General features: G+C 45.0%; 1 protein-coding gene and 1 long non-coding RNA gene across 2 annotated transcripts; one reads left to right on the top strand and one right to left on the bottom strand.

Annotated features, from left to right (window-relative positions):
• Nucleotides 1–11,665: 11,665 nt before the first annotated feature.
• On the top strand, nt 11,666–73,766 carry HRH2 (histamine receptor H2). The gene is made up of 3 exons (XM_077137689.1): nt 11,666–11,753; nt 49,828–51,380; nt 70,737–73,766. Exons 2-3 carry the CDS (start codon nt 50,305–50,307, stop codon nt 70,927–70,929), a joined length of 1,269 nt encoding a protein of 422 aa, XP_076993804.1. The 5' UTR covers nt 11,666–11,753; nt 49,828–50,304; the 3' UTR covers nt 70,930–73,766.
• Nucleotides 61,516–64,372, bottom strand: LOC143664143 (uncharacterized). The gene is made up of 3 exons (XR_013166346.1): nt 63,969–64,372; nt 61,901–62,002; nt 61,516–61,789 (listed from the first exon to the last, which is right to left on the bottom strand). It is a non-coding gene; the product is annotated as an uncharacterized LOC143664143 (long non-coding RNA).
• Nucleotides 73,767–144,179: the final 70,413 nt, after the last annotated feature.

The following is a 144,179-nucleotide window of genomic DNA, read 5'->3' on the forward strand; positions in this document are numbered from 1 at the left end:
TGCCCCAGCTAGCTGTGGGAGCTGGAAGAAATCTTTAACTTTCTGAGCCTCTGTTCCTTTATCTGGAACCCGGGGGAAATAATTATTATATCTTCCTGTGGTATAATAAAGAACTATGCTGGTCTATGGAATTTCCCACAACAGGAGTGGGGGACTTCAGAGAATACCTGAAGAGTTGATGCTACCAAGATGATTCAGGGCTGGGGCCACGTTAGTCACAGCAGTCCCCCCTCCCTGACCTTCTGGGAGGGGGGGAGGAGGTGCAGACTGAGTTCAGCCATGTGGGCGTTGATTCCATCCATCACGCTGACATCACAGAACCCCAGTAAAAACTCTCGGGCACTGAAGCTCCCGAGATCTTCCACGATGGATAACACACAGTGATATGCAGGGAGGGTGACACTTTCTGACTCCATGAGCACAGAACATGGTGCCTTGAGACCCTCCCAATGCCTCTCTTCTTTTGCTTTTTTCTCATTTGTATGATTTTTTTCATTAAAATAAGACTATAATGGTAAATTTAGCACTTTCCTGAGTTCTATGAGTGGTTATAGCAAACTGTCGAAACTGATGGGGGTGGTGGGAACCCTGAAAGTTGTAGCCAGTTGGGTCAGAGATGCAGTTGATCTGGGCCCCTATTTTAGTTTCCTAAGCTGTTTGAGAAAATGCCATGCAATGGATAGGCTTAAACAATGAGAATCTATGAGCTCACTGTTTTGAGGCTAAGAGAAAATCCAAATCAAGGCATCATCAAGGTATGCTTTCTCCCCAGAGACTGTAGCATTTCGGAGCTGGTTGCCTGTGATTCTTGGTCCTTAGCTTGTCACCTGTCAAGGCACATGGCTGCATCTTCTGCTCTCTCCCTTCTCTACTGAGTTCCATTGATGTTTAGCTTCTGGCTGCTTCCTCTGGCTTTCTCTCTCTTTCACTGAATTTCATTCCACTTATAAAGGACTCCAGTAATAACATTAAGACCCATTCTGATTGGGCTGGGCTGCACCTTAACTAAGCAACCTCATCAAAAGTTCCTCCTTAGACAGAACATCTAGACAGAGTATCAATAAAGAAACAGAGAATTTGAATATTACAATAAATGAGCTAGACTTAGCAGATATTTATAGGACATTACACCCCACAACAGCAGGACTCACCTTTTTCTCAAGTGCTCATGGATCATACTCAAGAATACACTATATGCTGGGTCACAAAGCAAGTCTCAATAAATTTAAAAAGATTGAAATCATACAAAATACTTTCTCAGATCATAAAGGAATGAAGTTGGAAATCAATAATAGGCAGAGCGCCAGAAAATTCACAAATATGTGGAGTCTCAACAACACACTCTTAAACAACCAGTGGGTCAAGGAAGAAATTACAAGAGAAATCAGTAAATGTCTTGAGGCACATGAAAATGAAAACACACATATCAAAACTTATGGGAGGCAGCAAAGGCAGTTCTAAGAGGGAAATTTATTGCCCTAAATGCCTATATCAAAAAAGAAGAAAGGGTAAAAATTGAAGAATTAACTGTCCACTTGGAAGAACTAGAGAAACAACAGCAAATTAACCCCAAAGCAAGCAAAAGGAAAGAAATAACAAAGACTAGAGCAGAAATAAATGAAATTGAGAACATGAAAACAATTGAGAAAATCAATAAGACCAGAAGTTGGTTCTATGAGAAAATCAATAAGATTGATGGACCCTTAGCAAGACTGACAAAAAGAAGAAGAGAGAGGATGCAAATAAATAAGATCAGAAATGGAAGAGGAGACATAAACACTGACCCCACAGAAATAAAGGTAGTAATAACAGGATACTATGAACAACTTTATGCTAATAAATACAACAATGTAGATGAAGCAGACAACTTCCTAGAAAGGCATGAACAACCAACTTGGACTCAAGAAGAAATAGATGACCTCAACAAACCAATCACAAGTAAAGAAATTGAATCAGTCATTAAGAAGCTTCCCAAAAAGAAAAGTCCAGGACCAGATGGCTTCACATGTGAATTCTACCAAACATTCCAGAAAGAATTAATACCAATCCTGCTCAAATTCTTCAAAGAAATTGAAGAGGAGGGAAAGCTACCTAATTCATTCTATGAAGCCAACAACACCCTCATACCAAAACCAGACAAAGATATTACAAAAAAAAGAAAACTACAGACCAATCTCTCTAATGAATATAGATACAAAAATCCTCAAAAAAATTCTAGCAAATGAAATCCAGAAACACATTAAAAGAATTATACATCATGACCAAGTAGGATTCATCCCAGGTATGCAAGGAATAGAAGGGAACTTCCTTAAAATGATAAAGGGAATATATGAAAAACCCACAGCTAATATCGTCCTCAATGGGGAAAAACTGAAAACTTTCCCCCTAAGATCAGGAACAAGACAAGGATGTCCACTATCACCACTGTTATTCAACATTGTGTTGGAAGTTCTAGCCAGAGCAATTAGACAAGAAAAAGAAATACAAGGCATCAAAACTGGAAAGGAAGAAGTAAAACTATCACTGTTTGCAGATGATATGATACTATATGTTGAAAACCCTGAAAAATTCACAGCAAAACCACAGGAGCTAATAAACGAGTACAGCAAAGTGACAGGTTACAAGATAAATACTCAAAAATCTGTAGTGCTTTTATACACTACTAATGAACAATCTCAGGAGGAAACCAAGAAACAAATTCCATTTACAATTGCAACTAAAAGAATAAAATATTTAGGAATAAATTTAACTAAAGAGACAAAAGACCTATACAAAGAAAACTACAAGAAATTGTTAAAAGAAATCACAGAAGACCTAAATAGATGGAAGGGCATACCGTGTTCATGGATTGGAAGACTAAATATAGTTAAGATGTCAAATCCACCTAGACTGATTTACAGATTCAATGCAATACCAATCAAAATCCCAACAACTTACTTTTCAGAAATAGAAAAATGAATAAGCAAATTTATCTGGAAGGGAAGGGTGCCACGAATTGCTAAAAGTTCCCTGAGGAAAAAAAATGAAGTTGGAATTCTCACACTGCCTGGCTTTAAGGCATATTATGAAGCTACAGTGGTCAAAACAGCATGGTACTGGCATAAAGATAGATATATTGACCAACGGAATCAAACAGAGTGTTCAGATATAGACCCTGTCATCTATGGACAATTGATCTTTGATAAGGCAGTCAAGCCAACTCACCTGGGACAGAACAGTCTCTTCAATAAATGGTGCCTAGAGAACTGGATATTCATATGCAAAAGAATGAAAGAGGACCCGTATCTCACAATCTATACAAAAGTTAACTCAAAATGGATCAAAGATCTAAACATTAGGTCTAAAACCATAAAACAGAGGAAAATGTAGGGAAATATCTTATAAATCTTATATTGGAGGTGGTTTTATAGACCTTACACCCAAAGCAAGAGCACTGAAGAAAGAAAGAAAGAAATGGGAACTCCCCAAAATTAAATACTTTTGCGCATCAAATAATTTCATCAAGAAAGTCAAAAGACAGCCTATGCAATGGGAGAAAATATTTTGAAATGACGTATCAGATAAAGGTCTAGTATCCAGAATTTATAAAGAGATTGTTCAACTCAACAACCAAAGACAACCAATCTAATTACAAAATGGGAAAAAGATTTGAAGAGACACTTCACAGAAGAGGAAATACAAATGGCCAAAAGGTGCATGAAGAGATGCTCAATGTCCCTGGCCATTAGAGAAATGCAAATCAAAACCACAATAAGACATCATCTCACACCCACAAGAATGGCCATTATCAACAAAACAGAAAATTACAAGTGCTGGAGAGGATGTGGAGAAAGAGAAACACTTATCCACTGTTGGTGGGAATGTCAAATGGTGCAACCACTGTGGAAGGCAGTCTGGCGATTCCTCAAAAAGCTGAATATAGAGTTGCTATATGACCTGGCAAAACCATTGCTAGGTATCTACTCAAAGGATATAAGGGCAAAGATACAAGCAAACATTTGCACACCAATGTTTATAGCAGCATTATTTACAATTACCAAGAGATGGAAACAGCCAAAATGTCCATCAACAGACGAGTGGCTAAACAAACTGTGGCATATACATATTATGGAATATTATGCAGCTTTAAGACAGAATAAAGTTATGAAGTATGTAACAACATGGATGAGCCTTGAGAACATTATGCTGAGTGAGATTAGCCAAAAACAAAAAGACAAATACTGCATGGTCTCACTGATATGAACTGACATTAGTGATTAACTTGGAATATTTTGTTGGTAACAGAGACCATCAGGAGATAGAAATAGGGTAAGATATTGGGTAATTGGAGTTGAAGGGATACAGATTGTGCAACAGAACTGAATATAAAAACTGAGAAATGGACAGCACAATACTACCTAACTGTAATACAATTATGTTAAAACACTGAATGAAGCTGAATGTGAGAATGATAGAGGGAGGAGGGCTGGGGGAATAAATGAAATCACAAAGAAAGATAGGCGATAAAGATTGAGATGGTATAATCTAGGAATGCCTAGAGTGCATAATGATAGTGACTAAATGTACAAATTTTAAAAATGTTTTTGCATGAGGAAGAACAAAGGAATGTCATTACTGCAGGGTGCTGAAAATAGATGGTAATTAATATTTTAAAATTTCAACTTATGTGTAAGACTAAAGCAAAAAATGTTTATTTGGTACAAAATTTATATTTTGACTAGTGCATCTCCTAATATAACTTATGCAGCTAGTTGGTTGAACAACATAAGTACATGGAACCTTGGGTAGGACATGAGATTTTGTTGGTTTGTCCAGAGTGATGCCCGGATGAATCCCAGAGTGATTTGATTAGTGAGTGGAAAAGTATTTGCAAAGTCCCCTTCGGGGAATGGCGAGAACGGGGGAAAACTCAACTTCCCCAAGTTGAATTCTTGATATTCTCACAAGCAGTGTGGACAACCAAAGCTATAGGCTGAGCCCCCAGTCTTGGGGGTTGTTCATATGAAACTTAACCCCACAAAGGATAGGTCAAGTCTACTTAAAATTTAGGCCTAAGAGTCACCCCCAAGAGAGCCTCTTTTGTTGCTCAGATATGGCCTCTCTCCAGCCAACACAACAAGCAAACTCACCACCCTCCCCCTGTCTATGTGGGACATGACTCCCAGGGGTGTGGACCTTCTTGGCAACATGGGACAGAAATCCTGGAATAAGCTGAGACTCAGCATTCAAGGGATTGAGAAAAACCCTAGAATGAGCTGAGACTCGGCATCAAGGGATTGAGAAAACCTTCTCAACCAAAAGGGGGAAGAGTGAAATGAGACAAAGTTTCAATGGCTGAGAGATTCCAAACAGAGTCAAGAGGTTATCCTGGAGGTTATTCTTACACATTAAGTAGATATCACCTTGTCATCCAAGATGTAGTGGAGAGGCTGGAGGGAACTGCCTGAAAATGTAGAGCTGTGTTCCAGTAGCCATGTTTCTTGATGATGATTGAATAATGATATAGCTTTCACAATATGATTGTGTGATTGTGAAAACCTTGTGTCTGATGCTCCTTTTATCTACCATGTCAACAGACAAGTAGAACATATGGGATAAAAATAAATAATAGGGGGAACAAATGTTAAAATAAATTTAGTTTGAAATGCTAGTGATCAATGAAAGGGAGGGGTAAGGGGTATGGTATGTATAATCTTTTTTTTTCTCTGTTGTCTTTTTATTTCTTTTTTCTGAATTGATGCAACTGTTCTAAGAAATGATGAATATGCAACTGTGTGATGATATTGAGAATTACTGATTATTTATGTAGAATGTAATGATACGTTAATGTTTCTGTTTGTTCTTAATTTTTTTAATTAATAAATAAATAAATTTAAAGAAAAAAGAAAAAAGTTCCTCCTTAGATGAGTTCACACCTACATGAATGGAGTGGGTTGTAGACCATGTTTTTCTCGGGTGCCTACAGCTCCGAACCACCACAGCCCCCAAATCCAGGGGTCTGAAGGGCCGTCTTAGAGAGAACTGCCCTCAACCTGTGGAGTTGGACCTGAATCCAGGTAGTTTGAGTGAGAACTGTGTAATAGCTGGGGATGGAAATTGCCAGTCCCATTTGCAGTTGGTGTCAGAATTGAGTCGCAAGTGACTACCTTGCTGGGGGCTGTGGTGAGAATTTTTTGAGATAGTTGTATGTAAAGGCTCCAGCACAGTGAGCAAAATTTAGCAGGTAGTTAGCAAACTGGGTTCCTTGCTGTCCCATGAACCAGAATTAAAACATCACAAGATCGCAGAGACCAGAGGGCAATGGCCAAGTCCAGGCTCTCCTGAGCCTCGACTGGGGGGCAGGACCGTGCTTCCTCCCTCTGGGAAATTTCCAAGGTCACTCTCGAGGCTCAGAGCACGTGAACCCCCAGAAATTCTTCATCCTGTACGTCCCACCATCTGCAGAGCCTCTCCGCTGAACCAGCGCCACCTCCAGAGCCCAGGACGGAGGTGAGAAGCGATGATGACAAGAATCAGTGGTTTTTCGTTGGAATTTTCCACAGCTACTTCTGTAAATGTCATCACCATACCGTACCATTCATGATTTTAACTGTTGCTTTTTTTTTCCTCCCTCCTCATTTCAAGCCTCAGCAGAGATTACTCATTCCAAAGAAAAGCACGTTCTTCTATTCTGGTCAAACTGTGGTTTGGGTTTCCTTAGAATGAGAAGCTTCTTCTGGTTTCCTTTGAAAGGTGGCTGTTATCGCATAGTCAGAGCAGTGAGGTATTTTGGGCCATCCGATCACAAAGTCCTGGCTCTTCTTGCAACGGGCAGGGGGTGAGGGTGGGGAGTTCAATTACGTATATTAGGAATAATGATGACTCCATATATAATGAATGCTTAAGAGCTTTAATGGTTTTCACATCTGGTACAGATGTGTGCACTTTTAGAGCTAGAAAGGGCTGCAAATGCCATCCTGATCAGTTGAATGGCCAACATGAATCACCTCTAGTAACAACTCACACTGCAGTGTATACTAACTACACTCTACAGTATACGAAGTACAGCACTTTCTTGTGAAAACCCTCCAGTAGATGCAGGGTGAAATCCACATGCCCATGAGGCCCTGCTCTCACTCCCTGCCCTCAGCCATGCTGACCTTTTCCTCATTCCATGAAGAGGCCAAGTTTGTCCCTACAGGGGCATTTGCATGGTGAGCTCTCTTCATGTGGGACGCTGTTTCCAGGTATCAACATGTGCCTAAGTTTAAATGTCACATGCTCAGCAAAACCTTTCCTGACTATCTTAAGTCAAGTACCACACTGGGTGGCCATTCTCAATTATATCGTCCGGGTTTTGCTCTCTTCATAGCAATTACCTTAAGCTTTAATCATCTGTCTTCCTTATGGTCTTTCTCCGGCCTCTAGCCTATCCGATCCTTGTCTTTCCTGTTCATCACTGTATTCCATAGTCAGTCCAGTGTCTGACACATAGTAGACATTCAATAAGCATTTTTTGAATGAATGAGTGAAGTTAAAATCCCTTAAACAATTTTTTTTATCTGACCTTCATCAATGCTCTCTGAAGCAGACATTACTGCTGTCCTCACTTCCTAGTCAAAGAAGTAGGCTCAAAGACAGATACTGACTCACCCAAGGGTCCTAACAAACCATCCCAAAATTTAGTAGCTTAAACAAGGCTTTATCATTTCTCTAAATCTGTGGGTTTGCTGCCTGGTTCTGCTGCTGGTGTCATCTGAGCTCACTCATGTGGCTGCCATCAGCCAGCAGCTTGAAGGAGGTCAACATGCCGGGAGCTGGACTGGGACAACTGGGCGTCCTTTTCCATTGGACTTTTCACAGCCCAGACATCTTCACAGCCTGGTGGCCTCCATGCGTCCTTCCAAGAGGGTGAATCCTGAAGCTGCAAGGTCCACAAGGGGCTCGCCTTAGAAGCTGTACAACATCACTTTAACTGTGTCCCACTTATCAAAGCAAGTCATGAAACTGGTCCAGATTCAAAGGAAGGGAATAGGCGCCACCGCTTTTTTATTTTATTTTATTTTTATTGAGAAATCTTCACACACATACAGTCCATACATGGTATACAATCAATGGCTCACAATATCATCACCTAGTGGTGTATTCATCACCATGATCATTTTTAGAACATTCGCATCACTCCAGAAAAAGAAATCAAAAGAAAAAAATCTCATACATTCCATACCCCTACCCCCTCTCTCATTGACCACTAGTATGGCAATTTACTCAATTTTTATCCTTTATCCCCCCTTATTATTTATGTTTTTATCCTTATTTTTTTACTCATCTGTCCATGTCCTAGATAAAAGGAGCATCAGACACAAGTTTTCACAATCACAAGGTCACATTGGAAAAGCTATATAGTTATACAATCGTCTTCAAGAATCAAGGTTACTGGAACACAGTTCAGCAGTTTTGGTACTTCCCTCCAGCCACTCCATAAACTAAAAGGTGATATCTATATAATGCATAAGAATAACCTCCAGGATAGCCTCTCGGCTCTGTTTGAAATCTCTCAGCCACTGACACTGTCTCATTTCCCTCTTCCTTCTTTTAGTCAAGAAGGCTTTCTCAATCCCACAATGTTGAATCCCAGTTCATCCCGGGATCCTGTCCCAAGTTGCCAGGGAGATTTACACCCCTGGGCGTCATGTCCCACGTCGGGAGTGTGGGGAGGGCAGTGAGTTCACCTGCCAAGTTGGTTTAGAGAGAGAGGCCACATCTGAGACCCCACCTGTTGCTGGCAGAAGCTATTACATCATAAAGGCGCCTGAGCTGGTTTGCTGTGGCCATCGTGAGAGCCCTTCATGGCTGGGAGTGCTGGAACCAGCTTTGATTGAACCTCTGAATCATCAGTGATGGTAAGCGGAAACATGATTATCCAGTGATATCAAATGACTCCAAAAACCTTAATCACTTACAAGCAAGTGTATTTCTTACTCATGTTCGATGTCCCTGTGGTTTGGCTGTGGTTCTGGGACTTCACTCTGGGACCCAAATCCTCCCCACGATGTCTGGAACAGAACCTGCAACACTGCCAGTCTCCCGGCCGAGAGGGAAGGGACGCGCCGGACACATGCTGGTCCCTAAACTCCTGTCAGAAGTGACACAAACCATTTCCAGCAGCACATCAGTGGCCAAACTAGTCACAGATGTATAATCCTCCCTCTAGGAGGGACACTGAATATAAACGGACAGTAATCCCACTCATCCCGAAGCCTATTTCACTCTTGGGTGCCTCCAAAAAAGACATCATTTACCAAGTTAAATTGATCTCATTCTTTTTCTACTTCTGGTCCAAGCGCTGCTCTCTCATCCGCTCCCTCTGCCCAGAAAGCAGTACAGAGAGGAAAAGGCCATCGGAACTTTCCTTTTTCCAGGACTCACGTCCCAGCTTCTTCAGCCAATCCTCCCCCCCCCACCCCCATCCCGCCCCGCTCCCAGCTTAAAAGCCTGGCCTGGGCCCCACTGCTCACAAGATCCAGTCCAAACTCCCCTCTGTGTCCTCAGAGCCCTCCATGACCTGCCTCCTGCTGGCCTCTCCAGCCTCATCTCCAAACGCTGTCTGCCCCCCACACTGTAAGGTACAGCCCTGCTAATGTTGGGCATTTCCTGAATGCCCCAGCCTCCTTCGTGCTTCTTGACTTTACTCCACACTCTTTCCTCTTCCTGGAAGGCCCATCCCCTCTACTCCACCTTGTGAAATTTTGCTTTCCTATTAAAAACTGGCTCTTAAGCAACTTAACTCTCCTCTCTGGAGACAACTCCTTTTGCTAAACTGCTCCCTGATAGTGTGCATTCATTCACTCATTTGAACATGTACTGAGCACCTACTGCAGGTCAGCTGCTGTTTCAGGCCCCAAGGAGACAGACCAAGGCCCCTCTCCTTTGCAGGACAAGTCAAAACTGACCATAAAGCATTAAAACAAATGAACACTAATTTCAAGTGGCAGTAAGCATTTTGATTACCATAAAAAGGGAGGGTGTGAAACACCCTGTGGGAAAGAGGTGATGGCTTTAGATAAGATGGTCAGGGAGCTGGGACCTGAATGAGGAAGAACCGGCTGTGGCAAGATGTGAAGGCAGAGCTTTCCCAAGGCCCATACTACAGCTTGACCCATTCCGGAAACAGAGAGGAAACTGCTGTGGCTAGGGCACTCTGAGAGAGATGGAAAGCGGTGAGATAGGAGATTAGAGAGGCAAGCAGTGATCAGATTATGTCAGGGCCTCCCAGCAGTGTTAAACTGTTTGGATTTTTTTCTAATTTGCAACAGAAAGCCATGGGAGGATTTTTAAAGGGGGGGGGATAGAATGACATGATTTACACTTTTTAGTGATTACCTGAACTGCTTCATGGTTTGCTGCTGAGCAGGTAGAGGCTAGAAGAGCAGAATTGGAGGCTCTCCCTGTCATTCTGAGATGATGGGGGCTTGGATGTGGGATGCTACAATAGCATCCCACAGAAGCTGTGGACTTAGGGACTTTGCACCCAGCAGCCAGCATTGGCTGGGCACACAGTGATAGAACAGGCTTCCTGAACTGGCTTAGGGTGGTATAACAACCATCACTAGCGCATGTCTGATATTCATTCCCAGCTACACCCACTCCCCTATGCTCTTTTTAGACAAGCTTCTGGCAAAAACTCTCTCCAGGTGTTAGGTTCCCGGAATAAGCAGGAGAAGCCCAGGACTGCCTCCTCTCCACTGGGCTGGCTGCCCCAGGCTCCCTCCCACCCAAGGCACTGAGGCCGGTGTTAGCACGACGCCCCTGATATTTAGAAGGTGAGTTTCCCCATCTGAGCCTCAATTTTCTCACCTGGAAGATGGGCATTACGTTCCTCACCTAAAAACCTTTTTGGGAGAAAAACCCCCTTTCCCAGGGCCCTCCTCTCTACTTCTCTCTCTCTCCAGCCCCTCCCTCCTTCAACCAGAACAGATTCACTGGGGAGTTTTCTGCAATTCCACTGATTTCTTTATTTATTTGTCCCTTAACTATTCTTTCCCTGGACTAATTGATTTAAATGGACCCTTTAGCCTCTGACATCTCTGTGTTTCTGGATTTCAGATCTCAGAATTATCAAGGCGTTTTCCTCCAAACTAGTTCTCTCTCTGCCACTCCCCACGCCCCTCCCACCCCCACCCCACCCCACCCCCAGCTATTTTTTTTGTAAACCCTGATTCAGGGTGCTAGTTTCTGGGTGCCCAAGGTGAAGAATTCCAGCTGACTCCGCGGCTCTAGATCCCCTACTGTCCCCACTTTCCCACCCCACCCCACCCCCACTCTCCAGGCAAGGGTCAGGGCGGGGCCACAGCTGGGACTCCCCCCTCAGTTCAAAGGTATGGCAGAGACAAAGGGACGGGGGTTAGTGTCAGAGGAAGGAGGACGGAAGGTCTAGGAGAAAGGAAGAGAAGGCGAGGTGAGAACGTGGGAGAGGGAAATGGAGAAGAGCAAAGGGAGAGAAAAACGTGCGGTGTGCGCGCGCGGCGCACAGGAGTGAGGAAGAGAGAGAGAGAGAGATTTGGAGTGGAAAGAAAGGGAAAGGAAGGAGGGGTTGCGAGCGAAAGGAGGAAGGGGGTGGGAGCGAGTTGGGGCGGAGACGAGGAAGTGGGCGCGAGGCGCGGGGCCCGGCTGTGCGCGCCGCTCGCTGCATCCCTGCCGGGAGCCGAGCCGGCGCGGGCGCGGGAGCCGAGGCGAAGCAGGCATGGAGCCACACCCGGCGGCAGCGCCACCAGGTAACGCGACGGCCGCCTCCCCACGGCTCCTCGGCTCGGGGTGGGGTCCGGGCGGGAGCCGGCGGGGGTGCCCGGGACGGCTGCTCCCGGATCCCTGGTGGCCACCGTGGTTCCAACCCAGAGTTCGAGCCCCGGGTACGCCGCTCTCCGGCTGCGCCTGACCTTGGGCGAGTCCGTCGGTCCCCGAGCGTCGGTTTTCTCGTCTGTGACCTGCTTGGGGTCGTGCCCGCCCCAAGAGGGCGTCGCGAAGATGGGCTGCAGCCCTGGTCCGCTGCAGTGCTGGGGCCCCGAGCCGGGTTTATCTTCGTTCTGCCCGCTCCGGGGTGGATTTTGAAAGTCCACTTGCCTCGAAAAAGTCCCTCTTTGGCCCCAGGTCTGAACGATGGCATTTTCTCTGGGGGATGTGACCATCGGGGGCCACGGAGCGACTTTCTCTGCTTCAGGAAAGCTGCAGAGCCTGGGGGTCTCCCGGGGGAGCGCGGCGGGAGTTTTCCCTGAGAGCGTTTGCAGCAGGCACCCTGGCTGGGCTCTGAATCGGTTTGGCCACTTAAGCAATGCTGTGACCTTGAGCATGTGAGCCTCAGTTTCCTCCTTCCTGAAAAGGGATATTCCAAAGCCCCCCTTCTGAGGTGATTGTGAACCTACAGAGGTGGGGCAGGACAGTGCCTGCCTCGTGGTGCCCCCGAGGCAGCCACCATAGGCTAACTCTGGTGGCCCAAGAGCCCTCCTGCTAATTGTTTCCTTTTAGAGCTCATTTGTGTGCACCAGAGGTCCTCTTGGTCTTCTTTGGGGGAGATGGTCAGTGGGTGGAACTGAGTGGTGGCCCTAGCTGGACATGAAACAGGTCTCAGAGGATTTGGGGACGTGGGGGACCAGGAGCCCCACCCTTCACCCCAGATACATCCTGCAGCTAATGATTCTCTAAGATGTGACATCTCTCAGATGGGCTCATGTTCTGTAAAGTCTCCTGGCTTAATCTCTGTGAGTCGCAATTTCCTTATTTTGCAATACGAACTTAAGAATTCCTAAATTGGAAATAACGACCTTCCTGTCACTGGATATGACTAAAGACAATTGGATTGAATATATTTATTGATGTTTCTGACCCTGAGATATAAGGGGAATTGAAGATAATGAGAAAATAATGCTTCTCAAGTGCCTTCCATGGGCAGGCCGGTGTTGGCTCTCTGCCACGCTGGAAAGCTGGTGCCATCAAACCCCAGTTTACAGATGAGGAAACCAAGGCTCACTGAGCTAAAGTGAGTTCCACGGGGTCACACCCATAGGAAGTGCCTGAGCTGGGATGGAGCCCATGCCTGCCTGCCTCCAGGAGGTTTCCAAGGCTGTCATGCTGTCCTCACAGTTTGACTTGGCACAGCGGCGGGGACCCGGCAGGTGCCCACTCAGCGCTGGGTTTTTGTTCTATCTCTGCTAGGAAGAGCTGCTCCCTAATCACTGCAGAAAGTGAGTCTGAAGGTTGGCAGTGGGTTTAGGGATTCTTTGCCAAGTGATTTATCTAGAGCTCTGGAAGGAAGGAAGGTGTTAGCTGCCACCACATAAGAAGCAGGTATTGGGCTGACTCACTCCCAGCCCACCAACTTCTTTTTCCCTCCCCCACCTTGACCTGGTTAACCTTAACCCATTAACATTGACTTAGAATTCTCGTGGATTCCTGGGCGCTTTCCATTCTCCACTGTCAGCTGATGACTAACTGAACTGACCATCCCAGCCAGTATATCTGAGGGAAAACAAGGCCAAGGCCAGCTGTGGTCCATCTCCTTCAACAGCCCAAAGAAAGGGAAACAAGATTAAATTCCAAGAATTTAACTAAACCTCTGGGAGGAAATCCCTAATGGTGGGAAATGGTTGTCCCAGCAGGCTAGAGAAGTTCCTTCGCCAAAAAATGGTTAACGATAACAAGGCGTTCACCCAGATGAAATAATGAGGATTTGAACAAATGCGACAATCACAGAGAACCTAAATGTCCAACAATAGGGAATAAATTAAGTAAGTCATGACACAGCTATGTGGCTATTGAAATGAGGAGTTTTTAATAAGTGGGGACAGGTTTATGCTAAAATTATATATCTATATGTGTATATATGTGGTAAAACATACATAGCAAAATTGGGTATTAGGGGTATTTGTTCTCTGACTCTTAATATTTTCTGAGCCTTCCAAATTTTATTCAATGAGCATAGACTCGAGTAGCGGCTGTAGGACTGCCTGGCTTCTAGTGCTGTGGACTTGCTGAGAACAGGGAGGGCATGGCTAATTGAAAGAAGGCCCAATATGGTTCTGTAAAATTGGTGACTGATCTCTAGGGGCCTCCAGGCCCACGGTGGAGATTGACTTTTCCTGGAAAGGGCCCAGCAGTGTCTTTACCATCTTCTTGTATCCTGTCTTTTCCCCCTCCAAATCTAATACATCCTTCTTCCCACTGTCAATTTGATAATACAGATCTGAGAATATTGCTCCCCTCCTCAAAAATATTCGGTGACTCTCCATCGCCTATTGGATGAACTCCAAAGTCCTTAGACCAAGCATTCATGGTTCTTCATAGACAGGTCCCTGCTTAGTTGCATCACCTCCAGCTAACCACCCCACCCTCTGCCGGTCCAGCTATAGCCATCTGCACCCAGCTGGCGGAATCAATCATGTGCTTTCCCTCCATTCAACCTCTGCATGTGCTGTTTCTCTTGCCTGCAATGTCTTCCTTTGCTCAACAACCTCCTTCCTCCTCATTCTTCAGAATTCATTGAAACTAGATCTTCTGGGAAGCCCAACAGCTTACACGTCTGTTCATCCGCAAGGGCTCCTTGAAGACATAGACCTAGAGACAGTGTAACCACCCCTCCCCCCCCCCATGTTCCCCATGATCTAGGGTAGGGCTGGCCATGTACCCCTGTGCATAACAGGGCCACCTCTGTATTGAGGCCTGACAGGCCACTTAGGGGAAAGAAAGAATGTGAAATTGTTCATGCCAATAATAGCTGACATTTGTTGCGTTCTTACCATGTGCGGAGGTAGGCAATATTAATACTCCCATTGTACGGAAAGAAATCTGAGAGTCACCTGCCCAAGATCACAGGGCATTCAAACCGAAGCCATTGAAAGCCAAGAGAATGAATGGATGAATGGATGGCATTTAAATCAATCCGCCCAGAGCCTCCACTCCTAGCCAGAGTCAGGAAGCGTCAACAACTGGAATCAGCCAACATTTAAGCATCTGTTACAGAAACCCCACGAGAAGCCATGCGCTGCTGCATGTTACAGGTGAAAAAATAGCTCAAGTGTGCTAGGCTTTGTGCTGGGAACCAGGGACCCAGCGGTGCTGCCACGACAGAAAGCTCACAGGCCGTGGGGTGGGAAAGAGTGGTGTGCAGACGGTGTCCTCAGGGCTTTGATGGGGAGAGGGGTGTCCAAGAAATGGAGAGACCTCAGAGGATGCAAAGTAAAGGCCACCCAGAAGAGAGGACATTTGCCATGGATTGAAAAGAGTAAGTAGGAATTCACTGGGTAAGCAAGAGATGTCAGCATAGGGGTTCTGAACTGGGAGTAATTTTGTCTCCCTCCCCAGGGGACATCTGGCCGCGATGGGAGATGTTTTTGGTTGTCGCAGCTGGGGTGGGAGGAGGTGAGAGAGGGCTGGCACGTAGTGAATAGACACAAGGAATGCTGCTAAACCTCCTACAATGCAGAGGACACTCACCTACAGCTAATTATCCCGCCCAAAATGTCGATGGCACCATGGTGGAGAAACCCTAGGTTAGAAAGAAGACCGGGGTGTTTGTGAGCAGAAATCACCAGGCGCAAGACACAAGGGCATCCCCAAGAATTTGCTGAGTGTGTACTCTGTGCTGGGCACTTTGAGTCATGATTGCCATGTTGGCTTCTTGTCCTCCTTGCATCCCCGCACAGCAACGTGTGTGGCCTTTTAAAAAAGGTTTTACTTTAATGGCCTTGGGAGATTATAATACGCATCCCATATAATCACCCATTTAAAGCTTACAAGTCAGGGGTTTTTAGTATATTCAGAATTATGCAATCATCACCACTCTCTAATTTCATAACATTTGCATCACCTTGAAAGAGAAACCTTGCACCCATTAGCTCTCACTCCCCATTTCCTCTCAGCTACCCTTCCCTCCAGCTCCAGGCAGTCACTAATCTACTTTCTGTCTCAGTGGATTTACCTATTCCTCTGCTGGACATTACAGATAAATGGAATCACACAAAATGTAGGCTTTTGTTTCTGTCTGGCTTCTTCCTCTTAGCATAATGTTTTCAAGGTCATCCAAGTTGCAGCATTTATCAGAACTTCATTCCTTTTGCTTGCTGAGTAATATTCCATTATATGGATCTAACACATTTAATTTATCCATTCATCAGTTGATGGACATTTGGGTTATGAATAATGTGCTGTGAACGTTTGTGTACAAGTTTTTGGGTAGAAATATGGGTTTGTTTCTCTTGGATAATATACCTAGGTGTGAAATTGTTGGGTTGTATGATAACTCTATGTTTAATCTTCTGGGGAACGCTGGACTGTTTTCCATAGTGGCTGCACCATTTTACATTCTCACCAGTCATGCCGGAGGATTCTGATTTGTCCACATCTTCTCCAGTGTTTGTTCTTTTCTGTCTTTTGAGATATAGCCCTCTTAGTGGGTGTGAAATGATATCTCTGTTTTAATTCCCGTTTCCCTAGAGGCTACTGGTGTTGAGTATCTTCTCATGTGCTTCTTGGCCATTTGTATATTTTCTTTGGAGAAATGTCTATCCAATCAGGAGCCTCTTTTAAACTTAGTTGTGCCATTTTCTTATTTAGACTGAAATGCAAACACCCTACCAAGTCCGCCAGCCCCAAGGTGACGGGGTCCTGTCTACGGCTGCCTCTGTTTCACTCTCCTTCCTCTTGCTCTGCTGTAACCACACTGGCCTCAGAAGCAGCTGCCTCCTCCCACTCTCACATCCTTTGGGTTTGCTGGTTCCTCTGCCTGGATGGCATTTGCGTAGCAGCCCTGGGGTTAGCGTCAGAGAAGCTTTCCCTATCCTGCCCCTGGCCCCCAGGCCCTCACTAACTTATCTCAAGGTTTCCTTTGAGCATCATTACTATGTTAGGTCTTGATTGAAGAACTGGCCGCCAGGCATGACCATGCCTTTCAGTCACTGTGTGACCCTGGACAAGCCACTGCCCTTCTCTGAGCCTCAGCTGCCCCATCCAAAAACCAGAAGGGGACCCTGGCTGGTAGAAGGCGGCAGGCTTGCCTCCACGCTGCAGGGACACACGCGCTGAACTCTGTGGTCTCCTGTAAGTGGCTGCGCGCGATGGGGCCGCTGCACCTAGGGGAGGGGAAGCGAAGCGTGAGGGAGGTATCCTCGGCGATGCTGGGGTTCCTGGTGTGTCCGGTCTCCAAGAAGCTGCTCAGAGGTGACGCGTCGACAAATGAATTGATGACTGAAGAGTTGGGAGTAGAATGTATAATCATTGATGTCGTTCCTAAAATAATGCCATGGGGAGCTGGGATGACACATCAAAATAAGAAGCAGGAAGAAATGGAGCAACACAGATCCTAATTTTTAAAACACGCAGGATAATTAAATTCTGTTAATACCATATACCATTTAGAAAGTCAGGGTGACAAGTAATAAGAAAACGGTGCTTTTACAGTCTGCTCTGGCCAATTACTGTACCAGTTTGTGTGTTCTTCCAGCTTTGAACTTGAATGCTGTGCTGGTTTGAGACTGACAAGCCATGTTCTTTAATCCTCATTCAATGTTGCTGGGTGGAATCTCTTTAATTAAGTTATTTCCATGGAGATGTGCCCATCCAGTTATGGGTAGGACCTTTTGATTAGGTGGTTTCCATGAAAATGTGTCTCTACCCATTCAAGGTGGGGTTGCTTACTGGAGTTCTTTAAGAGGGAACCATTTTGGTAAAAGCTTCAGAACCTACACAGCCAGAGACCCTTGGAGATAAAAGAAAATGCCCCTGGGGAAACCTTAAGAAATGAGAAGCCAGCCACATGCCTTCCCAGCTGACAGAGGTATTCTGGACCCATCTTCCTTTCTTGACCCAAGATATCTTTCTCTGGATGCTATAGTTTGGACATTTTTATAGCCTTAGATCTTTGAACTTGTAACTATTAAATCTCGTTTTTAAAGACCATTCCATTTCTAGTGTATTGCATTCTAACACCTTTAGCAAACCAAAACAGATGGGTATTAAACTTTCCAGAGCCAAGATGGTATATATATATATAATTCCTTGGGCTTTTATTTCTGAAAACCCAACTGGTTGGAAATACTGGAGACCTATTTCATGTGCAGAAGATATTTCATGTTCCTTAAGCTGCAGTAGCTTCTTTTATTGTATTCTTGTACTACCCCTTTTCTTTGAGGTTCTAACTTATAACAAGAAACATTTCCACAAAATGTCCTGTTGGAGATTAACAGTGTTGATCATCAACTGATGACTTTATTTCTTATCATCTAAAAGGCAATCTTTTGAAATTTATTTGTTTCTATTCAATCTCTTTGGTAAAGCTACATGTTAGGGGGTAACTAAAACCACTACAAAGGAACAGTGCTAGAGTAGTTGTAGAGAAATGCTTTTGAACTAGTGCTATATAAAGCTTCACGATAAAAATGGAAATTTCATGCAGTTGCAAACATTCTGAGTCTGCAAAATTCCCTAATTTCCTTGACATCAAATGTGTACAGTAATGATAATAAAAGAAGAGGTTGATACTTTCCCATTAAACAGACAAACAAACCAGAATGTATATGACTGGCTGATCCCAGAGGGTCTTTCCGGTTCTGCCCTTCTTTGAGTCCCTGTGTCACAAGAGCTGCCAGGAAGGCAGGCCCAGCAGGCGCTGTCATGGAGAGAAAAGGGCAGCAGGAGTCAAGTTAGTCACAGATCGGAGCAAGTAGCATGGCTGATTGTTGCTGGCCCCAGAAGACAGTCTTCGGAAGCGTGCAGCAGCTCTGACTTGGTGCCAGCCTCCAGGAACAGCCTAGAGGATCTTAAACGCATCCAGGCCCAATGAGGACTCTCACATTTTGGTTACTTACAGCTCCGCAGTCGCCCACATTTCATGGAAGAGTAAACCTCTAACCACGGAACCTTTCATTCACTCATTCAGTCATTCAACAAACACGTCCCAGGATCCTCCTGGTGCCTGGTTCTCAGCAGTGCATTGAAGATACAGAGGTAGAAAAATATGACCCCAGCCAAGGATTTGGGGTGTAAATGATGCCACCGTGGAAAAGGCAGCCCTTAGCCGAGTGCGAACCACAGAGATTCGAATATCACCCACTGCTCTGGGGAATCAGGGAAGGATTTGTAGAGCTGGGTTTGGAGGTGCGTGGGAGTGCAGCAGATGGACAAAGTGTCTGGGTCTTCCAGATGGAGAAAGAACATGTGCAAAGGCCCGAGCTGCAAAACCTCCGGGTATGCTCAGGACATGCGGAGCTATTTGGTTTTGCCCCAGACACCAGGGGCAGAGGTAAGAAGTAACAGAGGAATGGGCAGGCTCCATACCTCAGAAAACTCTCCGGTCCGGACTGAGGAGTTTGACTGTTTTTGACCTGTTGGAGGCAGCAACCACAAAAGGATTTTAGGCTGAGGGTAAAGACAATCAGATTCACGTTTTTGAAAACCGTCTTTCTCCAGACAGCAAGGAGGCAGGTGGGGCTGAGGAGAGAGCTGGAGACAGGCAACCTTATCAGAAAGCCGCTGCTCTTGTCCAGTAAGCAGTGATGAAGGCTGGGCAGTCTGGCTAGTGAGAAGGGAACAGATTTAAAAGCTGTTAGGGAGGTAAAGTCACCTGAAAGGGGTATGCATTGGAGGAGAGAGAGAGGAGTCTAAGTAATAAATGACTAGGGAACAACTAATGTCAGTCTCCTGGGGTCCCTGCATGGAGAAGCAAGGAGCTGGCATTTGAATGTGGCATTTTCTGGGTAGCTGAGGAGGGGAGAGAAGGGCCAGAGGCAGGAGAAAGGGGGAGGTCCAGTCCAAGGGAACAGTAGTTGCAAAGGCACAGAAATGTGAGAATATGGAGAGTTCAAAAAGGGTGAAACTCTGGGTGGCTGGATCCCAGAGGATGCGATGGGAGGAGGGATGGGGAAACTGAGGCTGGAGATGGTGGGCGAGGCAGAGATGTTTGGCTTCGAGGACCCCCATGAGATCCCAGAGCAAGAGTCCCTGCCTCCCATGCCACAGTCACTTCCAGACCCAGAGCGCTCACTCCCCACGTGGAAGCCCATGGCCAGGATCAGATGGCTCTCTCCTCAGCCCCAGACCATGCCTGTGGGCCCAGAAATGATGAATCTCAGCCTGATTTTCAAACAGGAGGAAGGTAGGCTTCTCCAAGCAGTTGGCCGATGAGTGTGATGCCAATCTGGGGCCGAATTCTCCAGGGGATTATGAAAGGAAAGGGTGAGGAGTCAGCAAAGGAAGAGGTAAGACCAGGACGCCAACCTGATTCTTTGGGGACGCCAAGGACATGCCAAGATCATCCACTGCCAGCTGGCAGGGACATCTGTAGGACCCATAAAGTGTTTGAAAAAGCAAGCCATTTTAAAATGAGAAGAAGATTTCATTGAAAAGTTCGGACATTTCTTTTGCTTTTGTTTTTTTAATCTTTTTTTCTTTTTGAAAAGTTTTATTATGGTAGCATATAAGCAACATAAAATTTCCCATTTTAGCTACTCTCAAATACACAATTCAGTGGCATTAATCACATGACACTATTTTGCTACCATCATCATCATCCACTGCCAAAACTTTCCATCGCCCTAAACAGAAAGTCTGTATTTATTAAGCAGTAACGTCCAGGAGATTTCATTGGAAAGCCAGGAAATTTCACTTCAAATCAGGCTTTCCAGTCCCTCCTCTTGCCTCTCTTTGGGAACCAGTTTTCTTAGCTTGCTGCATAGCCCTCCAGATTTTATTTTTGCAAATGCAACAAAAAATGCATATATATAGGTCCGCATGTGTAGATACGTAAAGAATATATATTTTCTTATATTCGACACAAAGGGGAGGATATTATACATACAATTCTGTACCTTGTATGTTATATTTTATTCACTGTAGAATTAAGTTTCAATGTAGAACATTTTGAATAGAGAAATGTGGAAAGAAGAAACTGACTACTCTGTATATCACCTTCCAAATAGAAACCACCATTTCCATCCAGGTGTACCTTCTAGACATAAGGTTTAGAATTATTCCCCCTGTGTAGGTTCATAAGGTAGGAGCTCACAGTTATAATCATTCTCTCTATGCAATTTCAATCCTTTTTTTAAAACTTCAGTATAAGCCTACTTGATATTTCGTCATTTAAAAAAAATGTGATAGCAATGAGTCTGTGAATTCCATCATGACATAATTAACCAACCGTTCTATTTTTGAACATGTAAAGGTCATTTGCAATATTAGAGTACGGGAATGAATACAATTAAACCTACAGTTATACCCTTGCTGGGGCCTCAGAGAGAAGCAAAAGAGCATTAGGTTTATGAGCCAAGTCCCCCAGTGTGGGGAAAGGAGATGGGTGAAAGGTGGTTGGCAGAAGGTGATGGTTGTTGAGGCCGGAACATGGCCCCCTTATGCTCTTCTCTCTACTGCTGTGTGTGTTTGACAAATTCCAGAATAAACCATTTTAACAAAGCGCCCCCCCCCCCGGAAAAGTCGGGGAACCCCTGGGCCTGAACACTGTCCTGCCTTCCCACCATGATTCCCCACTTGGTGAGCACCAGCCTCGATATCCAGTAAGCTCTGGGGAAATCCCCACTTCCTATCCCTGCTCCCCAAATTTTGACAGCTCTGTTTATGACCTTGCTGCCTCCTCACTAAGCTTCTCTGAATGCCTGAACCTTCTCTCTATTTTGAGGACCACGGCTTTTAACCTTGTCAGTCCTCAGAAGACACACCTCAATTTTTCCCCCTGGTGGACCCTTCATCTGAGGCTTTAGGACCCTAGACTAGACCCAAGGTGATGGGTTCTAGTCCCAACTCAGCTGCTTCCAGCTGGGCACTGTTGGCCAGGAGACTGCTTTGAGCCCCATTTCCCTTCCTATAAAATGGACCTTATCATCCCTACCACACAGGCTTTTGAGGGGCTTGAGGGCATTAAGAGCAAGGTGTTTCTAGGGCCACCTATCTGGCTTACCTTCTGGTATTGTTGCTTCTCTCTGCAGCCCCAACAAAGGCTTGGGGTCTCTGCCTCCGATTTCTCAGCCATAGAATGGAGATAAAACAGCCCCTGCATGACGTGATTGTTTTGAGGAGTCAATGAGCAAATATGTGTACAGCTCCAGCACTCAGTAGGAGCTCAATAAATGCTCATACTCTATGTAATGCACCAGCGCTCGGCTCAGTGCCTGGCCAGGCCAGTTGCCTGCCTTCCTTCAGCTCCCCATTTGCCTCTCCCTTCCCTGCCCTGCCTCCTCTCCTAGCAGGCCACCCCCATAGGCATTCCCCTCTACCCTCCACCCCCCCTCACATAGACTCTCAGCATCTTCTCCTGTTCCTCGCAGTGAGGGAAGCTTCCCCCATGGACCTGTGTCTGTCCAGAGAGGCAGCCCCCCAAAGGGGGCAGGTGGGAACGTGGGCCAGAGCTGTTTTCCAAAAGAAGCTGAAAATCTGGATTTTGGCGTGAAATGTCCTAATTTTTTGAAATGCTGGTCTTTTTATTTTTCATAAACATGAAAACAAATAGCATTCTTTAGCGTCAGTGGCCATTGTTTCATCTTTGCTGTGCATACATTTGCAAAACAGGTGAGATGCATATCATTGATTTTGTCTTCACACAGGAGTTTGTGTCCTCACTGATAACAGCACCATTGCCTCCTACACACACGCACATGTCGGGAAAGGAGAGCAGGGCTTTACATGAACTGCAGCCAAAAAGGTCTTGCTGGGTCCCCTCTGAGCACTAAACTGTGACCTCCAGAGACCAGATGGGGACTGAGCCAGCTCAAGGGCTGCCTCAGAACAGGCTTCAGCAGATGCTTGCTAAATGAATAATAATCAGCTGGTGGAACTGGGGGTCTCCTTAGTGGAGAAGTGTGGGCCAAGGGGGCCCGTGAGCTTCCTCGTTCAGAGGGGACATTGCTAACAGAGTTGGTTGTGATGCATTGGACCACCTCTTCCCTTGCCCTAGGGATGTCAGGGAAAGGCTAGACTTGACTGCTTCCCTGAGCACTTTCTCATTAAATCCTCCCGACAATCTTAGGAGCAAGCTTTTACGATCTCCATTTCCCAAATAAGAAAATCAAGGCACCAAGATAGTTTCCAATAATCTTATGAGTGTGGGTCTCATGAAAGTCCCTCCTTACCATGAAATTCCTTGCTTCCTATTGTGGTCACAGGAAAATGAATGACCTCCCTGTCTTTGGAGGTGATCAAGTAGAAGCAGTCTGGCCATTTATCTGGGATGCTGGGTAGGGGATTCCTGCACATTCTGTCACAACAGCACCACTGGGTTATTTCCTGCCCTCAGCCCTATTAGTATGTGATTTAGAGACCTAGCAGCTTCTCCCTTACCACACACACACACACACACACACACACACACACACACACATATCTGCACTCCCCTGTGAGCAGCAGTGAGCAGGAGAACTTTGCAACAGTCAGACTTCAAATGCAGTCACCTGCCTGGAGCAAAACCCCCAAAACCTCTGAACCCACTGGGGACCCTTTGAAGAGCCTTCAAAATAAATTGCAGGTTTAACGCCCCTGCTGGCCGCATCAGTGAGGGCAGCAATCCCTTCCAGGGGGACAGCTGTGTGGGCTGGCTGTGACTTGTTTTGCCAAGCCCTGTTTGGACTTGAACCTGTAACAGATACTGGCAGAGCCTCATCTGTGGGCAAGGGTGAGCCAACAGATGTGCGGCCTGCCCCCCTGGAACATATCCCCCACCCCAACCCCTGCAAGGGCAGACAGAGAAACAAGGAACATCATTAATGGTGTTTAATTACAAGTATAAAAATACCATGCAGGAAGAACAAGGGGTGACAAGAATGTATAATCAGGGTCTGATTTTTTTTCGAGATGGTTGGTGAGGAGTGGGGTGATGTTTAAGGGGAAGGGGAGAAGGCTGGCTGGTGTGACCAGAAGTCTCTGCATGAGAGATGTTTGGGGTTAATTCTAGAAACATTGCCAGGGGTCAGATCATGCGGGTCCTTGTGGACCAGAGAAGGGGTTGGGAAGGGGGCAGGGTTTAAGCAGGAGAGTTTTGGAAAAAAAGCTCACTTGGCATGAAACCACAGCGCACCTTGTTTTCTTTGCAGAACCCTCTGTACATGCTGCTTTGAGAGCATGGGGGCGTCCTGTTTCCAGGACTGGGTTCCAATTCTGTGAATATCCTGGCCTCACCCTCACTTCCTCCCCATTCCTCTGCCCTCGACCCCAAACAGGTCCCCATCGGAGCCTTGCAGACCATCCAGGGCTTACCATGAGCCACGCGCCCAGCACACGGACTGTTCCAAATGAAGATGTGTGTTCACTTGGAGCTCTCATTGTTTCTGGGCACTTTGAGTGCCTTCTCTTGTAGCAAAGGCAGGACTTGAGACCAGAATTTCCAAGAGGAGAGCAGAGACTGGCTGTGAGGAGAAGAGTGACATTTACTGAGGATCCATGATGCTTCTAGCACTATCCCTTGAGTGTCCCAGCACTCCATGACATGGTTCTATGCCCATTTACAGCAACAGAGGGAAGGAACTACTGAGCCAGCCCCCGAACCCGGGTCTGCCTGGTTCTCATCCTCTGCATGGTGTTGTCTTCCTGTGAGGAGTGTTTCCTCATGTGAGGACAGAGGAACCCGGGTGGTCAGTGAGACAGATACCAGCAAACTTCATGCAGAGGGAAGTCTCCCTTTCCAGACCTCCTTCAAACCTTCCTCTATATGTCAAAGTGAATATATTGGCATGGTATTAACTCAGCTTTCACAGCTCTCTAACACATGCCAGTATCGTTCTCTAACAACAAACAGGGTTTCTGTTTGGGGTGAAGGCAAAGTTTTGGTAATGGATGGCGGTGAGGGCAATGCAACACTGTCAATGAGGTTAGTGCCACTTGGTGTGCTTGGGAGGGGTTGAAAGAGGAAATTTATGTTGTATATATGTTCACACAATTAAAAGAAAAAAAAGAGCCTCTAAGAAGACAGTGACAATCAAATGCAATACATGATCCGGGATTGGATCTAATAATGGTCTAATAATGGATGAGAAAGTGCCCAAAAGGACATTGGAATATGGACTTTATGCTTTATGTCTGTGTTAAATTTCTTGAACTTGTACTTAAGGAGGTTACATACGTGAGTGTCCTTGTTCTCAGGAAATGTACATGGAAGTGTTAAGTATTAGAGATGATGTGTGCAACGTACTCTCTAACATCTAAAAGATTATTAGATAGATATAACAAATGTGGCAAAATGCTGCTATTTAGTGAATCTGGGAAACTGGATGAGCGTTGGAGTGCTCTGAATTTTTTTTTGCAGCTTTCTTGATAATTTGCAATTATTTCAAAGTGAACAGTTTTTTTTTCTAAAAAGAAGGTTAGGCAGGGCTTTTCAGGCAGCAGTAGTTATATAGATTTTAATTCCATTTTTTGCTTTTACTGCATTTATTTTTAAGTGGCCCATCTGAGGGAAAGTGATCCTGGTATTCCATTTACTGTAGTAGTAATACAATTTCTTTGGCAATAAACTCAATCATTATAAAGAAAAACATTTGGTAAAAAAAGAAAACAACTGGTTTTACATGGATTTGGAAAAAAATGGAGGTGGTATATGATGAAATGAGGTTTGAGAAACACAAGCCGAGCAGGACAAGGTAAGCTATAGGGTATTGGAAGCCAGGAAGGCTGGGATCTTCCCAACTCGTCCTTCAGCCAGCTGTGTGTCCTCTGCCTAGGCACTTGGCCTCTCTGTGCCACATTTGCAAAATGAGGTAATTGTGACTGCCTTGGCTGCTTCACGGAGTTCTCAGGCCAGACTAGAAATGAAGGCATGGGCTTGGGTAAGGGCCTTAGAAAGTGGGGGAGGGCAGAGAGGATTAAAAGGTAACCCATGCTTGTCAATGTTCTTGGCGAGGGCTACCTGTTTACTGCTGCTATCTTTAAGGTGACCTGGCAGGCGGCAGGACGTTCGCCTGTGAGAGCCAGCTGTACCTTGGTAGAAAGGCAAGACCTTCGTGGTGGAAAGGGGATTGGGAGAAAGGAGAACACACAGGAAGGAAGACACAGTGTGGGGGCGGCAGCTGTAGTGCTCAAGTCACGTGGCTGCTGCTGCTGCTGCAGATGGTGATGGTGATGTTGGCGGTCAATGTGGTGGCCATGACAATGCAGACGGCAGGGAGAGCGGTGATGGTGGTGGCAGCCTTGATGATGGCCGTGAGGACGGCAGTGGGGATAGTGGTGATGAGGCCAGCTCGAGGGCCGAGGGCCATTTAGCCTAGAGCAATGATGACTCAGGAGGACGAGGAGCGCTCAAGAGCTGCCTGGAAAAGACAACTTAGACTTATTCTACAAAGCCTCAGAGCATTTCAGGGATCTTCAGAAGTGTCTGCAAATGGATGCACACGCAGAAGAACATTACATCTAAAATTAAAAAAAAAAAAAGAGTAGAAAACCATACAATTTCAAGTAATTAACGTTTCATCGAATCTCTACAAATGTAATGTTATGGCAGCCATTCAATGCCAGCTCATCATATTAGCAAGTTATTCACAGATTATAGTTATAGTGGAATGTACATCTATTGCAATGTATTTGTTATGCAGTGGGGTATGGGCTCCAAAAGAAAGATTGTGTAGGGCCCTATAAGGTCTTAAAATGGCCATGACTGATTGGCAAATTATGTGTAAGATGGTGAGTTCCCCATCACTGGAGGTATGCAAGGAAAAGCCAGATGACTGACTTTCTGGGAAGGTACCACAAGTGTTCTTGAATATTGGTGACCACTGTGGGTTTTTTCCTACCTAGAGCCCTCTGATTTTTATTATTTTAGGGACTTATGATTCTTCCCCTACCTCACCCCACATGTATAGTTGCTAGAAAAAACCCTCGGAGATAATCTATGCCGTCTCTTCATCTTACTGCTAAAGAAACAGAGGTGCAAAGAGGGTATGAAACTTGCTGGAGATAACATGGCAAGTCATAATAGTCATACCAGGGACTCAAATTCAAGGTCCAAATTCCCAGCCTAGTTCCTTTTCACCCTGTTCCTGCCGCCCTGGGCAGCTTTGCCCCTAACTGGTACAGACTTGTGCCTCCTGGCAAACATTTGCAAGCCGGGTCTCAACTCCCCCCAGAGACACCAGGGCAGAATTTCCAGCTGTCCCAGATTAACCTCAGGCCTTTCTCATAATTGCCAGCTCTTTGGCCAATTCACAAAACACCTAGAAACCTCAATTTCCTCATCTACAAAGTGGAGCTAAATACCGGTGTCCATGTGATAAGGTTATTGAGGCGATTAAATGGGATAATATAGGTAAAGTACTTAGAATGTTGCCTGGCACTTTCCGAGCATGCCATAAGTGGGATTATTATATTGTCATTATGACTATTTTCAACAGTCATTTAGCTAATCCAGTAAACATTCATGAGTCCCATAAGGGTGTGTCAGGGAAAAGGCGAAGTGGACAGTGGCCTTCCTGCACCTCACTTTCTGATGGAGAGAAACAAACGAAGAACAGAGAGAGAAACAAGAAAAATACCAGGAAAAAAAAAAAGCTGTAAGGGAGACCAAATGGAAGTAGATGATGGAAGGGGAAGGGAGCCACTTTTGGAGGTCAAGGAAGGGCTCTCTGCGGGAGTGATAGTTATGCATTAATGTAAATGTCCAGACCAGGGGCAAATTGCATGCAGCTTTCCAAGGAGGAACAAGCGTGGCATTTCCAAGGATTTTCCATGCTGAAACAAGGTCAGTGTGGAGAAGCATTTTGACAGAGGCAGAGGGAGGTAAAGCAGGAGAACAGAGAGGTGTGGGGGACCAGAGGCCATAGGGCCTTGTGAACCAAGGTAAAAGTATAAAATAGAACGGCATTAGCAAGATAGCAGCGGGCTAGCCATGTTACTGGATTGAAAGGGTGGTAGGAGCAAGGACACTGTGGAGCTGTCACGACATCCAGGTAAGAGATGGTGATACCTTGGACTAGGAAGGTGGCAGCTGCAAAGGAGAGTGGGTGCATTCAAGATACGCGTATTTCAGAGGTTTAGTCCACAGGGCTTGCTAATGGATTGGATGTTGGGGCTGAAGGAAAGACAAGAATTGAAGATGAAGGTAGTGTTTGGCTTGAGTAACTCCATGGCTGAGAGCTGGGGAAGGAGCTTGGTGGAAATGAGAATCAAATACACACACACACACACACACACAGTCCCACACTTCCTCATCTGTGTCCACAAGGACTTCAGATTCCCATATCAACTGATGGCAGAGACTGGGGCAAAGAACACGGGGCATTGCTGATGACCAAATAGCTCAGCAAAAACCAGTCATCCAAGTAGCCAGTGACTGAGCTGGACTAGATTCATATCTTCTGGGGAAGTCGTGGCTCTGGAATGTTGTGTTGCCTTAGACAAGTGACTTAACCTCTCTGAGCCCCAGTTTCCTCATTTATCAAAGGAGAATGCAGACAGCTTGTTTTATTGTACTTCACTTTATTGTGCTTTGCAAATTATACGTTTTTTATAAAATCAAGGTTTGTCCCAAATCTGCGTCTTATGAGTTTTTGGACGGCATTTTTCCAAGGGCATGTGTTCACTTCATGTCTGTTCCTCATTTTAGTAATTCTTACAATATTTCAAACTTTTTCACTTTTTTTATATCTGTTATGGTGATCTGTGATCTGTGATCAGTGATCTTTGGTGTCACTATTGTAACTGTTTGGGGGCGCCACAAACCACGCCTTTATAAGACAGTGAACTTAATAGAAAAAATAAAGACGGTGAACTTAATTGAAAAATTATGTGTGTTCTGACATCTCCACCTCAGGAGCTCCACCCCATTATCTCTCCCTCTTCTCAGGCCTCCCTATTCCCAGAGACATAATAATATTGAAATTAGGGTAGTTGGTAACTCAACAATGGCCTTTTCATGCTCAAGCAAACGGAAGAACTGCAGGTTTCTCACTTTAAATCAAAAGCTAGAATTGATGAAGCTTAATGAGGACGGCACTTTGAAAGCTGAGATAGGCCAAAACCTAGGCTTCTTGAACCAAACAGGCCAAGTTGTGATTGCAAGGAAAAGTTATTGAAGGAAATGTAAATGTGCTACTTCATCATCATCATTATCATTAGTGAACACACTGATGATAAGACAGTGGAATAGTCTTATTGCTAGTACAGAGAAAGTTTTAGTGGTCGGGATAGAAGATGAAACTAGCCACAACATTCCCTTAAACCAAAGTCTAACCCAAGCAAGAACCTAAATCTCTTCAATTCCATGAAGGCTGAGAGAGGTGAGAAGAAAAGTTTGAAGCGAGCAGAGGTTGGGTCATGAGGTTTAAGAAAAGAAGCCTTCTCTATAACACAGAAGGGTAAAATGTAGCAGCAGGCATTCATGTAGAAGCTGCAAAAGTTAACCAGAAGATCTAGCCAAGATAACTGATGAAGGTAACTACACTAAACAACATATTTTCAGTATTGATGAGACAGCCTTCTATTGAAAGATGTCATCTCGGACTTTCCTAGCTAAAGAGGAGAAGTCAGTGCCAGCCTTGAAAGCTTCAAAGGACAGGCTGACATTCCTGTTAGGGCTAATGGAACCAGTGGCTTTAAGTTGAAACCAATGTTTATCTACTATTCCGAAAATCCTAGGGAACTTAAGAACTTTGCTAACTCTACTCTACCTGTGCTCTATAAATGGGACAACAAGGTCTAGATGACAACACATCTCTTTACAACATGGTTTACCAAATATTTTAAACCCTTTGTTGAGACCTATTCCTCAGAAAAAAGAGATTTATTTCAAAATGTTGCTGCTCATTGACAATGAACCTGGTCACCCAAGAGTTCCAATGGAGGGTTTAAGTACGACAAGTTTCATGTTTTCATGCCTGCTAACACAGTATCCATTCTGCAGCCCATGGATTAAGGACTCATTTCAACTTTCAAGCCTTATTATCTACATTTTGTAAGGCTATAGCTGCCATAAACAGTGATTCCTCTAGTGGATCTGGGCAAAGTCAATAGAAAACCTTGTGGAAAGGATTCCCCATTCTAGATGCCATTAAGAACATTCATGATTCATGAGGAGGACAAAATATCAACATGAACAAGAGTTCAGGAGAAGTTGATTCCAGCCTCATGGAAGATTTTGGAGGGGTTCAAGACTTCTTGGAAGAAGTAATTGCAGATGTGGTAGAAATAGGAAGAGAACCAGCATTAGAAGTGGAGCCTGAAGTGTGACTGATTTGCTGCAGTCTCATGATAAAGCTTGAACAGATGAGAAGTTGCTTCTTAGGGTTGAGCAAAGAAAGTGGTCTCTTGAGCTGCAGTCTACTCCTGACGAAGATGCTGTGAATATTGTTGAAATGACAACACAGGATTTAGAATATTGCATTAACTTAATTGATAAAGCAGTGCAGAGTTTGAGAGGCGTACTCTGATTTTGAAAGAAATTCCATCGTGGGTAAAATACTATCAAACAGCAAAATACAGAAAAATCTTTTGTGAAAGGAAGAGATAATTGATGCAAACAATGACATTATTGTCTTATTTAAAGCAAATGCTTCAGCCACCCCAGACTTAGCACCCATAACCCTGATCAGCCAGCAGCCATCAATATCGAGGCAAGACTCTCCACCAGCAAAAAGACGACGGTCACTGAAGGCTCAGATGATGGTTAGCATAAGGTATTTTTAAATTAAGGGCTGTGTGTTTTCCGTAGACATGATGCTATTGCACACTTAATAAACAACAGTACGGTGTAAGCATAACTTTTATCTGCACTGGGAAACCAAAGGATTCCTGTGACTTGCTGTTCTAGTTTGCTAGCTGCCAGAATGCAATATATCAGAAACAGAATGGCTTTTAAAAAGGGGAATTTAATAAGTTGCTAGTTTACAGTTCTAAGGCCGAGGAAATGTCCCAGTTAAAACAAGCCTATAGAAATGTCCAATCTAAGGCATCCAGGGGAAGATATCTTGATTCAAGAAGGCCAATGAAGTTCAGAGTTTCTCTCTCATCTGGAAAGGCACATGGTGAACACACTCAGGGTTCCTCTCTCATCTGGAAGGGCACTTGGCGATCACGGCGTCATGTGTTAGCTCCTTCTCTTGGCTTCCCGTTTCATGAAGCTCCCCGGGAAGCATTTTCCTTTTTCATCTCCAAAGGTCGCTGGCTGGTGGACTCTGCTTCACGTGGCTATGTCGTTCTGCTCTGGTCTCTCTCAGATCCTTCATTCTCCAAAGTGTTTCCTCTTTTATAGGACTTCAGAAACTAATCAAGACCCACCCAAATGGGTGGAGACATGCCTCTACCTAATCCATTTTAACAACCACTCTTAACTGACTGCATCACATCTCCAGGGAGATGATCTCATTACAGTTTCAAGCATACAGTACTGAATAGGGATTACAAAAAATGGCTGCCTTTACAAAATGGGATTAGGATTAAAACATGGCTTTTCTAGGGTACATACATCCTTTCAAACCAGCACACTTGCTTTATTGAGGTTGTCTGGGACTGAGTCCACAATGTCTTTTTTTATTAGTAGTATTATTATTTTTTAATTTTTTAAATTTTTAAATTTTTTTAAATATCAAAAGACACCAAACAAGCACAAACATTCTTAACTTTTGATCATTCCGTCCTATGTATATAATCAGTAATTCACATATATATATAATCAGTAATTCACATACATATATAATCAGTAACTCACACACAGTATCTTTGTAATAATAATCTCTGGCTCACGGAGTTGGTAAGGAGGCTGGCACACAGTAGGCACTCAATAAATAGAAGCGGTCTATTTCCTGGCTTCCGGTCCAGGTCCCCTTCCCACTCACTGGGGGTACCCGTCCAGGGGGTGGGTGGGGCCGTTCCTGACCTGTGCCCACAGCAGCAGTTACAGGAAGTGCCCCCAGATTCCAGACAACATTAGTATCCTTTCACCTTCCAGCCTGTGCGCAGACCTCCCTCCCGCCCCAGAGAGCTGCACTGCTTAGAATAAGATGTGCTTGAGGACAGAAGCCAACACAGCTCTGGCTTTGGGTCCCTCGTGACCCAACAGAAGTGAAGGAGAGAGACAGAAGCTCAGGCCTGCAGGGAGACCAGGGCCTTTCTCTCTAATGAACCGAAACCACAACACAAAAGCCTTTTCCTGCTGCCTGGGGCTTTTCCCCAGCCCGTGGCGGGGAAGAAGTCAGAGGTCTGCGGTCACAAAGATGATAGTCATGCTTGCATGTTATTGCAAAGGAGGAAGTGTTCTGATCTGCAAGTGCACAGAAAACCCTTCAAAACCCCAAAGGATGATTTCTTTCTCTATATGAAAAATCAGATGTCTAAGTCACCAGGAACAGAGACTCAGGAGTCAGCCAGACCTGGGTTCAAATCCTGACTTTTCCATCTTCTGATGATGAGACTTTGGGCAGGTTTCTGAACTGTGCTGAGCCTCAGTTCCTGCATTTGTAAAATGGGGAAAACAAAAACCGCTTGCATCACAATATTGTGGTGAAGATTACATGAGACCAGGTGTGTAGAGCCCCAGGCCTGGTGTGCCATGAATATTTTATATATGCTAATGAGTAATTATATACATGTATTATTATATATATACTAGTTGCCTTTTTGATTGTTAGCTGACTAGGATTTAGAGAGCTGGACTCCCAGATCTGCTACCAGTTCTCTGATCAACCTTGGACCAGGCACTTGAACCTTCAACGGCTCCCTATGGCCATCAGAACTAAGTCCAAACTACTTACCACTCTATCTCTACCATTGGTTTCTTCCTGAGAATCAGCTGGAGAGGGTGGTGGAGGCCAGACCACGCAAGGTGTAGCAAACGTTGTCATCTTTATTCTAACAACAGGAGAATCTGTGGAGGTGCGTGACTAGATTGACTGATTCCAAAACCTGTGTGCTTTTTTATCGTATGCCAGAGGGGGAGGGAGCCCCTAAAAAGCATGAGCTTGGGAGCGGAGGACTTCGCATAAAGGGCCTCCTGAGCTGAGCAGACCAAGCACCTGCCCTAGCTTAGAGCCTTCTCCAACCATGCAACTATGTCCTGCTCCTAAACTTGACCTGATTATCCTTTGCATGTCATCCCCTCTGTCCAGCTTCTCCTTCCCCTTCTCCATCTGTCAAACTATTTATGTGGCCGCTGGGTTCCCTGAACCAAAGTTACAAACTTATCTAGGTGCACATACACAGACACATATATTCCCACTTCTGGAGACTATCCCATATCAACCCAGACAGATCTGAAGTCAGTCTTTCCGATGGCACTTTTTTCTCCTGTGTGCACTTTAACATTGTTTCCAGCCACTGCTACTACAGACAAAAATCGTACTGTGATTCGCTGTGGGGAATCATAAGATTAATTCATAGAAGTGCAACTGCTGGGTCAATAGTCTGGGTGTTTTTAATATTAATGGGTGTTCTAGTTTGCTAGCTGCTGGAATGCACTATACCAGAAACAGAATGGCTTTTAAAAATGGGAATTGATAAGTTGCTAGTTTACAGTTCTAAGGCAGAGAAAATGTCCCAGTTCAGACAAGTCTCTAGAATCAAAGGCATCCATCCAGGGAAAGATACCTGGGTTCAAGAAGGCCGATGAAGTTCAGGGTTTCTCTCTCATGTGAGAAGGCACATGGCAAACACAGTCAGGGCTTCTCTCTCAGCTGGAAGGGCACATGGTGAACACGGCGTCATCTGCTAGCTTTCTCTCCTGGCTTCTGATTTCATGAAGCTCCCTGGGAGACATTTTCCTTCTTCATCTCCAAAGGTCGCTGGCTGGTGGACCCTCTGCTTCGTGGTGCTGCAGTATTCTCTGCTCTCTCCGAAACTCTCTTATTCCCCAAAATGTTTCCTCTTTTATAAGACTCCAGAAACTTATGGAGACCCACCCAAATGGGTGGAGACATGTCGTCATCTAATCCAGCTTAACAACCACTCTTGATTAAATCACATCTCCAGGGAGATGATCTGATTACAGTTTCAAACATACAGTATTGGATAGGGATTATTCTGCCTTTACGAAATGGGATTTAGACTAAAACATGTCTTTTCTAGGGAACATAGATCCTTTCAAACCAGCACAATGGGTTTTTCCAGGCCCAAGAAAATGTCGACTTCTGCACAGCACGTACACACACTCACATAGCTGTACACACACTCACATAGCTGTCACCCGACCCAAGCTGAGTCATTCCTTCCCACAGCCCCTTGCTCTCCTCCCCCACGGTGCTCACCAACCCATTACTTAGTTGTGCCCCAACTGCCTGGGGGTGGGGGTGGTGCTGGGACCTGCCATGCCATTTTCGCTTGTATTCACAGCCCTTTCCCCAGAGCATGCCTGCCCCCTGTTCCTGAAGAAGGGACCTCCATGTCTTCTCCTATAAAACAAGGTAACAGAGCTGTTCACGGGATGGGGGTGGAGGTGGGGGAACTATAGCCAAAGGCCTTAGAATGTAATGGGCCACCAGTGTTTCTTAAATGGACCTGGACCTCAGTTCCCACATCTGTGAGATGGGGAGAAAGGACTTCCTGGGAAGCCTGGGGCATTTTAGTTCCCATCCTCTGTGCCTGTTTATAGGCATTTGTCATGTCAGTTTCCCCACTTCTCTGGCCCATTTTGAGCTCCTGGCCAGACCAAGAGTTCCTTGGGGACTGCCGCTGTGACCACTTTCAGGACATCCAAAGTGGCCAATTGTAGGGAAAGAATGTCCTACAAATGTGTGGCTTTTGAAAATGAGAAACTTGCCTCCCGTGAGCTCAGTGGCACCGCAGTCTCATTATCTACAGTGATAATGGGGTGCTTTGGACAGGGGCAGGCAGCCGGCCCGCTCAGACTGATCCCCAGACACCGTGGGCCCCAACTCCTGATGTACAGCCCAAGAGCAGGGGTGCTGGAGCCCCCTGCCCGCCTTCCTATCCCTTTCCCTCTGCTTCCCATGCCTCTTAGTGTAAAATCACCATCTCCCACCTCCTAGCCTCTGTAGGAGCTGTTCTCTGTGCCTCCCCCCATTCTCACTCAATTGCTTCCTACTGAGCTGCATGGATCTCATTTATCACCTCTTTGGAGAAGACTTTGGACCCCCAAGTGTAGAGCCCTCCATGATATACTCTTGCGGCTTCTTGAACTTCACCTTTATGTAACTCTCAGCACAACTGAAATTAAATAAGCAAATGTACAGCAGAGTACTTCATGCTTGCCTCTTTCACTGTACTAGCAGTTTCAAGAGGGTGTGGCAGTGTCTGTCTTACTCTCCTCTGTGTCTCAGAACCCAGGTCTCTGTACCTGGAGGTGCTTGAGAAATAGATGTCACAGGCATGAATGCTATTTCCTGGTCATGTGGCTCTATACGATAATAAAAATAACATTTGATGAGACCCTGCAATTGCTAGGCATTTTCCAAAGGCTTTACTTTCTTCATCTTCATATCAACTGAATGAAGGAGATATTATCATCCTTGCTTTACAAGAGAGGAATGGAGGCTCAGAGAGGTGAAGTAAGTTGCCCAAGGTCACAAAGCTATTGTGACAGCACTAGACTTAGAACCGGGTCTGTTCAATGTGAGAATCCTTGCTTTCAACCCCTGGGGCTCCCTTCACTGCTCTGAGTTTCAGATTTTGTAGAATTCAGGACCAAACCACCTACTTTGTTTCCCTTCCCCCTAAAAAAGAGAAAAGAAAGTGTTGGACTCCAATTTGATGAAAGGGAGGAGACCCCAGATCCTAGATGGTTTCTAGATGGCCTCATCCCTCTAGAAATAAACATCGTGGCGCTTAGAAAAATGACAGTGGTTGGCAAACAAAATATACCACAAACAGCATTTCCTGTGGGACTTCATGGGTGTGGTATCTTGGAGCTACATACCACAGGAAAACATGGTCTTCAATATAATCCATTCCTGTGGACTCGTGTAAATGGAATCTTTTGATGGTTACTTCAGTTAAGGTTTGATCCAACTGAGTCAGGACAGGCCTTAATCTTTTTACTGAAATTCAGACACACACAGAGAAAGCCATGGAGAAACGCCAGTAGTCACGAGACCCCAGAAAAGCCAAGAGTATCTTCAATGTGCACCAGTGCCATGTGACAAAAAAATCAAGGGCCAAGGAGCGCCAGCAGCCAGTCCCAGAGTGCCAGAATCTTCTAGGACAAAGCATCGCCTTGATGACACCTTAATTTTGGACTTCCCAACTTCAAAACTGCAAGCCAATAAACTCCCTTTGTTTGAACCAAGCCATCGCAATGTGTTTTAGAAGCCAGAAACTAAAACAGTGAGTGAGGAGCAGAGAGGGAAGCTTTGACCTCAGGCAGGCCTGCATTGGCCTCTGGACTGTATCACTCACCTCTCTGAGCCCCTGTATTATTTGCTGCCTGATGGAAGGAAGAAGAGAGATGCAGTATTCTAGATCTCACTATGACTCAGTTCCAGGGGAGATACTTTCTGATAGTGAATCACCAAGGACCCAATGAAAGGAGCATTCTCCAGTGCCCCCCAAAAGTCAGAACTCTATTCAATAGGTTTCAAGAACTCATCTTTCCTGTCTACTCCAGAATGCCTCTGCCAGCGGTGGATATAACTGACAGGTGGAATTGCAAGGGAATGGGACATCTACCTCTGGAAGACCTTTCGGAAGAGTTGACAGGAGGGCAGGGCTTGGAGGAAGAATAAGAGCTCACCACGGTGTGCACGGATAGTTCAGTGGTAGAATGCTCACCCTTCCATGCAGGAGACCTGGGTTCGATTCCTGGACCATGCCCACACACACCCAGAAAAAGAGCTAACCAGGCAAAGAAGGGAGGAAAAGCATTCCAGGAGGTGGGACCACATATGCAAAGGCACAGAGTTAGGAGACACCTGTCACTTTTTGGAACAGGGAGGAATTAAATGCCACTACAGCATTGTTTCTCAAAGTCAAAGGGCTGTCCTAGAACTCTGTTAGTTTCCTAGGGCCTTCATAAAAGAGCCCCCACAAAACTGGGTGACTTAAAACTGGAAATTTATTCCTTCCCAGTTCTGGAGGTCAGAAGTCTGACCTCAAGGTGTCAGGAAGACCATGCTCCCTCTGAAGATCCCAGGGAAGAATTCTTCCTTGCCTCTTCTAGCTTCTTTGCGTTGTGGTAGCATCACACCAAACTTCTCCTCTATCTTCACATGTCCATCTCTTCTGGGTCTGGGTCTCTGGCTCTTCTCTTCTTATAAAGGTACCAGTCATATTGGATCACAGCTCCCCGCCTCAGTTCAGTGTGGCCTCATCTTTACTTGATTCTATCTGTAAAGACCCTATTTCCAAATAAGGTCCCATTGATGGGTACTGGGGTTTAGGACTTTAAAATGTCTTTAGGAGGGACACAATTCAGTTTAGCAAATGAAAGCGTATACACACACACACACACACACACACGCACACAAGCAGCCCATGTACCAAGTGCCTCAACCATTATATAGACAATAGGAAATGCTTACTTAATGGATTGATGTATGAATGGATGGTTAGAAGGATGGAGGGAGGGAGGGATGGGTAGATGGATGGATAGTTGGATGGATGGATGGATGGATGGATGGTTGTAAGGATGATGGACAGATGGGTGGGTAGATGGGGTGGATGAATGGATAGGCAGTTGGGTCAATGTATGGATAGGTGGATGGATGAATGGATGGATGGTTGGAGGAATGGATGGATGGATGGGTGGAAAGAGGTAAGCAAGAATTACTCCCAGCCCTAACTGGTTCCCAGTCTAGCTGAGGGACAAACACAGAGCTATATTAACAATACAAGGCAGCAGGTGCTGAAAATATGACTCTGGACGAAATGCAGAGAAATCCCAGTGGGGAAATCATGCCTTCCTCCAGGTATGAAGGCTTCAAGGAGATGGATATACTTGAGCTGGACCTTGAAATGAGAGGAGCTGAGGTGAATCCAAGGAAGAATGGAATACCAGGTGAAGAAGACAGCAAGGGCAAAGGCAGGAGTGAAAAGATACACTGCAGTTGAAGAAATACTCAGTTGCCTTAATTGGCAAAGTGAGGGAGCACATTAAAAGGTGCTTGATGAGACCCATGTGTAAATACTGGTTGGAGTCTGATTAAAGAAGAGGGCATGATTAAAGAAAAGGGAAAGAAGCCAGACACAAAAGGACAACAATTATTATGATCTCACTGACTTGAAATAATTAGAATAAGCAAATTCATAGTCAGCATCTAAAATAGAATCTAAAATATAGGTTACCAGGGGATGGGAAATGGGAAGTTAAGGCTTAAAATGTACAAGTTCTAACAATGACAGTGTCTGATAATGGATGGTGGTGATGGTAGCACAACCTCACAAACATATTTAGAAGCACTAATATATATATATATAGAGAGAGAGAGAGGAGAAATGGGCTGTTTAAAAGGAGAAATGGGCTGTTTATATGGTAACAGAATAAATTTTTTAAAAAAATCCATGGAACTGTACTACACAACCAGTGAATCCTAAGTTCAACCATGAACCATAGTTAATAGTACAATTTTTTAAAATGTGCTTTCATCAATTGCGACAAATGTTCCATACCAATTCAAGGTGTTAATGATAAGGTGGTATATAGGAATCCTATATTTTATGCATGATTGTTCTGTGAACCCACAACGTCTCTAATGAAAAAAAAAAGTTAAAAAAAAATAGAAGGAAGTGCGTGGAAGGCAGGCTGAAGGATTTTGGACCTGGCTTGAGTCCAAGCTCCACTGGTTACTACAGCTGTGATGTCACTTCACTCTGAGCCTCATTCTTAACTGCTAAATGAAGATGATTATTTCCCTTATTCATGGGGTTGTTGTAAGGAATAAATGATATTATATATGTTTTTCATAGTATCACTTGGGGCTTTCCATTGTACCCATAATTTTTTCAATCATTCCCCTATTGGTGGATGCTGAGATGGTTTCTCACTTTTTTGCCATGTCCGGACTTGCTGACACAGACACCCCTGTCCATCTGCCATCGCAGGATAATTGCACTGCCACAGGCTAGATTCCCCAAGTGACCTAGAGGAGCACCCATTATATATTGGAAATTTTAACAGAAATTAAGGAAAGGAAGTTGCTGAGTAATGTGCAGTGTGTGTGTGAAACTGACCTGCATGCACCTGTGGGTCTGTGGAGGCATAAAGTGTAGAAGCCATCCACCATGCCCAGCTGTCCGCAGTTCTCACCTCCCACGCACGAGGGTTTGGGGTTTGTAATGGCCCAGAAGATTGGCTTTTACTATGTATACCCTGGTATTGGTGATTGAATTGCCTCCCCCACAAAGACGTGTTCAAGTCCTTACCCTCGGTCCTGTGGGTATGAACTCATTTGTAGAAAGGCTATTCGAAAATGCTTATTATTAGCCATGGCATAGCCAAAATGAATGCAGTGGGCTTTAATCCAAAATGACTGGAGTCCATAGGAAATTCAGACATGCTCACTCCATAGAAGCCAGCAGTCAGCAGAAACCAGAGGAGCAGATACAATGGGAAAGAGAGAGGTGTGGGGAGTGGAGGGAGGGAAGGAGGGATGGGGAAGGGGAGAGAGAGAGAGCACGCTAAGATGACAATGATGGTGGTGGTGATAAAGATGATGATTCTCTCTTGTATCCATCGAAAATTTGTCCACAAGGGGCTAAAATGACACTCTAGGATGATCGTTCCACCCACAGTACATGGGGTGGAATGAGCTCCATGCAGAAGACCCTGTTGTAGTTTGTTAAATGCTGCCAGAACACAATATACTAGAAATAAAATACTTTTAAAAAGGAAATTTAGAAAAGGAGAGATGACTTGAGTTCCGGGCCAAGATGGCGGCTTAGCAATGTGTGCGTTTTAGTTCGTCCTCCAGAACAACTACTAAATAACCAGAAACAGTATAGAACAGCTCCTGGGGCCACTTCTATGGAGTGAGCATGTCTGAATTTCCTATGGACTCCAGTCATTTTGGATTAAAGCCCACTGCATTCAGTTTGGCTATGCCATGGCTAATAATAAGCATTTTTGAATAGCCTTTCTACAAATGGATTCATACCCACAGGACCGAGGGTAAGGACTTGAACACGTCTTTGTGGACACACAGCGTACCCCAGTCTGGACCAGCTGGGCCGGCTGCGAGCCCCCCCAGAACCATGAGTTCCCCAAGTCATGGTAGCTGGTACCCCTCCTCCACAGGCTGCTTCCCAGAGGGAAAAGGAAAGAGACTTTACCAGCAGCAGGGGTTGAGCCCAACTAAACGCCACTTATGGAATTAATTAACAAATTCTGACTACTAGAAATAGGCCCCCAGCTCAGGTGAACCTGGTCAAAGCCAAGGTTGCTCATTTTTGCCCCAGTGCCAAGGGGGCAGGGCTGACAGAAAAAGAAAAAAACAGAAGTTTTGGTGGCTGTATTTCTACAAAGGCTTGACTGCCTTTGGTTACAGTGGCAGGGCTTCTCAGGCTGCAACTGCCCCAGGCATAGGCAGAAACAAGCTCGTTTGACAAACAGACATGGAAACCCTCATCAAAAACCAAATCAGTGAAATGAGGGAGGATATAAAGAAGGCAAGGAATGAACAAAAAGAAGAAATTGAAAATCTGAAAAAACAAATCACAGAACTTATGGCAATGAAAGGCACGGTAGAAGAGATGAAGAAAACAATGGAAACCTACAATGGTAGATTTCAAGAGACAGAACATAGGATTAGTGAGCTGGAGGATGGAACATCCGAAATTCGACAAGAAACAGAAACTATAGGGAAAAAAATGGAAAAGTATGAGCAGGGACCAGGGAATTGAATGACAATATGAAGTGTACGAATATACATGTTGTGGGTGTCCCAGAAGGACAAGAGAAGGGAAAAGAAGGAAAAAAAACTAATGGAGGAAATTATCACTGAAAATTTCCCAACTCTTATGAAACACTTAAAATTACAGATCCAAGAAGTACAGCATACCCCAAAGAGAATAGATCCAAATAGACATACTCTAAGACATTTACTAATCAGAATGTCAGAGGTCAAAGAGAAAGAGAGTATCTTGAAAGCAGCAAGAGAAAAGCAATCCATCACATACAAGGGAAGCCCAATAAGACTATGTGTAGATTTCTCAGCAGAAACCATGGAGGCAAGAAGATAGTGGGATGATATATTTAATTATTAAAGGAGAAAAACTGCCAACCAAGAATTCTATATCCAGCAAAATTGTCCTTCAAAAATGAGGGAGAAATTAAAAGATTTTCAGACAAAAAATCACTGAGAGAATTTGTGACCAAGAACCAGCTCTGCAAGAAATACTAAAGGGAACACTAGAGACATATATGAAAAGACAGAAGAGAGAGGTGTGGAGAAGAGTGTAGAAAGGAAGACTATGAGTAATGATAAAAAGAACAAAAATTAGATATGACATACAAAATCCAAAAGGTAAAATGGTAGAAGAAAGTACTACCTGTGCAGTAATAACACTAAGTGTTAATGGATTAAACTCCCCAATCAAAAGACATAGATTGGCAGAATGGATTAAAAAACAGGACCCATCTATAGGCTGTCTCTACTTGAAGGACATGAGTAGGGCAAGGACACAAACGAACATTTGCACACTAATGTTTATAGCAGCATTATTTACAATTACCAAGAGATGGAAACAGCCAAAATGTCCATCAACAGATGGGTGGCTAAACAAACTGTGGCATATACATACGATGGAATATTATTCAGCTGTAAGACAGAATAAAGTTATAAAGAATGTAACAACATGGATAAGCCTTGAGAACATTATGCTGAGTGAGATTAGCCAAAAACAAAAGGACAAATACTGTATGGTCTCACTGATATGAACTGACATTAGTGATTAACTTGGAATATTTCGTTGGTAACAGAGACCATCAGGAGATAGAAATAGGGTAAGATATTGGGTAATTGGAGTTGAAGGGATACAGATTGTGCAACAGGAATGAATATAAAAATTCAGAAATGGACAGCACAATACTACCTAACTAATACAATTATGTTAAAACACTGAATGAAGCTGAATGTGAAAATGATAGAGGGAGGAGGGCTGGGGCATAAATGAAATCACAAAGAAAGATAGACGACAAAGTTTGAGATAGTATAATCTAGGAATGCTTAGAGTGCATAATGATAGTAACTAAATGTACAAAGTTTAAAAATGTTTTTACATGAGGAAGAACAAAGGAATGTCATTACTGCAGGGTGCTGAAAATAGATGGTAATTAATATTTTAAAATTTCAACTTATGTGTGAGATTAAAGCAAAAAATGTTTATTTGGTACAAAATTTATATTTTGACTAGTGCATCTCCTAATATAACTTATGTAGCTAGTTGGTTGAACACCATAAGCACATGGAACCTTGGATAGGACATGAGATTTTGTTGGTTTGTCCAGAGTGATGCCCCGATGAAACCCAGAGTGCTTTGATCAGTGAGTGGAAAAGTATTTGCAAAGTCCCCTTTGGGAATGGTGAGTATGGGGGAAAATTCAACTTCCCCAAGTTGAATTCTTGATATTCTCACAAGCAGTGTGGACAACCAAAGCTATAGGCTGAGCCCCCAGTCTTGGGGTTTGTTCATATGAAACTTAACCCCACAAAGGATAGGTCAAACCTACTTAAAATTAGGCCTAAGAGTCACCCCCAAGAGAACCTCTTTTGTTGCTCAGATGTGGCCTCTCTCTCCTGCCCACACAACAAGCAAACTCACCACCCTCCCCCTGTCTACATGGGATATGACTCCCAGGGGTGTGGACCTTCCTGGCAACATGGGACAAAAATTCAAGAATGAGCTGAGACTCAGCATCAAAGGATTGAGAAGAACTCTAGAATGAGCTGAGACCCAGCATCAAGGGATTGAGAAAACCTTCTCGACCAAAAGGGGAAGAGTGAAATGAGACAAAATGTCAATGGCTGAGAGATTCCAAACAGAGTCGAGAGGTTATCCTGGAGGTTATTCTTACGCATTACGTAGATATCACCTTCTTATCCAAGATGTAGTGGAGAGGCTGGAGGGAACTGCCTGAAAATGTAGAGCTGTGTTCCAGTAGCCATGTTTCTTGATGATGATTGTATAATGATATAGCTTTCACGGTGTGACTGTGTGATTGTGAAAACCTTGTGTCTGACGCTCCTTTTATCTACCTTGTCAGCAGACAAGTAGAACATATGGAATAAAAATAAATAATAGGGGAAACAAATGTTAAAATAAATCTAGTTTGAAATGCTAGTGATCAATGAAAGGGAGGGGTAAGGGGCATGGTATATGTTCTAGTTTGCTAGCTGCCAGAATGCATTATATCAGAAACAGAATGGCTTTTAAAAGGGGGAATTTAATGAACTGCATTTTACAGTTCTAAGGCCAAGAAAATGTCCCAGTTACAACAAGTCTATAGAAATGTCCAATCAAAGGCATCCAGGGAAAGATACCTTGGTTCAGGAAGGCCGATGAAGTTCAGGGTTTCTCGCTCACGTGAGAAGGCACATGGCAAACACAGTCAGGGCTTCTCTTTCAGCTGGAAGGGCACATGGCGAACATGGCATCATCTACTTACTTTCTCTCCTGGCTTCCAGTTTCATGAAGCTCCCCGGGAAGCGTTTTCCTTCTTCATTTACAAAGGTCACTGACTAATGGACTCTCTGCTTTGTGGTGCTGCAGCATTCTCTGCTCTCTCTGAATCTCCCATTCTCCAAAATGATTCCTCTTTAATAGGACTCCAGAAATGTATCAAGACCCACCCAAATGGGTGGAGACATGTCGTCACCTAATCCAGTTTAACAACCACTCTTGACTAAATCACATCATCCAGGGAGATAATCTGATTACAGTTTCAAACATACAGTATTGAATAGGGATTATTCTACCTTTATGAAATGGGATTTTGATTAAAACATGGATTTTCTAGGGGGCACACTTCTTTTCAAACCAGCACATTCCACCCTCTGGCCCCTAAAAAAGACATGTTTTTCCCATATACAAAATACATTAATTTCATAGTAATATCAGAAATCCTTAAACCATTTCAGTAGCAATACAAATGAAATACAAAGTTTGAAACAGTACAAACTCTTATCAAAGTTAGTTACAGGCATGGTTTGTTCTAACGCAAAGTTCTCTGGCTCTGGACCTTTGAAAACTTATCACAAGTTATTTGCTGCCAACATACAAAGGAGGACCAGTCATGGGATACATATACGCATTTCCATAGGGAGGAAAGAACACAGGGGTCATTGCACCCATACAATTTCAAAAACCCGCAGGGCAAAGTACATTAGATTTCAAAGTCTGAGAATCATTTATCCTCGGAGCTTCTGAAAGTGGCAGTCCCACCCTTTCCAAGGGTCTACACAGAGGCCTGCCTCTCTTTGAATGCAACCTTGGGGGACATTGGGGAGACCACCTTTTTCTAGGCTCCACCCTCTCCAAGCATTGGGGCTGCACCTGGGATCTCTGCCATCTTCAGGGCATTCACTCAACCCCTCCATATGGTGGCAGCCAGGTTCTCCCCAAACCCCAAGGAATGTGCTTCACTCTCCAAGGCCAGAGCCGACATGACTCTTCCACTGCAACGAGGTGGAACGCCCATCCTCTGCCTTTGGGGCAAACTCACCCTCTCCATGGGCTTGGGTGGGTCCACTCTCCTGGCCTGAGGCTTCTTGACTTCAGACCTCAGTCACCACGGTTTTGCCTCTGACGTTATTTTTCCTTCAATGTGTCCCTTCTCTGAACCCCACAATCCAGACTGGCAGAAGCTCTGTTTATGCAGGTCCCACAGCACTCTCGTTCGCTTTCTGTGCAGTAGCCTGGGATCGTGTGCATCAGACATAAGGAGTTTCCACAAATCCTTCCTAGATAACTCCATGTACAATCCTGGCTTTCTCTGAAATGGCTGACTGGTTCCACATTTGGTCAAGTCCTCCTGTGGGACACTGTTCTCTGGGATCTCTCTTCTAGGAAGCCCAGAATTCTCCAGAACATCAACTTCTGGTTTCTTTGTACCCAGGAGTTCAGTTCTCAGCTTATCTCTTTCCTGTCGCATTTCACTATAAGCTGTGAGGAGAAACCAGGCTGCACTTTCAACATTTAATCAGGAGATCTCTTCTGCTAAATATCCGAGTTCATGGCTTTTAAAATATGCCTTCCAGCCAAAGCCACTAGTCAGTGTTTCCAGAGTATCTGCCACTTTAAAACAAAGATTGCCTTCCTTCCAGTTTGCAATAACACGTGCCTCATTTCTGTCTAAGGCCTTGTCAGATGTATCTTTAGAGTCTACATTTCTACCAACAGTCTCTTCAAAACATCCTAGGCCTTCTCTATCAAGCTTCTCACAACTCTTCCACAGTATGTATAATTTTTTTTCTGTTTTTGTTTTCTTTTTCTGAATTGATGCAAATGTTCTAAGAAATGATCATGATGATGAATATGCAACTATGTAATGATATTGTGAATTACTGATTACGTATGTAGAATGGAATGAGGATATGTTAAGAATGTTTGTGTTTCTTTCTTGTAATTTTTTTTTAATTTGAAAATTAATTAAAAAAAGGAAATTTATTAGGGTATAAGGTTACACTTCTAAGGCCATAAAAATGTCCAAACTAAGGCATCCAGATACAGATACCTCAACTTAAGAAAAACCAATGGGCCTGGAACACCTCTGTCAGCTGGAAAGGCATGTGGTTGGTATCTGCTGGTCCTTGTTCCCGGTTGCGTTGTTTCCAGCTTCTGATGGTGATGTCTGCAGAGCTCTTTATCTCCAAGTGTTCCTGTCTATATTGGCTCTGAAGCAACTGTGCTTTCTCCAAAATGTTTCCCCTTTTAAAGAACTCCAGTAAACTAATCAAGACCCACCTTGAATGGATAGAGTCACATTTCTATCTAATTGAAAGGACACACCCGCAAATGAGTGGGTCCATCTCCATGAAAACAACTTAATCAAAGGTTCTATCCTGAACAATAGGTCTGGCCCCACAAGATTGGGTCAGTGAAAGAAAATGGCTTTTCTGGGGTATGTAACAATTTCAAACTAGCACAGTCCCTTTCTTCACCAGAGATCACTTGGAATTTCTGGAAGCTGGGCTTTAAAATAAAATTACAACAGAAGTGGTTCTTCTTTGAAATCTCAAAAAAAAAAAAAAAAAAGGAACCAGAACTTTGATGCTCATTGTTGTCTCCCTGACACCTGAAACAGCATTTGGTACATTGAAGATTCTCAAGAAGTATTTGTGGAATAGAACAGAGGTGGAGAAGGGGGAAAGAGAAGGAAGGAAGAGAGGGAGGGAAGGAGGAAGAGAAGGAGAAAGGGGGAAGGGAGGGAGGGAGAGAAAGGAATTTCCCATTATGTGAAGGCTGGTTCATTCAGATTCGAAACCCCAAACATTAGCTGAAAAGGCAGCCCAGGGTGGGCCATGGTGGCTCAGTGACAGAGTTCTCACCTGCCATGCCAGAGACCTGGGTTCGATTCCCGATGCCTGCCCATACAAAAAAAGAAGGAAGCCCAAAGAATGAACCTGTGTGACATTTGGTGAGACAAAATAAGCCAGAAGCAAAAGAGCAACTATTGTATGGACTCATTTAGAAAATACTTGTAAGAAAATTGTGGCCTAGATTGTAAGTTCCTATAGCAGTCACATTTAGTCTGGAGTGGCAATTGTTATTTCTGGATTTTAAGAGGCTTTTTAAGATATGTATAACCTGGTATTTAGAAATAATAATGAAGCTGATCAGGTCGGGATTAAGGTAATTCAGAATACAGGGGTAAGGAAGACATTGTTTATATTTTAGATCCTCATCTACTCTTTGAGACCAAAGAAAGAAATGTTTATTTTGTCCAGAACCTAAATTTTCTGTAGCACATAATCTAACTCAACCTGTCTGGATTTAAACAACCCAGACATAGGGAGCCCAGAATAAGAATGAGAGCCTTTAATCCTGTATAGCTTAATGGAATGCCTGGATACATCCCAGAGTATATCAAGCAGATAAAAAGTATTGGCAAAATTCCTTGAGGGATGGGAGAAAAATTATGCAACTATTAAACTTTACCACTGGGGAAACCCCTGATACTGTGTCAAACATTAGGGACACCAAATCAATAGGCTAAGCCCTTCATTTTGAGGCCTGCTCTTATGCAGCTTGTGTATGTCGTGGAGTAGTTTAGCCTACCTAGGGTCTGCCTAAGAGTCACCTCTGGAGGACCTCAGATGTGGGCTCTCCCTCTCTAAGCCCAACTCTGCAAGTGAAGTCATTACCTTCCTTCCTTCATGGGACATAATATCCAGGGGTGAAAGTCTCTCTGGTGGTGGCGGAAATGACTCCCAGGGATGAGTCTGGTCTTGGCATTGTGGGATCAACAATGCCATCCTGACCAAAAGGGGGAAAAGAAGTATAACAAATAAGGTCCCAGTGGCAGAGAGAGTTCAAATAGAGTTGAGAAGCTACTCTGGAGGTCACTCTTATGTGAGCTTCAGTTAGACATTGCTACCTGTCCTAACTCGCCAAAACCCAACCCAAACCATTCCACCCAATCCTAAAGAATACCTAAGGTGTTACATAAAATTCTACAAAGGTTCCATGCACTAGGGTAACTTTCCAGAAACCTGCAACCTCCAGATGGGTCCCTGGACCAGATAAGTCCTGAAATGCAGAGGGGCCAGCCTCTGTAGAACGTTAACTAGTTCCGTGCCCCTATCCCATATTATCGACAGCCTTTTCCAACATGAAAAAGTTAGAATGGCCATAGCCCAAATACCCTTAAGGAGTGGGAGAAAGATCAAAGGTGATGGTGGAGGTATACAGAAAAGGTAGAGTTTAACAAAGGAGCATGATTGCTGACTCCTTATATTTCTTCTAGTCTCCGGTATCTTAGAGCAGCTAGAGGTAAACACCTAAAATGGTGGAATTGTAACCCATACAATTTTGAAATCTGTTCTACAACTAATTGTTGTGCTGTACTTTGAAATTGATTGCTTTTTTGTATACATGTTTTTTTTACATGCAAGAAAAGGCAGACCAATGCCAAAATACCCATACACAGCTATTAAGGAAACTCAGAAAATTCAGAGCAGAAATAGTGATTCTCAAAAATTCACCCTTGCTGCTACTGCCTCCAAAGTTAATTAAATGTGGCTCTGAGACCCATGCTGTTTGGGCTATTTATGGAATGAAAAGCTCTTCTAAAAATAACATCCAGAGGCCACGGACCCAGCTGGAGCGGCAGAAGCTGCTGGGACCGTGACCTCTTCATCAATACGGTGGTTATGATTAAATGAAGCTTCTCATATTCAGGTTGCAAAAGCGCTCCAGGCAAGGACCTGGGAGAGGCTTCATTTATGTTACCTGGAGATTAGCTTGCTTCTGAGAGGGGTTCCGCTGTCGGCACAATTTCTGTGCACTCCCAGACCTCAGAAGATGGCCTTTTGGCTGCTCGCTGGAAAACCAGGATCAACTCGACAAGGAGATCCAAGGATGGAACGAGGACTCAGCTTGGCTCTCACCAGTTAGAATCGTAGAATGTCACCATTTGGAGGGAAGGAGTCTTTGAGATGATCTGGTGACAAGGAGTTTTTATTTGACCAAGAATCACTGTGTGTGTGTGTGTGTAGCTATTTTACTGAAGTGGCGTTTGCAGTAGGAAGGAGGGAAAGAAGGGAGAAGGAAAGAAAGGAGGGAGAGAAGGAAGGAGGGACAAGGAGAGAGGAAGGAAGAGGGAAGAAGAGAAGAACGGCGGGAGGATTAAATGAAGCTTCTCATATCCCTCCCTCCCTCCCTCCCTCCCTCCCTCCCTCCCTCCCTCCCTCCCTCCCTTCCTTCCTTCCTTCCTTCCTTCCTTCCTTTTTTCTTCCTTCCTTCTTTCCTCCCTCCCTCCTTCCTTCCCTCCCTCCCTCCCTCCCTCCTTCCCCATGAATGCTGTGGTAGGAGAATGATAGAATAAACCATGGCCAGCTGCCCCTGAACTGTTCTGCAGTCATTAGAAAAAATAAGCTGTATCCCAGCTTGATTAGCTGGGACTCCCCAGTCTGCTACTGAGAAAAAGATTCAGAGACAGGTTTCAAACAGAGGTGGGAGAAGGTGGTTAGGGAGCTACAATCCACACGCCAAATCTGGCCCTCTGCCTGGTTCTGCACAGCCTGCAAGCTAAGAATAGTGCCTACATTTTTAAGTGTTTGGGGGAAAAAAAATCAGAAGGAAAATCATATTTTGTGACACGTGAAAATGATATGAGATTCACATTAATAAATTTTACTGGCACAGCCACACTCATTTGTTTGCGCATTGTCTGTGTCTGCTCTTGGGCTACTTCGGCCAAGTTGAGCAGCTGCAGCAGTGAGCTTTTCTGCAAAGCAGAAAATATGGACTTTCTGGCCCGGTTTTAACAGAGTTGTCAACGTCTGTCGACCCCTGGTGTACAGCAGGATGACAGTTTGTGAAACGACAGCATCGTTTTGTGAAATGACGGGCTGCTCTAAGAGTTTTTATGAGAGCAAATTCGTTACATTTACTTATCCGTTCAATTATTTTATCATTGATTCATTATATACTAATATCTGCTTGCTGAGCCAGGTCCTGAGAACCAACAATGAATAAGCAGACATAGCCCTCGTTCTCATGGAGCTTAGAGTCTATGCCTTGATTTTCCTTTTTGGGGTATAAACATTACTAGCCCGCCCAAATGCTTTTCCCAAGACACAGTGTTCAAGCCCCTTGGATCCATCCTGCCTTCCTTCCCCATGTCTCCCGATTGCCTCAGTCCCTCCTAAGGTACCCAAATGGCCCCAAGACCTCTGGATGTCTTGCAAGGAGACAATAGGTCAAAGTCTAGGACTAATCTTGAATTGTTCTTTGTCTGGTTTCAAAGGGCTCAACATCCCATCTTTGTATTTTCAGCTCCAGCTCTCCAGTGACCCCAGAGGGGGAGTCACCAGTGTCCTTGACCTGCTGCTCACAGATGGGAGTAAGCACCAACTATGAAGAAGGATGCAGCCATGTATCCATATGATGCCTCCAGCATAAAACCAAAGCCACCTCCAGATGCATGTCCCAGCACTCCTGTGTCTATACAAACCATGGAGAGTGGAGACCCACCCCAAACCCTGGGGGAAACTGACTTTTCATGGGGAAGCATGAGGACTGGAGTTTGAACCAGGAACCCAGCTTCAGGGCCTCATCTCTGCCTTTCTTCCTTCATGTTCATTGCCATCCCTTAAGAGGAAACTGCTCTGTTTATACCTAGAAAAACAATACTGGGCCAGCCATTGAAGAGTCCCCCAATTTGGACACTTTCTTTAAGCTCTGTTGGATATCTGGAGCCTGGTGGCCTGCAAAATTGGCTCTCGGCTGTGGTCAGCACTGTAGAGTTCCAAGATGGAACCCAATCGCACAGCGTCTTCCCTTTACCTGAACTCCAGCACGTTCGGGGTCACCGTCGGCGTGACCCTCATCACCCTCATCCTCATCACCATCGCCGGCAACGTGGTTGTCTGCCTGGCGGTAGGCTTGAACCGCCGGCTCCGCAGTCTCACCAACTGCTTCATCGTGTCCTTGGCCATAACCGACCTGCTCCTTGGCCTCCTGGTGCTGCCCTTCTCTGCCTTCTACCAGCTGTCCGGCAAGTGGACCTTTGGCAGCATCTTCTGCAATATCTACACCAGCCTGGATGTCATGCTCTGCACCGCCTCCATCCTGAACCTCTTCATGATCAGCCTGGACCGGTACTGCGCCGTCACGAACCCCCTCCACTACCCCGTCCTGGTCACCCCCATGCGGGTTGCCATCTCCCTGGTCTTGATTTGGGTCATCTCCATCACCCTCTCCTTCTTGTCTATCCACTTGGGGTGGAACAGTCGGAACGAGACCAGCCGCGACAATCTTCTCACCCTAACGTGCAAAGTCCAGGTCAATGAAGTGTATGGCCTAGTGGACGGACTGGTCACCTTCTACCTGCCTCTGCTGATCATGTGCGTCATGTACTACCGCATCTTCAAGATCGCCCGTGACCAGGCCAAGAGGATCAATCACGTCGGCTCCTGGAAGGCTGCCACCATCAAAGAGCACAAGGCCACGGTGACGCTGGCCACAGTGATGGGAGCCTTCATCATCTGCTGGTTCCCCTACTTCACCGTGTTTGTTTACCGGGGACTGAGAGGGGACGACACCATCAACGAGGTCTTCGAAGCCATCGTCCTGTGGCTGGGCTATGCCAACTCAGCCCTAAATCCCATCCTGTACCCTGCACTGAATAGAGACTTCCGGATTGCCTACCAGCAGCTCTTCTGCTGCAGATCTGTTGGCCGTGAAGCCCATAAGACTTCTCTGAGTTGCACCCTCTCTCAGGTGTCCAGGAGCCAAAGCAGAGAAGCCAGACAGCAAGAAGAGACACCCCTGAAACTAAAGGTGTGGAGTGGGGCAGAAGTCACCGCCCTGCAGGGCACCACAGACAGGTAACCGCCCTAGACGTCTGCATGGGAGTCTTAGTACAAGAGTGGGAGGCAAGGAGGGTAGGTAGCCTTGGAGATAGCCATTTTTTTAAGCAAAGGTGGGTAATGTAGGCAAGTCTGTGCTTTGGAAAGAGTGCTCTGTTTAGGACAAGAAGGGTGAGACCGCAGACCAGGAGGAGTCAATGAGGGGGCAGGGGAACTAGTCCATGAGTGAGGAGAAGAGAATAGAGCAAGATTTAGAAGATGCTAAAAAAAAAAACCAAAAGGATTTGGAGACTCATTGGATATATGCTAGAGAGGAGGTTGCCCCAGGATTCTACCTCCAAGAGGTGTTCAAGCTGAGAAGATAAACAGGACCAAAACCAGATTTAAAGTAATTCACTGGTGACCAAGCCAATGCAGAGTACTAAGGGAAGTTAAGATGTCTGGGAAACCGCACCACAAATTTGAGTGGTATTTATGAATTTGACTCTGTAGAAAGACAGTTTTAGACACCTGAACCTTAGATGTTGAGAGGAAGAACATCTGGCACATAGAAGTTGCACAATATATATTACTTTCCTTTCTCTTCCTGCAAACCGCACTTATACCCTACAGATTGCTGATCTATGGACTATCTCATTACATCCATCCACCCACCCACTCATCCATCCTCCATCCATCCGTCCATACACCCATCCTTCCATACATCCATCCATTCATCCATCTATCTGTCTGTTCATCCATCCACCCATCCTCCATCCATTCACCCATCCATCCATCCATCTGTCCATTCATCCATCTATCAATCTTTCTGTTCATTCATCCATCCATCCATCATCCATCCATTCATCCAACCAGCCAACCATCCAGCCATCCACTGATCCATCCATCTGTCTGTCCATTCATCCATCCATTGATCCATTTGTCTATCCATTCATCCATCCATTCATCTATTTTTTCATTCATACATCTATCTATCCATCCAATCATTCATCTATCCATCCATTTGTCCATGCATCCATCCATCTGTCCATCCATCAGTATCCATCTGTTCATCCATCCATCCATCCATCCATCCATTCATTCATTCACCAGGTATAGATCAAATGTCCATACATGCCAGAAACCATGCTGAACACTGGGGATGTAGAAATGGCATTTTGTCTGTGTGTTTTTTGTGTGTGATGAACAATTATGGAAAGTCAGCTGCATAGCTTTGGTCACAGCTCTCCCCTCACTCACTCAGGGACTTGAGTAGGTCTCTACCCTTCTTTGGGCCTCAGTCTCCTCATTTTACAGAGTGTCAGGTCTATCTTCCTTTGGCCTGCCCTGCTTATCTCTCAGAGCTGAAAACCTTTGGACAGACCCCACGGATGGACAGCCTGTGGCTCTGGGTTCTGATCTCTGTGGAGAGTGATGGGGCACAACTTCACCAATGACCCCTGGGCTCCATATCCCCTTCTGGCCCTTATAGCTGCTAACCCCATCCCACTCCAGGTGTCAAGTGTCCCTCCACCCACATAAACTTGGATCCTCAGCCTCCCTCCAGGCCTCTGGCCTCTGGACTTTCCCTCTCAGAACCATCCTCCAAGCTGCCCAGAGGTGTCTTTCTGAAATGCAGCTTAGGAGCCTTCTGTTTCTACTCATGACAGATAAATCACCCATCCAACCACGTCTGTCCACACTCCCTCATTCAGGAAACAGCCTTGAGTGCTAAGCTAATTTAGTTCAGTAAGGAGAAAAAGAGAAAACTGTGGAACATTATTCACACAAGAAGGTGGTTATCAGCCTTCAGTTTAGTAATGTCATCTTGCTTACCAAGCTGTGGCTTTATATTGCTCCTACCTGGTTGACTCCTGGGGCCTCTGAACCACAGAGAACCCAGGACTTCAGAAAAGTCATTCATTCAACAAGCACTTAACCATAAGAAAGAACTGCAGTTATAATAGCTAGCATTCACGGAGCACCCATTTTCTGCAAGTTTCATGTTTGACATCATCTATGTACAATAATCATTCCATGAAGGATATGTCAGGTGCTGAGAGACAAAGCCCCGCCCCCCACCCCGCATGGCCAGTTTCACCACCTGTCCACAGGATGGTTCCATGCAGCAAGTGCCAAGGACCTCAACCCAGAAGAAGCCAGTGCTCGGCCCAGGGCGCCTAGCCCAGAAGGCAGACGTCTGAGCTGAGCCTTAAATGCAGATAGGAAAGGCCCGTTGGCCAAGGGCGCTGCTGTGGCTCCTGTAGATACGTGGCCTCGTTTCATTCTCAGCCCCACCCTGTGAAGTGGATACTCTTTGAACCCTCGCTTTGCAGATGGGGAAACTGAGGCTGGGAGAAGTTAAGGAAGTTGCCCAGGTGACACAAGCTAGTGAGGGGGCAACAATACCAGTGGAAGGTGGGGGTGCAACCCATCATCTCTTCAGGTCCTCATGGTGACCCTAAGGGTGGGGGTGAGGGTGGGGGTGGGGATGGGGGGGTGGGGAGGCAGTGACACAACAAAGGTGGCTAAGAGGCAGTGCCTGCCTGGGACACACAGCAGCTACACAGGCAGCCCAAAGCACAAGCTCCTCTCATCCATGGCCGGACTCTTTCCCCCAGGTGCCAGGAGCAGTGGAAAGTGTCGCAGCCAAAGATGGGCAATCCCATCAAGAGCCTCACACCATGGCTGGGGGAGCCAAGAGAAAACTATTTTCCCATCAAGACTGCCAGAGCCACTGGGGCATCTCATGGGTCTGACGACAAGGTTGTCTCCAGCCTCCTGGTTGACCCATTGCATTTCCTTGCTGCTCTCCATCTGGGGCCAAGAACCAGGTGCTTGCCCAGAGCCATTATCACCGCTGAGGGATGGGTATCTGCCTGGCCTGCCCAGGGTGGAGCAGGGATGCAGTCGGTCAAGGGAGACTCCAAGAGAGGGTGGCACAGCCAGCTGAGCCTCCCTTCCCTGCAGCCAGCCAGTGACCACATCCCTCTGGACCCATCCTCAAAATGAGGCTCTGGTTGCCTATACCTTGACCCCTACTGTGCCACTTTCATTCAACACACCCCCCCCACTTCATCTCTCCTACACAAAGTGTCACCTCTCTGATCCCCCAACCCACATTCCCAGCCTCTCCTTCTCTGCTCCACCCGTCAAAGTGAGTTTTCTATAATCCGAATCTCAACTCACCCAGTGACCCCCATGCAACTGCCTCCACTGCTTCCTAGCACCTGCGGGCTACAGCCCCAGTCCCTTAGCCTGGCATAAGGAGGGCCTGTGTGACTGGCTTCCTGGCCACCCTCAGCCCCAGTCCAAATCAACCAGGCAGAGGTCATTCATTCAACCGCGTTTACCTGGCACTGCCTGGGGCAGAACCAAACAGGTCTCCGCCTCATAGGAATTTTATGCTGGGGCAGAGGTTCTCCAAGTATGCGCTCCAGACCAACAGCATGTCCCTGAAAGAAAGTGGCTGGCTTGAAGCTGCATGGGCTCGTGTGTGACAGTGCCAGGATCCAAGCTCGAGCCCATCTGCCTCCCAAACCACAGTGCTGCCTGGACTTGAATTTGCCGTTTTGGGCCATCATCTCAGGGCTAGTTTCACAGATACCAGGTGGGGAAATGGAGGCACAAGGAGGCAGGTGACCTGTCTGAGACCCATAGCAAGCTAGGGAGGAGCTGGGAGTAGAACCCCATTTCCCTGCACACCACCCAGGGCTCTTTGGAGTCTTTTCCTGCCCATTCTCTTGCTCCCATAAATCCCCAAGGTGGGGAGATGATAGTCCAAAGCACCTTGTATATCAGCAGTCTGTTCCAGGGGGTGCACATCCGCATTTCCTTCCAGAGCCCTCGGGCCTTTGCCGCCACACTTCCAGACACCTGGAAGTCGGGAGACCCAGGGAGCAAATGGGGGCCCCACAGCCCCCTCCTCCTCTGGGAAGCCTCTGGCCAGCCTCCAGACTGACCCCTCAAGTCTGTTCTCTCTCTCTGTGCAGCCACTGGCCTTTTCCCAAGGCCAACTGCACTACTCAGCCCTCTTGGAATAAAATCCTTCCCAAGGCCTCCAAGGCCCCGTACTGGCCCTGGTTCTACCACTGCCCCCCCCTCCCCAAGCCATGGGGTGTCTCCCATCCCACTGCCCCCACCCTCCCCAAACCATGGGGTATCTCACTCTGTCGGCCCTTCCCTCAGCCCCGGACCCTCTTCCTCCCCCTCCCTGCCCGCCTCACTTCTCTTCAACTCCCGTCTTCCTTTCCCAGCCCGTTTCCTGACCTTCTGTCTGGATGGCCTCCCTTAGACTCTTCCATAACACTTTAGCTCCTTTGTCATGACGGTCGCCTACTCCACCATGTCTGGTCACTGCTGTGTCCCCAGCACAATGCCTGGCACTACAGGCCCAATACTACTGGTCGAATGAATGAATGAATGAATGAAGGGGTGCATGTCCCCTTTTAGGTCCCCAAGGGTTCTGAGAAGTGAGAAATACCAACCAAGTTTGAGAGACAAGGAAAGAACATGTCAAAGAAGGAACGTTCCAGGAATGTAGCGGGAGCCCAGAGAATCCTTGTTCCCTTTTCTAATCTGCCATCCCAGGGCCCTTCCCTCCAAAGAGTGGCCTCGGGGGCAGGTCTCTCAGCGGAGCCCAGTGCCGGCTCTGAGTCAGAGTCTTGGAGCAGGAAAGGAGCTAAGTGATAAACTGGCCTCTCCCTCTGGCTACGTTAAAGCCCAGAAGATGAAGCAACTTGTGTAAACAGAGCACAGACAGGAAGCGTCGGAGTTGGGATTACAATCCAGAATTCCCGACAGTGTGGGCCACGTCTGCCACCTCACCGCATAATGGGTCTGCCACCTCACCTTACCTGCAAGCCTGGGCCAGGGGTAGGCTGGCTTTCTGTCCCCCAGCCAAGTCCTTCCAGAAAGCTGTGACATCAGGAGCGAAAGAACCCATTTCTGGTGCATGCTCATGTTTCTGAGTTTCCACGAGCCCTTCTGGAGAAGGAGCTGCTGCTCGGAAGTACAGGAGAGCAGAGGGAGAGGAGATGGGAAGCCCATTATAGCCTCAAAAGTCAGGGGGAATAAACCCCACCCCACCCATCCTGCCCCAGGAAGTCACACGAAAGGCCCAGCACTTTTTGTTTATACGTGTTTGGTGATTGGGACTTTGAGGCCAGCTGGAAGCCCCTGCTGGACCTGTGTGTCCTCTCTTCTTCCCTCTGCCCGGACCCCTGCCACATGCCCTTTCCTTGGTCTGTACCTCCTGACTCCTTCTAACGCAGGTCCTGCTGAGATGTGCTAGAGGTGCCACCTTCCCCGGGACCACTGCACCCATAAGAAAAAGGTGCGAGCTCTAGATGAATGAATCAGGAAATCGCCCTTCCTCCAGAGACTGAGACCCAGACCCAGGGCAACCAGAGGGAGGCTGGGTTTCTACTCCCTCTTCACCCTCTGACTGATTCCCTTGTTCAGGAACCTTTGGGGAGCCCTTGCATACCTGCCAGTCCCGGGGGGAGGAGAAAGAAACGGGCTCCAAATTGCAGCCCCAGTATTTGCTGGCTGTGTGACGTTGGAAAGGTGACTTTGCCCTCTCTGAGGCTCAACTTGTTCATCTGCAAAGTGGGGATAAAAATGCCTCCCGGGGAGGGTTGTGATGAGGTTTCGCAACAGTTTGCATATGATACTGGGCGCTTAGCAAGGGATAGCTTTTATTTTTACCCCCAACCCCTTGGTCAGGGCAGATTCTGTGGATTTGTGTCTCGGCTGTGCCACTGAATAGCTCAGTGGGCTGAGCCTCAAGTCCCTCATCTGAAAATGAGAAGCATGGAGCACTCTCAAGGGACCATTCCAATACTATATATGAATGTTTAGTATGGGAAAGAAATTATGCCAAATGCCCAACTGTGTTTGTGTCAAGAATCTTCTGGCAAGGGTAGCTGGGAACGTGTTTTCCGTAATAATGAAACTCTCTGGCTTGTGGAGGAAAACTCAGTAAAACGTGCACTTGTCATGACTCGAAGCTGCCAGTGCAGGGGCCAGGGGCAGGCAAGGGCAAGGGAGGTCTAACGAGAAGGTTCCCCACCTGGCAAGCCAAGAAGCTGGGTTTCTTGCTGCTTCTGTCACTGAAGCTGTGTGACCTTGAGGAGATCCTGTCCCTTGCTGAGCCCCAGTTTCCTCATCTGTAAAAGGAAACTAAAATTTCTGGCAGCTGTCACTGCCCCCCCTGAAGAAGCAGAAATGAGTTCCAGGGCTTTTCGCTTTGGGGTGAATCTGGTGTTCATTGAACGCCCAGCAGCTGTTTCTGGCTGGAGCATAGGGGAGCAGGGATGGGGTGTGCCTGAAATTTATTGAGCATGCAGCCACACATCCATTGCAGGGTGCACCCAGTCCCTGAGGCCCTCCTGGGGTGTGAGGAGTCATCCTTCCCTCCCAGAAATGGGGCTGTTGAGCCAACTGCCGAAAAGTTGGCAGATGGTGCTAATGGAAGACTACTGATTAGGCCTGCTTTTCCTGTATCTGATGAGTGCAGGAAAGTCGCATCATGTAGGGTGGGCTTTCACAAGTGAGTCATCCAGAGCAGGCCCTCGGGATGGGTGGCAGGGCAATCCTCGATGACCAGTAGACTCAAGGAACTTTCCCTTCTCCAACTAGTTCAAGAGACCCGGTATGATTATAAAGACTTTATTAGCATTAAAATGGAACATAAAATTGAATGTCAAGAGAAACCCCATCTCCATTGCCAGCTTACCCAATCCCTGGAGTCACAGCTCTGTACTTCCTTCTTCTCTCTGTCCTTGAGCAGATGTGGTCTAAACACCAGGATGATTGAGAAGCCCCATAATCTTCTGTCTGGCCCCCTTTTGTTCCAGTCTGTGCTATTTCCTAAGCAGTCTGTGCCTGTCGGTTTTAGTGGCTGCTAGCCTTCCCTTCCTTCATCCATTCACCAAGCACACTTTCCAGAAAAGGTGCAGGGCCTAGTGGAGGAGCCACGTGGTGGGTACAAATGTGTTGGAGAAGCACTCAGAAGGAGATCATCCTGGGGATATTGTGGGGCCAAGAGAACCTCTGCCACAGCCTGGGACACCAGGCAAGCCTCTGTAAGGGGTGAATCTCAAAGGACAAGTAGGAGTTTTCCAAGCTAAGGGGCAGAGGGTTGGCAGTGTCACTTTAGGCAAAGGAACCGCATGTGCAGAGGCCCTGGGGAAGGGACTCTCAAGAAAGCTGTTTAATGTCACTGCCTGTTAAGAGCCTGGAATGCAGACCTCCCTGGGTTTGCTGGCCTAGGGACCTTAGGCAAGATATTTCCCCTCTCTAAAATTCTGTGACCTGGTTTGAAAAATGGGGCTGATAATTACAGTGCCTCCCTCCAAGGTTGGGGAAAGGATCAGTGGAGTTGTTGCAGGTGCTGGGGGACAGAAGCTTAGACTGCATTTCTGAGTATGCCTAGCTGTACAATTTCTCTGCTTCCTTTCTGCTCACTGATCCACAGATGGTGGAAAAACTAAAATCTGCCCTATTGAGGGGAGCTCAGTCATTTCTAGTGCTGAACTTGGTAGCTGCCATCATCCTTGTCCAAGCCATCATCTTCTCTTGCCTGAACTTTTGTAACTTTAGAAGTTGAGCCCAAGTGAATTCAGGATTCTGTCTGCAACCCCAACCCCATCTCTCCAGGATAATCTAAGCACCCCAAGGCTGTCTGGTCCCCGGGCCCTCCTTGGGACTACCCTAACTAAGCCTGTCGTGTTGGTGTCTCTCTCTGTGGCACCTGTGTGCATGTCTGGGTCCAGGGACACACCTGACACTGCCAGCCTGCTCCAGGGCTCTCCCTGGCACTGTTGAGATGAAGCCATATACTCCACGGGCTTCTGCCTCTGCCCCAGACCCCTAGCCTCCTAGGACATATCCAGCAGGTACACCCATTTCTGGGACTCACTCTAGGTCCAGGCACATTGTGGGGATCTCCTGCACATCACGTCAGGAGAAGGACAGAGAAAATTGGGGCACAGTGGGTACAGGAGGCCTCTTCACTGCCATTTGTGTCCTTCTGCAGTCTCCCACCCTGGCAAGGCAGCCTTGTGCTGGCATTCCCAACAGGACCAAGGGGACAAGCCCCTTTGCTTTTAGCCCCCCAAATTCCCCTTGCAGTGACCACCCCCCCATCTCACTTCGAATCAGGGTTTTGACCCCAAAGGAAGGGACAGGGTCCAAGCCCATGCTAATAACTAACTCAGCCCCCGGCTGATTCCTACTTCCTCTCAGGGTGGTGGGAAACTGCACTTACCGGCCCTTGAAAACCAAATGCACATTGCCTTGCTAACCACGGTTTCTGCTAGGGCGTTAAAAAAAATGGTCTCTGGCCTTTCCTGCAGCAGCAGCCAGAAAGGGGGAGGCTGGCGATGGTGACACAAGCAAGGGGGAGAAGCAACAGCACCTCAGTATCTCAAAGTAGTGTCCTACTCCACCTGAGAAGCACCCAGACACTATCAGGTGCATTAACCCACATCCAGCAACTACCTCAGTAATAGTAACTAATAACCACTGTTTCTCTGATCATGGTTGAGCCTGCTGGAGTGAGTCAGACTGCCTGGGTTCGAATCCCTGCTCTGCCACCTACCAGCTGGTTGACCTTGGGTGTATTGCTTAACATCTCTGGGTCTCAGTTGCTTCGTCTGTAAAATAGGGATATTATCAGTACCTCTTCAAAGGGTTGTTGTAAGGACTACAGCAGAGAATGAATATAGAGCCCCTAGAACAGTGTCTAACACATAATCAGACCTCATACGTTCAGGCTCTTGGCAGTTCCCTGGTGTGAGAGTGGGGGGCATGGAGGAGCCCTGCCATTGACTAAACTGTGTTCCTATTTTTGTACCCTGACATTGTTTCCACGTTTGGGTTTGTTTTTTTTTCTTTTTTAACTATCATAAGCAACCCTCTGATGAGCATCTTCATGCATAGAACATTTTGTTTCTTTCACATTATTTCCTTGGCAATTGAATTTCTGGAAACAGAATTACTGGCCAAAAGGGAGGGATATTTTAAGCCTTTTGCCTTCTGCTTTCTAGAGAGGTTGTATCAACTTCTCTGCTTCTGGGTGTCACTTCCTAGAAGCCCCATAAGCATGGGGTCCTGGAAGTGACTGTGGCTGACTGCCCAGAGGAGAGGGGGTTGACCGCAAAGGGAAGGGGCTGCCAGCATTTACGTATGAGCAAAACACCAGAAAAGCAGGTGGAGGGGTGTTTGAAGGGGGCTGTTTTAGTTTGGGAAAGCTGATGAAATGCAATATACCAGAAATGGGTTGGCTTTTACAATGGGGATTTATTAACTTACAAGTGTATAATTCTGAGGCCATGAAAATGTCCAAATCAGGGCATTAACAGGATGATATCTGGACTCTGAAAATGTGCTGCTGGCATCCTCAGCTCCTCTGTCCCATGGTACATCTGCTGGCCTCTCCCTTCTTTCCCGGGTTTGGTTCCTTCCACTTTCTGGCTTCAGTGGCTTCTTCTCTGAGCTTCTGCATGTTTCTCTCTTTGAGCCTCTGTCTCTCTTAGCTCCTGTGTGTCCTCTCAGCTTCTCTATAGATTTTACCTTCTTTATCTTCTTCTCAGTCAGCTTCTGGCTTCATCTCTCTGTGTTTCTCAAGGATTAAGACCCACTCAAGGCATGCTTGAAATAACCTAATCAAAAGGTCCTACCCAGAATAGGTCTATACCCACAGGAGTGGATTAGCTTTAAGAACATGCTTTGTGGGGGTACACACAGCCTCAAACCATCAGAGGGGCCAAGGAGGAACCATCTGAGAGGGGGGGTCCGTCCCTCCTCCAGCCTCAGCCTTTCAGAAACTGGAGAATAAATAAGAGTCTCAAACTGAAAAGACTGGCTTGGTGATGCAGAGAATTTAAGCCCAGGGTGTGGCATCCTTCAGGTCTGGATTGATTTCTAGATCTCCCATTCGTTTCCAGATGCCCTCTAGGTAATAGCAGGCCTCTGTGAGCCTCAGTTTCCCCATCTATGAAATGGGTGTGATACTTTGCCTGCTTCTGAGGAAATGGATGGGATGAGTGATGGAAGATGACTTTGAGAGCAGCCTCGTGTATCAAAGATCCTTTTCACACAAGCACCTACTGGCAGATGTGGCCAGTAGCTTTGCCATTTCCTTCAAATTTAAAAAGCATTGCACAGATTCAAGGAGAAGATTGGTCAAGCCAGCCAATCCCAAATGGCCGTTTAATTGTTGAGTTTGAGCAGTGGGGCAAGCTGAATACAAGGCTGGAATTCCAGAGATGAGAGAGTGACCCAAACTCCAGAGAGACACCAATGGCTCCTGTGTCCCTCTGAATGCTGTTTCTGCCTGTTGTATGAGGAGGGCAGGGCTGGGGGATTCTTACCAGGTTCTACCACTTATTTGCTGGGGAGTCCTGGGTCAAGACTGAAGTTCTTTGGGCCTCAATTTCCTTCTGTTAGAGACAAGAATATGGATCTGTATATATGATGTGAACATTAAAAAAGTAATGGATGAGTGGCCAATCCAAATACACTTTCAGCATTTTATCATTCTGCAATCGTACCTCAGCTGCAAGAAGTGGATGACGCAGAGGCCGGGGTGAGGTTGAAGGGGAAGTAGGGCTCTCCATGCGTTGACTTCTCCATCACGCAATGTGCCCAAGATGCTGTAACATATATCCAGCACCACTTACTGGCTGTGTGACCTGGGGCAAGTTACTTAACCTCTCTGGGCCTTAGCTTGCTCCTCCATAAAATAGAGAGAGTAATGGCACCCGCCTGGGTTTGGTGTGAGGATAAACTGAGTTGATGGATGTCAGATGCTTAGAGCCCAGGGGATGATGGCTTTCATTTGGTTGGGCTTTGGACTCAACAGACTTGGCATAGAGCCCGGGTCCTCTACCCACCAGTTGTATGACCTTGTTCAGGTCACTTAATCCCTCTGGCACAGCTGATGGGAGGGTCATAGGTCAAGTACATGCAAAGCGCCCAACATGAGTTGAACGACAAGAGCCTTAAAGAGGCAATGCCCCTGGGGTTCGCCCAGACCCACACACACCTGCAGCCTTGGTTCTCCCTGCGGTGGGTGAATACTCCCCATTCCCCTCCACCTTCAGGCACTCATTGTCCTGGGGTAGGTGCAATCTCACTGACCCATGCCATCATAAAATCTTGGAGAAGGGCCAATCCAGTCGACAGGCTGAGACCAATCCTCAGTCAGTTCTTGATACTCCCCCGCTGCAAAACCTGCATAAATTTTCCAGTGCCTGCCAAATTGTATGTGGGCTCTGCAGTCAACACTCATATTCCTGCTACTGAATCTTTCTCTCTCCTCTTCCAGTGCCTCCTCATGCTCTGCTTGCTCCAGCTGACCTAGATCTTTTCCTGTTCTCAGAGCACAACCCATGGCTCATGCTGTTCCCTCGGCCTAAAGGACATTCCCCACCTCCCCATGCCCCCCCTGTTTCATATCCTCCCTGAGTGGGTGCTGCAGACCCAGCTCAGAAGCCCCCTGTTCCCCAGAGCCTCCCTCATGCCCACAGCCAGACCCGGCTTCCATGCCACATAATTACACTTACGCACATGCTGTACAAGTGTGCACACTTTGGCTTGCATGCATGCTATCACTCATACTCACACAACCATGAATCCTCACCAGCACACATATTATCACGTACACCTGTGCACACCCACTCACACTTGCTCACACTCAGACTCACACACACACACGTGTGGTTTGGGGCTTTCCACTGTGGTAATGGACCCGAATATATCATCACCCATAAGTTTCTTGAGCCTGGCGGCCCCTCCCAGAGTTTTCAATACACATTGTTTTCTCTGTACTGTTTCATCAAATTCCTTTAGTCTGACGTCCTGGCACAGTGGGAAGGAATGAGCTTTGGCGTCCAACAACTGTGGGTTCAAGTACATGAGTGACGTGGGGGAATCAGTCACCCTCCTATAGCCTCAATTTCCTGGTCTGTAAAATGGAAATACCTGTCCTTACCTGATGGAGCCATTGTGAGAGTTAAGTAGGAAAAGGGGTACAAAATGCCTGCTCAGGTGCTAGCGTATGAGTGCTCAGTAGATGCTAGCCAATCATTTATTCGTTCATCAAAAAGTGCAATTCAAGGATTCCTGCTCCATGCTTCCCTAACCTCTCTTGGCCTTAGTTTGCTCCTCCGTAAAATAGAATAATAGCACCTGCTCGAGGTTGGTGTGAGAATAAACTAAGTTGATGGATGTGAGATGCTTAGAGCCAGCCAGATGCTTAACATTTGACAAGCTCCTAGGGTGGTTCCAGGCTGGGACCTACCAGTGTTTAGAGGTGTGCATCCTGGGGGGTCCCTAATAAAATCCACTTTACGGGCCTAAGGCCAGCCCTCACCACACATTTTCCTTGTCATAGGAGCAAATACAAAAGGGGTTACTGGTTTATAACTGTTACCTCTGGATCTCAAGTAAGTCCCAAGGAGTTCCAGGGGTGCTTTCTTGAATACATGCCACCTTATTTGGCACATAAATGAAACCAGAACATCTGCAAAGCCCATGCAAAAAATCTCCCCACGCTCTCACCAGCTTGCTCTTAATATTTGCTACTGAGGAACAAAAAGCCAGCTGCCCGCCCCTCACCTGTATGGACGTGTGATTGGGTGTCATCCCTGCAAATCATATCTGTCCCTCAAGCAGACGAACCTTCTTTGTTTACTTCCAGAGAATGATAAGAGGATCATGAAAAAATACTTCTTTTCATGAGTGAAGGGCTGATGTTTGGTGGCTTCTGCGTATTGGATAATGTTGGTTTATGTAGAAAACGAATGGGCAGGAAGATAACTCTCCCATCGGTCTCTGGGTTACCTGGGGTCCTGAAATTCCCATCCCACGGCTGATTTTAAAACAATGAGAACTTGGGCCTGAAGAAGAGGGTCGTCCTTGATGGTCCAAAGCTTAAGCCAGGGGAAAGGGACCTGGGCTGTGGCTGGCTCTGGGGTCACTTCCGCCCTCTCAGCCAGCCTTCCATTGCCTCATAAAGGAAAGACAAGTTCTTTGTGACACGGTTTCCAGAATCTAGGGGAAACTGACCTTCTGGGTTTGGGGTCCTCCCTGCCTTGTTAGGTACAAAATAAGGATCTGAGTGTGCGGTTGAACCCAGATCTCAGAACACAGTCTTTTTACCAGCAGCTCTTGGTGTCCCTACTGAGAGAAGCTCCCAGAGAATCTTCACATAGCCGGAAGCAAAGGAGGAAGGAGAGGGGGAGAATCCCTTGGACTTTTCAAACATCTCACTTCTTCTGTTCCATCTCATGGCTTCTACAGCCTTCTCTTCAAGATTAGCCCCTGATTTACGGATGAGGAGCGGGGGCTCGGGAAGGGAGACAGCATTGCTGGAAATTCAACAGCGGGAGTCAGAGGAAGGCTGTGCTGGTTTGAAAGGATGTATGTACCCAGAAAAGCCATGTTTTAATCCTAATTCCATTTTATAAAGGCAGCCACTTCTTCTAATCCCTATTCAGCACTGTATGTTTGAAACTGTAATTAGATCATCTCCCTGGAGGTGAGAATTAATCAAGAGTGGTTGTTAAACTGGATTAGCTGAAGGTATATCTCCATCCATTTGGGTGGGTCTTGATTAGTTTCTGAAATCCTATAAAAGAGGAACCACTTCAGAGAAAGAGAGGCTTCTGAGCGAGCAGAGAATGACATAGCCATGAGAAGTAGAGAATCTACCAGCCAGCGACCTTTGGAGAGGAAGAAGGAAAACAAATACCGGCAAGCTTCATGAAATAGGAAGCCAGGAGAGAAAGCTAGCAGATGACGTTGTGTTCACCATGTGCCCTTCCAGATGAAAGAGAAATCCTAAACTTCATCGGCCCTTTTGAACCAAGGTATCTTTCCATGGATGGATGCCTTTGATTGGACATTTCTATAGACTTGCTTTAACTGGGACATTATCTCGGCCTTAGAACTGTAAACTAGCAACTTACTAAATTCCCCTTTTTAAGAGCCATTCCATTTCTGGTACATTGCATTCCGGCAGCTAGCAAACCAGAACACAGGCTCAAACTGAATGCAGGGCTCCTGCTTTCCAATCTCACACCTTCCCCCAAGAACCCCCAACACGTGACTGATGCTCAGAAGGTGTTTGCTGAAATGGCACATGCCTCTCACTGTCTCCCCCAGGGTTCCAGCCCACGAGGCCCTTATAGGGTAGGAGCCATGAGAAGGTAGGTAGAGAAATAAATCCAGCACGAGGGACAGCTCGTAGGAGTCAGGGCTGCTGGAGACGGCCAGCTCTGCTGCTTCTGAAGATCTGTGAATCTGGAAAGTCAGAAGCCACTTTGGCTTCACCATTCAAACTGAGCTTTATTGGGCGTTTCATTCATTGGTTCAGCGCTCAAGATTGAATGCCTACTGTAAACTTGCACAATGGGGTTAAACATAGAAGATAAAAGACATGCCACAGGCCTTCCAGGCCCTCCTACTTTAGTCTGGGAAACAGGTAAAGTGACGCCTAACCCAGGGAGATGAGTGCTTCGGCAGGGGTGCCGGAGAAGCTGGAGGAGAAAATCACTAATCCTGGGACGCCTGAGAGGCCTCCCACTGGCGGTGATGCCTGAACAGGGTCTTATAACATGTTCTAGTTTGCTAGCTGCCGGAATACAATATACCAGAAACAGAATGGCTTTTAAAAAGGGGAATTTAATAAGTTGCTAGTTTACAGTTCTAAGGCCGAGAAAATGTCCCAATTAAAACAAGTCTGTAGAAATGTCCAATCAAAGGCATCCATCCAGGGAAAGATACCTTGGTTCAAGAAGGCCAATGAAGTTCAGGGTTTCTCTCTCAAGTGAGAAGGTACATGGTGAACACAGTCAGGGCTTCTCTCTTGCCTGGAAGGGCACATGGCGAATACGGCGTCATCTGCTCGCTTTCTCTCCTGGCTTCCTGTTTCATGAAGCTCCTCGGGAGGCGTTTTCCTCCTCCAGCCAGCAAAGGTTGCTGGCTGATGGACTCTTTGCTTTGTGATGCTGCAGCATTCTCTGCTCTCTCGGAATCTCCTTCATTCTCCAAAATGTTTCCTCTTTTATAGGACTCCAGAAACTTCTCAAGACCCACCCAAATGGGTGGACACGTCATCATTGTCACCTAATCCAGCTTAACAGCCACTCTTGATTAAATCACATCTCCAGGGAGATGATCTGATTATAGCTTCAAACATACAGTATTGAATAGGGACTATTTTGCCTTTACGAAATGGGATTTTGTTTAAAACATGGCTTTTCTAGGGGACATACATCCTTTCAAACCAGCATATAACTGGAGTAGAAGTTGACTAGTAAAGGAGGGAGATAAAGGAAGTCGACGTGATGGGAATAGCATGTGCCAAGGCATGGCTGCATGGGGGTTCCTGCTGATGCTGCCTGCTGGAAGCAGGGGAAGGTTATAGAAAGGGGCACCAAGATCCAGCATCTTTGGTGTTTACAACTCCTTTGTGAGATTGCTATAATAATAATAATTTTTTTTAGCATTCCAAAAGCATTCTTTGTTTTATAACCACATTCCCTGAAAGATTCCTTTATGTTATAGTCCCCAGTACATGGGAAACAGTGATCAATTTAGAAAACCTGATTTTTTTTTAACTGGAGCTTGATGTTTTAATACTTTTTTTATCGTGGTAACATATGTTTAACAAATAATTTGCCATTTATATTAGCTAGAGTTCTCTAGAGAAACAGAATCAGCAGGAAATATCCATAGATATAAAATTTATAAAAGTGTCTCATGTAACCATGGGGATGTAGAATCCAAGGTCTGTAGGGCAGGGTGCAAGCTGGTAACTCTGAAGAAGTTCCTCAGTGAACTCTCAGGAGAGGCTGGCTGGACCACTGTGGGGATGGAAGAGTCCAAAATCTGTATGGCAGGCTGTGAAGCTGATGACTCCAATGAAGGGTCTGGATGAACTCCACAGGAGAGGCTTGCCAGCTGAAGCAGAAAGAAAACAAATTGTCTCTTCTGAATCTTCCTTGAAAGCCTCCTAGTGATTAGATTAAGCTCACTCATTGCAGAAGACACGCCCCTTGGCTGATTACAAGTGCAATCAGCTGTGGATGCAGCCAACGTGATCATGATCTAAGTGCATGAAATGTCCTCACAGCAGCAGACAAGCCAGCACTTGCCCAACCAGGAAAACGGGCACTACCACCTGGCCAAGTTGACGCACGACCTGACCATGACACCGTTTTAGCCATTTTTTTAAGAATACAATTCAGTGGAATTAGTTCCATTCATGATGTTGTGCTACCTTCCATTACCAAAACTTTTTCATCACTCCAAACAAACTCTGTACCGTTTAATTCTTTAAGCCGTAGCTCCCCATTCCCCACCATCCTAACCCCTGGTAACTTCTAATATACTTTCTGTCTCTAAGAATTTGCTTATTCTAGTGATTTCATCTAGGTGGAATCATACAATATTTGTCCTTAGTTGTCTGGCTTATTTCACTCAGCGTAATGGTTTGATCCATATTGTAGTACTACTAGTATTCTATAGTATATATGTGTGTATTCTGTAGTATGTGGTATGCATTCCTTTTTACAGCTGAATAATATCCCACTGTATGTAGATAAGAGGTTGCTTTTATTAACCTATTTCACAGATGAGGAAACAGAGGCTCCAAGAGGGCCCCAGTAAGGCTTCTCCTATAGACAACAGCACTGAAACTGGGGCCTGACCCCTGGTGGCGACACGTAGTATAACACTGTCAATATGGAAAAAATGGGATTCAAATTCAAATAGCATTTATCTCGCCATCTAATAGTCAGGACACTGTAGCTCACAAGCAGGAGAAATCCCACTAAAACAGACTGGGGTTGGTAGGGGTAGTTGATGGCTTGTGGAACCAAAAAGCCCAAGAGTGGCTTCAAGCGTGGCCAGATCCAAATGCACAAATGGTGGTGTCAGAAATTTGTCTTTCTCCAGCATTCAACTCTGCTTTCCACCACGTTGACTTCATTCTCAGTTAGATTCTCCCCATGTGGCACGTGGACCTTCCAAATGTTTCATTCCAGTTGATCTCTGGGTAACCTGGGGTCCTAAAATTTCCATCTCATGGCTGATTTTAAAGCAATGAAAACTTGGATCCAGCCTGGAAAAGAGGGTCACCCCTAATGTTGTCCAAAATTTTAGCTTTGATGGTGTCCAAAGCTGCCACCAGCAGCTCAAAAGCTTCCATCTTACCATCGTAGCCACCCCGGTGGAAAAGCTTGTCCCTTTCCTACTGTTCCAACGAAAAGTGCAGGATTAATTTTCATATACTATATTGGGTCATGTGAGATGTTTCTTGTCTTCTTTTTGGTGATCTGTTCTGAATTGTGTTTTGTTTTTGTTTTTTTGCATGGGCAGGCACTGGAAATCAAACCCAGGTCTCAGGCGTGGCAGGCGGGAATTCTGCCACTGAGCCACCATCACACTGCCCTGAATTTTTTCTACTATGAATATAAAATTTATCCATAATACTACTTAAGGGCTTTTAAAGCCCTTTGAAGAGAGAGATTATTTCCTAATCTAGAGCTAACTTTTCTTTGATAAACAATGAAAGTCACTTTATCAGAGCAATGGGCTCCATCTGGAATGTTAATAAAAACAGCCAAGATCTGCCTGCTTCATCAAATATGTACAGTGCTAACATACAAAAGGACACATGAATCCTCTGAAGTACCTAAGGGTATGACCTTGAGATCCAGGTGAGGGCTGGGTGTTCCCTGGGGAAACGAGCTGGTCAAACCTGCAAGGTCTCCTGGAATGATGAAGCTGGAACGTGCCGACATGCTGAAGGAAGTTTAGGTGCTGGCTATGTCCCTGCTCACTGAGCCTTATAAATTCAGGCCTCCAAACCCCTGGCTTCCATCATCACCAACTAAGAGAGTCTTGAAGGAATCACGGTGCTCTTCCCTCTATGAGAATGGGAGAAGGAGTGCCAAGCTTGCTTCCTTGGGTGGTGGGGCCTCTCTTAACAGATGATCCCCGGAGCCTGGCAGGGGACTTTGTGGCCCCTAGGCAAAGCTGAACCTGATTTTAGGCTGCCCTTGAGCTACAGATCTCCCAGACCAAGCATCCTGAAACACTGTGCCATGCTTGGCTCCTCCTGAGTTTGGACCAAAGGGGACCTGGGGCAGGGATTTATTAGTCTAATGCATTTCTCAAACTGCAAATCCCCTTCATGTCCTATCTGAGCCAAATTGGTCTTAAGTCTCTTAAACCCAGTCACTGTTTTCACTGCATCAATTTAGTCTTTAAGAAAACTATATCATCACCATTTCATGGAAAATGAGTATTGCTTCTGGGAAACGGAAGTACCCATTAACAGATACATTGAACAATGTCTTCAAAGTTTAGCCTGACAAGAGTTCTGAGCTTACTTCCTGCACTTCCTTTGTTAAAAAGGGAGACCAGCAGCTGGATCCATGGGGATCCCAAACTGAGCTTTTCCTCTTGAACAAGGTTCAAAATAGAAATGATAAAGGATTTCTAACTCCTTCATCATTGCCATCCATGTCATAGCAAGAATTTTACCTGCTGAGGGTAAAGAAAATCATCTCCTTTCTGAATTGTAACTTTCCTACCAAGGGGGAAAAAACATCTATAGGACAGTGAAATGGTGGCTCAGTGGCAGAGTTCTCGCCTGCCATGCTGGAGACCCGGGTTCGATTCCCAGACCCTGTTCATGCCAAAAAAACTACCAAGGGTTTTAGCAAACTCTCCTCCAGTCCTAACCTTTGGTCAGATTGAACCAATGAACACTAATTGAGTTCTACTGTGTGCTGGCCATACTCGCAAGGGCTACAAGGCAAACACCTTGCCTTTAAGAAGTACACATCCTAATGGGGAGACAGATAGGTTCCTAATAGATGCATGTTAATGTCAGAGTACAATCTTCACAGCTTCCCCCCAACTCCTATGAGGCATGCTGTATATGCTCAGAAATAATTTTATTAAGATTCAGAACCAGCAAACGTGAATCGGGCTTCTACTATGTGCCAGGCACTGTGTGGGGTTCTTTTATACATATGATCTAATGCTTCATCCTTTCGAAGATTGGGCAGATGGATTTTTTACCTCCATTTGAGGTTCAGGGAGGTTAAGTTACTTGACCAAGGGCACACAGCATGTTAGAAGCAGAGCTGGGATTTGAAAACAAGTTTCCTGAATGCTTTATCATGTGGATTGAGGAAATAAGTCCCGTTGCACATACCTTTCTCTGGGAGGTAAAAGGATGTCTTCCTCCATCCCCCACTTCTTCCTAGAGTCTGGCTTAAGAGAAGCAAAGATAAGAAGTTAGAACCTGGCCCCATTGGCCTTGCTCAGTGGCCACCTCAGCCCTGACCTGTGTTTGTTTCTCCTCAGGAAGCCAGCACTGCCCTGCTCCTTGTGTTCCAGCAACCTCCTGAGCTGCTGCAAGAGCCTGTGGGGACTTAAGTTCCTTCAGAGATGCATGGGATCCCCCTTGGAGGAACACTCAGGGGAGCCACCGTCCGAGGGTCCACTGAGGCCACTGCCCCAGGAATCGGTGAGGACGCTGCTCTCTGAGGTGCTTTAGACCAGGCCCAGAGCCATGGAGGGGCAACCCCAGGACACCGAAAATACTGAAGGCCCTGGTCACCAAGGGTTTGACTCCTGGAGCCACTGAGGACCCAGCTTCAAAGCCACCTAGGGCACACCTCAGCTTGAGTCTGAGGACTCCCCGGTCACGTGGGGGAGGCTGGGGTCCTCAGGCCTGGGCCTCTTCTGTGCTCAGGTTTCCCATGTGGATGTTCAGGACTGCCCTTGGCCCGGGCGTGTGGAGTCCCATCGGTTCCAGGCTCACGTAAGTGCTGGCCCTAGGCATTGTGAGTAGAGACGGCAGGACACAAGGGACGTGTGCACATCTGTGCCTGGAAGTGTGCATGAAGGAGCATGCATGCCTTCTGAGAAAGACGTAAGGTGTTGCTATAAAGCCTTAGTGTCTCATCCCTCATGGGATCGTGGATGGAGGGAAGGGAAGGGAAGGGAAGGGAAGGGAAGAGAAGGGAAGGGAAGGAGGATAAATTAACCTTTAATGAACACCTACTATGTGCCAAACATTTCACTTGCATGACCTCATGTAATCCTCATAAGTATGTGTGTTAACAGTCACCAACCCAGCTATACAGAGGTGGAAACTGAGGCTCAGGGAAATATAGAACCTTCCCAAAGCCACTCAGCTAGAAAGTATGCTTGGCACGTAGGAGGCGCTCAGATAATATTCGCTGAATGAATGAATGAGTATGAACAAATGGGAAGTTGGGTGAAAAGTCAGATCTTAAGCCTCTGGTCTTCATATTACACTACACAGCCTCTTGAGATGGAGGTCAAGATACCTACCCGTCTCTAGCAAGGCCTGGTTCCCTGGAGACTGGGGGTACCATCATGCTATGGTACTGAATCCCTCTGGTGCTTTTTATCACAAGGAATGGTACGACATGGACTTGCCGGGGAAAATGTGTCTGAGTGGGGTGGCCAGGAGGATGGGTGGAAGTTGGAAAATGCACGGCATTTTGTCCCATTAGCCCCCTCTGCTGCCTGTGTGACCTTGGACAGATCGTCTGACACCTCTGAGCAGCTCTTTTGTCTTCTATCCAAGGGGGCAGGCTTCCCTTTCCTGTTTACAGGATTGTTGAAGAGACCCAAAGAGGTAGGAGTGGAGATAGCCCCAGAGAGATGACAGTGTCAAAAGACATCACTGACCCTAGGGCTTCTCCGTGCCATCTTTCCTGGCTGGCCACCACCCCTCCTGGAGACCCACTCTTCCTTTGGTTTCCCAGATCCTCTCCTGATTTTCTTCCTCCCCATCTTTCTGTGTCTTTGAAGTTCCTCTTGCTCCTCACCTGCACTCTACCCAGCCATTGGATGTGGCTGTTCCTGAAGGTTCAGTCCTGGGCCACCTTCTCCTTTTCTTCCATGCTGTCTCCCTCTCTGTGTGACCACATCTAAATCCATGACTTCAGTTTCGAAGCACAAAGAGTTTACTCACAGATTTATAACTGCAACCCAGGCTCCTTGTGGGAGCTCTAGTCCCCTCTGCCTGTGTGATAGCTTCATCAGGGTATTGCAAAGGCACCTCAAATGTAGTGTGTCGTAATTACACTCATAACCTTCTACCTGCACCTGGTCTTCTCCCAGCGTTGCCTGTCTCAGACAAAAGCCCCATCATCCAGCTTCAAAGGCCTGGAGAGCATCCTTGCCACCTCCTTTTCTTCCCTCACGCTTCAGGGTCAAATCTCTTGTGTCCTTGTGCCTGCATATATTTTCCAGCTGCTTACTTTTCTCCATCTGCACTGTTATTGCCTCGGTCCAATTACTATCATCTCCAATTGGACAATTGGAACAGCTGCCTGACCTGTTTCTGCATTTAAACAGCCAACATGGGCTTTCCAAAATGCAGAACTGACCATGTCACACACATGGACAAATCCCTTGCCAACCTGGCCCATTGGCCCTACATGAATGGCCCCACCCTGCCCCCAGCTTCCTTCTGCACCACATTCCCCTATTCCTCTTCCCTCCAGGTCGACCCGCATTTCCATTTTTGTTTGTTTTGCCCAGTCTGCCCCTTCAAGCTTCTAAGCCCTGCACATGTCTCCTTCCAGGGTAGACTGCTCTTCCTGCCCTCTTGGCTAGGCTAACTCCATGAGATCTTAGCTAAAATGTCACTTCCTTGAGAAATTCTTCCCAGGCCCTCCATACTAGGCCAGGCCACCTGCCACATACCCTGGTAACTTTCCTTGGAAGCCACTGCCATGGTTGTAATCTTACGGTCATTTGTGGGACTTCTTGAGAGTCTCTCCCATTTATGAGGTCAAGGGTCTTGTCTGTTTCTGTTGACCATAGTGTGTCTACTCCCTAGAACAGTACTTGGCACATCGTAGGAGCTTAATATTTGTTGGATGAATGAGCAGAGAAAATAAAGAGTCCAGAGAATAGACAACACAGATACTTTAAGCAGCTTATCTGCCAATAAACCTGGAGGCATCATTTGCCCCAATGACCCCCACAGATGCTTAGCCCCTTGGTTGGATTCTGGTGATGGAAGCCCTAGAATCCTCTCAATTAGATGTTTTGCAGGAGCCTGAGGCAGGGGGGTCTCTAAGTCATGGCTGTGTAGTTGGAGGTAGAAGACCTTGACTGCAGATAGCCTTGCTCAGGGCTCCCCTCCAAGGTGCCCACACAGCAGCTCCCACAGCAGGGTCTCCTCAGGTCTGCCTCTGAGCTGACCCCACCCTTCTACAGAGCCTCTGGGACCTCTACTGGCTGCAGAAGTGAGGTACCTGCTGCCAAGGAGAAGCATATGTGGGGGGGGGGGGGACCATCAAAATAATGTTCTGTGTTACCATCATGTTCCAATAAAGCTATCAAAACAGATGCTGCCTCCTGGTTTTATTTTTTAACTTCCTGGAGAGGAAATACTCCCCAGAGTTCATCATACGATGTCTTGATTTAGAAATAGAGTCACGATAAAATGCTGGGGTGAAGGCCAAACTGAAAACTGTGTTTAAGAAGAGAAGTTCTCAGAAAGCTAGGTTTCACCTTTAATACCACCTTAGAAATGAGAGAAGGGCTGATGAGACCTTCAACCTGCTCACGTGGTAGAGTCAGGCTCTTAAGAGGTACTTGGTTACAGATCATGGAATGGATTATTTCTGAAGTTCTCAGACTTAGATATGCCTGTGTTATGTGGGAGAAAAACACACCTTTAAGATAGAAAATTTGCCAGTGGAGGGGACCTACAAGAGAGTAGGTGGGTGAGGTGCAAATGAGAAACAAGGTCAAGAAAAAGTCATGGATGGTGCTCAAGAAATCCCAAAAGACAACAATAAAGCTGTTTTGCTCTTCTGAGTTTTCTCATGGTAACATATACAGCACAAAATTTCACATTTTAACTACTTTTAATTATACAATTCAGAGGTGTTCATTGCATCCACCATGTTGAGCTACCATCATCACCATCCATTACCAAAACGTTTCCATCACCCCAAGCAGAAACTCTGCACCCATTAAGCCTTAACTCCCCATACCTCTCCCCCTGTCCTTGGTAATGTGAAATCCACTTTGTGTCTCTATGAATTTACATATCTAGTTATTTTAAGTGAAATTGTACAATATCTGTCCTTTTCTGATTGGTTTTTTCACTCACCATGATGTCTTCAAGGTTCCTTCATGTTGAAGCATGTGTCAGAATTCCATTCATCGTTATGACTGAACATATTCCATTGTGTGTATACCAGATTTTGTTCATTCGTCTGTTGGTGGACACTTTTGTTGCTTCCATATTTTAGCTGTTGTGAAAAATGCACATATGAGCCTTGGTTTATAAATATCGAGTTTGAGTCTCTGCTTTCAATTCTTTTGGGTAAATCCCAAGAAATGAGATTGCCTGGTTATTTGGCAACTCTATACCTAACTTTCTGAGGAACTATGAAACTTTTCTACAGGTGCTGCACCATTTTACATTCCCACCAACCATGCATCAAAGGTTAATTTTGATGAAGTCCAATGTATGTATTTATTCTTCTGTTGCATGAGTTTTGCTATAAAGTGTAAGAATCCATTACCTAATACAGTGTCCTAAAGTTATTTCCCTATGCATTCTTCTAGGAGTTTTATGATTTTAGCTTTTATATGTAGATTGTTATATACATCTCATATTTAGGTTGTTAATCCATTTTGAATTAATTCTCACTAACACTTATTTTCCTTTTTTTAATAATAGCAACTTTAGTAGGTGTTAAGTGGCATCTCATTGTGGTTTTGATTTTCATTTCCCTAATGGCTCATTTTGCTGAGCATCTTTTCATGTGCTTATTGTGCATATTCTTCGGAGAAATAGCTATTCAAGTCCTTTGTACATTTTTAATGGGATTGTCTTTTTGTTATTGATTATAAAAGTTTTTCATATAGTCTGGATATTAAACCCTTATCAGATATATGATTTCCAATATTTTCTTCCATTCTGTACGTTCTCTTTTCAGTTTTTTGATAATGTCCTTCAATGCACAAAAGTTTCAATTTTGATAAAGTCCAATTTATGTATTTATTCCTCTGTTGCATGAGCTTTTGATATAAAGTCTAAGAATCCGTTACTTAATGCCATGTCCTAAAGTTATTTCCTTATGCTTTCTTCTAGGAATTTTATGATTTTAGCTCTTATATTTAGGTTGTTAGTCCATTTTGAATTAATTTTTTAATATAATGTGAGGTAGGGATCCAGCTTCATTCTTTTGCATATGGATTTTCCCAGCATCATTCATTTTCTTTCCCTTTGGGTGGACTTTTCACCCTTGCCAAAAATCCATTGGCCATAGATGTGTGAGTTTATTTCAGCTCTCAATTCTTTTCCATTGGTCTATATGTCTGTCCTAGTGTCAGCACACCACTTTTTTATAAGCTTTGTAATAAGTTTTGAAATTGGGGAGTGTACATCCCCCAATTTTGTCCCTTTTCAAGATATTTTTGTCTATTCAGGGTTCCTTGCCCTTCCATATGAATTTGATAATTGGCTTTCTATTTCTGTAAAGAAGACAGCTGGAATTTCTATCAGGATTGCACTGTATCTGTAAGTCACTTTGGGTAGTATTGCCATCTTAATGACATTAAGTCTACCAATCTATGAACATGGGGCATCTTTCCATTTATTTAGGTCTTCTTTAATTACTTTCAGCAACAGTTTTAGTTTTCCATGCACCAGTCCTTTCTATCCTTAGTTAAATTTGTGGCCATCTCACTGCCGTCAAAGGCATCCCACAGTGGTATCTGACTGGGTTCATGGTATCTGACTGGGCCTGAATTCCAGTTATGTGAGCAAGGAACTTAACCTCCTTGCACATCAGTTTCCTCATCCATAAAATAGGAGGTATTAATAGGACCTCACAGAGTTATTGGAAGGATCAAATAGGATCATACCCATAAAGTGCCTCCAACAGTGTAATAGTAGAACTTAGACAATAATAAATGCTCCATAAACGGTGTAGTAGTTAGATTCAGGTGTCAACTTGGCCAGGTGAAGGTACCTAGTTCTGTTGCTGTGGACATGAGCCAATGGTACGTGGACCTCATCTGCTGCTCATTACATCTGCAGTCGGCTAGGAGGCGTGCCTGCTGCAATGAATGACATTTGCGTTAATTGGCTGGTGCTTATATGAGAGACTCAACGTAGCACAGTCCAAGCAGCTCAGAATACCTCGTATCAGCACTCGCAGCTCAGCCCAGGCCTTTGGAGATGCAGAGAGAAATCCACCCCGGGTGGAATCTGGAAATGCAGTCATTTGCATAATGATAGGAGAAGAACTTGGAGCTCCTGAGGTACAGTCTAGGGTGGCAGGTAGCAAAGAGGGGGGCTGGGCAAAGAGGAAAGAGAGAAGAGCCATCAAGAGGGGAACAGCATGCACAGCCCAAAATGACACTGAGAACAGAAGTGTCTAGGGTTCTAGACTCTATAGTTGTGTATATTGGTGAAATGGAAACCCTTCTCCATTTCTCCCTCTACGAATAAATCTCTAGGAAACTTCCCTGCACTCATGCATGCTTGGTATGAGTGGCTTTTTTGAGTCATCTGGGAAGAAGGGTGAGTTTCAGATGTGGATCCATGTGGAACACAAGAGAAAGGCACCCTGGAGGAGGCAGGGTCCCAGAGCAGAAGACACTGTGAGAATATGAGATGGTGAGCCCTTCGGGAAGTCACCAGAATCATGAGGAAGGCTGTGGACTTCCCAGAAGGTGGTAAACAAGAAGGATCAAAGCCAACTTGTCCAGCTCTCCAGGGCTTAGGAGGCTGTAGATGACATTTTGCTTACACAGGATTGATAAAATCTACGTTGCAGGCTGTGGAGAACTAAAAGTGATGGGAAAAGCACCTGATGGACACATGGTAAGCACTCAATGAATGTTAGTCACAATCATTTGAGAAGGAGTTTCCTTGTGGTTCCATCCACTGGAAAGTGCTGCCTCCTGGCGACAGAATCAACATGACAGAAATTTCCAATGAGAAGACCCAGGGCTCATGCTACATAAAATGCTAAAGATGGGGTCAGTCTAAGCAGGTGTTTCCAATGGTTTGAAACAGTTTAAACTCATATATGGCATTGGAATGAGGATCCTCTCAGTTCTATAAGCCAAGTCCCCACTGAAATCTATCACTAAGGATAGCCCAGCTCAAGCTGAATCATGGTTTGGGCCAGCCAGGCCGGGTAGGATGCCCTGAAACATCATGAAAATAAACCAGAAAGATGTTAATCAGGTTTCCAGGGCCACTTCTCTTCCATATCTGGCAATATATGCATTGGGCCCCACACTTGACATAAAGTAGATGGTGCCCTCTTATGGAAAGTCTAAAAAGCATCCCTTGCTGGTCTCTGGATTGTTGTTATTATTTTTGAGATAGAATTCATATACCCTAAAATTCACTCTTTAGAAGTGCACACGTCAGTGTTTTTTACCATAGTTACAAGATTGTGCAACCATCAACACTGTCTAACTCCAGAACATTTTCATCACCACAACCCCCCAAAAAGAAACCGTACCTGTGAGCAGTCACTCCCCATTCCCCCAGTCCCTGGCAGACACTAATCTACTTTCTGCCTCTATGGATTTGCCCAGTCTGGACATATTGCAACACGCACGTGCAGGCAGAGAAAGCTTGGAGCCCACGTGTTGCCTGATGAAATTCAGAAACTCCATAATTCACGCCATTGTGGTATTTACTAATAAAAAATAATTTATTATCTAAAATTAAAACTCCTTACTATGACTCCCAATGATTTATTTGGTTAATCCCCCAAAGAAAAACTAAAGGAACAAGAACCACAAAAAAAGGTGTGTGGGGGGGGTGTTCTGAATATTTTCAGAATACTGACTTCTACATGACCATGGAAGTGACTTTGTAACAGAAAATTAGGTCCCCCCACCCCGACTCTGCTAAATAAATATTGAACAGAGATTAAAAGACATAAATCTGAAGGGAAGCCAAATCATTTGGCCTGCAGCCCTTACATATCTAGGTACAGCCCTGACCCCAGCAAGGACTCACTCCAGGAAACTCTTCCTCCTTCTTTCCACTGTTTAGAAAATTTATCCCAAACTTGGAAATGAAATTCAAGAATGAGGGCATGCCCTTTTAGGGTCATAGCAGGTCATATCTGGCAGGCCCACCCAGTGATTATCTGATTCTCCAGGGGAATGTACTTATGTTTGACTTACTATTTGCTACTGATTAGGGCCCAGACCCTGCATAGTTACATGTTAACTTGTAGAAGATTGATAATTTTTAAATGATTTTCTTTTGGCCCAGTAAAAACGCAAGTGATTTCTGTCAGTAGAGCAGATAATTCCAGAAGTTGTGGTTTCTTGTCCCATAGGACAATGACCAGTTGTTTGTTTTTTACGCTAATTTAGCAATCTTATTTCAACATTCTTTCCTTTTCCTTCAGATACTGTTTTGAACCAACTCTACCACTGTTCTGGTTTGCTAGCTGCCGGAATGCAATATACCAGAAATGGAATGGCTTTTAAAAAGGGGAATTTAATAAGTTGCAAGTTTAAAGTTCTAAGGCTGAGAAAATGTCCCAATTAAAACATGTCTATAGAAATGTGCAATCTAAGACATCTAGGGAAAGATACCTTGGTTCAAGAAGGCCCGATGAAGTTCACGGTCTCTCTCTCAAGTGGAAAGGCACATGGCAAACACAGTCAGGGCTTGTTTCTCATCTGGAAATGCATGTGGCAAACATGGCATCATCTGCTAGCTTTCTCACCTGGCTTCCTGTTTCATGGAGCTCCCCGGGAGGTGTTTTCCTTCTTCATCTCCAAAGGTCACTGGCTTGTGGACTCTCTGCCTCTCATGGCTATGTCATTTTCTGCTCTCTCAGAATCTCTCCCATTCTCCAGAATGTTTCCTCTTTTATAGGATTCCAGTAAACTAATCCAGACCCACCTGAATGGATAGAGACACGTCTCCACCTAATCAAGCTTAACAACCACTCTTGATTGAGTCACATCTCCAGGGAGATGTTCTCATTACAGTTTCAAGTGTACACTACTGAATAGGGATTAGAAGGCATTTTGTAAATGGCTGCCTTTACAAAATGGAATTATGATTAAAACATGGCTTTTCTAGGGTACATACATCCTTTCAAACCAGCACAACCACCATTTTCGTTTCCTCCTTGCTAAAGCAAATACCATACAATGGGTTGGCTTAAACAATGGAAATGTATTGGCTCACAGTTCAGAGGCTAGGAGAAATCCAAATCAAGGCATCATCAAGGCAATGTTTTCTTCCCAAAGACTGACGTTCTGGGGCTGGCTGCCGGTGATCCTTGCTTCTGGGCTCCTCTGTCACACGGGAATGCACATGGCGGCCTCTCCTGGACTCACCCTTCTCTTCCAGGTGTCACTAACTTCCAGCTTCTGGCTGCTCCCTCTTTGGCTTTTCTCTCTGTGTGTGACCTTCCTTACGAGCCCTGCAGTAACAGGATTAAGACCCATCCTTGGCCACACCTTTTCTGAAATAACCTTGTCAAAAAGGTCCTATTTACAAGGTTTCACTCCCACAAGAATGGATTGATATGTTTTTGGGATATATGGCTCCAAACCACCAAAGCCACCCTGCTTATCCCTCATTAAGGAGTTAAATTAATCTTCGTCACTTATAGACTGCACACTTCTATGAGTCATGCTTTTATTTATTTTGAAAATTATGCTTTGACAAAATCTTGGGTTTCTAACCATAGCCAGTGGGCAGGAGTGCCCCTTGCTGATAGGGCCATTTCATCTTTCACACACTATAAACATAAGCTTTTCAGAGGACAACGAAGATATTTGGGACCTGACAAAAAAAAAATTGAGAGCCTCCAAAATAACAAAAAATACACATACAAATTTATAAATGAATAAATGCTTAGTTAAATCTCAACACACTACAATACTTTCAACGTTTACAAAGTGTAATTTGTTAACCATAGTTCAGCTCATGTGATGATATAAAAATTGTACTTAATATGGGATATTCTCATGGGCCACAACTTCTGAGGTCAGGGATCCTTGGGACAAGAGAAGTCATGCTGTGTTCATGTTTCACCAAATGGAAAATGGAAATGATGACAATGTACTTGAGGCCCTTCCTTGGGGAAGCCAGCCAGACCCAGCAGCCCTATCTCTGAGATGAGATGTTCTAAGCTACAGAAACCCAGGTCCACCTGCCAAGCCCAACACGGTCTGCTAGGATCTGCTAGGAGAAGGTGAGTGCAATTTAGACCCAGGCACAATGCCCTCTGTATTAGTCAGGGTTCTCTAGAGAAACAGAATCAACAGGGAACACTCACAAAGAAAAAAATCTATAAAAGTGTCTCACGTGACCACGGGAACGCAGAGTCCAAAATCCGCAGGGCAGGCTGTGAAGCCGACGATTCCAATGGAGGGTCTGGACAAACTCCACGTGAGAGGCTCACCGGCCAAAACAGGAAGAGCCTGTCTCTTCTGAATCCTCCTTAAAAGGCTTCAAGTGATCAGATTAAGCATTACTCATTGCAGAAGACACTCCCCTTTGACTGATTACAAATGGAATTAGCTGTGGATGTAGCCGACATGATCATGATTTAATTCTGTGAAATGTCCTCATCGCAACAGACAGGCCAGCACTTGTCCAACCAGACAAACAGGTGCCACCACTTGGCCAAGTTGACACATGAACCTGACCATGACACCCTCTCTCTGTGGTCCCTCCCCAGGCTTCAAGGGCCAGGTGGGTTGGGGTCTCGATGTTCACTAACTGCAGAACGAGAGACACATCTCCTCTCCACCAAAGTTTATGGGAAAGCACACTAGTAAGAGTCACCTTCTAACACCCTGGTGACAAGACGCTCTAACCAGTCTGGCATCATGGCTGTAGGCTGTGAGGACCTGGCACTAAGAAACACGTAGGAACTAAACAATGAGCTCTCTTTTGTGCTGGGTTTGAGCTGCCTTCATAGTTGGTTACCATGGTAACGTTCCCCTGCCCCCCTCCGGGGCCAGGAAGAGTCCTCAACAGAGATTCCATATCTCCATGTCTGTGTGTCCATAAATTATATATTTTTAAGATTTAAATTTTGGTCTTGATCATCTAGACACACCAATTTGTCATCAACTGTGAACGGCAACTTAAGTATAACATAGCATTACCTACTTCAGCCACAAGAAATTTTGAGCAGACCAAAATCATTTTTGTGGCCATGGGGTGGACATTAAGGTTCCTCCCCTCCCTTCTCCAAAACTGCTGTGCCCCGCATATGATTGTTTACAAAGCCAAATAAGAGGAGAGTGAAAATATGTGAACTGTCAACCTCAACGCTTTTACTAAGGAGACTTTCATTCCTCTTTCTCCCTGGAATCCCTGAGATAGGAGTTCTGGTTCTGCAATTTACTAAGGGGAACTTGAGGCCTGTTACATATTCATTTTTACCTCATTTCCTTACCTGTAAAATGGGGGTGACTGTTATTATGTACTCAAAAGGACAAAGTCAGGTTTGAATGAGACAATATGCTCACTCAGCTCCTGTTAGGTACTGCAATGGTTAAGTTCAGGAGTCCATGTGGCTACAGCATGGTGTCCAGTTGTGTGGTCAAGCAAGCACTGGCCTGATTGTTACTGTGAGAATATTTCATGGTTTAAATAGTCAGTTGATTGCATCTATGGCTGATTGCAACTACAATCAACATTGGAGGTTGCCTTCAGCAATGAAATGAGAAAAGTCTCATCCAATCAGTTGAAGACCTTAAATGGGTAACTTATGATTTCAACCATCAGAAAAAATAATTTCTGTCTCTACTTTAGACAGCCAGTTTCTCCTGGGGAACCCCTCAAAATCTTCACCAGCATTTGACAAGATTCAACATCCTTTCCTGTTGAAAACACTTCAAAGGATAGGAATACAAGGGAACTTCCTTAAAATGATAGAGGGAATATATGAAAAACCCACAGCTAATATCATCCTCAATGGGGAAAAATTGAAAACTTTCCCCCTAAGATCAGGAACAAGACAAGGATGTCCATTATCACCACTATTATTCAACATCGTGTTGGAGGTTCTAGCCAGAGCAATTAGACAAGAAAAAGAAATACAAGGCATCAAAATTGGAAAGGAAGAAGTAAAACTATCACTGTTTGCAGATGATATGATACTATATGTTGAAAACCCGGAAAAATCCACAACAAAACTACTAGAGCTAATAAATGAGTACAGCAAAGTAGCAGGTTACAAGATCAACATTCAAAAATCTGTAGTGTTTCTATACACTAGCAATGAACAAGCTGAGGGGGAAATCAAGAAACGAATTCCATTTACAATTGCAACTAAAAGAATAAAATACTTATGAATAAATTTAACTAAAGAGACAAAAGACCTATACAAAGAAAACTACAAAAAACTGCTAAAAGAAATCACAGAAGACCTAAATAGATGGAAGGGCATACCATGTTCATGGATTGGAAGACTAAATATAGTTAAGATGTCAATCCTACCTAAATTGATTTACAGATTCAGTGCAATACCAATCAAAATCCCAACAACTTATTTTTCAGAAATAGAAAAACCAATAAGCAAATTTATCTGGAAGGGCAGGGTGCCCCGAATTGCTAAAAGTATCTTGAGGAAAAAAAACAGAGCTGGAGGTCTCATGCTGCCGGACTTTAAGGCATATTATGAAGCCACAGTGGTCAAAACAGCATGGTATTGGCATAAAGATAGATATATCGACCAATGGAATCGAATAGAGTGCTCAGATATAGACCCTCTCATCTATGGACATTTGATAAGGCAGTCAAGCCAACTCACCTGGGACAGAACAGTCTCTTCAATAAATGGTGCCTAGAGAACTGGATATCCATATGCAAAAGAATGAAAGAAGACCCATCTCTCACACCCTATACAAAAGTTAACTCAAAATGGATCAAAGATCTAAACATTAGGTCTAAGACCATAAAACAGTTAGAGGAAAATGTAGGGAGATATCTTATGAATCTTACAATTGGAGGCGGTTTTATGGACCTTAAACCTAAAGCAAGAGCACTGAAGAAATAAATAAATAAATGGGAGCTCCTCAAAATTAAACACTTTTGTGCATCAAAGAACTTCATCAAGAAAGTAGAAGACAGCCTACACAATGGGAGACAATATTTGGAAACGACATATCAGATAAAGGTCTAGTATCCAGAATTTATAAAGAGATTGTTCAACTCAACAACAAAAAGACAGCCAACCCAATTACAAAATGGGGAGAAGACTTGAACAGACACCTCTCAGAAGAGGAAATACAAATGGCCAAAAGGCACATGAAGAGATGCTCAATGTCCCTGGCCATTAGAGAAATGCAAATCAAAACCACAATGAGATATCATCTCACACCCACAAGAATGGCCATTACCAACAAAACAGAAAATGACAAGTGCTGGAGAGGATGCAGAGAAAGAGGCACACTTATCCACTGTTGGTGGGAATGTCAAATGGTGCAACCACTGTGGAAGGCAGTTTGGCGGTTCCTCAAAAAACTGAATATAGAATTGCCATATGACCCAGCAATACCAATGCTAGGTATCTACTCAAAGGACTTAAGGGCAAAGACACAAATGGACATCTGCACACCAATGTTTATAGCAGCATTATTTACAATTGCAAAGAGATGGAAACAGCCAAAATGTCCATCAACAGATGAGTGGCTAAACAAATTGTGGTATATACATACGATGGAATATTATGCAGCCTTAAGACAGAATAAACTTATGAAGCATGTAATAACATGGATGGACCTAGAGAACATTATGCTGAGTGAGACTAGCCAAAAACTAAAGGACAAATACTGTATGGTCCCACTGATGTGAACCGACATTAGAGAATAAACTTGGAATATATCATTGGTAACAGAGACCATCAGGAGTTAGAAACAGGGTAAGATAATGGGTAATTGGAGCTGAAGGGATACAGACTATGCAACAGGACTAGATACAAAAACTCAAAAATGGACAGCACAATACTACCTAATTGCAATGTAATTATGTTAAAACACTGAATGAAGCTGCATCTGAGCTATAGTTTTTGTTTGTTTGTTTGTTCTGTTTTTTTATATGTATTTTTTGTATTTTTTATTTTTATTTTTTCTCTATATTATCATTTTATTTCTTTTTCTGTTGTCTTGCTATTTCTTTTTCTAAATCGATGCAAATGTATAAGAAATGATGATCATACATCTATGTGATGATATTAAGAATTACTGATTGCATATGTAGAATGGAATGATTTCTAAATGTTGTGTTAGTTAATTTTTTTTAATTAATTAAAAAAAAAAAAACCTTCACCAGAATTCCCAACCTACAGCCTACCCTGTGGAATTCAGACTTGCCAATCCCCATGGCTGTGTAAACCAATTCCTACAGTAAATCTCAATATATATCCTGTCAGTTCTGTTTCTCTGGAGGACCCCGACTAATACAGACACCTAATAAAATAGTTCATAGCTTTTTACATACTTTTAAATATTTCTTTTATAAATATTTACTTAATTTATTTTAGAGTCCATAACCAATTTACATTTTGCCACGTAGTGACAGTAAACTTTTTCCAGTTAAAAAAAATCCTGTAGTTTGGTGTTTGATGAAGGGAGGACTTACTTACATTTTATCATCATATTAAAACGTTTGCAGATCTTGCCTTAAATGCTTCTATTTCAATTGCTGCTCACCAGCTGGCATAATATTGCTGCTTGTAGAACATGTTTAAATATAAACATTTATTGCTTTGACTTTTTACTTTTAATATTCTGGAAGCAGCTTCCTCTTTCTCTCTTCTTCCTCCTCCTTCTTTTCTCCTTGTCCTCCTCTTTCTTTTCACCTTCTCCACCTATTTCTCCTCCTCTCCTTCCTTTTTTGTGCAATAGAGACAAAAGCTAGAGTAGTGAGAAGTGACAAATCAGTGAGAAAGGGGAAGAAGACCATGAGCTACAGATTGTAAACTGCAACAACTGCCAAGTGCTATTCTTGAGGTTACTTAAATATTTACCCAAAATTTAAATAGAAATGTGACTTTTAAAACATGGGAAATGTTCGATAGTCCTCTACTTAATAAGATCAGATCCATCCTTCTTCCTCCAAATAAGTGATTTCTAAAACACAAAGATGATGTGGGTTATTAGAATAGCTATAAATGTTTCATTTTTGTGCATTGCTCAGTTGAGATTGTTGAATGACTCCTGCTATGTTTGTTAGTTCAGATATTTATTGCCATGGAAGGCAGCTGTCAATCTAGTGTACACCCTCTCAACTTTTACTAGCTTCCCCTATTGTACAGCAGTCTTGCACAATGTAGATACATTCCCCCACCTCCTTTACCCTTAAGGTGCAGACTTGTGACTCACAGTCTCCTGATCAAAATCACCCAGCAACTTTGATTTAGAAATAAGTTCTGGGCAGAAAGCAGTGGGCTCAGGCGGCAGTTCCGCTGGCCCTGGTGTGGTAGGTGTGGTGGGTGGAGGGGCGGTGGGGGTGGAGAGGGTTGAGGGGAATGGGAGTATGGCGGAGGGGGTATAGGGGAGTAATAGGGAACAGAGAGTGGGGAGGTGCTCACTCACTGGCTGCTTGCAACCTTCTGTTCCTCATTCTGTTGCTGTTTGCAATCTGGAGAGAGCCCTCCCTAGGTTCTTTGCCTTGTGGGCATCTCCCACATGGCAGGTTGCTTCATCGAAATGTACAAGCAAAGAGTACAACTACAAAATAGTGAAGTACAGCATTTTACAAATCATCCACTCCACTAGAAAAATGAATGAGCTGGAAAAGGAGATAGGACTTAACTAAATGATAACCCTGGAACCAGAATGGACATCCAGAACAACTACAGGGGGCTCAGAGGAAAGGAGAGGCTGCTAAGAGTTCGGGTTTTATAAGTGAAATCAGTGACCATCTCCTATTCCTCAACATGGCCCGGATTCAGAGAGTGGTCAGCTCAGGCCAGGGGTCAAGGTTGGTCTGGGGAATCTTGGAGGGACCAACCTAGAAGCTGGCCATAGTTTTGGCCCTCTGGGCACAATGGTCCTTGTTGAGAGGAAAGGCTGGAAAAAAATGTATTTCATGCAATTATAAACCAAAAGAGATCTGGGGTGGCTAAATTACTATCAGAAAAAATAGACTTAAAGTAAAACACTGTTACAAGTGGCAAAGAAGGACATTATATATCAATAAAAGGACCAATTCAACAAGAAGATTTAATAATCATAAACGTATATGCACCAAATATATGAAGAAAACATTGACAGAAATGAAGGGAGAAATAGAGTTCTACAATGACAATTGGAGATTTCAACACTGGACAGAGCATCTTAACAGACAATAATTAAGGAAATAGAAGACCTGAACAACACTATAAACCAACTAGCTCTAACAAACGTACAGGAAACACTTCACCACCAACAGGAGAACACACGTTCTTTTGAAGTGCATATGGATGAGTCATTCTGTAGGATAGGCCACACGTTAGGGTACAAAAGACATCTCCATAAATTTTAAAATATTGAAATCACAGAAAGTAACTCCTCTGGTCACAAGGGAATGAAGTTAGAAATCAGTAACAGGAGGAAAACTGGAAAATTTACAAATATGTGGAAATCAAACCACACTCTTAAATAAACAATGGGTTAAAGAAAAAAATTACAAGGAAAATTAGGAATCACTTAGAAATGAGTAAAAAAGCTGCAAAGGCCGTGCTCAAAGGAAAATGTATAGCTATGAACACCTATATTAAAAAAAGAAGAAAGATCTCAAAATAGCAACCTAATATTGTGTCTTGAGAAACTAGAAAAAGAAGAATAAAATAAACCCAAAGTTAGCAAAAGAAAGGAAATAATTAACATCAGGGCAGAGAAAAATGAAATAGAAATGAGAAAAACAATTGAGAAGATAAACATAAACAAAAAGTTACTTTTTCAAGTACACCTATAAAATTGATAAGCTTTAAGAAAGATGGACAAAGAAAAAAAGAGAAAAGATGCAAATAACTAAAATCAGAAAGGAAAATGGTGATATCCCACTGATCTTGCTGAAATAAAAAGGATTATAAGAGAATATTATGAACAAGAATATTCCAATAGATCATCTAGAAGGAAAAATCCCTAGAGATACACAATTTACCAAATCATCTCTAGAAAATCTCAAACAAACATATATCAGATAGAGAGATTGAATAAATAATCAAAAACTTCCACCAAAGGAAAGTCCAGGACTAAATGGTTTCCCTGGTGACTTCTACCACATGTAAAGAAGAACACTAGTTTTCTCAAACTCTCCCAAAGAATTCGAGAGTAGAGAGACCTACCTAATTCATTCTGTGAGTCCAGTATTACTCTGGTACCAAATCCTGGTAATGAGATTCCAAGAAAATAAAATTATAGAGTGACTTTCCTTTTGAAAACAAATGCAAAACTCCATAACAAAATACAGGCAAACTGAATCCAACAGCATATCAAAATGATTATACACCATGACCAAGTAAGAGTGGGTCAACATACAAAAAGCAATTAATGTAATAAATTACACATACAGAATGAAGTGGGGGGGGGGAACAATGATCTCAATGGATTCAAAAAAGGCATTTGACAAGATCCAGCAATGTGTGTTTTGTTTTATTTATGATAAAAACACTCAGAAGAGTAGGAAGAATAGAAGGAAACTTTCTCAACATGGTAAAGGCCATTGATGAAAATTCACAGCTAAAATCAGTATACAGGCTGATAGTTTCCCCCTAAGATTAGCGATGAATTTAGAATACCCACTTTCACCACTGCTATTCAATATGATACTAGACGTTCTCATTAGAGCAATTAGGCATGAAAAAGAAATAAAAGATATCTAAATTGGAAAGGAAGACATAAAACTATCTCTGTTTGCAGAAGACATGATCTGATATTTAGAAAATCAAAGGAATCCACAAGAGAATTAATAGAGCTAATAAATGAGTTCAGAAAAGTGGCAGGGTACAAGATCACCTGCAAAAATCAATTACAAGAGGGTACTTCAGTGGTAGAATTCTCACCTGCCATGCGGGAGTGTTGGTTTCGATTCCTGGCCCATGCACTTTCCAAAACGCACAAACAAAAGAAACAACAAAAACAAACAAACAAAAAAATTCAACAAATGGTGCTGCAATAACAAGATATTCACATAGAAAAAGAATGAAGTGTGACCCCACCATATGGCACACAAAAACAAAATCAATTATGTTCCTATACACTAGCAATAAACAATCCAAAACAGAACAAGAAAACAATTCCATTTATAAAATTAAAATTGAAATTCTAGGAATATATTTAACCAAAGATATGAAAATACTTGTAAACAGAAAACTACAAAATACTACTGAGAGAATGGCAAGACATTACACCCATCCAATGTTCATAGATTGGGAGAGTTAATATTGTTAATACACATCAATATTATCCAAAGCAATATAACAATTCAATGCAACCTCTATCAAACTTCCAGAAGCCTATATTTTACAGAAATGAAAAAACTTATTCTCAAATCCATATGGAATTGTCTCAATTAGCCAAAATAATCTTGAAAACAGTTGGGGGACTCACACATCCCAATTTCAAATTGTACTACAAAGTGATAGTAATCAAAACATTGTGGCACTGTTATACAGTTAGACAAATAGACCAGTGGAGCAGAATTAAAAGCACAGAAATAGACCCATACATCTATGGCCGCTTGGTTTTCAACAAGGGTGCTAAGTTTATGCAGTGGGGAAAATAGTCTCTTCAATAAATGGTGTTGGGGAAAACTGGATATCCACATGCACAACAACGAAGTTAGACCCCTTCCTCACACCGTATATGAAAATCAACTCAAAATGGATTAAGGTGCTAACATAAAACTATAAAACTCTTAGAAAAGAGCATAAGTGAAAATCTTTATGACCTAGGATTCAACAATGGGTTTTTAAATCTGACACCAAAAACACAAGCAACAAAAGAAACAATAAATAAATTTGACTTCATCAAAATTAAAAACTTTTATGCATTGAAGGAAGTTCTCAAGAAAGATAACCTATAGAACGGGAGAAAATAGTTGCAAACCACATATTGAATAAAGGTTTAATACCTGGAACATATAAAGAACTTTTACAATATAACAACAAAAAGACAAACCAATTTTAAAATATGCAAAGGGCTTAAATAGACATTTCTTCAAAAAAGAAATACAAATAATCAATAGCACATGAAAAGAGGCTCAACATCATTTGTCATTATGGAAACACAAATCAAAACCTCAAGGAGATAACACTTCACATTCACAAGGATTGTTACTATTTAAAAATGGAAAACAAGTGTTGGAGAAGACACAGAGAAATTGACACTCATTGGCACACAAGTACATTGCTGATGGGAATGTGAGATGGTGCAGCCCGATGTGAAAAGCATAGTAGTAGTTTGTTCTAGTTTGCTAGCTGCTGGAATGCAACACACCAGAGACGGATTGGCTTTTAATAAAAGGGGATTTATTTTGTTGGTTCTTCAGAGGAAAGGCAGCTAACTTTCCACTGAGGTTCTTTCTTACGTGGAAGGCACAGGATGGTCTCTGCTGGTCTTCTCTCCAGGCCCCTGGGTTCCAACAACTTTCCCCGGGGTGAGTTCTTTCTGCATCTCCAAGGGCCTGGGCTGAGCTGCGAGTGCTGAGATGAGGAATGCCGAGCTGCTTTTTTGCTGTGCTACATTGAGCTCTCTCATTTAAGCACCAGCCAATTAAGTCAAACGTCACTCATTGCAGCAGACACGCCTCCTAGCCGACTGCAGATGTAATTAGCAACAGATGAGGTTCACGTACCGTTGGCTTATGGCCGCAGCAACAAGATTAGGTATGCTCACCTGGCCAAGTTGACAAATGAATCTAACTAACACATAGTTCCTTAAAAACTAAAATAGAGTTACCACATGTCCTGGCGATTTCACTTCTAGGTATATATCCAAAGAAAGTGAAAACAAGGTCTCAAAGAATTACTTGTACGCCAGTGCTTATAGCAGCATTATTCACAATAGCCACTGGTGGAATCAACCCAAATGTCCACCAAAAATGAATGGATAAACGAAATGTGGTAGTAACACATAATGGAATATTGTTCAGTCATAAGAATGAATGAAGGTATGAGACGTGTTACAGCATGGAAGAAGCTTGAAAACATTATGTTTGGTGAAGTAAGCAAGGCACATAAGGACAAAAATTGTATGATATCATTTAGAAATGACTAGAAATGTCAAATTCACAAAGACAGAAAGCAGATTTCTTGGGGGGAAGGGAGAATGTTTGTTAGTAAAAGAAGGAGGGGGAGGAGGAGAAGTCTGTTCTAGTTTGCTAGCTGCCGGAATGCAACACACCAGAGACGGACTGGCTTTTAATAAAAGGGGATTTATTTCGTTAGTTCTTCAGAGGAAAGTCAGCTAACTTTCATCTGAGGTTCTTTCTTACGTGGGAAGGCACAGGGTGATCTCTGCTGGCCTTCTCTCCAGGCCTCTGGGTTCCAACAGCTTTCCCTGGGGTGATTCCTTTCTGCATCTCCAAAGGCCTGGGCTGAGCTGCGAGTGCTGAGATGAGGAATGCTGAGCTGCTTGGGCTGTGCTACGTTGAACTCTCTCATTTAAGCACCAGCCAATTAAATCAAACGTCATCCATTGCAGCAGGCACGCCTCCTAGCCGACTGCAGATGTAATGAGCAACAGATGAGGTCCACGTACCATTGGCTCATGTCCACAGCAACAGAACTAGGTGCCTTCACCTGACCGTTTTGACACCTGAATCTAACTACCACATGTCCACCCCTTGTCAACTTGGCAACTACACACATCACCTTAAACAATATTAGGGTGCAAAAAATTCTCATCTAGCTGTGGACCTACAAATTTCAAAACAAGTTATCTGGTGTCAATATGCAAAGGAGGATATTCACAGGATACAGGTTTTCATTTCCATAAGGGAGAAACTGGAAAGAACACAGATGTAAAACATGCAGGGCAAACTCCATTGGATTTCAAAGTCTGAAAGTCATTTATCCTTTGGCTTTAGAAAGTGGCAGTCTCATCCTTTCTGAGGGCCTATACAGTGCCCCGCCTCTTTCTAAATCAACCTCGGCGAACATCGAGGAGACCACCTTTTGGCTCCACTCTCTCCAGGCATCAGGGCCACACCTGGGCTCTCTGTCATTTTCGGGGCACACGCTCAACCCCTCCATGTGGTGGCAGCCAGGATCTCCCCAGTCCCCAAGGAGCATGCTGTACCTTCTCCAAGGCCTGAGGCTGCACAACTCTTCCACTGCCACAAGATGGGAGACTCATCCTCTGCCCTCAGGGCAAACTCACCCTCTCCATGTATATGGTGGGTCCACTCTCCTGGCGGAGGTTTCTTGGCTTCAGACCCGAGCTGCCGTGGTTCTCACTCTGCAAACTCCAGTTTGTCCCTTTTGTGTCCCCCTTTGTTCAGATTGGCAGTGGTTCTATTTACACCAACAGTCTCTTCAAGTGCTCCAGGACTTCTCCATCATTCTCTTCACAGTTCCTCCAAAATCTTCCCTTTAGCCATCCAAAAAACCGTTCCAACATGTCTGGTATTTGCAAACCGCAGCAGCACCCCACTTCTCAGGTACCAAAGGGAAAGAGGCAAAGGAGAAGCAGAAGCAATAAACATTACCTTTACAAAAATAGACAAATGCTACAAATCAGAGCTTTTTCTTGTTCTGGAGGATTAGTTTACCAGCACACCAATGGAAGACTCACTGGTGTGCGAATGGAACTCATCTTTATGTACCAAGAAGGAACAATCTGCAGTGCATTCTGTGAAATCAACAAAGCAAGCTGCGTGCTACCATTCGTGGGGGGGAATGAAGGGAATATTATAATGTACATACTTGTGTGTAGGTGAAATAGTTCTTGTAGGAAACACAAACGACAGGACCCAGTCACTGCCTCTAGGAGGCTAGGAAGTAGAGATCAAGGGCAGGAGAAAAAACTTACTTTTTTCTGTATGCCGTTTTATATTCTGAAAGGTACAAATTTTGTAGTCTTTGAATTGTTTACCATGCTCATTTGTTCTTATTAAAGGGGCAATTTTTTTAAGTACAAGCCAAGAGGCAATAGAGTCTTTGGCAATACCAAAGTTACAATCTTTTGTAAGTTAATCGTGGAAGTGACATCCTACCACCTTTGCAGTCTTCTCTGGTTAGAAGCAAGTCACTGGGTCAACCAGTGGAAGGGAGGCGCTTATACAGAAACCTGACTGCCAGGAAGAGCCCCACACAGAGATCCATCTCAGAGGCTGCCCACCACAGTTTGCTTGATTTATAACTTTAAAGTGGTTATCTGGGATATATGGTCGTCCCAGACCCCTCAAATCCTGAGAGGGGACTGCATTTGCCTGTGAAGCCCACAAAACACAAAGCACCTACCCGAAATGGCCCACCGCGGGCTCCAGCAGAATCCAGTGCTTCTCTTGCAGCTGAGTCCAGAGCTGGGCCCCACAGCTCCCGCCCAAAAGCCCAGCTCTCCCCAGAGAACCACCTTCCATCCTGGACAAAGGAATAAAACTCAATGCAGCGGGAGCCTCGGTGAGGGACAGAAATTACCACCTCCAGCTCCCATTACCAGCTGAGCTAATTGCAAAAGTAATTGCAATTGAAGGATCTAATTACCAGGCTGGGCCAGAGAAGCACTTCCTCCTGCCGCCTTCTGGGGGCTGCAGACAGGGTTGGAACCCCATTCTCCAGGACCAGGAGGTCTGGCCTGTGTCCCGGAGACCAGATTGCCAGGGGAAGGTCAGACCTCTCCAGGGGGAGCTCCCCCAATCCCTAGAGTAGCCTCTCCCCTTGGGTTTTTTTTTTTTTTTTTTAAAGGAAGGAAAGACAGAGAAGGAAGGAAGGGAAACATTTTTAAACATTTTCTTGTTTTTTTATTATACTTTGTTTGTTTGTTTGTTTTTTACATGGGCTGGGGCCGGGAATCGAACCGGGGTCCTCCGGCATGGCAGGCAAGCACTCTTGCCCGCTGAGCCACCGCGGCCCGCCCCTCCCCTTGGGTTTTTAATCCCAATCTTGGTCTCAGAAAACCCCTGGCCCCTCTCCTGCTCTACATCATCAAGACCCAGGAAACAAGAGCTGTGGGCTCCTTGGCCCTCCCCCTTTTGCGTTTCTATGCCAGGCGCCATCTGCCTTGGGACATTGCCTCCCACGTCTGGTCCGGTTTTGGCTTAGCACGGTTCACTGCCCCAGCCTCTCAGAAGACCTTTCCACGCCTGTGTGAGTCCCCAGCCTCTGGATTCCACATTAGCTTGCAAGAACAGCCCATTCCAGGCACTTTCTGCCAGGCAACCACCAGGCTTGCCGAGCACATCTGATCCAGGAAACGCAACCCTACCTGGCCCTAGGATGAGCCCAAGGGAGATAAGGTGAATTCAGCCCTCGGGCGGGTACAATGTAGGCACTTATTGAAAAATGGTGGAAAGAGTGAGGATCGACTAAGGGAGGTCAGAGGGGCCCGTACAGCTGCCTCGCTGCTCTCTATTTCACCCTCAATTCCCTCTCTGCACCCCATAAACAACCGTCCTTGGGCCTAGCTATACACGCAACGGAAGCATGGTCTGCTGCCTGGAGGCTGGCCTTGGGGCAGAGGCCTCTATAGACCCCGGAATCAGGCTTCAAGAGCATTTGGCCAAGGGATGCCAGTGTCCCCATCCCCAGGGTCTGATCTAGAAAGGGTGGGGAGTGGGCTCCTGAGGGGCACAAGCTCCTGGAGCTGTAGGCACCCTGCCCACGGGGAGTGGTCTAGATGCAGGGTCAGGGCAGGAGCTTCTAAATCACGGGAACCAGCAGGGGTTCTTGCCCTAATCCAAGGGTAGTATTGGGGAAACCCTTGTTCTGTAGGAATCCTTGACTCAGAAGTGGCCTGGCCATGCCCCAGTTTAGAAACTTTTCCTGGTGCCCCAGTGCCCTTAGGAAAAGCCCACATCTCTCAGCTTTGTTAATCTGTCAGTCCCTGCCTGTGTAATTTTAATCTCTGCTACTCCCCTAGCCTCTCCCAGCACATGCACCTTCCCTGCCCGGCTCTGCCTGCTCCACACACACTCTCTCGCCTTTGCCTTTTCCTCGTTTGGGGACAGAGGCCAGCCTGGTGGAGTCCCTGGAGTTTACACAATTTGGGATTGGTCTCCTGAAAGAAAAGCATGCAAAATGTTCATGCAACATAAAATGGACCGTGTGAGTGAGGGCGCCAAAGCTTCAGGGTCACTCAGCTTCATGGCAGATTTGCCTCCCCCTTCTTTTCCCTTCTGATGGCAGCTCTTCTGCAAGACCCTACCTGGTACCTTCCTGGGGAAGGTTCCTCCCCCCCTCCCCACCCCATACACTCCCTACTCAGGGCCGGAGCAGGGCCGCCTCCAGGCTCCCAGGCTGTCCTGGCCCTGGGTGCAGCGAACTACACCACCCTGCGAAGTGGGCATCCTTGGATGGGTCTGACTCTCTCCTGAGGCCTGCACAACCTGAGCCAGGGGAGTATCTGTGTCTTTGGAGGGCTAATGATAGAATCAAGAATGGACGCTTTTTCCTCCACAAATAAACAAAACCACAAAGATCTGTCTTCTGTTGTAGAAGGCTTAAACATTCCACTGTTCAAAGCAGGAACTACTCTAAGCCCCCTGCAGGTGCCAGGAATGAGCCAGAAATTCCAAGGCCTGGGAGGCATGGCATGGAGATTCCACCAGGGGGCAGTGCAGGACCACAAATGCCCTTCCAGCGGGCACCTGCGTAACTGCCCTCTGCTAAATCCCTTTCTCTGCCAGGAAGAGTCTCTCCCTTCCCCTCTGGGAAACTTAGCCGCAATATTAAATGGAAGAAAGCCAGGGCCGTGGGGTTCAGGCGGGTCCGGGTTCAAATCCTACCACTGCCACTTCCTTTCGGGCTGTGTGAATATAGCCAAGTTCCTTCCCTTCTCTGAGCCTCTGTCTCTCACAGGAGGGGTTTTCATGCCGGTGGGGTTCTCTGGAAATAGTAAAATGCCAAACACAGGTTGAGTATTGACTAATTCATCATTAACCGGTTCTCCCAGCCCACTGTCCCATTTCCCAAAGATGTCACATTAACCTGGCTTTAGCTTCAGGTAGGAAAAGTTTAAAATGCCAACCCAGGAAAGGATTGTGAAGAAGTTCTGATTTGATCTCTGTTCAAGGCATCATGAACAATTTGATTTTTTTAAATAAAAAAAAATTATTAGAGAAGTTGTAGGTTTACAAAAACACCATGCATAAGACACAGTGTTACCCATAGGCCGCCCTATTATTAGCACCTTGCAATAGGGTGGTACATTTGTTACAATTCATGAAAGAACATTTTTATAAACAATTTGATCTTTTGAGGGAAATGAGAGGAAGCAGGAGAAAACCCTTCTGGGTGCTAAGTGAATGAGCACTTGGGAGTTTATTACACACATTTCCAATTCCTGGCTGCTGGGGCATACCCCTGTACCTCTCTAGTCTCTTTCTCTAACACACAGACCCTGCAGCCCCAGTGCCTAGCCCAGGGGCTGGCACACAGTTGGTGCTCAATAAGTGTGCACGGCATTGCTTACAGGGAGACTTTGGGAAACACTTTCTTTCTTACTATCCACTTGGATTTCTGTTTGCATCAGTCAGGAGTCTTTGGCTGCAAGTACCAGAAACTTACTTGAGTTATTGAAAGGCTGTCATGGAGCTCAAAAAAACGAAGAGAAAGCTGGAGGATTGAGCTCGGCCAACAACGAGGCAACTCCATCAGGGGGGGGCCAGATGGAGAGGACTGTTTTACTCTCTACAGTTCATCCACCCCACGATGCGTAGGCTCTCCAGCTACCCATGATTCCAAAGCTATGGAGTGAGCCATCCCCACCCTCTGGCCTGGCCTGAAGAGGATAAGGTACTTGATGGACAGCCCCAGGAAAAGCGCCCACACAATGGGGGAGGGGCGACCCTCCCCCCCACACACACACCAGATAGGGGCAGGGACCAAAGGCTCACTACACAATCCGATAGAGCAAGTTGGGGCTGAGACCCCACACCCACTACCCCCTCCACGGGCCCAGTCCTGCAGTGTAGAGCCTGGGAAGGTGAGGGTGGGGGGAGGAAACAGGCAAGAGTCCTTCAGAGGAGGTGAGAGCATCTGCGGAGGCAGAGCTCAAGGTGGACCGCCTGTGAGTGGAAGGGAGAGGCTCTTCTGCAGACAAAAGAAGGCCTGGGTTTTCTCTCCGCTTGCCAGCCACTTGCTGTGCCACCTGGAGGAGGGCTTTGGCTGCTCTGGGCCTCAGCTGCATCATCAGTAAGGATTTTTTTCTTGGGCCAGTGTTTTCATTTGCTAAAGCTGCCGGAATGCAGTATACCAGAAGTGGATTGGCTTTTACAGAGGGCATGTACTAGGTTACAAATGTATGGTTCTAAGACCATGAAACTGTCCAAATTAAGTCATCCTTGAATCTGAAGAAAGGCTAATGGCATCCAGGGTTCCTCTGGCACATGGGAAAGCACATCTCCTAGCCCTCCTCTCCTGGGTTGGTTCCAAAATGGCTGTCTCAGCTCCTGTGGGTCCTTCTGGCTTCTCCAGGGGCATTTTCTGTCTCTCAGCTCTCTCTCAGTTTCATCTGCCTTTTATCCTCTCACAAAGGACTCCACTGAAGACGATTAAGAGTCACCTTGAATTGGGTGGGTCACGTTTCCATGGAAACAATCTAATCAAAAGATCTTACCCATAATAGGTCTGCACCCACAAGAATGGATTAGAAGAGCACGGCTTTCCTGGGGTACATGACAATTTAAAACCAACACACCCAGCATAACTGCACTCTGAGGTCCCTCTGTCCAGCAGTGCTTGATCTACAAAGAAGCTTGATAGGTGGGGTCAGTGAAGCCAACAGAGTGGCGAGGACTTAGTTGTCACCTACCCAAACACACACACTCATACACACTCATGCACACACATTCAAATACTCACATATGTGCACACTCACCCATGCACACTCACATGCACTCATACACAAACATATTCACACATGCACGGTCAAACTTACATCCATGAAAACACATATTCACACACACTCACATTCAAGCACACAGATGCTGTCAACACATGCACACTTATGCACTCGCATGTACTCACAGACTCACACGCGCTCACCAGGCCTCGGTGAAAATCAGACCCCTCCACCTCCACATCTCAGGTCCAACACTTGCAAAGCCTTCAACAAGTTTCTAGAGCCAGGGAAGCTGGGTTTCAGTTGGCTCCCTCACTGCTTAAGCTGTGTGACCCTGGACAAGTCTTCTTTAAGCTTCCATTTGTTTTATCTGAAAAATTTGAATAGCACCTCCCTCACAGGCTTGGTGGAAGCATCAAGTGAGATAACGGAGAATTGTATGTCATGTAGAACTGAACAAATGCAGAGTTCGTTACCAAGTGGTTGTTTTTGCCTCTGCCTTTGGAGACCCATGATTCGGTGCTTGTTTACAGTGGCAGGAGTCCAGGGCCTTTAATCTGAGGTGAACAGAGCCCCTTTTTGCCACTCTCTGGATTTGGTGCACTGGCTTATTGGGAATCCTGCAGCCCTCTGACTTGACTTCTGCTGGAAGATCTGTACCACAGACCCAGCCCCAGGATGAAGGGGGCTCAGTGTGGCCACCAGAGAAACAGCCAAAGTATATGCCAGGAGTCCCAGTTACACCTGGAGGTGATACCTACCAATGCCATGCATGTTGAGATCATGGTGGATGCTATAAAAGAAAACCCAAAGCTATTTGAGCACACAAACACAATAGAAGTTTATTTCTTGCTCACTTCTGCCCGCATTTCATGGACCATGACTCAGAACTCAGTCCACGACTGCACCTAACTGGTGGGGAGGCAGGGGGGGAAGAAAACGATTTTGGGTACACAGCCAGCAATGAAGAGAGAGAGAGATCCAATGCTCATCTTTGGGGGGTTTCTCTCTGATTACCCCCTTACATGCCTAGTGGTGCATTCTTTGTCATTAATTCATTCAACAGATGTTTGCTGAGCATCTACTATGTGCTGGGAAACAATGAGACAGAGATGAATCAGACTCTGTCCAGGTCCTTCATGCGTTCAAGGCCTAATGGAGAGAGCAAGAAAGCGTTGTTACAACCCTGTGTGATTTGGGCTGATCAGTGGTGCACAGGAAAGGAAGACATATAAAGTGATAAATGGAAAACTTTGTCATTTGTCACAGCAGGGGCCTGGCCCTCCCCATGGGCTTCCCACTGCCAGCTGCTGCCATCTCTCTCTGACATCCAAATGTGGGCTTCCAAGCCATTTTGCAAAAATGGCATGAATGGAAGACTTCCCAGGGTGGAGGAAGACGTGCGAGATGTGCTAGTGTGGTCCGAACGGAGGGGAAAAGTTCAGAATCAGTTGCAGGATGGGGCTCCTGGAGGAACAAGACACGCATCCCAACCGTCCTCCAGAGATGAGTTCCCAGGAGATGGTCCTACCATTGGGTGACGGGAGGGAAGCCAGTGTGGGACAAGAGACTCAGAACGTGAGCTATCAGGTATTAGGCGGTGCAGTAAGGTCTCGTGGCTGCTACAACAAATGATCACAAACGTAGTGGCTCAAAACAGTGCAGATTTGTCCTCTTACAGTTCTGGAGGTCCAGTGTCCAAAAGGAGTCTCACTAGGCTAAAATCAAGGCATTGGCAGAGCTTTTTTCTGGAGGCTCGGCGGGGAGTGCACTTCTTTACCTTTTCCAGCTTCTAGGGGCCACCCACGTTCCTGGACTCATGGCCCCCCACTGGCAATCGCATCACTCCCACCTTCTGACACCACATCTCCTTGTCTGGCTCTGCCTCTTCTGCCTCCCTCGTTCACTTTTAGGATGCTGTGAGGACATTGGGACCACCTGGAGAATCCACGGGGACCTCCCCATTTCGAGATGCTTAACTTAGTCACATCATCAAAGTCCATTTTGCCACATGAGGTGACATATTCACAGGTTCTGGGATTAGGATGTAGACTTCTTAGAGGGGCCATGCATCTGCCTACTGACCGCAGGTGGTCATTAATATCAGCAGGTACCACCAGGTTCTCCAACAAAAAAAAGGGGCACCTGCGCAGGTGGCCAGCACACAATGGCAGGGAAGCCAACATTTGGAATTCAGAGAGAGATGGCAGCAGCTGGCGGGGGGAAGCCCATGGGGAGGTCCAAGCTCCCTGCTTTGAACATCTGCTTTTGCTTGCCCTAAATCCTCCCCCTTCTTCTGGTTACTGCACCCCAACTTTCATTATGGAACTTCGTCTGCCCCTTCTTAACCCAAGAGTTTGCCCATGGCCCAGGTGTAGCCGACTAGAGCACTCCACCCTCCTGGCTCAGGGCTGGACATGGTTCAGGGCTGGACATGGTCCAGGCCAGAGCAATGAGACCATGCTTGGAACTTAATCTGGAGCTGTTGCGTAAGAAAGAGATGCTGGGACCACCTTTGAGAGAATCCCTCTGAGATGATCCATGGGGAAAGCAGAAGTGAGGAATGGAAAGAGACTAGACTTCTGATGACAATGTTTGGGAATCCAGATCCAGCCATGCCTGAAGCCAACCCTGGACTCTTCAATTATGTGAAACAAACAAACAAAAAACCATTTGGGTTTAAGCCAGTTCGAAGGAGGGGCTGTAGATTCCAGCAGCTGCAACTGGAAAAGTCCTGGCAAATCTAGCCCCTAGCACTAGTCTTAGGTTTATGAAACACCTAAAAGTCTCTTTCCTGCTCCACCACCTTCCCCATGTGTGCTGGTTTGAATCTATTATGTACTCCAGAGAAATCGTTTTAATCCTGACTAATTAACTAATTAACTCCTGATTAATCGTTTTAATCTTGTAGGAGCAGACGTTTCTTTTAATCCCTATTCAGCACTATAGGTTGGAGACATTTGATTAGGTTATCTGCATGGAGATGTGATACAATTGTGGGTATTAACTTTTGATTAGATGGAGATGTGACTCCACCCCTTCCAGGTGTGTCCTGATTAGCTTACTGGAATTCTTTAAAAGAGGAAACATTTTGGAGAAATTTCAGAGCTGACAGAAATGACACAGCCTTAGGAAACAACAGAAGCTTCAAAGCCAACAGAAGCTTCAGAGCAGAGCTGATACAGATGCAGACGTGTGGAGATGCTTGGAGCTAAGTAGACGTTTCCATGAGATGTTAAGCAAACCAGAACCTGGGGAGGCCAAGGGAAGCCAAAAGATGAAACCAGCCTTAGAGAAACAAAGTGAGGAACCCCGACAGGGACAGAGGCTGAAAGCAGTGGAGCCCAGGAGCAAGGGACCAGCAGATGCCAGCCACGTGACTCCCCAGCTATGGAGGTGTCCCTGACCCATTGGCCTTTCTTGAGTGAAGGTTGCCTCTTGTTGGTGCCTTAATTTGGACACTTTCACTTCTTCAGAACTGTAAACTTATACCTTATTAAATTCCCCTTTTTAAAAGCCATTCCAGTTCCAGTATATCACATTCTGGCAGCTTGCAAGCTAACACACCATCTTCCAAAATTATGCTTAAAGTCACCTTTATGAAGAAATCAGCCCCACTTCTCCACAGTCCTAGCTTTGCCTGGCCCTATCTGGATTGCTTCTTATGGGATCTCAACATCTTGGTGTGCCCATCTCCCCTAAACACCTTCTCACAATCTTTCTTGACTTCCCTGCCCCTTTGCCTCTTAGGTGATGAGCTGTCCACCTGTTCTACAGTCACTTGCCATTCCAGGGACTTGACCTTCCACAGATCTGTCAGAACCACATGCTAAGCTGCAGGAGAGTCAGTGGCTGCTCTCTGAGATCAGGTAAGAGAAGCACTGTGGGGCCTTACAAAAGGTTGCTATGCCCCATCCTTGACAGGGCCTCACACATCAAAAGAAATCTTCTCACCTGGGATCCAGTCTCTGCAAGGGCAAGGTCACCCCCAATAGAGAGGAAAAGTTGGGGCATCTGGCTCCCCCCAGACACAAAGAATCAGGGAGGGCCCTTGAGGGTCCCAGTGTCCCAGCCCTTCCATATCTCTGTCCAATGGTCATCAGTATCTACTTGCATGCTTCCAGAGACAGGGTGCTCACCACCTCTCTGGCAAATCATTCTCTTGTTAGTGGGTCCAGTTCCACTCTATAAAATGGCCTTTTCCTCCATCCTTATGGGAAAGTCGGTGTACCTCTCTTCTTCCTTCCAGCGCCACTCCCACCCCATACCTACTCTCACTGTCTATGCAGCAGGGCAGTCTCCTGGTCCCACACCATGGCTTTTCACCCTCCACATTCCCACAGCCCCTCCTGTCATTCCCAATATCTCCAGGCTCTTGTGCAAGAGGTCCCTGACCAGGTTACGCAGCTGTGAAGGCAGAACCCAATTTTCCAGAATCTGCAGAATCCTCACCTCACTTGAGCTAAATACCGGCCTTCAGCCAACCCTGAGGACAGATCTCAGTGGAGCATCCACATACTCAGACTTCCTCCTCTCCTTGAATCCCAAAAGATCCCTGCCCAAGAGACAGCTGGTGGAAGGGGTGGCACACGGGGTGCTGTAGTCAGGCCAGGTACCCCCGTGTCTCCCACGGGCCACTGCCTCTGGGGCCTGCAGGCTGGGAAAAGGCTAGCTGAGTGTGCTTCCTCACAGTGGGAATTACTATTGTGCCTGGAGGGACCGAGCCTCAGAGATGGGAACTCATGATAGAATTGACAGGAGGCCCTCAGATCCATCTCCAAACGCCCCCTCACTCTCTCGGGCTCCCAAAGAACCTAAGATCCCTCTGCTACCTCTGGTCCCTAGCAGGCTCTCAATAAATGCCAGTGGAAGAAAGAATAAAAGACAGGAGAGAGCACTACTGATCACCCGCTGGGTGCAAGGGACTTTTACTGACACCTCATTTACTCCGCCCCTCAAGATAGGGGTGGCTGTTCCCCGCTTCAGAGAGGGAATGTCACTTGGCCAAGGTCACACAGCCATTGGAGGTGAGGCAGGGGTTTGAACCCAAGCCCACGGGACACCAATGCTCATTCTCCTCCCACCAGCTTGCGCTGCCCATCAGCCCCTCCTTGACATGCGTGCACAGCATTAGGGGCTGCTCCTGGGGGCAGCAATTCTGTCTCCTGCAGCTCTCCCTCAAGCTCTCAAGAAGAGGGTGTGACAAAAATTGGGGCCGTGGGGAGAGGACGCAGCAGTTTCTCCAGCTCAGAGCATCCGATGTTACCAGCCCAGTCGCTTCTGAGGGCAGGCTGGGCAAGACCTCTGTCCTGCCCCAAACCACCACCACCACTCCCTTTGCAGAAACCACCCCAGACCTCAGCAGCTGTCCTGGAGCCAAGAGTCAGGCTCTTCTCTCCACCCACTCACAGCTCAGCCACCTGCTCTCTGGCTGCAGCCTGACCAAGCTTAATATTTTATGGGCCCTCAGTCACAGGCGCACCCCTTCCAGTTATTCCATGAGTATTTATTATATATTATCATTATAGAAGCCATATACTAAGGGCACCTTGCAGATTCCAGCTGGTAACTGGGCAAACCAGTTCACCTCTCTCAGGCTCAGCCACTTATCTATAAAATGCAGGTGACCCTCGCATCGGCCTCAGAGATGGTTGGAAGAGGAAAGCAAAGCGAGCACGCCCTCGAATAACATCACTACTATTTATATACTGCTTCTATCCTGACAACAACACAGCCGAGGAGGTACTGATGTTCCCATTTTACAGACAGAAAACTGAGGCTCTGGCAGGTTCAGGACCCTGCTCAAGGCCCAGGAGGGAGAATGGGGGTGATCCTGGAAGCTCCCCTTTTTACCATGCTGCTGTTTCTTGATTCACCAAGTACCATCTCAGCTGCCAGCAGCGTACCAGGGGCCGGGGACTCCCAGCCCCATTAGGGCTTATCCTGTGGGGGTTGCATGTGTAAATAGACAATTATGATTTCAGGTGGCAAGAGTTGTGATGGAGGGCCTGGGGGGCTGGGGGAGAACAGAGGAGGGGCCCCAACCCAGGCCGGGGTACCTACCTCCTGGGAGGTGATTGTTTGGCTGAGCTGTGAAGGGATGGGGGTTATCTGTGGAAGCAGCTTCACAATTCCCAGGGAAGCATCTGGAACAAGAACATGGTCTCAGGCCTCGCTGGCCCCTTAACTATGTGGTCCTGGAGAAGCAATCTGCCTTTTGAGCCTCCGTTTCCTCATCCATGAAAAGTATATGGAAGCAGCTTCTAAAGCTAGTGTTTGCAGTGAGTTCACTAGTATATTCCCCCCAAAAAAGATAATTCCAAGCCCTAACTCCCACTACCTGTGAATGGGAACTAATTTGGAAATAGGGTCTTTGCAGATTTAATTAAGGATCTCAAGACAAGCTCATGCTGGATTTTGGGCTGTCCCTGAAACCAATGCTTTGTGTCCTTCTACGAGGAAGGAGAGGGAGATTTGAGACACAGAGACAGGAGAGGAGATTGAGTGAAGACAAAGGCAGGGTTTGGAGTGAGGCAGACACAAGTCAAGGAATAAAGGGGACTACCAGAAGCTGGGAGTAGCAAGGAAGGATTCTCCCTTAGAGCCTTCAGAGGGAGCATGACCCGGCGACCCCTTCAGTTTAGACTTTCAGCCTCCAGAATTATGGGAGAATACACTTTGGTTAAATGGCCAAGTTGATGGTAATTTGTCACAGCAGCCCTGGCAAACCAATAGAATGACATTGAAATCCCATTGGGGAAAATGCCGGGCGTGTGTTAGGCATTTACAGGTGACGCTGTCCCCTCCCATCTCAGTCTCCAAATGCTCGCGACAGCCTACGTGCCCAACCTGTCTTATCATTAGTTCCATTTTACAGACCTCTTAGAGCCAATTCTGCACCCACTGAATGCAGTTTAAGTGCTCGCCAACTCATGGAATCATTCAGACATCTCTGGGTGGATGAAGTTGTTTCCCTTTCGCAGACGAGAGGACAAAGACCCAGGAAGGGGACTTGATTTGCACAAGGTCATCTTAGGCCTGCTTGACGAGGCTGTGACAGGGACCCTGTCTTGTCCTTCTCGCACCCAAGCACGTCTTCCACCACTAACTCAGGTCCACACATATGGCCTTGGATATTCCAGACGTCAACATAAGCAACCCCAGTTCCCACAAGGCTTCAGACGCCGTCTATGGGATTTTCCTGGGGAAATAAGCATATCCGAGGGGGTCTGGTTAACAGCTAATCAAACAGTAGCAGACACAGGTTGGTTACTTTTTTCACCTTCAAAATGAGCAGTAAATAAATAATAACGGGGTGATGCAACGGTGGCTCAGTGGCAGAGTTCTCGCTTGCCATGCTGGAGACCCGGGTTTGATTCCTGGTACATGTGCATGCAAAAATAAATAAATAATGATGGTGCTTAATAATAAAATAACAATAAGCCCTACTTTCCTTTCCCTGGCTTTATATAGCAGAACCCCACGTAACTTCCTTCTGGAAACCACGCCTTGCCTTCTCTCAGTCCATGAGGCTTGAATGAACCCCCCACTCCTCCAGCTCCAGATGCGACCACAGGACCAGCTGGTCCTGCATCCTTGGCTGCAGGATTTGGATTCACGTGCTGAGACTCTCTAATGGAAAGGAAAAGCTCTTTCAATGGGGCTGTTGAGAGGGGAGGATGACAGCAGAAGGCTACTTTACCCGAGAGTGACAGTGACACAGAAAAACCAGAGCCAAGAAACAGACTCTCAGTCCTGACGATGCCTTCTGATTGCTCAGATCCAGCCTTGTCTTTGGCTCACAGAGATCTGTAGAATATTTAGTTACATACAGCAATAAATTTCCACCTTTCCTTGAACCAATTTGAATCTAGTTCCTGATATTCGCAGCAGTGGAAACTTGACAAATATGGTAACCCCAAACAGAGCTAACATATCACATTTGCCATGAAAAAATACAAGAACACATTAACATTTTAATGGTAGTAATTAAATAAAGAGGAAAACAATCAAATTAAATAAGAGACTTCTCTTTATCTAGAAGGCAGTACTTAAGGAGAAAATTATTTATTTAGGGAAGAATAAAGGGGAAAGGGGAGATTTCTGAAATTTTGGAGAAGGCAGCTGGGCCCTCAGAAGGAGAAAACAGCATGGTGTGAGAGCTAAGTATGTGCTAGATGCTCCCACAATTGGGATTATTGCTATTATCTTCAAGATCTTGGCATAATGTGTGGTATTATGTCAGTTTTCACAAATGAAGAAATTGATGTGCAGGAGAATGAGACCACACACACACACATAAAATTTGAATTGAATTCCATCTCACCCCAAGTCCAAGGCTACTTTAACAAGTATTTATTAAATACCTATGGAGGGCGGGCCATGGTGGCTCAGCAGGCAAGAATGATCACCTGCCATGCCAGAGGACCCGGGTTCGATTCCCGGTGCCTACCCATGTAAAAAAAAAAAAAAACACCTATGGAATACCATACCCTGGGAGGGCTCGATGATCATTATATGAACATCACAGAAATTACCCAAATTGGAAAGCCACAGTGAAAATCAAGGCCAGCCCATGCGGGTGAAGATTCAGAGGAGGGTCCATCCCCAATTACTTCTTGGTTCTTCAAGCACAAGATGGAAGTTTAGGACTGTCTGGCTGCAGAAGCTACGTATGCCCTTCGGGACCAGCACACCCTCCATCCCCAAGACCAGCGCATCCTCGGTCCCCAAGACCTTGTCCCTGGGACCAAGCACACCATCTTCTCTTGAGAAAAGCACTAACAATTTTTCCTGAAAACCCTTTGACTTTTCTCTACATAAAAAAAAAGAGGTCCCTTGCAGATGATGCTACAACCTCTATCTAGTGTTCCAGTAAAAAAACAAATCCTTTGTAAATCTTTTTAATGTGCACCAAAATCTGCACCCAATGGCAGAACTCAAGCTCACACAGGGTCAGGCCAGACCCCACTTCTCCAGGACAGAGCATGAGGGTGGCCACCAAGCAAATACCTATCACGTGAGCCCAATATGTCACTGTTTCCTTGAATCCCCCCAGGGATCCTGTCATAGAAGTAATGTCATCTCCATTTAACAAAAGAAGAAATAGCAGCTCAGCGAGAAGGAGTCATAGAGCGACCAGGGACAAAGAAAGACTGGGACCCAGGCCCCTCTACCTCCAGAGAATATCTTACTCTCCCTGAGCTGCCCTTGCCAGCACACGAGAAGCAGAAACCAAGCAGCAGTAGAGCTTAGCTCCCAAACAGGCAGTCCTCCTTTGTGTGAAAAGAAGCACAAATCCTCCCTCCCTATCTCCAAGTAGGGGTGCAGAGACTCCAAAGAGCAAAGTCACTCGCGTTTGGCCATGATGTCCTCAGAATATATTGCACAGCTCTGGGAACACATCTCCTTAGCCCCATAAATAATTGAGAACCCACAAGTCCTGTGGCATTTCTGCTGAAATCATCACTCACCCACACTCTCTGCACTTCTCACAGAGCCAAAGAAATTCTTGCTGATTTCTCTTTCAATGCAGCCTTTTGTTGCAGTGAGTTTTGAATTCAGCCTCCACTGAGCACCTATTCTGTGCCCCGCTCTATCTGAGGTTGTGGAGACAGGGAGATGACCAGGACATAGCCCTGCCTTCAAGGAACTCAGAACTTGCTGAGAGAAAAGAAAGACTCTGCAGACCACTGGAATCGCAAGCATGTAAATTATCCACCAGAATTGGAGTGGTAGGGGAGAGGGGGCAAGAAAGGAAGAGCAATTATTGACTATGTAATGTCCTGACAGGTCTAAGCCTTGCAAGAGGGCAGGAGGAGTCAAAGAGGGGAGAGGGAACTAATGTCCACTCCCCCAAAGCTATGCCCAGTGCAGGGGCTGCTCTAGGAGGAGGATATTCTTAGAAGTGGGGGGCACCAGCCCAATGGTGGAAGGCTGCATTGTGACCCAGGTGATGCCTCTGCTACCCTCTGTATAATGCTTCAGAAAAGCATTAACGCATCAAAAGTGTGATGGCTTTGGTGGGAAATGGTGAGGTAGTCAAGGTGTTTACAGCAGCAGGAAAAAGGCTGACCTCAAAGGACACATACAGATGCAGGAACTGAGGGCCATAGGGGAGGAAAGTCAGGGAGGATGCAGAACTGTCCCAGGCTCTGAAACTGAGGATTTTAGCCAAGTTCATCAACATATTCCAGAGGCAGGTGGCCCCAAAGGACACCTGGCACCACCATGCACCATGATAGGGAGGATGCAGAGAGAAAGGGGTGACTGAATCTGGGGTGGAGTGAGGGGTCTGGAAGAGGGATGCGGCACCAGAGGCACAGCTAAGAGGATGAGTGGGTGTTGGCCAGGCAGAAAAGAAAGGGGGACATTTAACACAAAGGAACAGAAAGTGAGGACATCTATTGTCTTGGCTTCCCGCCTGTTTCCCCTTCTTTTGTTAACCACACTTTGATTCTCCTCTGGCCCCTGTGGGTTAAGTGGAATTAACCCCACTTTCCTTGATGCAGAGGTGAGTGGGCGATCTAGGCATGGTCAACCAGCACACACTATGCCTCACAGTCATTGGTTTAATAATGGACACATGACCCAAATCAACCAATGAGAGTCTGCCCTGAGACATTTGCCGGAACCCCTGGGAAAGAGTCTCTTTCATTCCCCTGCTAGTGGTCACCATCAAGGGAGAGCCTGCCTGAGAATAGAGCTGACAAAGAGAAAAGTACATTCTGGAAGCATTATTTATGCCAAATCTGGAAGCATTATTTATGCCTGAATCTGGAAGCATTATTTATGCCTGAAGCCACTTCCACCATTGGATTTTCAGTTACATGAGCTAATCATTTTTGGTTAAAAGTATGTGAGGTGGCTTATTTCAGTTGTGACCTACAGGATGGCGACAGGTGGGAAAGACAAGATGGTCACATTGACAGGTGACTGACAGACTGTGGCAGGAAATGAAGTCTTGAGTCAGGCTGAGCCCAGGTCGTAGAGTCATGATGTGAAGCCAAGGATGGCTTGGGGATGGGGGCAAGAAGTAGGAAAGAATTGTAAGCAGGAGCGTGACCTAGTCAAGTACATATCTGTGGACTCACTCTGTTTACTCAAATGTGTTTAAAACCTAGAAAGAATTCTTAAGTAGAATGTGAGCTTGACATTTTTCTTCTCCAGTTTTACAGCTAAAAGGTGCTATCCAAGGTACTGAGATCCCCAGGAGGTTTCTTCCAGGAAAGAGCTGCTGAGTCTGGTGGGAGAAGATTGGTATGCTGGCTCATATATTTGAAATGCCACCTCCTTTGCTTCCCTTTGCATCTGCACAAATGGAATCAGTCATGTGCTTTGTCCTTGCTCCCTTAAAGAGGAAAGCAAGTCCATTTGCATATCTGTGCCCACTGAAACCAACCTTAGGACATAATAGTTTTTTGTTCTTGCCTCTGCCTAAGCTGATGGAATAAGGGACTGATAAAGCTTACAGAGAAGAACTCCAGGGGCTGTCTCAGAAGGTAATGAGTTCTTTGATGCTGGAGGTGTTCAAACAGCCAGTATGACTAACACATTGTGATAAAGTTTGTGGGAGGTTGTATTATTGACCCCTGAATCCAAATGCATTGTCATGTGCCTTTGGAGTGTTCCCCAGGAAAAAGACATGGTATATTTCCCCATTCTTTGACTTTGGGCTTGGCCATTTGACTTGGTTTGGACCACAGAACATGGGCAGAAGTGATGGTGAATCTGTCCCAACTCTGGGCTAGGTATTCCCACTTGCCTCCTTGCACCACTGCCTGCACCTTTGAGACTGCTGTTGGGATGCAATTATCTAGCTCTCTACACATCAGAGGCCAGAGCTGGCTACATGATTTGCAGGGTCCACTATGCAATGTAAATGTGGGGTGTCTTATTCTAAAATATTAACCACTTCAAGACAGCTACAGCAGAACATGAAACCAAGTATGGGGACTTCCCAGGTATGGGACCTCAGCAACTACACAAGTTGCACACTCATGAAGACAGACCTGGCAAGGGCAGTATCACTTTTGTTCCAGACCAATAACTATAACCCTTATATAAAATCCAGCCCTTGTTTTGGTATGGCCCAAAGCTAATAATTTTTTTAACTGTTTTATTCACACTCCATAAATGCATCCAAAGTGTATAATCAATGGCTCTCAGTATGATCACAGAGTTGTGCTTTCATCGCCAAAATCAATTTTAGAACATTTTCATTGCTCCAAAAAGAAAAGCATCATTCCCTCTCTAGCCCTACTTTTATTGACACTTAACATTAGTCTGATACCTTTGTTACAATTGATGGAAGAATATTATAATATTATGGTTAACTATAATCCACAGTTTGCAGTAGGTGTATTTTCCCAATATGCCCCCCAAGGATTGTTTTTGCATTGTGTGGTTGAAAAAAATCAAAAGAAGAAGACCATTTCATGGCACTTAAAAATTATCTGAAATTAAATTTTCAGTGTCCATCAATAAGGTTTTATTGAAATTCAGCCACACTCCGTCAAGGACATATTGTCTGTGGTTACATTCTGTACTGCAACAGAAGAGTCAAGTAGATTGCAACAGAGATCATAGGTCCACAGACCCTGAAATATTTACTATCTGGCCTTTTTTGGAAAAAGTTGGCTGACCCCTGTTCTAAACTGGGCAGCTAAGTTATCCAAGGAGTTCCAGTTTAGATCGGTCAAGCACCAGCTGACCCACAGGTCTGTGAGAACGAATGCATATAATAGATCATGCAGTTGCTTGCAATGGGGCCGTAGCTGACCAATAGGGAGTTCAATCTAAATTGATGTTTCCCAAAGAATGGCATGTGAAACGATTTTACATATGCATGGAGGAGTCTTATGTGGAATTGAATTGCATAACAAAAGCAATACTCTTTTCCATTCTCTTTAATTCCCTTGCATTTCATCAAGCAGAACTCTTTACTTTGATGTTAGTGAGCCTTTAACACTTTTCTGAGTCTTGGTAATTTTTAATAACAGAGCTAGAGCAGGCTTTGAGGTCAGCGCTTTCATTTTCGGTCTCTGGCAAGCCAGCTTAGGTTTTCTATTTATGTCATTGTTTAACTTTCCATTTAAAATGCAATTGTTTATGTAAAATAGTGAATTTCCTTTAATAAAAAATAGAAGTAGTGATTTTTTCTAAATAAAAATCTTGAATAAATCCCTGAGCAGATATAAGCAAATAGGAGAAAAATGTCACAAGGGCGGCAGTTTGGGTAACACTGATAGAGATGACTGCTGAGATCCCCTCTCTGCTTGCAGAGCAAAATGCTAAGCATGTTAGATCTGGGATGACCTTCAGTATAAAGTGGTGCTTAAAAATGTGGGCGTTGGGGGGTGGTACAGGGTGGTTCAGTGGTACAATTCTTGCCTGCCATGCAAGAGACCCTGGGTTCAATTTCCGGCCCATGCACTTTCAATCCCCTATGCCCCCCACCAAAAAAAATCAACATATGATGCTGCAATAACAAGAGAGTCACATGGGAAAAGAATGAAATGTAACTCTCACCATACAGCACACACACACACACACACAAATGTAGGCATTGGATTCACACAGGACCTGGCCCAGGCTCTATTTCTGTCACTTTCTGGCAGTAACTTGACATGGAACAAGTTACTTTGCCCCTCTGAGTCTCAATTCCCTTGCTGAAAGCTGGAGATGATAACCCTTACCTCCTAGGCTGCAGTGAACACTGCTGGTTGCTGTCTTAGTCTGCCAGGGCTGCTATGATGTATTCCACACTCTGGTTTGGCTTAAACGACTCCTGTTGTTAAGGAATCTATTGTCTCACAGTTTTGGAGACCAGAAGTCCATGACCAAGTTGTGGGTGGGCCAGGTTTTCTCCGAAGTCTGTAGCGTTCTGATGGTGGCTCAGTCTCTGATTCCATCACATGGTGATATCCCTCTCCTTCCCTGGCTTCTGCTGACTAACTGCAGCTGAATTTCCTCTGCTTATAAGGACTTAAGCCCTTTGAAGGATCTTCAGAGGTCTTCAGGGACCTTCAAAGGTCTTCAAGGTCTTCACAGGATCTTCACAGGATGGTGAATTAGGACTTGAGCATATCTTTGTGGGGGACAGGATTCAATTTACCATCACTGCTTACCAGCATGCTTTCCTTCTTGGCCTATAGTAAAAGAAGGCTGATTTTGTTCTTAGCTATAATTGACTCCCACTTAGAGCCCAGAGCTCCGGGGAAACTGACCTCAGCTCCAGAGGTGGTCTAGATGTACTAAGGGCCCTCTTTGCCTTTTGCCAGTGATTTGTCCAGGAGTAAGTATGTGACCCAATGCTGGTCACTGAGACATCAGAGATTTTGGAGACCATTTTCCTAGCTCTCAAAAGAGAGTCACAAGAAATCATGGTGATTTTTCTTTGCCTGTATGTTATTGGGTCTGGATGTGATATCCAAAATCAGTTTAGGCATCTTGTATCTGGCCTGAGCATGAAGCCACCACCAAGTATCAGAGAACAGACCCTGGGCTTGATGATGATAAGCTTCTGACTCAATCAACCCTGAAGCTAACCCTACTCCTGGAAGTGCAATATTCAGGGTAGTCGATGTCCTTATTGTTTAGGCCAGTTGGAGGTGGGGTCTCTGTTGTGTACAACCAGGAGAGTCCCAACAGATACAGGTATTGACACTTTACATTCCAGGTTCAAATAGTTACCTTAGCACTACTGCAAAGCAACCTACTTGGTCTGACTATCATAACACAATCTTTTGCATATAGGAATCTGCAGCAGGGACTCCCAGGCATCAGCCAGCATTTTTCTCCTCCTCTGCCTTGGTAACAGAACCCAGATTTTTATTCAGGGTGCAAAGTGCCCAGCTAAAAGACTACATTTCCAATCTTCCCCTTGCAACTTAGGGTGGCCATATGACTGAACTCTGGCCAGTGATGCACAAATGGAAGTGAATTGTGAGAACTCCAGGAAGGCTACCTAAAAGGAGTTGACTCAGCCAAAAGCATATACTTTCTGTCCTTCCTCTATTTCTCTTCTTTCTACCTCAAGTGGGGCTCTCATGGTTGGAACTCCAGGACTTCTTGAACCATGTGGTGGCCCTCAAGATGGAAGTTCTTTGCATCAGAGCATAAAGACAGAAGGAGCCTGAGTTCATGATGAATTCATGGTGCTGCCACATCAGCTCTGAACGGCTGGCTTCCTGATTACTTTAATGCAATAAAATAAATCCTTGTGTGTTATGCAGTAAAGGCTTATCCCAACTAATATTGTATCTAATTGATAAAACTTTGGTGTTTTGCAAGCTTGTAAGTGTGACCAGATTAATATTAATACATATTTTTTAAAAACCCTAAGATTTAATATGATATTTATTGATACCTTGATTCTCCAAAGAGAATTAGAGTTGTTGGGAGCTTGAAATGAGATCATTTAACTCAGAATCTAGTTAACCATTAAAAGCACCCAAATAATGATAGCTTCTAGATTATTACTATCAGCTAACCCAACCTCTTGATTTGACACAAGGGGAAACTGAGGCAGAAGCACCTTGTCCAAAGTCATGTAGTCACTTAACAGCTCAACAGGACTGGAGCTCACATCTCTTCACTTTTGCTTCAGTAACCTTTCCTGTATCTTAACCTTATTTACAAGGCAATAAGCTCTACCACCAAGGAAGCTTTCAGGGGGCCCTGGAAGACTCAGTCCTCTTAGGGGGCTCCTCTGGTGGTAATTCTCCTCCTGGGCAGCACACTTGGTTGAACAGTCTCTCAACTCTCTTCCAGTTCTGGGCCAGAATGAAAGGGAAGGCATGGGGAGTCCTGTCCTCTTTCAGTCATTCCTCCTCTGTGTATTTCTGTGATGTCTAGGATTTTAAAAATGCATAATGGAGATGAGGACAAAAGTGGGAAAAATAAGCAGTCTAAGGCCTAAATTTTTCCTGAACCTGGAATACAAGCAGGATGGGTTTATTGTTTGCTTCCTTCTTTCTTCACTGTCTTTGCTCTCCCACCTCTCATTTTCTCTGGCTCCCATAGGGAAGGTTGGAATGAAATGACACCAGGATGACTGACACAGCTGTGGGACCGGGTCTGGAGGTGCCTTATCTCTCTCAAAGACCAAGGGTAGAAACTGATTGGACCTCATCAGAAACCATTCTGAAACTGCCTCCTTGTCAGAGAAGATCTGTTACTGGCAGAGCCTTATCAGCATTTTCTTCGTGCTGTTATTAAGGCAGCCAGCTTGCCCCAAGTTGATGAATTTTAAAAGAAGCATAAAATAATTAAAAAAAAAAAAAAAACTTGAAGCTGAGAGAGTAATGAATGTTTAAAAGCCTGGCTTGTCCAAAGCTTCTCCGCGGAGCAGATTAACCCGTTCACTGATTATGGATTAGAGAAAAAAAGATCATTAGCAGATTCTAAGAACCACGCTAAGCATTAGAACAACTCTGGCCGTTTAATTCTCAGAAGAACCCATTGAGGGGGGAATTGTCCTCATGCTCTCCCGCCCAGCTGTATCCAGGGGGGCTGTGTTCAAACCCGGGGCTGCTTGAATGAGTAGTCACGCTCTGCTTTCCACACCAGGCTTAGCCATGTCCTGATCCTTTACCACAGGTCCAGCTTGGGACTCAGCCAGGACAGATGGCCCTCTTAGTCTGCCCAAGGACAATCTCTGTTGCCTGCCTGCCAGCTCTGAAACTGTCTAGCCTGGCCAACAAGGTCAGCAAGCTCTTCAGAAGCAGGCAGAGAGGATGCCCTGGGGCTGCATACTTCATTTGGGCTCTCGTTGGTTCAGATGAGCAGGCTGCCCCGTCCCAGGAGAACAGATGCAAATTTGGCCCTGGTGGCCCTAAGGGACCACCATTCTGAGACTCACAAGGAGGCAAATCTGGACTCCAAGGAAGACCAGCTTCTAAGAGAGCTGTCCAACTGCAAGCAGAGGCCAAACGGCCACCCTCCAGGAATCCCTGTCTTGGATGTTAATGATGTCTAAATAACCTTTTGCTCCTAGGGAAGGTACCATAATTAGCATCATGGTGTCATGTACTAAGGGCCTCCTCTACCATGCTGTGTTCTAGGTACCATCCAATTACTCTTCACTTGCAGAGTGGGAATTATTAGCCCCATTTTATAGATGCTCAGAGGTGTTAAATGGCTTGGGCAAGGTCACACAGCTTGACCTATATCCAACTACCTCCCAAGCCTGTGCTTTTCCCACCTTGTGTCTTGTTTGAAGTCGATCCCATTTGTGGAAAGCAGGTGTGTGTGTATGGGAGGGGTGGTGTGTGGAGGGATGCCACTTCCTCATAATAATAAAAATCACTATTATTTATTGAATGTTTGCCACATGCTGGGCACTCTTCCAAGCACTTTACAATAGCATCTAATTTATTCATCCAAATCATCTTTCCTAATTGACACATAAAAGAACTGACCTCTACAAAGGTGAAATTGCTTGCCTAAGATCACAGTTAGAGTGAGCCAGACTGCAACCTTGGGCTTTGGTTCATTTCTTTGCAATACGCCCTGTAGGTGCAGAGGGCAAACCTGGCCACAAGGCATGCAGGACAACAAGACGGCAGTGAGAGGTGGAGGGTGGGGAGAGTTGTATGGAGCAGCAGCGTGAAACAACCAGGGTTTGCATGGTTTGTGGGAGGCTGAGGAGGACCCTTCAAGCAAGGGAACCTGGCTATAGAAAGGGGGAGGCTTCCCATGCTATGGTAGTGTGTATGACTGGCTGTGTGGCCTTAATCAAATCACTGCACCTCTCTGAGACTGGCAGAGACCTTGGTTCAAAGCAGAGGTCCAAGCCCAGCAGGGATGAGAGAGCAATTTGAGAAACTGAGGCAAGTAAGCAGAGTTATGGAAAGCCATAATTCTATGAACCCAGAGCCTCCCTGGCCCATTTACCACTTTCCCAACTGGGAATGTTAATTTATCCTCTCTTCCCAGGATGGACTTGGGGACAGAGGTTCCCCCCACTTGCAAAGCATTAGGTCCCAACTAATGCAGGTCTTGGATGCTGCCATCTCACCCTCTCACAGTCTCAAATCTCCTTTGCACATCTGGATTCCTCTAACCAGGACCTTGAAGGGGCTTAGTTTCCAACTAGCTTCCAGGGAATTGATCCCCCAAGTCCCCTCTATCCATCTGTTTATTTGTCAACCACCAGCAACATACCCATCTCCGAGCTAGGCTCTTAAGGTCCATAACCCCCGCTATTCTGGGATCGGGTTGATTACCCCCATGAGCCCAGAGAGAGGAAGCAATTCAACCATGGTCACACAGCTAGGAATGGGCAAGATTTGTACCCTAGCCCATGTCCTTTGCTGCCAGGCCAGCCAGTTTTGGTCCAACTGTGTCCGAGATGAACCCAAAGCCCAGAGCCTGCTGCCTGAGCTGTGTGCCACGCGTGTCTGAAGGTCCTGGATTTCCCACCGTCCTGGCACCTGCCACAGTTTAGCAAGTTACCATGGTATCGCTCCTCAGCACCCGGGCAGCAGGGCCGACCATCTGTTTACACGGCTGTCAGAGGAATTGATGGCATGTGAAATTGTCAGCTCAGCCTGGTGGGAGGAGGAAGAGTGGGCGGCCCTGCAAGCTTCCAAGCCATCAGAGCTCATCTCCATCAAAGCCCTGAATGAGTTCCTGCTCCCCTGGGGGAGAAGAGGAGAAGGGAGGGACCAAGAAAGAACATTTCCTATGAGGAAGAAGCAGGTAGCAGTAGTAAAAGTATTGTTTTTCTTTCCATTTTTACAAGCACTTTACAATTCACAAGCTCGTTTCTGTCGAATTCTCACAGCCTGAGAGGTGAACACCAGTCTTAGCTGCATTCTACACACATCCTAAAATATAAAACTGATCTGCTCAAGGTCATGGGAGAACCAGATGGCAGGTCCCGCAGGAACAGCTCTCTAGTTCTGGCTTCTCAGGCTGTGAGTCTGGGGGTTGTTTACACAGGTAAGCACAGGGAGGTTTGCCAGTTGGCCATAACTGCAGAAAGAAGGAAGGAGAGGCTATGAAGAGCACTGGACTAAGAGCTGGGAGTCCTGGGTTCAAATTACAGCTCTGATAAAACACGGCTGCAATAAGGAACAGAGCAGCTGGCAGTTGCCCAGGGCACAAATCTCTAAGAGACACATAAATATCCCTGGGAATATAACCAGAGAGAGAATGGGAATCTGTTATTTGCCTGCTCAGCACCCATCCCCTCTTCTTTGGTAACAGCCTATGAGTCTCTTCGGAGGAATCAAAACTCCCTTAGTCTCCCTCCATGCAGTTTGGGTGAGACTGACCTGTCCCCAGATGGCCTGGATCTAATCCAGCCAGTATGCCCCAACCCCTGGCCTGGTGGTTGGCTCAGGCCTAGGCACATAACCCAAAATAAGCCACTTAGCATCTGGAGGGAGAATCTCTCCCTTCCACTGATTTGCTAAAAGGAGAGAACGTGGGTCTGGAACTAGGCCACCATCTTGCCACCACAAGGGCAGAGCCTGCCTGAGGAGGGAGCCCACATGTGGGAAAGCAAGGGTAAGAGTGGGAGAACCACAGGTATCTTCTCAACCCAACAAGTCCTGAGTTAGTATCAGTTGGACTTGCATCAAACAATAAATTTCCCTTTGACCAAGATGATTGGGTTGGGTTCTCTGCAACTCGCTACCTAAGCGGTCCTGGTTGAGTCAACCCAACTCCCATAAGGGAGAGAGCCCTATGGGGTTGGGAGAAGCCACTGAATAATCTGCTTTGGGGTAAAGGGTAAGAACCCTCAAGACAATCTTGAATGACAACACATGGTTGCTAAACACTGCCTTCCAAGGAGAGTGGGTTGGACAACTATAGGGTTTTGGTTTTGCTGGGTGGGTTGTACAAGTAGGGGCCAGAATGGAATTGCTAGACTAGGGATCGGGCTGAGGTTGCCACCAGAGCACCTCTTTTCCATCTTTCCCAGTGCTGGACTATAGACTTGCCCCTGAATACATTCTGGCAAAGTATTTAGAGAGTATTGATTTTAAGGGATACAAGTTATTAGCCTGCCTAAGTGACTTACTTGTCTCCAGCTAGTCCAAGTAGTATAAAGTCTCGTGACGTTGGGCAAAACCTGCCCCCTTTGGAGATCTCAGTTTCTTCATCTAAGCAGGCACTCTTGTTTGCATTTTGCTGGTGAGGAAAGGGAAACCTGAGATGGAGGGACCTGATCCACGTCGCCATGTAGCAGGGTCAGGCAGAGCTCAGAGTCACTCATCTCGTGCTGGGGGTCCACTGTCGTCCGTCTTCAAATAAGCAAAGGTTTTTCCAATACAAAGTTTTTCTTTCTTTAAACGTCTATCTGTCCTTACTTCTTAATGACAGAAACTGAAATGATCTGATGTGTGAGAGCTGCATCAAAATAATATGGAGGAGCTATATTCTGGAGCAGCTAGAAGGAAAACTCTGAGAGGATGGTGTGGTTGCCCATGACAAAATCTGGGATCTGTCCTGTAACTTCAGATTGAAGAGTGCTTTGAAAACTATTGCTTTTTTCTTTCTTTGCTTTGTATATATGTTATATTATACAATTTTAAAAGTTTTGAAAAGTATGGAGGGGGATGCTGGGTGGGGGAATAGATTAAATAAGACTGGCTGGGGATTGCTGAAACCAGGGTAATAGATACATGAGGGTTTATTATACTATTTCTCTACTTCTGTGTTTGAAGTTTGAAGTTTCTGTAATAAGCATTTTTAAAAATAACTAAAAACCATTGCCCCCCTCCCATGACCATCTCTCAATGTGGGTTACTCTGATGTGTTTTGACATGCTATATCCAGAATCTGAGACAGGCCCAACCAGAGGCAGGTGAAAGAAGCATGCCAGGGTAATTGATGGAGATATTAATTTGAGGAAGCTTTCTGCTTCCTGTGTTTTTTCCTTTTCCCCCATCTCAAATGACTTGGCAAACTTCATGCTCCCTGACTTCCAGGGACAGCTGAGGCCAGGCAGGAAACAAAAACTGCTTGATGATAATGAGTCTTCATTGAAGAGAAGGGAGAATTTAATTTGAGGTTAGCCAGAGAGGAGTGGTAGAGGTTTTTCACCTTGGCAAAGCTCCTCTAGTCCCTAGAGTGTCATAGAAACTACCTAGAAACCACAGAACCACCAGTTCCACAGCCTAAAGGAAACACTGAAGCTAAGATTTGGGAACGTTTCCATGGTGACCAGTAAACACTGATGCCCAGTGACAGAGGAGACCACTCGGAGGCTTTGGTAGGGGGTTGACATTTGCCTTAAACCAGGAGGTTGTCTGCTCCAGTGATGACTGGCTGTGATTTTCTGGTCTATAGTGTAGGATGGGAGTTTGGATTTCAGTTTAAGTTTATTTTTTTTAAATAAAGAATTGTATTAAGATGAGTACATGATAAACAGGGCAAAACAAAGCAGAAAGCTCTGGAGTTAAAAGAGTAGAATTCTGATCCTCGTTCTGCTGCCTTCAAGCTGTGAGACCTTGGACAAGTCACTTCATCTCTCTGAGACTCAGCCTCTTCCTCTGTGAATTGAGGATTACAGTAGTATCACCAGCAGGTTGTTGGGGGACAAATGAGGCTATGGCAAGGAAATGCCCTGTGAGGTACATGGCACAAGAGAGCTTTTTCTTTCTATCCTCTTCTCCCCATCCCAGCCGGCCCATCGCCCTGGCTTAGGAAGAAGACATTTAGACGGAACTGTAATTATCATGTGCTCGGCAGAGGCTAATTAAGAATTTATTTTTGCTCCCTGATTAAATGACAGTTGAAAGTGTGGTTTCTAATTTTCTTGGTTGGCTACACAGGGTTCCTCGGAGTCTTCCACACACAGTCAGGAGACCCCAGTGAAATCTGAAAACAGAGCAGGCCATCTCTACTGTTAAAGCCCAATTCGGGCTCAGCTTTCTCCAGTTGCTGTCTGTCTAAGCAGGAGAGAAGCAAAGGCCCCAGGGCTGAAGACACCTTGCCCATCTTTCCCTGCTCTGCAGAGATTGCAAAACTTACACTGAGAACCCTTGATTTGCCTCAAAATTTGTCCCTTCCAAGTCGACTCCGTTTAGGTCAAAGGAACACCATCCTACCCACAATTATCTTTGATTATCTCCATTCCTCACTTCTCCCTTCCCAGCCTTTCCCAAGGCTACTCCAGCCTCCCCCAGCCCCTGTCTGCTGACCACTTCTCTCCATTTCTATGCCATCGCCCAACTCAAGCCTCTTCTTATTATTAATTTTTTTGGAGGTGGTGCATGAGCCAGAAATCGAACCCAGGTCTCCTGCATGGCAGGCAAGCATTCTACCACTGAGCCACCGTTGTTGCATCCCCATCTTCTTTTATGTAGACCATTTTCACTGGTCTCCCTGCTTCCACCTGCCCATGCCCCTGCCATAAACTTCCCTCAATGTAACAGCCTTGGTTTTTCCAAATATTAATCAGGATATTTAAAATATAAATCAAAACTGTCTAATGGCTTCATAGCATGCTTACAGTGGAAATCCTCTTCTTATCTCAACCTGCCAGATTCATCTAGCTTCTGTCTCTCTTCTTACCTTATCTCATTGCTTATTGTCCCTTCTTGGCTCACCCTTCTCCAGCCCTCCTGGCCTTCATCCTGTCTCTTAAACACACAGGCTAAGCTTTTTCCTAGCCTTTGCATCTTCCCATGGCTAGCTCCTTCTCATTCCTCAGGTGTCAGGTCAAATGTCACCTCCTCAGAGAAGCCCTTCCTGACCACCATCTAAAGTTGTCCTCTTGCTTTTGTAATTCCTTATCTACCACTCGGTTTTATTTTCTTCATAACACTTGCCACTCTCTGCAATTACCTCGTTAATTTGTTTGCTCACTCATTGTCTTCCTCCCCAACTGAAATGCAAATTCCATGTGATCAGTCAATAAGTCTATGAAAAAAGACGTTTGCCATCACAAGTAATCAAAGAAATCACGAAGTAAAACAACAAGATGTCACTTTTTCATCCAAGTTGGTACAATTTTTAAATGTTGACAATGACACATATTGCGAGAGTGTGGGGGAAAGGGGTACACTCACACCCTACTAGTGGGAATAGAAATTGGCACAGCATCTTGAACGATAATTCAAATTTTAAAATACTCATAGACTAAGATCCAACAATTCCACTTCTCAGTATCTATCCTAGGAAAACACACCCATGTTTGCACAAGGACCAATGTCAAAAAATAATAATAAAACAGAACTCCTATTTTCAGAAATACAGAGTAGATGTACTTTTTCCTATTCCCCCCACTAAATATAAATAAAAACCCTGGTCATTATGTATGAAACAAACACAAAATGACTCTGAAAATTGGGGGGAAGAATGTAGACTGGCTGATGACTTTAGAACCCAAGAAACAGCATAGTGGTAAGTTCTTTGGGTTTTTTTTTTTTTTAACTTCTTATATTCCAGACATGGAGCTAAAGAAAGCAGCATTCTGGAAATGCCAGTGGTGCAGAACAAAAAGGGTCTGACAAAAGCCTTCTCTCTCTCTAGTCAAAGGACCAGGAAATGGACAACCCAGCAAGACAGAAAACCTTACACAATAATTGCTGTGCTCCATTAAACTATAGTCCCATCAACCCCCATACCAGTAAAGGCCAAAGGAGGGGGGAGCTTAGACATCCAACTCACTGGGCTGTAAAAAGGCACCCCTACCCCTACAGTGCAGTGATCTCAGAGAAGGTTGGAGTAGATGTCAGGGACTTTCACTCCACTGGGCAATAATGAACCCCAGGCCATGGTGTCAGCTTAGACCATGGAGGAAGCAGGGACAAGGCAATCCTACCTCTACCAGCCAGGGAGTAGATGTAGAGGATTAGTGGGGTAGCAGAAAGCATATTCAAATTAACATCTCCATCAAACACCCTGGCACCCTTCTTTCGCCTGCCTCTGGTTGGGCATGTCTTAGGTTCTGGGTGTCACATGTTGAAACATGTCAGAGCAACCCACACTGAAAAAGGGCCAGCGGGAATAGTTTTTCATTAAAAAAAGAAAAATGTTTAACACATTTACTATCAAAATCCCAACAAGATTTTTGTAGATATAGACAAGATTCTTCTAAAATTTTTATGGAAAGGCAAAAGAAACCAGAATAACTCTTTAAAAAATTCAAAGAGTGAAGTGGGAGGAACGAGTCTATCTGATTTCAAGACTTATTGTACAGCTATGGTAATCAAGACTGCTTGGTATTGAAATAGGGATAGGCACACAGATGAATGGAGCAGGATAGAGAACACAGAAATGGACTCACACACATATGTCCAACCGATTTTTTTTTTTAGAATAAGCAGATAGAAAATGTATTAGGCATGTATGTGAGAGAACATGCAGGCACTCTTGCAAAGACAGGTGAGAATGGTGAGAAGCAAAAGGCAATGTGGGGCCATTTGCTTTTATTAGCTTTTTGCTTACTTCTCCTCTTCCTTCCTTGCTCAAGGCTCTTCCTTCCTCCTCCCCTTCCTTCTCTCCAGGGTGATACCTGGTGGTAGGTAGTTCATTTGAACTACTTAGATAGGTAAATCACCCCCCACTCCAACTGATTTTTGACAAAGGTGCAAACGCAATTCAATTGGTTTCCACAAATGTTGCTGGAGTAATAATTGGGCATCAATAGGCAAAAAAAAAAAAAAAGAGCCTCAAACCCTATACAAATATTAATTCAAGGATACAAGGATGGTTCAGTGGTAGAATGCTTGCCTTCCATGCAGGAGACCCAGGTTCAAGTCCCAGACCATGCACCCCTCCCCCTGCCAAAAAAAATTAACTGAAAATGGATCATGGACTTTCATGTAAAATGTAAAACTGTGCAACTCTTTTTAAAGAAAGATAGGAGCAAATCTTCAGGATCTAGGGCTAGGCAGAATTTTTAGACTTGACATCCAAAGTATGTTCCATAAAAAGAAGAACTGATAAATTTAACCTCATTAAAAATTAAAGTTTTTCTCCATGAAAGGCCCTGCTAAGAGGATGAAAAAGAAAAGCTACAGATTGGGAGAAAATATTTTCAAACCATACATCTGACTAAGGACCAATATCTAGAAAACATTTTAAAACTCTCAAAACTCAACTGCAAAACAATAAATAATCCAATTAGAAAATGGGCAAAAGACATGAAGAGACATTTCACCAAAGAGGATTTACAGATGGCAAATTAGCACATGTAATGGCTAATGTGCAACATCATTAGCCATTAGAGAAATGCAAATTAAAGCCACAATGAGATGTCACTGCACACTTATCTGAATGATGATAATAAAAAATAGTGACACCACCAAGTGGTGGAGAGGATGTGGAGAGATTGGATCTGCCATGCATTGCTGGTGAGAATGGCGTATGGCACAGTCACCCTGGAAGACAGTTTGTTAATGTCTTCAAAAACCAAACATATGTCCCAGCAATTGCACTTTTGGGCATTTACCTTAAAGAAGTTAAAAACCTATGGTCATTGCTAAATCTGTATGTGAATATTTATAGCAGTTTTATTCGTAATAGCTCCAAATGGAAACAATCTAGATAGCCTTCAATGGGTGAATAATTAAATAAACGATGGTACACCCATACCATGGAAAACTACTCAGCAATAAAAAGGAACATACTATTGATACACACAAAAACATGATAAATCTCCAGAGTGGAAAAAAAAATCCTCCAAAGTTACATACTGTACAACTCCATTTATATAACATCTTTGAAATGACAACATTTTATAAATAGAGAACACGTTATTGGATCCCAGGGCTTAAGGAGAGTATGGAGGCAGGAAGGAAATGGACATGACTATAAAAGGACAACTCAAGGGATCCTTGCCATGAAGGAAATGTTTTATCTCTTGACTGTGTCAACGTCAATATCCTGGTTTTGATATTGTATTATGAATTTGAAAGATGTTACCGTTGGAGAAACTGAGTAAAGGGTACACGGACTCTCTCTGTATTGTTTCTTACAACCGCATGTGAAGCTGCAATTATCTCAAAATTCTAAGTGTAATTGAAAATGACAATAATGTAATTGATTACAGCTTTGCTTATAACCAGAAGGAAGAACTGGGAAGAGCCTAAAAGTTTGCTAGCAGGCGAATGATTGGTCATAATGTTAGCACTGTAAATGGAATATTAAGTGGAGTCAAAAACAAAAATGTCCTGACTGGAAAACTACCTGGCAGAACGCTATATCTAGCAGGTACATTTTCTATCAAAATGCACACACATACAATGCAAATGCAGAAACCATGCCTTCTCAACAGTGGCACTATTGCCCCCAAGGGGGTGAAAATTGGTTCTTGGGGGAACTAAAATATCTTATCCTTCTTTTGTATATAGCACAGATACACATGCAGTACATAAACAGATATACAGCACATCTGCAGGACTAAAATACTATATGTGGGTGGAGGAGGCATGTAGGAAAAGAAAATGTCTAAAAATCCTTCTAAGAGGGGTTTTGGTTTGCTAAAACTGCCAGAATGAAACATGCCAGAAATGGATCGGCTTTTACAAAGGGGATTTATTCTGTTACAAATGTACAGTGTGTAACCTAACCATAAAAATGCCCAAATTAAGGCATCAAGAGGGAGGTACCTTCCCTGAGGAAAGGCCCCTGGAAGCCAGAATTCCTCTGGCACATGGGAAAGCACGCAGTGACATTTGCTGGCCCTTCTTTCCTGGAATCTGGTTCCAAAATTATGCTCTCAGTTTATGTGGGTCCTCCTGGCTTCTCCTGTGGCGCTTTCTTTCTCTGAGCTCCCTCCCAAAATGTCTCTGCGTTTTATTTTCTCATAAAGGACTCCAGCCAGTGAATTAAGACCCACCTTGAATGGGCTGGGTCACATCTCCATGGAAACAACCTAAGCAAATGTTCCCACCCACAATAGGTCTGAACCCACAGGGAAGGATTAAAAGAGCACAGGCTTCTCTGGGGTACATGACAGACTCAAACCAGCACAGGGGGGTGGTAATGGAAAAAAAGGTTAAGAAACCCTGGCCTAGACCAGCTTTGCTCAACTATTGATCTTTGGGGTCAGACCATTCTTTGTTGTAGCAGTGGCTGTCCTGTATATTTGAGGATATTCTATCCGTTAGATGCCAGTAGCGACTCCCTCCCCACTTCCATTGTGATAACCAAAAATATCTCCAGACATTGCCAAATGTCCCGGGGAGGGGAGGGGACCATGATCACCCCTGGCTGAGAACCACTAGACAAAGGACTAGACAGAGAATCAGAAGTGACACTGAGAGCCCCAGCAGCGGGGCAGGGCATGCACTGGGAGTGATGGATTGTACAGCTTTCATTTTTGACAAGGAGAATGTATTCAGGGCCCATGCGTGTCATTAAAAATTAATTTCTCAAAAATGACTCTGGCTGTAAAATGCAGTCCTGGAGAGGGTCTTCCCCGAGCAGTGGCAAGAGGACTGGCTGGCCAGGGTCTAACTCCACTCCTTCTCCTGCTCTCTCTAAGACCACCAGGAAGCCCCACTCTTCCTTCGGCCTCTATTTTCCCCTCTCCTTACACTTCCACCTCTTCCTCCACAGAGGCCCCCGCGCCGACATGCTCCACCACCCACTCCATACTCTGTGCTTCTGGTTGATCTTTTGGTGCTTGGGTAGGTCTCTATCAGGAACCTCACCCTGCCTGGCCTCTTCCTGGAACACCTTCCCTATCCATTGGCTCCAGTGTCCCTCCTGCCCATTAGGGAGCCTCCATCACCTCTTTCCAGCATTCAGAAAACCCTTTATCTGGGATCCCCCAAATACTGGGCTTCCTCCGTCTCAGCACGTGCCCCATGCACAGAGCTGTTGACCAGTCATGGTGAACAGTCTCTACTTTCCTTCCCCACGTCCACGCCTCTCCAACTTGTTCCCCAGAGGTTAGCGCCTTCACCCTCTGAGTTCTGGTTGGCTCAGTGAATGTCAGGCACCAGCAAAGGGTCAGAAGTGGGAGATGGCAGAGGTGGGTTGTTTAGGCCCCTCCCTGCTGGACCACCCTTTGGCAGAGCCCAATCTCCTCTTCCGAAAGCCATGGTGCCCATTGGGCAGCCCCCTCCATGCCACAGGGTGGCTCTTGCAGGGTTGCAGTAACTGCTCCTTCCTCTCACCCCTTGAGGTTTAGGGTGGGAGCAGCTTCCCTGGACTGACATCACCTCAATGCAGCCATGGAACACTGTTCCTCGTGATTGGTCCCTTCACCAAACTCTCCTGAGTATTTCCTGACACGTCCCTGAGCTGATGCACACATCCATCACCCCAACTCAATAGGAGCTCCTTGAGTACAAGAACTGCGTGTTTTGTTGTTTTGTTTTGTTGTGTTTTGTTGTGTTTTTAACCTCGGAAACCCCAGTGGTCAGCACTGGAAGGATCTAGAATATAGTCAGGGCCCGGTTGAAGGTAGATGAACAATAGATGGACAGATGGATGGATGGACAGACTCTGCTTTGGCAAACATTAATGACAGCTGGCATTGCTTGAGTGTGCACTGCCTGTCCAGCACAGTGTCAAGCCCTTTATATCCATTTGCTCCATCCTCATAGCCCCACCGTGAGACAGGAAGTGTCCTTGTCCGGAGGGATGAGAAGCTCCTAAGGGTTGGGTCACTTGCTCAAGGTCACAGTTAGGAAGCAACAAACCCAGGACTGCCTGCCTGCAGAGCCTGCAATCCTTAAAACACAGGGGTGCAGCTGGGTGACTCCAGGATCCCAAGGTCCAAAGCTGCCAGCCTGGGAAACTCCCCGGGGCCCCTCCTGGCCCATGCCCTCTCCCTGCTCCCAGGACCTGGGTGGCCCTTGCTCTTTTCTCCGTGGGCCTGAAAACCAGCGCACCTCCCTCTGAGGCTAACCCCCCCCCCCCCCACCGTGTCTCTGAGGGTGTCTGGCTGGCACATGTGAGGCCCAGGGAGGCACCAGGCCCCTCCCACTGCAGAGCGCAAACCCTTGTTTATCTCTAGAGCTGGCAGGAGCTTTGCAGGGCTGCAGGTTTCTGTTCCCAAGAAAACCCTTTTCCTCAGGAGAATTGCTGGGTTGTGAAAAGCAGCCTCAGGCAAGTGGGTTTCCCCCAAGTGGTAGAGCAATAAGCACTGGCTGTAGTGTCACCAGGCATGGTCCCTCATCACACCTCAGAGACACTGCAGAGGACCCTTCACCTCTCTGAGCCTCAATAAACCAGTTTTTGGCAAGGAGCAAATGGCATGTCAGGTAGCTTAAGCTGCACAGTAGCAAAAATGTCATCATTGTCACTTTCTCCCCCCACCGTGTTCACCTGCTCTGCTTTTTCAAAACATTTCTGTAGAACTCTTTGATTTGGCAATCCCTCTTAGGATTTGCCAAACGGTTTAGCGAATCAGGAAATGGAGGCATGGAGAGTCCTGTCCGAGGTCATACAGCTGGACAGAGGCAGAGCTGGGCTCCAAACCTGGGGACATCTCTGCTATTCCCTAGCACCCGGCTTTCCCTGCCGCACCCCGCCCTGGGGCCCCGCTGAGCTGGCTCTGTCGTGGAAGCAGTAGACATTAGTTATTTCCTCCATTATTTCTTTATTTATGCACAGCACGTTTGGAACTGGGCCCTGGGTGATTAAACGCCTCGGGACTGAAAAGCCAAGATGTAACATTAGTGAAAATACAGAAAGGAAAACAAAACAACAGCATCAACAAGGACATTTCGAAGAGGAAGGCGCAAGAGTACCGCTCAGCAGGGCATGGGGCTCTGGTCCAGCCAGGTAGGATTCTACCTCTGAAAAGGATGGCTTCCTGCTGGCTCCAGCCCCTGCTAATTTCACTCCCCACAGGCAACGAGTGAATTGCCAAGATCATCACCAATTTTAGTAAACATTGCCCCTTGCATTCCGGGGTCAGACACACCTGGCTACCACCCGAGCTCTGCCAGTTCTGCTGTGTGACCTTGGGTAGGTAAACTAACCTCTCGGAGCTGCAGTGTCCAAGGGCCCCGTTTCCCAGGGGAGTCTGGGATTATGTGGGAGCTATGAGAGAAGGCCTGGCACCTCAGAGCCAGAATAAACAATAGGTTGCCTTTCTCCCTTTACTTTCTATAATGCTCCAAATCTGTGTGATTCAGGAGAAAGTCATGTAACCTTTTAGAGTCTCTGTTTATGACACGATTTCCCCTTAGCTTGACCAAACTTGAGACGGCTTCTCCAGACCTCCCTCTCACCCCAGCCTTGACACAATCCAGGCTCTGGAAAGGCACCTAACCAGAAAGCTCCTTCTCCCCCTTTCCCTCTCTCCTGGCCCTTTCAGACTCTAGGTGACCTAATGACCACTAAGAAAAACATTTTGGACCAGGTGGTCACCATTGCAACCTCCAATAAACCCCTCACCCATTTCAGTGGAACACAACAGGTCTAATTGCAACCTCAGGAAATCAAACCAGTGCCACCCTCCGGTACTCTGTCACTAACCCACGTCAGCCCATAAAAAGCCGGCTGTCCTTTTTTGCCAAGTTCAAGTTCAAGTTCAGACTTGTGTCTGCTCTCTTTCCCCTGCAATAGCAGCCCCTGCATAAAGTCAGCCTTGCCTGTTTAACCACGTCTGGTACAATTTTTTGTTGTTGTTTTTCTTATTTGACATGTCCCCTGGCTTTCAAATGAGGTGAACAATAACTCTTTTCTCCTAGAGTTTAAATGGGATGATACCCGTGGGGGGGCTTGCCACACACAGTGCTTGTTACAGAAAAAGCACTTCATCACTGTGGTTAATAGTTTCCATCTCTTCCCAACAGGCCTACTTGGTAATCAGGTAAGGATTATTGTCCTGATTTCACAGACGTAGGAGGTGAGGCTCAAGGAGGTGACGTCACTTCACGGAGCCCCCACAGCCAGGAAATGGCAGGCTGGACCTTGCAGGGGCTCCTGCCTCCAAACCAGTGCCCCTACCATGGCAGAGGTCCCGAGGTTTGTTCGCTCAACACAATCGTGCAGCCTTGGGGCCACTCTGCTCAAACAGAACTGGGAGATGCCTCGTGACAACTGCCCAGGCCATCGACCCCTCCTTTGGGTCCTTGCCCTGGCCTGTGCCTTGAAAAATGCTCCCTTCACTGAACCCCTTTCTGATACCCTTCTTGCAGGTTTCTTATAGGTTCCTAATCTGGTGCACACGTACGTCCCCCCAAATCCAATATGAGCTCGTTGAGTGCAAAAGCTAGATGTTTTTGGGTTGTTTCACATCTCAGAAACCCCTATAATCAGCGCTGGAGGTCCTAGAAGATAAGGCTCGGTGAAGGGTTCCCAAATAAGTGGTTTCAAACCCTAGCCATACTCTTTGCCCAGCTGTGTGTCCTTGATCCCAACACTTAACTTCTCTGGACTACAGATTCTCGTCTTGAACTTGGCAGTAATTAACCTTACTCCTCAGGGTTTGTGTGAGCAGGAAATGAGGATGGGTGTCAAAGTGCCCAGCACTGTGCCAGAACCACAGCAGGTGATCAGGAAATGTCATCTTTCCAATCTCTGCCCCATCAGGGCATCTGTCGTTGCCTCCCCTGGGGATCCTGGCACCAGCTTCATCCCCAGCCTGAGGGACCCAAGTGACTGACACACCCTGACATTCTGGCCGACAGAACAGATTTATTTCTATCCACTCCTCCCAGCCTCTCATGCACCTGCCCGCAGCAGCTTCCTACCACCTGGGTGCCGGAAGCTAATGAGGCCATGGGGCATAGGGAGGCCATGGGGCGTACGGACCCTTCAACTCCTACCTTTCCCTCCCTCCTCTTATCCTTCTCCCTTTCCCCTGTCCTTCTCCCAGATGGGACTCCTTCTCTTTCCTTCATCTCCTCCACTCCAAAACATTTAAGGAAGCGGCTCCTTGCCTCTGGTGAGGATCCAAAAATTACTAACAAAGTCAAAGAAGCACAGGATGGTTTATTCATTCTCCGGACCCTTAATGCATTCTTATCCTGATGCGGGCAGGGGTTACCATGAATACAAGGTTGAATAAGACCCAGTCCCTGCTCTTGGGGATCTCCAGATAAAACGATGCATCAACATAAATTGACAATGCAATAAGCTGTCCCACAATAGAGAAGAATCATAACAGTTGCCATTTATTCAGCATGCTATATGTGTTTCTACTTAAGGTCACAGCTCAGGTTCAGAGAGGTCATGAGAGTTGCCCAACAGCACACAGCCAGGAAGGGATAGAATTGAGATTCAAAGTCAAGTCGATCTGACCTCAAAGCTTGAGCTTCTTCCACGTTTTCAAGCTTTATCTCTGTTGGGAATGTCCAAAGCATAAGGAAACAGCTACCAAGTCATGTTAAATGTGAAATAAAAGAACACAAATGAGAGATTGAATGACTTTGCCTGTGAAAACCTCACAGAGGAGAATTCTCACGATCTGGCCAGGGAAAGACTATGATTATGTGTGTTTATCTCTATCTCTGCCTCTATACCTGGATCTAAATTTATATGTCTCCCATTTCCTGGGCTCCTGGAGCAAAATTACCGAGCTACCTTTCATTCTGTATGATGATTATAATTGAATTCACACAACTGGGACCAGGAGTTGATCATTTAATCAAAAAAGTCCATTAAAACAGGAAACCATTTAAACAATGAAATAAACTCTTCCTGAACATCTTATTTTTAACTTAAAGCATATAAATGTGCATGTATCAGGACAACCTTTAGATGGAAGTCTCTGAGGTTTTGGAGAATATATTTGTTGATGGAGCTCTGTATTTGTGTTTTTGTGGGGTTTTTTCTATAAACTACATCCCTAATGCATAGAAGATTCATGCTTCAGGCATCTATAAAGTGGAGCAAAAGAGGCAATCCGAGAACAGAATCCTTCTGGATTTTTATGCTTTCTTCCCCTGTAATACTTTACAGGTCTTTTCACCCACACATGACTGGACAGAAATTTTTTTTTAGCAACTGACCTTTATGGAGTGTTTCCAAAGCATTCAACTTAGTTTTCGTAGAAGTATAATTTTCTTTCCTTTACTTGCATTCAACTTGGTACTGTAATCATGTTATCTAGTTAAATATTATTTGAACTAATGAAATGTAAGTACAAACAGAAAGAGGTACGTTCAATGCCTTGGAAAGGCCCTATAAAAATGAGCTGTTGCAAAGTAACAAATATAATCAATTTCTTCAAAGCTGAAACTCAACTGGCAGAAGCCTAAGACTTAGGCTAACTCAATTAGAGAGTGACTTAGTGGCCTGGTGTTCGGACTGACACTGGCATCAGGCAATGCATTTCCAGATTAAAAGAATCATTTATTCAGTGACATGGTTAAGTAGAGGTCAGTTAGGAAACTTCTGTGATACTCACTTTATAGTTCTGAGTCCCCAGACAATATTCACACCTGGTGAGGACCTGTCTGTGCTCTCCCCATCCCCCTAAGAGGAGGGAATGCAATTCTAACTACCAGATACTACAGCACAGACGAGATTCTCCTCACCAGTGGGTAATCGCTGTGCCTGAAAAGGGCACCGTGTAGTCACAACCATTTTTCTCATTCACTAGGGCTCCCATTTCTTGTCCCCTGGCACATACTGGTGACAGAAAGTGGCAAGAGCATATGTCATGAGGGGGTGGCAACGGAGGTGGGTGGAGGGGATGATGGAACTGCAGAGGCTGCTGTAGACACCTGGGCAAGAGAATGCCTCAATAGGTCTGATTGTCTCTGGCTCCTGGAATTCCCCCTCTGAATACCTCACAGGCAGCACCAGCTCAATTGGTCAACACAGAAGCCATCATCTTCCTGACCCCAAACTCGCTCCCCCTCCTGTCTTTCCCATCGCACTGGGTAGGGCCAGTTGTCCATGCCAGAAGCCTGGGCATCATCAAAGACTTTTTCTGCTTCCTTCCTCATGTCTAGTCCATTGTTAAGTCTGGTACCAACCCCCCACCCCTACCCTGATCCCCACCTCGGCTTCCTGTCTTGGTTTGCTCGGACTGCCGTGACAGATGCCACATACAGGCTGGCTCAGGCAGCAGGAATTTGTCTCACTGTTTGGGAGGCTAGATGTCCAATACCAAGGTTTCAACAGGCCATACTTTCTCCTGGAGGCTGTAGCATTCTCGTGCTGGCTGGCTGGAATCCTTGAGGTCCCCTGACTTGCGTCTCTACCTCTGTCACTTAGTCATCTGCCTCATGCTGTGGCTTCTTCTGGCTCCTGGCTTCCCTTAACTGACTGCATTCAAAGTTCCTCTGCCTTATAGGGATTCCAGTCAAATGGGTTAAGGCCCACCCTGATTCAGTTTGGCCTCATCTGAATAGGATCTTTGCAGATCCTATATGCAAATGAGTCCAGACCGTCACTAAAATAACATCCTCAAAGGTCCTATATACAGATAGATTAACCCCCATAGGACCAGGGGTGAAGATGTCTTTCTAAGGAACATGATTCAGTCTCTAAGCCTCCCCCTGTTAGTTTAGGGACGATCAGCTCTCGCCCAGGCGGCGGCAGCTGTGCCTTTCTCACTGATTTCCCTACCTCCATGCTTCTCCGATTCATTCTTTATGCCAACTGCCTGAATAGCCCATCTTTTTTTTTAATGATACCATGTTATTTTATTCAAATGCAACCATTATAATAGTGAAAATCTACTTAAAGAAATCCAACAGCAACAGTAAATATCTCCAGAATTACAAAGCATTTCGATTTATTAACCAATAAAACCTGAAGTTCTCATTGAATTTTATAAAACCAAAATATTTTATTTTTGTGTTAGTTTACATCTATCATTAGTTTTAACTATTTCGGCGATTCTGTTTTGTGAACTAAGTGATCTTTTCCTATTACCTAGGGCAGAATTAGCTTGAATGCCAAGGAATAATTTTACTATTCACACTTTTAAAAACCAGTTTCTCCTATGCCATAAGTACAATTTTTAGTCCTAATATTAGGATCAAATTTCCACTTAGATCAGAAATAAGTATAAGACAAAGTAACTAAGAAAGGCTTGTTATTGAGATACTTCATGCAAATAGATAATTTTCTTATTGAAGGATCTATTACTCTTTTACTTGGTGCATTACTGTATAAAATGTCAAACAACTATTATGTTATAAAGGTCATTTTTTTCCTTTTTAAATTCTTTTATTTAATTTTTTAAAAAAATATAACAACAAACAAACAAACATTCTTGACATATGATCATTCCATTCTACATATATAATCAGTAATTCACAATATCATCACATAGTTGCATATTCATCATCATGATCATTTCTTAGAACATTTGCACCAATTCAGAAAAAGAAATAGAAAGACAACAGAAAAAAAATTCATACATACCATACCCCTTACCCCTCCCTTTCTTGAACACTAGCCTTTCAATCTACTAAATTTATTTTAATGGTTGTTCCCCCTATTATTTATTTTTACTCCGTATGTTTTACTCATCTGTTGATAAAGTAGATAAAAGGAGCATCAGGCACAAGGTTTTCACAAGCACACGGTCACTGAATATCCTATCTTTAATGCACATTCAACCTCAGTTACTCCTTGTTGCCTATCGGGTAAATCCACGTGACTTTGTCTGGCACTCAAATTTTCACAAAGTGCTGCCTACTTACTTCTCCAGCCTTACCTTCCCCCATGCCCTCCTCCCTCACCACCCCCTCACAACATATGTTCTTGCAGCTTTCTGTCACCAGTACAAGGGCAGGGAGTGGGGTGGACACTGGTTCTATAGCAAACCAAGCTATTCTAGCTGCTTGAACCAGCTGAAGAACACCTCTGCCTTCAAGAATGCTAACTAACTCTTGCTCTTTCAATAACCTGCAGCCGAAGAGGCAGAGTGGAAAGCATGGCTTTGAAGCCACCCAGACCTACGTGCAAATTCCTAGCTTTGCTGGTAGGAGTTCTGTGTGTGATTTAATCTCTCTGAGCCTCAATTTCTTCATCTCTGAATAGCAAAACCTTCTTCATGGACTATAATGAGTTTTAAATAAGACGACCCAATGTGAAGTGCCAAACGAGTGCCTGGCACATAGTAGGTATTTTAAAAATGGTGATAAATAATAATAAGTACTGAAATGTTCTTTTAAATCTGTAAAATGCCATTTATTATTTTATTAATGCTATAAAAATAAAAGAATTATAGTACTGCAGGGAATGGGCTAGTAACTCCAAGGGATCTGAGAAACAGACATTTATTCACCTCGATTGAGCAAGACTGTTCCAGTCTTCCCTGGATACCTAGGCCTGTGACAGACCCTTGGAATTCAGGAGGCGCTTACAGAGTTTACTGTGCTTTCACCCCTCATGCATCCAAGCAGACAGCTATGACCACCAAGCAGGGGTTCTTTCCTATTGCCTAGGAACTCCTTGAGAGCTGAGTTAGACAAATATTCCACACCAGGCACTGGACACAGAGAAGTTGGGCCGAATCGGGGCCCTAGAAGGCTCACAGTTTGGTGCTGGACATGAGTGAGTCTTGAATGAGCTTTGTCTCCAGAAACCAGTGTCCACCCCCGCCTCAGGCTGCCTGCCCATGCACAAGGCTGCCAGCCCATCTGTGTCCTTGAGAACATGCTGAGCTCCTGACCCAGGCAGCAGCTGGTCCACTACCTGCTGCCCCCTACCGGGCAACTGTCCAACTCTGAGGCAGTGAGGGCAGAGAGATAGGATCTGAGAGTTGGAAAGGAGCATGGACCTCAACCAACGCACAGAGTATGCAACTCACTGGACCAGAAGCCAGAAAACAGCATGATTTTTAGCAGAGCTTGGCCCTTTACCAGCTATGTGGTTTGAGGGAGTCACTTTTTACTGTTAGCCTTAGTTTTCTCATGTGTGAAAAAAGGATAATAAATGTGTACCTCATAGGGTTATTGTAAGTATTGTAAGGATTGCATCAGGACATATACTATTAGGGTTCTTTTCATTGAAAATGACAGACACCCATCTCATGCCAGCTTAATCAAAAAAGATGAGGAGAGGAGTATTTATTGGTTCAGGTATAATTGAAAAGCTTAAGAATAGCTCCAACTTCATGCACAGCTAAAGCCAGGTGCCATCAGAAATCTCTCTCTCTCTCTCTCTCTCTCTCTCTCTCTCTCTCTCTCTCTCTCTCTCTCTCTATCCTATCTATCTCCTTCTCTCTCCTCCTCCCTCTCTCTCTTTTCCTTTCTTCTGGGATGGTCTTGTTTTCAGATAAACCTTCCCTACAATGTAACAAAATGGCCTCCAGCAATTCTAGGCTTGTAGTCTCCCAGTGGAGAGAGAGTGCTTCTTTCCCGATATCATTGAGACTGCCCTCCATTGGCTCTTGGCTCACTTGAGGTCATGTGCCCACTCCTCACCCAATCACTGCGACTGAGGGGATACCATATTCCTACTGGGCAGGCTTTGGCTGTTTGTCTGGAATCCTGGAATCCAAACAGCTGGCCCAGCCTCACCCAAATTGTATAGACTAATAAAGAAGAGAGATTGTCCAAAGGAAAATCAAGATGCTACTACAGATAAAAGAAGGAAGAGATACTGGGCACGCCCAAATAAAGACATCTATGATGAAAGTGTGTTGTGGTTTATCTTCAACAAATGCTACCATCTCCATCACCATCTGCATCTGCATTATTTTCATCACTCTCATAATATTCATCAACATCATTGTCATCACATCATCAACATAAGTAAGTAATAAATTGCACCTGTGTGTACCTGTGAGCCACTACTCCCCTAGTGGACTCTTCTACCATTCTGTGCCTAGAAAAGGGCTCTTTTGGGACTCAGGCAGTGTTCCTAAAATCTTGAGGCACCCCTGCTCACCAGGCCCGTGAAGTTGTCCAGACACTGCCGCCATCCTTTCTCTCTGTTCTGTGATGTAACGGCTCCACACTATTCTCTACCTTCTTGCAGTAGCAGTAACCAGCCTCTACTCTTCTCATATCCTCATGGCTGATGCCCCCCTACCACCACACTTTAGAGACCAAGTCCCACCCCAATTCTGGACAAAAGCAGGAGGTTTGAAAGGACTCAAGACCCAGTCTCTAAGGTTCATTATCCATCAATGCATACCTGTTTTCATCACTGTACTCTGGCCCTATATCCTGATTCCCTATCTGGCTATGTGCATTGAGTAAGTACATCAGCAAACTTTGGGTTGCAAATAATAGAAGACCTCATTCAAATTGATTTTATGTGATAAAAGCAATTTATTTACAACTGGACACTAAAAACCTAGAGGTAGTTCAGTCTTCAGCAAAAGCTAGACCCTTATATCTCAATGACATCACTAAAGATCTGGCTTCTTTCCCTTTGTTAGCTGTCTTCTGCAGTGTTGACTTCCTCCTAAGGTAGACTCGCTTTTGTTGCCAAGATGACTTTTAGAAGCGCTCAAGACTAATGCTTCTGCTTTCATGTCTACCAGGAAAGAATAGCTCTTTGATCCAGAAATCCCAGCATAATTATAACAGATTCTCTATATTGGACCAATTTAGGTCCCAAGTTCATGTAAACCATGATAGTGTCAATTCCAAGCAAACCTCATGACTCAAAATGGGGGAGAGATGGTTTTCCAAGGACAATTTGGAATCCTGTTACCACTAATGAGGGGTAGCTTTCTTGGCCAGCTCTCCAAAGATGCCCATTATCAGAGATTTATGAGTCATGCTCAAATTGTACCTGGAGGTGAGCCCAAAGTTTGTCTTGTATTATCTGAGACATCCTTCCCTTCTCACTTAAATGCTCCTGTAGAATTAGGAGGTGATTAGTTGAAATTCTCTATTTTGAGTCTGGGTAAAGAGTATATTGGGGTTCTTTGTACTATTCTCCCATTTTTTTTCTGTAAGCTTAATTATTTCCAAGTAAAGAGTTAAAAATAGTGTACATTTTCCATCTTTTACGTCCATAGATTAAATTCATATAATTTTGATAATTGCCTTATCTTTGCTGTAGGCATGATTAGAATTGGGAAAAATCATCCAACTTGGCCAAGATGTTGGGAGCACTCCGGTCCAAAGAGGAACTTTTGAGCTTTGTTTGACTGCATGTGCATAAAATAACAAATTATCAGGAAACATCAAACAAAGACTAAGATTGGGACTTCTAAAATAAACACCTCCAAATTGAAGTCAAATGTTAAATTATCAGGATCACATCTTTTGTCTCAGTGACTACATTGTTTAATATAGAGTGTGGGTTTTCAAGGTGATGGAAAGGGACTGACCTGATCTCTCCCTTTTTGAATGGAAGTGTTTATAGCAATTATTCTGTGCTTTTCTCATCATTTAGGTTGGGTTGGGGGATGGCACATAAGTTGTGTCTTTTGTTCACTGGTATTTAGATGAAGAGGAGCAATATTCAAGGCGCCATACCCAAGGAACTTCACCTGAGGAGTCTTCTGCACTCCTGAACCTGACCTGGGTAACAGGATTCTAGAGCTTGAACCTATACTTGATGATGAATAGATGAAAGTTAATAGATTTTTCACATGTGAAAAACATAAATAACTTATGGTCAGAGGATGGTTTTAAAACATGGGCCCTAAATTCTCTGACATTCCTCCCATAGAGAGGTAGAGTCTATGTCCACTTCCAATGAATCAGGGTGGTTAGTGATTGGTTGACAAATTTAATATAACAGAAGTGACAATATTTGACATTAGAGGCTAGATTACAACAGGCCGTGCAGCTTCTACTGCTTCTCTTGGGATACCCACTGTTGGAATCCAGACACCAAGTCTGGAGAAGCTTACGTGGAAAGACTCAGGTTGAAAAAGAACTGAGGTGCTCCCAGATCTCAACTCCAACTGAGTGCCCTGTTCATGGTCAGCACCAACCTGACAACCAGGTAAATGAGCACTCTTAGAAATGAGTCGATCAAATATCCTCAACTGATGCTCCATAGAGCAGAGATTAGTCTTCCGCACCAATCCCTGTCCAAATTGCAGATTTATGAGCTAAATAGGTGTTTCTTGTTTAAATGATTTTGTTGATTTTCTTTAAACCATAAAATTTTTAAATTTTGCAGTGGTTTCTTATGTAGTAAAAGTAACTGGAATACCATGCAAATGAATACAAAGGCACTTCAAGAAAGAATAATTTTGGTAATAAAGAATTATGAGAGACCTTTGAGAAAATTTTTAAAGTCAATGACTATTTATGCAAAAAATCCCCTTAATGGAGGTACAGTAAAGGTCAAATGAAAAATAATGATGTCATAATGAACTGCCCAACAATTTTACTGGGAAAAAGCACATATCCTCAAAAATTCAACACTTGGTTCAATCTTGTTTGTACTTAAAATCAGCACATAGCTTCAATTATGAGCTATGTTTTGTTAAATGTGGGATATCATTAATTTTATTTAATATTTTTAATTTTGGGCAAAGTCCAAATTAAATCTCTTTGCTTCTATTTACTACAGAATTTTGGTCCTTATTTGAAGTAGCTCATATTGAGTGGGATTTTTTTTCTGATCCCCAATTATCCTTAGGAAATCAAAAACCTTTTCCATGTTGTATAATTGCAGAAAGGACTGAAGTCATCAGGTGTGCAATGAGATGAATGAACCTTGAGGACATTATGTTGAGTGAAATGTCAGAAACAAAAGGACAAATATTGTATGGTCTCATTAATATGAACTAGCTATAATGAGCAAACTCTGAGAATTAAATTTGAGAGCATAGGTCATCAGGAGATAGAAAGTGGACAGAGATTGGACAATCAATGTTAAGGATTACAGAAAGTTCAATAAGGTTCATTGTAAAGGTTCAGAAATGAATAGCACAATACTGTGTGATGGTAGCACAATACTTGTAAGTAGAATTAACAAAGATGAATTCGAGTACGGTCCAAAGAAGAAGGCTAGAGATGTGTATGTCACCAGAAGCAAAGCTAGAGGATAAAAACTGGAACCATGTAACTTATGAAACTCAGAGTGAACAATGGTGGTGGTTGATTGTTTAGATATAAGAGAATTTTTACATGAACCAGAACAAATGTATGCCACCATTAAAAGGTGTTAATAGGATGTTCTATGGGAAAAGTACAATTTTTGAAAACTAAGGTCTGTGGTTAACAGTAACATGGTAATATTCTTTCATTAATTGTAACAAAGGTACTAAACCAAAGTCCAATGTCAACAATAGGGGGATATAAGGGGCTTGGGATTCTTTTTCTTCAGAAGAAATGAAAATGTTTTCTTATCAACCATAGCGGTGAACTTTGTGATTATACCAAGAGCCATTGATTGTACACTTAGGATGGATTTTGCAGTGCGTGAATAAAACTGTTTTGTTTCATTTTTTAAGAAGAACCTCTTCTATTTGCCTAGACCATAACCTGTTGGCTGTTGTGTCCTTTGATGATGGTGTCCTGCCTGTCAGATTTGCCTTTTCCTTAGAACCAGAAGAGGATGCTTCCCAACCTCCTAGGGTCTATTTTCATCCCCAGCCTACCCATCCTTCAGCAAATGTCTGGCCCCTCCTTGCACCCACTGAGAAAGAGCAGCAAGGACAGCTGCTTCATTCTTTCAAGTCCACTTTATACCCTGTATTGCCGCATCCAGCCTCCCTCTCTGATTTTCTACATTGACCTCACCTCCGTGGCTCTTCATCTTCCTTTACTCTCTTCCCTTGAACTATCTTTGGCTCACCTTTTCATTCCAGGTATATACTTGGATCACATCAGCCTCTTCCAGGAAATAATCCAGACCGAAATCTTTCTAGACCCTCAGTGCCAGCCCATGATGGCAACATTTCTGCCATATTGGTCCCAATTATCCCCAAGAGAACTAAACAGCAATTAACCATGCCATACTCAGGAAAACCTGAGATCAACAAAATTGGTACTGCCTTGGGGCAGGGTATTAGGATGGGGAACTTATGATGGACTTTTACATTAGAGAAATTTCAAAGTCAACCTTTTCTTTCATCCATCTTTGGGGGCTCAGAACTCACTACATAAAAGTTAGAACTCTTTATGTTAAAAGTACCAGAAAACCCAACTCAAACCAGTTAAACAGTAAAGGAAACTCATTGCTACATAATTGAAAAGGCAGAGGTAGCCCTGGCTTCAGGTGAACCTTGATCCAGATTCTCAAATGATGCTGCCAGAGATGCAGTGTCATTCTACCTCTCCTTTCTTCCTTCCACAACAGCGCCCTACTCCTAAAGCTGGCTTCCCCTTGGTCATAGTACAGATGCCAGTAGCTCCAAGAATTACAAAAGTCAACTCAACAACCACTCAGTACAATTCTTAGAATTGAGTAATATTGACCCCTTAGGTCATTGGATGGCCCTCATGTAATGTCTGTGGGCAGTGAGATGAGAAACACTGATTGGTTTAAGCTAATTGGGCCCACTCTCTGAGGGTGGAGCTAATCTTAACCAAGCCACATGGGTAAGAAATGCAAGGTGCTCTTAGGAAGGGGAAAATGGATGGCAAGAGGCTAGAAATTGATACGTCTGATATGCTCCATGGGTGGAGGGAAGGTTGGAGTACCTTGGCTATCCCTAAGATGGTGATAATAATGTCTGCACATCTTTTTACAGTTTATTAAGTTCCTCTCCAACTATAACTTTCTTGAAGCCTCGTATTCTATCTGCAAGATAGATACTACTAACCCTGATGTCCAGATGAACAAACTGAGGTTAAGTACAAGGACACCCACCTGGTCATCGGCTGAGATGAGACTTGAACTCCCAAAGTCTATATGTTTTCCATAACACTGCAACTGACTTCTTAGGAGAGAGCTTCTGGAAATTCAAACTCAGAGCAGCCCCCAAATGACAAAACATGGACCCAGCCCAAGTTCTTGGTCCCCCACTCAGTACAAAAATCCACCTACCAGGATAGCCTCTTTCATGCCACTCATGGTTCTGGAAAGTGTGAATTTTATCACTTGTGAATCTAGGTGATAATATGGTCACCCTCAGGTTCTAGGCAGCACTACTGCTTTCCACTGGACATATTCCCTGGTTGTAGCTAACCCAGCTCTGTTAGAGCTTGCAACTTTTCTCCACTGCATTCCAGAAAACACCTTCCTGACTTGTGTCTCCCTTCTTCCCTCCGTCTTGCCTCTCTTCATCAAATATTTATTGAATACTTTCTCCAAAGTCCTTACCATGACATTCAAGCTTCCCCCACTTCTATTTCTCTGACCTCCCACCCAGTCACTCTCCCCTTGCTCATGCTATCCTAGTCAACTCACCTCTTCTTAGTTCCTCAGATATGCCAAGCACACTCCCATCTCACGATCTTGGGAGTCTCTGTTCCCTGCTGGCATGGCTCACTTCCTCACTTCCTATAGGTGTTCTCTGGAATATCACTTTATAAGTGAGACCTCCCTGAACCCCAGGAAAAAATACCAACACCCCCCATCCTTTCCCAGCTTCATCTCTGTTCTCATCTTCTCCATAACTCTTATCACAACAAATGTCTTATTCGTGTGTTCGTTATATGTCTCCCTGTCCTATGAGAAGGTCAATGCCTCAAAGGCTGGAATGCTTGTCTGTTTTGTTCATCCAGGAATCCCAAGTGCTTAGAACAGTGCTTAGCACATAATAGGTGCTCAATGAAATATGTGTTGAAAGAAGGAATGCTATCAACACCGCAAGCTAGCCATACTCTACTGCTTTTAGGGTTTTCCGGATGTGATGGAATCATCCTAAGCGCCCCTCTGCCATTGCCAGAACAAGGTGAGACTCTCCAGGGGTCTCCTTTGAAGCACTTCTCACTCAGCATGAGATTAATAGGAAGTAGGTCCTCTCCCTCCCCAATGGTGACAGTAGAATGAGGCACTACCCAGCACTCCACTAACTCCAGCAAAACTCTCTCTCTCTTTCTTTAACTTCAACTCTTTATGCCCTATTCATGTCCAATAGTAAGCCCTGCATGGAGGGAGTGACACCTCGTTTTGTCTGGAGATACCTGGCACCTATATTTTATTTCTGACCTCTGTAGCTTCAGCTGACTATTTCAGATAGAAATAGTCCATTTTAACCCTTATTACACATACATCATCATGTCATTGTATGCTCACAAGGACCCTGCAAGGAAGACGCTCTTTCCTCCATTCTGTAAATAAGGAAACTGAGACTCAGAGAGTCCCTCTTCTCTAGCCTCTGAGCCTGGATAATTTCTCAAAAAGGACTGTGTCCTTGGCCCCTGGATGCCACCCCGAGACAATGAGTCAATGTGGTTGTCTGCTGTTTTCTCTGCCTCCCACCCAGTCATTAGAACACCCTCTATCTCCAACCAGGCAGAGCCCAGAGGAGCTGCTGATTCCATCAGCCTCTTGTCCCCCACTGTGATAAGCAGCTTGGTGGTGAGATAAATGAATGTAATTATTGGCCTTAAATGAGGCTCAGGGATTATCTGTGGATTTTCTCTAACCTTGTGGTAGACAAAATGGAGAGGCGAGGAACTCTAGTTTCGGAATGCAGGGGAGGGAAGCTTTGAATTTTACCGAAGCCTGAGAGTCAGGTGGACTTGGATTTGGAGCCAGCTCTGTGACTTCGGACAAGTCACTTCACCTCTCTGAGCCTGTCATTTTCCTCTGCACAAAAAAAGCAGAAATATGCTAAAGTCTGTTCATCCCCCTTAGAAAAGGATCACTGGCCAAACTTCTAGTTTGAAGGATTTATATGTGATGGTAAGGCTTTACAGTACCGCCAAGCATCTTATCTCCCTCCCAGAAACATCTTGAAAAAGCAAACTGAATTATTATATAATAACTACAATAATAACAACAATAGTAGCCGGGATTTACCGAGTTCTTCTATTATGCAAGCAATTCACTGGCATAATACCATTTAATCCTCTCAACAATCTTAAGAAGTAGATTCTATTTTATTCCCATTTTACATATGAGGAAATGGTTTTGTGTGGCTTGCCCAATGTCACAAAGTTGGTGAGTGAGTGGTAAGACAAGACCTAGAACCTGAATCTATGCCCTCCAAAAGTCAACATTTAAATCCTCTGCTGAATGCCTCAAATGCAGGTGTCATGATCCTACGGAATATTCTGAAATGGGCATCCATGGGCTTCATTAGAGTAATTTTTATGCAATCCAATTGAGCTGATTTTCTTGAGCACTTGCCATACTTGTCTCTCTAAGTCCCCATTTCTTCATCTATAAATTGGAGGTGATAACACTTCCCTTTAATTGGCTGTTTTAAGGATTGAAGGTATAATAAATGTTAAAGACATATCAGTTTTCTCTTCATCTCCTCTAAAATTAATAAAAATTGATCAGCTGAAATAATGCAACTGGGGGTTACGGATATCAGCAAACAGGAAAATAAGTCAGATATGAAATTGATGATCAAAAATAGTCTATCTGCCTACTGAGTGCATTGCACCGTCACAAGAGAAGGTGGAGAAGGCATCAGTTTTTCTCACTGAGCTGATACATACATGTTGAGCCACTCTTCCCAGCACTGTGGGTTCTGAGATAAATGCAATAGACACGATTGTTGCTCTCATGGAGATTACCTTCTGGTGAGAGAAAAAGAAAATAAATAATAAGTAAGATATTTCAAGGAGCAGCAAGTGCTATCAAAAATAAGACAAAGTAATCATATAGAGTAACTTGGAGTGAGAAGGGGCTATTTTAGGAAATGGGGCCAAGCAAGCCTTTCTGAGGAGAAGCCATTTGTACAAAGCCTTGAATATTGAGGAAGAGCCAGCCATGGAAATAGCTGAGGCCTTGAGCCAGGAATGAGAGTTACATATTCATGGAATGGAAAGAAATTCTGTGGTGTGGAATGAGCAAGAGAGTAAGTGGTGGAACAATGGCATATGAACAATAAATGGAACTAGAACTTGTAAAACCTTGAGGCGATGATATGAAGTTTAAGCTCAACAAGAAAGATATCTGTCTTTGGCAAGAGGCTAGTAACTTGATGTGACTCTACTTTTAAAAGCCACATTGGACACATATAAATATGGACACTTGATTTATGACAGAAATTGCATGCATAACAGTGGGGAGGAAATAGTCTTTCTTTCAATAATTGGTATTGTGTCAATAAGGTAGCCAGATGGTTAAAAAATTAATCTTAACCCCCACTACACACACTAAAATAAATTCAATATGGGTTATAAATACAAATTTGAGAGGCAAAACAATAAAGACTCTAAAAGATAACAAGAAGAATATTTTCATGACCTTGAATAGGCAAACTTTTCTTTTAAGCAGAACATTAAAGCCCTGACTATAAAGGAAAAGAAATTGATAAATTGAACTATAATGCAATTAGCAACTTCTGTTCATCCAAAGACATGATAGAGCAGAAGGGTGAGCCACAAGATGGGAGAGGATATTTACAATACATCGAACCTTAAAGAATCCATATCCAGAATATATAATGAATTCCTAAAAATCAATAAGAAGAAGACAGATGACTCAATAGTAAAACTGACAAAAATACATTAAATAGGCACTTCACAAAAGAACTTCTCAAAAAGCCAGTAAACGTGGAAAAGTACTCAATTTCATTAGTCATCAGTTAAATTCAAGTTAAAAATCACATAAATTGATCTATAGTGTCAGCAGTCAGAACTGTGGTTACCTTTTGAGAATTTGTGGTTGCCTTCACTAAATAACAGAGAAGGTCTCACATTAAAAATAGATCAACAATATCAAGTGTTGATAAGGATGTGGAGAAACTGGAATTCTCATATATGGCTTATAGGAGTGTCAATTTGTATTCCTACTTTGGAAAACTATTAGGGAGTATATTCTATGGCTGAATATATGCACACCTTACCCAGAAATTCCACTCCTAGGAATATATCTGTTGGTTTGGATCTGTTATGTAGCCCAGAAAAGACTATATTCTTTTAAACCAGCCTCGTGGGGGCAGCCCTGGTGGTGGAT

Source organism: Tamandua tetradactyla, chromosome 20 (assembly GCF_023851605.1).
Source record: "Tamandua tetradactyla isolate mTamTet1 chromosome 20, mTamTet1.pri, whole genome shotgun sequence".
NCBI classification, from domain to species: domain Eukaryota; kingdom Metazoa; phylum Chordata; class Mammalia; order Pilosa; family Myrmecophagidae; genus Tamandua; species Tamandua tetradactyla.

What these genes read in the sequence shown, in the direction of transcription:
- HRH2 (XM_077137689.1), top strand. Translation starts at nt 50,305, where the DNA reads ATGGAACCCAATCGCACAGCGTCTTCCCTTTACCTGAACTCCAGCACG. An exon ending in CTGCAGGGCACCACAGACAG is followed by an intron (nt 51,381 to 70,736) that starts GTAACCGCCCTA and finishes GTTTCTCCTCAG; the next exon opens with GAAGCCAGCACTGCCCTGCT.